Source organism: Tachypleus tridentatus, chromosome 2 (assembly GCF_004210375.1).
Source record: "Tachypleus tridentatus isolate NWPU-2018 chromosome 2, ASM421037v1, whole genome shotgun sequence".
In the NCBI taxonomy this organism is placed as follows: domain Eukaryota; kingdom Metazoa; phylum Arthropoda; class Merostomata; order Xiphosura; family Limulidae; genus Tachypleus; species Tachypleus tridentatus.
The window spans coordinates 81,538,846-81,661,059 of record NC_134826.1 but is presented as its reverse complement, the minus strand read 5'-3'; the positions used below and the strand labels follow the sequence as shown (position 1 = coordinate 81,661,059).

Genomic DNA, 122,214 nt, shown 5'->3' with positions numbered 1-122,214 from the left:
CACACTGCTTCCCTTCCATGTTTCGTGGTAAATACTATTGCATTGGGGTAACTATCACCTTTCTTTTGTCCGAACGTACAACTTACACTTTGGACCAAATATTTCAAACTTGGACTCATCTGTCCACATCTCCCTTTTCCAATAATCAACGGTCCATTTTTTTGTACTTTTTAACGAAATCCAGTCTCTTGACAACGTCTGGAGATTAAAGTAAAGGTTTTAACTGCTACACGATCAGATAGCCCATTCTTGTTGAGCCTTCTTGATACTGTAGACCTGGATAGTTTTCTATCATTTGGTACATGGTCGTTTATCTCGTGTTTGATATCATTGGCATTCTTCCTTATGTCCTGACGGCCCGGCATGACCAGGTGGGTTAAGGCGTTCGACTCGTAATCTGAGGGTGGCGGCTTCGAATCCCCGTGGCACCAAATATGATCGTCCTTTCAGTCGTGGGGGCGTTATAATGTGACTGTTAATCCCACTATTCGTTGGTAAAAGAGTAGCCCAAGAGTGGGCGGTGGGTGGTAATTAGCTGTCTTCCCTCTAGTCTTACACAACTAAGTTAGGGATGGCTAGCGCAGATAGCTCTCGTGTAGCTTTGCGCGAAATTCAAAAACAAACAGGTCACATGACGTTGATTTCAAGAATTCTAAAAATTGTTTTTTAGAAGCTGCTGATTTGTAACCGACTTTCTCAAAATGTTTAAGATTTTATTAGCTTATAATTCGAATGTATACAGTTCTCTCGCTGCTTCATGGCCAGGTGGTTAAGGCACTCGACTTTTAATCCGAGGGTCGCGGGTTTGAATCCCCTTCAACCAAACATGCTTGCCCTTTCAGCCGTTATAATGTGAAGATTAATCCCACTATACGTTGGTAAAAGAGTTATCGATGGGTGTTGATGACTAGCTCTCTTCCCTATAGTATTACACTGCTAAATTAGGGACGGCCATCGCAGATAGCCCTCGTGTAGCTTTAAGCGAAATTCGAAACAAACCCTGCTTCATTTTTCGTAAGGTAGAAGAAAAAGCTCTCTGTCGTTAAAATTACTAACGTATTCTTTTTAACTTGCAACTAGACTGAAATTACATTATAATTATCCTATATGTTTTATCCCCGGTGGATCAGCGATAAATTTAAGGACTTTCAAAGCTAAAATCTATGGTCAAATTCTACGTGGTTGACAGAGTGTAGGTAACTCAGTGCGTGACTTTGTGCTATAATAAAGAAATGAGCCAACTATTTTTTATACCTCTCTGGTGGTACAGTGAGTTTGGTTTGTCGTTTTTAAGAATTACGCACCCTTTTATCAAGTAATTAAACTTTCCAACCTGAACGTCACCTTAAGCCCACAGGAGGTAAATAACTAAGTCAGTCCAACCTGAACTTCATCTCAAACTCACTTGTCCAGCTCTGTGACCCAAGTTACGATAGTGATTCTCACTTTTATGACACATCTGCATATAAAGTGTTCAGCGGCGTCATGTTTCGAACTTATTATTTAGGATCAATGACATACAAAAATTAATAATAGCCTGTTTTTAATAATAAAATTATAGAAACACATGAGAAGATATAATGCCTGTCAAAATTACCAATATGTAAAATTTAATCATCACAACTATTGGTTTCATTAGTTTGTGCACTGCTTTACTGCTGTGGGTTTACACATATTCCAGTAAATATAATAAATTAACTACGAAACTTTGGTATTGCTGACACCCACAATCTGAACAATAAACATATACCGAATTATTTTAGTCGGTGATAGTCAGAATATTGTTATAACTCACTACCTGAAGCTGCAAGATTATTGAACTAAGAAGTGGGCTCCTCCCTTACTTTGTGTCGAATTTGTTGCACAAAATGAAAGGCAAGATACAAATGCAGAAATTGCAATATGTATGTATGTATATATATAATGCGTTACAATACAAAAGTGAAAGTAGTTTTCGTGGATATGCATTGAATTGATAAGGACTGGTAAAAAAACCTTTATTGGTTTCTTCCCAATTCAAATGTAACCCCCCTATACGTTAAAATTAAAATAAGATGAGATAAAATCGAATTGAAAAGTAACCCTGACATGTTAATTGTAAATTAAATAATCCAATAGATTATTCTCACCCTTTCAGCTTTGGGGGTGTTATAACGTGACAGCCAATTCCCCTACTCATTGGTAAAAAAAAGTGCTCAAGAATTGGCGGTGGATAGTGATGACTAATTGCCTTTAGTCTTAAACCGCTAGCACATATAGCCCTCGTGTAGCTTTGCTCAAAATTAGAAAAACAAACAAACCAATACATAGCGTTTTGAGAGGAAACTTAAATCAAGGATTGAACTTTGAATAAGCCTTGTTTACAGAAATGTGTCAAACCTTGGAATCAATGAGACCAGAATAACAACTCTTCATCCATGTTTTAATTGAGTGGAGGAAAGATATAACAATATGCTTTTAAATCAGTTAGACATTTATCTGTATGAAGATCTGCCATTTCTTCTTTTACGTTATCCAGTATCAGTACACGAAGTTACGAGCAACATGCAATCGTTATTGGTGTTTGGAATGTAACTCAAGTGCCATTGGACATTCTGTACTCGCATGCGGAACATTGCATAGGAATATGCAGGGAGACTAAGGAACACCACTGATGTCATATATGACTTTACTTTGGAAAAACGTCATTCATCTAATAGTAAACTGACATGTTGTTATGATGTTAATGTTGATAAGACTGGATGTCGTTACGGTGAAGTGGTGTGGCTGTACAATTATTGTCACAAAAGAGGAAGAACTCCAAAGTTAAGCAGGTGTTTGGATGGATCAAATGCTTTTGTGAGAAAAAAATGATGTGGTTTGCAGAATACAGATGTACAGGTTGTTTAAGCCAAGGTCATCTACCATGTTTTTCTTTGGAAGTAAATGGGTGAGAGAACACCTAGCTGGTTACAACAGAGAAGATTCCCCAGTGGTAGTCAGTGTGCTAAATAACTCAAGATTCTTATCAAGATATCTTTAGCAGATTTACCAGAAAAGAATGAACCTACTGAAAATCCCAGGGTTCCTGTCAAGACCACTTCCAGACGAGTACTAAGGATAAAGTCATACCATCTAGCCACATAAGCATCACAAAATGAAATTATGAAAAGAGTTCGTGAATGAGTAGTTTATACACAGTAAAATAAATTATCAACTGTTTCACTAGTCGGAATGTTTATCGTATTTTGTATAAAACCTTTAATTAACAATAGAATAATTGTAATGCTTATTTTTTTGAAAATTAAATTTTGCTAATAGTTTATTATACTTTATTGCTAATTATGAAATGTTATATTTATTGTACTGTTAATATCGGTATTGTGCAAGGGACTTCACAATCCAGAAACGTAGTGTAGTACACTACGTCGTTACTATTTTATTGTTTTATTCACTAGAAGAACTGATTGTGTTAAGTTCAAACATTTCACATAATCTTGAAGGATCTTACTGTGGGAAGCCTGATTGGTAATGATGTCAAAATTCGGGTTTTGATAGATATGGTGACAAGAAGTAAGATAGTTCATTGTGTAATTTTGTGCTTAAATCAACGTATCCCAAACTTTCTCAGTTCACGACGCTCTTAGTGGCTCAGTAATTTTTTCACACCGCCCCTAGGCAAAACGAAAAACCTAACAGTTCCGTTTATTAAGTAGTTAGGTCCAAACAACTTAATGTTTAATAATTATTTATGTCTTAACGTAGTAGCTGTTTGAAAGAATAATACACGTAAATTGAAAGTAAAAACAATATTTTTAATTTCATTTTTAAATAGCCACAATTACTAATGGGATGTGTGTGCCTGTTGGGCACCTAGGAATCAGATTGGACACCACCACCCTCATTTCTTGTTCCACATTGATTTTCGCGCGGTACTTGCTTTTTATCACAGCAACCGCTGAAAACCCCGCTTGGCAGAGATATGACGACGCAAATGGAATTAAGATTCGCTGAGCTTTATCACTTAGCAACAGATATTCATGTTTTACTGATATTCAAAATTCAGGTTCATATTGCCAAATTTTGTTTTTAAAGTATTGTCACAAGACAGCTTAATAAGATTTTCTTCTTCTGCAGAGGTAAAATCAGATGAGGTCTTAGCCTTGAATGAGTCTTGGGTCCATGCAATCTTTTCCATATATTCTGAAAAGTAATTTTCAAACCAGTCACTGAGCTGTGTTAGGTGCTCCTCAAAAACAGATTTTAGTTCATGGATCAAATCAACTTCACTGGATGTAACAAACTGCTGCTACAGGGGAAACAGTCTTTTCCACCATCTCCATTCATTTTTCTTCTCCACAGCAGTAACTTTTTTTCTGAAGACTGAAACTTTCTGTGCAAGTTTCAGAATGTGCGTGTTGTTTACCTGCAGAGAAAGATTCAACACATTCAGTTTTTCGAAGAGATCGCACAGGTATGCTAATTTTGACAAAAAAATTAGCATCCAAGAAGTTTTCAGCACATTCGTGTTCTCCTTCTTCGAGATAAGAGTAGAGTTTCTGTCGTAATTCGAACACATGGGACAATACATTCCCACGGGAGAGCCGTCGCGAGCTATAGTAGTACAACAAAGATGTGCGCTCAGATCTCATATTCTCACACAGTTTTTAAATATCTCGTCTTCTGTGACCGAGTTTTTATAAAGTTCACCAATTTCAACACACTGTAGATTGTGCAGTTGGTCCACAGTGCATCAAGAGCTTTGCTTTACTTTGCTTTGAGTGCCTGTAATCCCCCATAACAGCCAGACATAGAGCGACCACCATCGGTATAAACGCCAACGCATTTAGTCCAGTCTAAGTTGTTTTCACACATAAAAGTGTCAAGCATCTCAAACATGTCATGAGTCTTTGTACCTGCAGTGATACTTTTACAAAAGAGCAGGTCTTCCACAATTTTGTCACCATCCACGAATCGTGTGTAGCAAGTCAAATAAGCATCCTTGTTAGTATCCATTGCCTCACCTAGATGTAACCCGAATTCCTTCTCTTTCATTTTTTCAATTAGCTAATCGTTGAGGTCTTCGGCCATGTGTTGGATTCTACAACTGATAGTATTGTTGGATAAAGGCACCTTTGGAAGCAGTCTTCCTGCAGATTCACCAACTCTCATGTTCACCATATTCACTGCAGCCGGTAAAATCAGTTCTTCTGCGATGGTGAGAGGGTTTTTACATTTCGTGACTTTATATGCCACCTTGTAGGATACTATCAAAGCACTGCTTGGTACTAATGCTTGTTTCTAAAATGTACCTTTTTGTTCTTTCAATTATTTTAACTCTCTGGCAAAATAATCACGGGATTTACTAGCCATGTTAGGATGATTGGTCTCTGAGTGGCGTTTCAGTTTACTTGGAAGCATGCACTCTGGAGCCAAAACTTTTAGACATAATACACACTGCGGACACTCTTCATGATTGACATCTACCGAAGTAAAACAAAAATCTGGATAACTATCGTCATATTTCCGATATTTCCGTTTCTTCACAACTTTACCACTGGTTTGTGGTTCGCCATCCTTTTCTTCACTCCTACACTTCTTATTAATGTTGAACAATCTTTCCATTTTTATGCACAAGGACTAAACTCAACAAAATAATTTACTAAACTTCGCTTGACCTCGCAGACACTTGATCACAACGCCCTTTAGTTATTTCGATTACTGACGGATACGGAGAGTCGACAGATTTTGATATATACAATCTAAGAAACGAGAAAATTCGAGAAGTTACTGGCGTAGCCGAAAATATTAGTAAAGAAAATAATATCTCAAACATTCGAGAACGTCATCGAAAGGAATGTTGCGTGAACTAATACTAATCTTGTGTACTACCTCGAGCTAGTAGTTCGTATGGTGTTCGACAGATGTCGATATCGCTGTATTTTCCTCGAAAATTTGAAATATCCCACGGCGCCCTTGGGCGCCGCAGTGCGCAGTTTGGGAACCCCTGAATAAAACAACAAATAAATCAAATGGTATGTAAAAGGTAGAATAATAGGGAAATGATAGAGTGAGTTACATTATTTAACCAGTTCATTATCAGTTAGTTTTTTTTAACGAGTTGCACATTAAGAGTTATGGAATCTGTTTGTCAGTGATTGAGTTAGTAAGTTAGTCATTCACTGTTTTAATTATTTACCGATTTGAGAGGACATTTTGCAAGTAATTGATTGCTTAAGTTTATTTATGAATTAGGTGTAAATTGGATTTAGAAAATCTGTTGAAACGTTGTCTGAATGTATTCTGTATAAAACATTATCTATGTTTTATTTAATTGTTAGTTGTATGACCAAACAATTGTCTCCACTGTTTTGTGAGTGGTAAATGTTCTGTGTAATGCATAAATGGTATCTTACATTACCATACATGGTGTCGGGAAGCAAGAGCATTCAAGCACAGTAAGTCACCGTTGGTATGACTAAACGATTGTCTTAAGTAAAGAATTGAATGAAAAACCGTACAAAGTGAACATCATTCAACAACTTGGAAAGTAAGAATAATAATTTATTTAAAGGTTAAGAAGTTTAAAGTATCTAGGTCAAATAAAACATTATTACAATATTCTTCGTCAGTAGATGTGATATTGTTATATCAGTACAGAAAATTTTAATAATGTCATTCTCTGTTGCTTCGGAGTAACTATTTTGAGTATATTTATTTAATTTACAACGCTGCTTATGAGGTAGATGAACGGTATTCACAATTCATAATGAAACTCCGAATTAGGTAAATACAGAAAGTAATATCACATCTAGCATTAATTAATCAAATCAAGCCTTATCAAAATAAAATTTACAATATTAATACTACTTCGAAACCTAACCACCATGTGACGCTGGATGTGCGCCATTAGGGTTACGTTGTTTGTGACCGACCGAAGATTACTATTGTATCAATCGCTTTGAGTTGGTATGTTTGGTTATTTGGTTTATGTTGTATATTAGGAAGTCAAATTTATCTGAAAGTTATCAACTCTTAAAGAGGTAATTTTTGCTGTATTTATTTTTAGTATAGGATGAAAATGCAGAAATAATTCAATCGTGTGAATGTATAATTCTTTGCAACTTAATGTTAAAGCTTAAACTGTAACACGTAAATCTACAAATTCTACCATCAGCCATCATATTCACACCCTTTTTCGAACTTGTCTACAATACCATAGTAAAACTAACACTAATTTGAACGCTGTGTTAGAACTGTGTAATGTATTACAATTTACAGAGTTAGCGTATTGCGTGGATATTGGCATTGCCACAAACATCAGTTTATTATTAAGAAACTTAGTCGCATCAAAAATATTTTTAATTATTAATAAGAACCTGCAGCTTTTGATATTATAAACTTAGTAACTTTTATATTTATTTCGGTAAGGTAGAGTGATTATGATATTATTTATGCCTAATGCAAAAGAAATAATTATTATTCCGTACTTAAATTTGAAATATTTGTTCCATTAATGTTATCTTAATCTTAGTTAAGGTTAGGATTTATAATTATTAACAATTATTTAAGTGTAATTTAAGTAAGAGTTATCACTTTTTTGTTGCATAAATTTTAAACGTTTTGAACAGAAAGTCTGTATAAGTATGAAATGGATGCATTTAAAAATTAGTATCAAATATGTTAAAACGTAGTTACAAAAATGCTTGCTTAATTGAGTGAGCAATTTGAATGCACTGTAACTTAAACTTAAAGATGTTTTTCTTTAGATGCTCAAACTTGTGTCATGTCACTACTTTAGAATCTTCAAAAAATATCTTCCATGATTATGTTATACATGTATTATGGCCAATTTCCATTTTAATTTTATAGGAGCTAGCAACTTTTTGACTATCCAGGGTAACTTTAACAAACTTGTATGTAAGTATGTCATGGTGTTTCAGATATGGTGTCATAGCCTGATCAAGTTTTATATATATATAAATATATGTCATAAGAAGGCTTTTTTTTTTTTTACTTAGATCATAAAGATAGTATTACATTTTACATAAATGTGGATATATTGGAATTAAAAACAAAAGAATCAATAGGTAGCAAAGAACAGTGCAACCATGTAGGTCACTGATAACTAAATTTTGTTTTAGGTTAACAAGAATGTGAAATGTTTTCAAACCTTAATTTCTAACAGTCTTTGTACAACTTCAAAATACACGAAAGAGCCAAATGTAAAAAAAAAAAAAAATTACAAATTAACCAAACTTTTTAAAACAATTCTGTCACATTGAATGCTATTTTTCCTTGCGATCAGGCACTGATGTAAACTTGTAATGCTTAAAGAACATGTTAAATCTTGTTTAGCACCCTAGTGACAGACTGCTAGCTCATACATCTGAAAATCAGGTTTTGATACTCATGATGGAAATGACAGAGATAGCTCATCATGTGGCTTTGTTTAACAATAAGTTGTGTGCATGTTAAATTAGGTGTGAATCTTTTGCTGTAGGGGTTCTACATTTGTTTGATTGGATCAAACCTCTTCTAAGAACCAACGTGTAGAGAATTAAGGCCTTTTTGTTTTTTGTAATACAATTCATATTACACCCATGTATTGAACCAAACATTTTAAAGCCTTGGCTGTGGTCTCACTAAATATAAATCAGATATTGGGCAAAAAAGTCCCAAGTCATATCTTGACATCACGTTAAAATCCTTCAAGATGTTATTATTAGGAAATAAATTAGAAAATTGAAACAATGAATGAAAACCCAGTAGTTCTAAACTCTTGTTTTTAATCACACTAAACCTCTTTTAGACAATAAGTTGAAATAACAGACCATAATAAGTAAAATCAGAGGTCTTTTCTTTAAAAACATGAGTTCTATATGGAGAGTAAACAAACTGTTTTCTTTATGATTATCTTATCCTTATTGGTAACTTTGTTCTTCACGAATATAACTTCCTAGAAATTGGAAAGTACAGTGTTTTAATCTGTAGAATGTCTTACCAGATGATTTAGCATGATTTTATCATGAACTTCTTTATGGAAGACCTTCATACACCTGGTTTTATGCCCTTAACTATTTATAACCTTCACCAGGTGGAGATAAACATAGAAGGTAAATTAAAGAAAATCAGAAAGGATAAATTTGACACAAGTATATACTTTGTTTTTTGGGAAGTTTTTTGTGTGGAAATATATATATTATGAATATTTATTGCTTGAAACTTTTAAAGGTAAAACCAAAAGAAATTGTGACTACAGATAGTTTAATAGGTAAATTTCTTCTGTGTGCTAAATATTTCTATATCAACATAATTAACTTGTATCAAAGCATATAGATCAAAATTAAAAATAAAACTGGCAGTAAGTATCAATCAATAAATAAATTTTTATATTTTTATTTACTAATTATAATTCATCAATTAAATACTATTTTCAGTTAAAATTGGATTGAGATTTTGGCATGTGGACACAAATGGGATTACTGAAATTGATGCAGGTGTCATTGGTTGGAGAGAGCTTGCATAAAGCTAAGGAACAATTGCTTGTATGATCTTTCATTGAGAATAAGGTGTGCTTTGATTGTTAAAGGAATTGGCACTACCAATGTATCTTTTCACTTAATAGGGAAAATGGTGAGACTAAGGGAATACAAATACAAGTTTGTTGGCAGGGTAAAAGTCGTTCGTGATGACGAGAAACTTGCTTGAAGTTAAAGTGTATCTCAAGATGGCTGGTATAAGTATTAAAACTTTTAAAGTAAATTAGAGAACAATGTTTTGACCTTCTTAGGTCATCTTCAGGTTAACAAAGAGTTGCAAACTTTCTGGCTAAGAAAGTTTTTCTAATAGATGGTTGTCCTGTGAAATGGATTTCATCCAGATGTGGTGGATGCTTTGTTTAATGGAAGGCTGAATGAACATGTGTGTTAAAAGGGCTGTTTTGTTTGCGTAGTGAATGAGACAGCCTAGATGGACTAACAGGTTTTTTTTTATGGTCCTTAAATCTTGGTTTGGATAGCATAAAAAAAATCAATCCTTTATCCTCTCAGTGCTTAATTTTTTTAATTTCTGTAAGATCACCTATTATTATTCTTTTCTCAAGAGGAAATGAGATGAAATCTTAGCCTATTTCCATAAGGTAAACTTTCTATTCCCTGAACCAAACTAGTAGCCTTTCTCCAAATCCATTCCAACAAATTAATATCCTCTTAAATAAAGACCAAACTGTACACGATATTCCAAATGAATCCTGACTAGCAATTTATATTAAAAAAAAATGTACAACCATCTGTTTTGATTTAAATTTAATCTGTACATTTGTGAATTACATACTAATATTGTATATGCTTCAGTATTAATAAAAAGAAAAGACCAATGTTATGATTGACTTGAGTAACATATCCATCACATCCCCAGTATCCTTTTCTTCAGTTATGCTACATAGCAAGTTCCTGTCTATGAAATGTGACCCAAATGCATTACTCTACATTTACTTTTTCAAAAGTCTGTAGTATATTGATTATATAAGTCCATTCTTTAGTGATTCTTCAACATTGTTTATTGTATGGGTGTTTAATATTCCTCATTTTATCCTTTCAACTCAGTTTTGTTCTTTGTACTTCGAAGACCAGAATATCTGAGCTTCTTCTTGACCATACTGTGTTTTCTTTCAATCTGATAGACTTATTTTGGAAACTGTTACTTCTTATGCTCTAAGTTTGTGTTTTTTTCTTAATAACTATTACCTATTTTTGTCTACAATAATAAAAAAACAAAAAACTAAAGCTTATAGTGTGTGTCTTGGACAAATGGTATGTGAAACAGGTTTTTTGATACAAAATAATATATAAAAGACAAATCAGCACTTACTGAAAACTTAGAATGCAACAAAAGTAACTACTCATTTATTTGTCATATTTTATTAGGACATAAAACTTAAAACCATGACATCCTTTTTCATCTAGTTAAGTGTAGCAAGACACTAAAAATGTTATCTCAAAGCTCAACTTATTTTTGTGTTATGATTCTTAAGGTTGTGCTTATGTTAACATTATCAAGTTTAGGTGAAATTGTTGGTCTAAATTCTGAATACACTTTTCAGCAGAGAATATTTAATTTTCTACCTTTGAATCTTTGAATTTGAAATGTTTTTAATGAAAAAATTTTTTTCAGTCTGAGTTGTTGGACTTCACAAATCTATTCATGGTTATATTGTATTTCATGACTTTTTTTTTTCAAATTAAAATATTTCATTATTTTTTGAAATTATCTTAATATATGTTGAATAGTGGATTCAGCCATCTCTGATAATGTTTTAAAATTTTTATTCTTGCAACATGAAACAAGTGTTTGACAGTATAAGAATAAAACATTACTGATGAATGTTTCTGGAGAATACTGTACAGATGCAGAAATTGTCACATGTAACCATAAATATGTAACATTTTAAAATATTTTTTGAAATTCATGAAACACTGATGGATTTGTGTACATTAGAACTACATGTAAAAAAAAATGTACAGAACAGTGTAGTTTTATATATTTTGAAATCCAAAACTGGCAGAACATGTACATGTACAAAGTTTATTTAGTGAGAGTACATGATATTCCACATATGATATACCATACATGTGTATGAAGTACATTTCAGACATAACTATTGATCCTTTCAAATTATTAGTATTGGACTGTATTAATGCAGGCTTTGTATAAATAACAATAAACAAGAAAAGCATCAATATAAACAACTACACAGCAACATATTTGTGTATTCTCTTTTATTGTTCAAGTTTTATCCCAGTTTAATTGTGTTATTGAACAACATACACGTGAGCTTGTTTCATAATTAACTTTTTATTAAATATTCTGTACAATTTTCATAATTAAATAAACTTAATGCAGAATTTTACACTCCATGTTCATATTGTAGCAGATAGAATTTGATAAATTATTGTTGGATCTATGTGATTCGACCCAATTTTGTGTTATTGAAAAGCTGTTGTAGTGCAAGTTAAACTTTAAGGTCCCTCAGCTACCTCTTACATGTAGTTGTAAGATATTAAAACAAAGACTATCAAGAGATAATGATGGCACTGTAAACACAGATGTGGAACAAAACTGATGTTTATGATAAATATTGTAGTTTTCTTGCCTTTAAATGTGTTGTCATACTTTCAGTTGAACTTTGTTGATGTTTATTATGTGCAACTATGTTAGTTTAGTGCCTACTGTTTTTTATGTATATGTTGTACAAGTATTAAAAAAACTGCATTACTTTTGGATTCTGTTGCTGTAAATATATGAAAGATATGTGTACACTGGCATGTATATTTGTAAGGTTTGTAAGAAATATTTAGAATTTTGGGATAAAGGCAGAATTTTTAATGCTAGTAAAAATTAGTACACAAATGACTAAAAAACATTTAACAGTTGTGTGTTAAAGGTCTAATAAATACAAATGTAGGTCCAGCTTTCATAGGTACATTGAATAACTTGTATAAAAGTGAAAATAAAGTGTTAAAAGTTTTCCTTTTTAAGGTTGTTTTATTTGATTTCTTGTAGGTTTCATACATCAGGAGTTGGATAACATATTAATACACATGATGGAAATATTACTGAAAACATATTTCAATATATGCACATGTATATGTGTATTTAGAAAAAAACTTATGAAAGTTCCTCTCTGAAGATTCTTTATATATTGTCTATTTATTTATTGGTAGATTCTGTTTTTTGTGTTAGTAAAATCTGAAATGATAGTGATCCAAGTTTATCATATTACATAAATCTTAAGACTTTTAGATTCATTTATTCACACTAACTGTAAATCTTTTCTTCGTAACATGTAACTCAAAAAGGGAGAGTTGAATTGTTTTATTCGGTAATAAAACGCTACTACAATGTGAAGTTATGTCTTCATAAGGAATTTGTTTTCACATAAATTTTAATACTTTAGTTTTATATGTAAATGGTAAATTTAAAATGTTTTCATTTAACACAAAATACTTTGTTAGTGAACTAAGGATGACAATATAAATAGCTATGTCCTGGTAGGTTATTTGTAATTTTCCTATTTTATAAGTTTTCTTGTTTTAAAAATGTGTAGTAATTTTTACAGTTTCTTGAATCTTTTTAGAAATTGATTTTTGAAAGCAGCTTGAGATTTAAAGATTTTTTTTTGAAATTAAAGAATGGACTTGAGTAGCCACTATTGTGAGTTATTGGTCGGTACATTACTAAAGTGTATTCTACTGTAGTGTGTGATCTACACAGATGCTGTTGTCATCACAGTTTTAACTTTAAAATACCAATACATAAAGGTCTGGCATGGCCAGATTCAAAAGATGATAGGGAAAATTACAAGTGTATTATTGAGAGCTTATTAGTGAACAAGTTTTATACAAAGAGGTTTAGTGATAAAAAAAATCAATATCATATATGGCAGACAGATGATAGCTCTAAGCCTGACTGAAAGAACAAAGCAGTGCATTCAAAAATGCATTGTAAACCAGTATGACAGGACATCTTGGTTAATTGCTTGTCCCAACTTGCAGAAGCTTTTCTGTTGGCTATGTTTATTATTTAATACTGAATGTGGGACATGGAACTTGAGCAGTTTTGATGGTTTTAAATAATATGCATAAGATAATAAAAGACATAAATTTCTCCATTCATATATTTTCAACTCTAGTCCTAGCTAGGTTTGTAAAATCACGGTTTGAATTCCAATATAAAAGCCAACATAAATGTGCAAATGCACAATGACAAGGTATAGACATTCTACAAAGATTAATCAATGTAGAATGTTATTTGGGTGAACAACAGCATTTAGAGGTAATGATGAATCACTAGAGTCTGCTAACTGAGGCAGTTATGTGGAGTTGGAAAATTTGTGCAAGAAATATGATTTGTTATTAAATCCCATTTAGAGAAGTTGATTTGTTTTTTGGTTTTTTTCTGGCCTGTCAAATAGAATCCAGAATGATCTGGAAATAAAGATAATAGTTTCTATGAAGTGGTAATAAATTTATTCAGTCAAAAGGAAAGGAAGATGGAATTAACATATAAAATAAGTAAGTAGTAGAATATGTCTTGTGTTTATCTTTAATTGGTAGTACTTATTCTTAAATATGATTAATCACTACAAGTAATTAATTTTATTTTTACTGGCCATTCTGTACATGTTTTTTATTTTAGAATTCACTTTTCATGCCTTTGCTTCACCATCAAGACAAATCATTGCATGCTCCTTGTGGTTAGGGCACTCATAATATGAGGGCCATGGGTTTAAATCCTCATCCCACCATACATGCTCCTCCTTTCAGCCATGGGAATCATTATGATGTAATATTCAATCCCATTATTTGTTCAAAAGAGTAGACCAACAGTTGGCAGTGGATGGTGATAACTAGCTGCCTTCCCTCTAGTCTTGTACAGTTAAATTATGGACGATTAGTGCAGATAGCCCTTGTGTAGCTTTGAGTGAAATTCAAAACAAACAAACCAATACAAATTTGTTGTAGCAAATATATTTGGAATGATACAAGTTACAACAATCTAACCTAGTGCAATTACAATCTACATTTAAGGTATTCCTTTGGAACACACAACTTATTAAATCATTACTATTTGCCAGACAGAAAGATAAATATAAATAATTTATCACAAAATTGTGTTTCAGTGAATCATTAAAACGGTGGTGGTGATAGCATTTGTGTAAACTGCACACTAAAGTAGCATCATGTATTATTATTAGTTTATTAATGACAATGTGAAAGTTTCAGTAGAATTCACACAACTTAAGAAATATTAACTTTTATTTTAGGTGTAAAATTTTTATAGACTTCTATTAAAATGTGTACTAAATGTCAGTTTGTTTTTGTAACCACATTGCAGGAGTTGCTAATATAAACACTTCCAAGGGAACTTGTATACATGTCTTTCTGTTGTAGTTATGTAGTTTGTAGATGATTCTATTTTGTTAAAGTGAACTGAATCCTGTTCTGCCTAATAATCTCACCATCTAACATTCTTTTCACAAAAGTGATACTTAGATATGTATATGTCTATAAATATGAGCTAATATTATTGGTTCATAGCTGCTGTTCTGGGATTGATCTTGCTTAAGCCTAATATTCAAATTTGTAGGTTTCATACAACAGTTATTCTTGATATTGTCAATATGTAGGTACATTTATTTAAAACTTAGATGTCATAACATTTAGCTGTCTTCCTTTAAAGAACAGGCTTATTGAAAAAAATCTGCTCTAGATTATATCTTGTGTTTTAGTTTTACCTGTTACATTTCTCTGAATGCAAATAAGATCATGGTTTATGAATATACTTATTTACTCTAATGACAAGTATATGTAAATGGTCCAGTTACTTAATCAGTTATTAATTTTAATTTGATTCACTATACAGAAGGGAAGTAAACCGAGCTTATATATATATATTACTTACCTACACATACAAAACTGTTCTTAATGTTTTACTACTTAAAAAAAAAGAGACATAACTTGCATTAAAGTTTGACTAATATAAAAGCATATAATGTTGATGTACGTTGCTTGGCTTCAGTACTTGTAAGAACCAAGGTAACAATATTTTGATCTCACCCAGTTCTATGTTAGAACTGATTCAGATAGTGTATCATTTTTAGGACTAATAATTTGTAGTCTTTAGAACATTGACTTTCTTTGTTAATCTATAGCCTGTAGAGTATTGACTTGTGTACTATGTTAATCTATAGCCTGTAGAGTATTGACTTTCATTCTTTCCTAATTTACAGCCTTTAGAACATTGACTTTCTTTGATAGTCAATAACCTTTAGAATATTAACCTTCTAATAATTTCTATAACTTTTGAAACATTAACTTTTTGACTGTAACAACTTATAATTTTTAATACGCTTTTTGTTGATCTTTAAATGAATCACTGTAGTATTTCTGAGTTTAAAAAATATGATGGTAACAAAAATAGATGATTCTGATTGTTGTGTCCCAGCTGGATCAGGGAAAGTAGATACACAAGTTGTAATTCATCAGACAATCTATGTCAAAGATAGTTGAGATGAAATTTACATATTCAGGAATGTACATGTGTGGAAGAGTGACAAGTCAGTGGTGCTGTACTGAACATGTAGAACTATGAAGAGAATTAACTGCTTAAACCTGAACAGGTGCTGCTTATGTCTGGCTGACAATCCCAATTTAACCTTCAGTCAGTAACAGTCTGAAAACATTTACATTTCTTTGCCTAACAATTAATTCAAGCCATGTTGTTTCCACCTTTTATAAATATATCAAATTGTATTAAGATATGGTGGTGATTATTAGGATGCCATTAAAGTAACTGAGATTGTGACAGAGTCTTCTTTTCAGTTCCTAGTGGATGTGTGTTAATTGCATGTCCACAACTCTGCATGATTGCAAAATTATTCAACTTTTATAGTAAATGAATATGTACTCACATTTCACTAAGTATGAGAAGTCAGTTATTATGTGTTACTTTTTGTTTTCAGAACACACAGTGGGATTAAACTGTAGTTTCCACTAATCAGATTAGCCTTGATACAGCAAGCTCTGTGTGGGATTCATTGGTATCTTGTTAGTTTTCTATGTACTATGTAGTCATAATCACCTTCATGTCAGAAACTCTCCAAGAAGACTTACTATTTTTGAGATTTTTTTTTCCTGTCAGAAATATTCATCTGTGATACATTTTTAAGCCAACTGGAACATAAGGTGTTAAGACTACAACATACAAGTTTTCTAAGCTTCTTTATAAGTATGTCAACATCACTAATTGGATAGCATTTCTTTTTCCTTTAAGAGCAGTTTAAGTCAGAGTACATGATTCAAGAAAAGAGCATTGTTTTTATGGTAGATGTACTGGTTAGTTTTAGTAAAGAACTGCATTTTAAAAAGGTGTTATATTAAATTCTGATGTATTCAGGGAAGAAATACAGGGTTATATAGGTGTTGTGTAGATATTAGGGAGACTGGTTACCTAAGTGTCTGGAACATGGTTGTGAACAGTTGGCATTAATAATTGTATCAAATAAAGGAAAATCTTGTATTATGATGATGCAAGGAAAGCTTTCAACAAATAGATCCAGAGGGGATGTAGTTGGGTGAGGAACTGGTTGATGATGGTTGTACTTGAGGTTGTTTGTTGTTTTCACTAAGATGTAAAGGAAATGTTACGTTTTGTCAAAACACGAAATGTTAGTGTAGTATATTGGTATAGAAGGGATTGATTTTATGTGGAATATAAAAATTCAGTTTAATATTGGTAACATTCAGTATGTTTTATATATATTACAATGTCAATAATGTTACATACTTGTCACAGATTGTTTTGAGAATTTGTTGGTATGTCATTAGAATTTATCAGTATGTTACATATGTGTTACAATGTCATTTATAATCTCTTATGTTACATACTTGGTTTTTGATGTCATTACAAACTGTTTATTACATACTTGTTAAAATGCCTCGTAAAACAGTTTACCTCTGCAATGTGTCCACATTTTCAAACAGTACTTTATATTTAGAATCTACACAATCTACTCCAAACTGAGAAAACTATAAAAATACTGATATCATGGAAGTAAGTTAGATTTTGAAAGAAAATTAGAATATTCTCAATTGCATAACTATACCTTTGCTCTGGTAACCATAAATCAGTTCAAATTGAAAATATAAGTTTGAAGGGTTAAAAAATTAGTGTAATTGTTTCTTTTTGTGTGTAAGCAAAGTGGTTTAACTTGACTCCAGAGTAAATGCATCTGTTCAAACCACAACTAACTAAGTGATATGATTAACCAACCATGAAGACCAAGATGCTTTTCAAACAAGTCAAGGATAAAGTGGTAGAATCACAGATCAGATGAAGATTATAAGAAAATTTCACACCACCCAGTCACTATCCAGATCTGACCAACCTTCCAAACTAAGCTTCTGAGCAAGCAGGAAACTAGTTAAGGATGCCACTGTTAGGTGAACAGTGAGTTTGAAAGATTTGCAAAGTTCCATGTCTGAAATGAGAGTCAGTTTTTATATATCAGTATCTCAGTCCCTGCACACAACTAGTCTGTATGGACAAATGGCAAGAATGAAACAATTACTGAAGAAAAATTTTAAATCTTATATGGAGTGTGGGACAAAGCATGTAAATAATACTGTAGACATATGAGAGGAGGTTTTGTGGTTGGATGAGACAAAAGTTGAACATTTTGGTCCAAATTTGGAGCATTACATCTGACACAAGTCCAACACATCACCAAGTCAATATCTCAACTGTCAAGCATGGTGGTGACAACATCATGTTGAGGGTGTGCTTCTCATCAGCAGGGATTTGAAGTTTGTCAGATTTGAGGGGAATATGGGTGGTGCAAAGTACAGGTGAATCCTAGAGGAAAGCCTGTTTGAGTCAGTCAAGAATCCAAGACTGGGTTGGAAATTCACATTTCAGCAGGACTGGAGTGGATTTAAAAGAAGAAAGTGAATGTGTCCTAGATTGGTCAAGTTAAAGCCCTTACTTGAATCCAATGAAAAATTTGTGCTGAGGTTGAAAATTGCAGTCCATTAACAATTCCCATTTATATGTAAAAATGAGAGTAATTTTACCAGTAGGAATGAGCAACAGTTATACCACCTCACTGTGTAAAGTTGAAGACCTATCCTAAAAGACTCGCAGCAGTAATTGTTGTCAAAGGTTCTACTACAAAGTATTGACTTAAGGGATTGAATACTTGAACAATCATCAAATTTCAGTTTATATATTTTGTTTAAGGTTTTTGCTGATTTTTAACCTCTTTCACACAACAGTGTTAAGTTTGATCATTTAGAGTTTTGAGGAAAAACAAGTTCATTGAAAATTTACATTTTGTATTTCCTGAAAATGCAACATTATTGGTAGGGGTGAATACTTTAAAAGGCACTGTGTATAATCCCATTAGAATATTTTAATATCTAGTGTGCTTATTATAGATTGTCATTAGAATCTGGCAATGTGTTATGACTTTTTATGGAATTCCATTTAAAAACTACCACTTTGTTACATAATTATTATAGGATGTTGTGAAAATCTGTTAATATGTCTGTCACTTTATAAGATTGATTTTAGAATGTCTGAATGTTACTTGTATATTGGAATTATGTCTATGAGTATGTATCATGTCTCTATATATGTGTATCATTAATTTTAAATTGTCAGTATGTTAAATATTTTGTGATTTTGTCTACCAGTATATAGCATAAATCAGTCCTAGTATTATATATGCAAGAATTCAAGAACTTTGAAGCTAGTTACATATCTTTAGGATATCAGTATATCACTCAGATTGGGATTTCTGTCAACATATTTCAGGTGTTAGTATGTTATATAGATTTCTGGATTTGCTTCTAGTGCATAAGAATTTTCAATGTTTTTCAATATTATTCATAATTTCAGGACATTTGCAATAGAACTGAGATTAATCAGAATAGGTAATTACTTTCACATAGTTATTGATTAATTGAAATTACAATTAAGTCAACTGTTTGTGCTAGTTATTACTGTTTTCATTTATTGCATTTATCCAAATAATGAAGACATTCCTTTTATTACGTCTTGATTGTTCAGCTAAATTGATTATTGTCGTAATTTACAAAAATTAAAAGTAGGGTTTCTGATTTTTATTGCTTTTGATTATTTTGAGTTTTGTGATTTATTAATGAACCTGATGACCAGTTAATTGTCCAGCTTTGTATTTACCCATTTACATGCTGAAGGTGGTATAGTTATTTATCACCTCGTGAGTGAGAAAAAAGATGAATTAAAACAATTCTAAATGGTAATTTTATGAGATTTGCTGTAATTGAGGTTTATTATTTACTACAACTTCAGACCTTGTTCATAAATAAAAGGTGTGTGTGTGTGAAAACTATTCATAAATTGATATGGTAAACTGGTTTTTCAGCACTTTGTGAATCACACATTAATTGCTTATAGACTGAACTATAGTGAGATATGATTTATTTTGGAAGAAACTGACTTGGCAAATTAGTGAAATATATAAATTCTCACTATGAGAAAACATTCCTTTTTCTTTTCTTTTTTTTAACTGCACAGTGAATATTTTATTAGAGAAGTTATTTTACCTTGGTTTTCATAGCATATTTATTTGACATTGTCAAAGATGGAACCCTTTATGTGCCTATGTAGACAGCAAAAGTATTGAAACCAAGGTTTGTTGAAAATAGGAATTTAGATTTTTTTTCAAATTCTGATTATATATTATTATTTTAACTTTTAGAAAATGTTTTATGTGTTTCACTTTTAACATTCACGTGTATTTTTCAGGGTTGACAAGAATCAGTAAAGTACCACATTTCTTGTTACCATCCAGTTCAACGTTTTTCTGTAGAATGAAATTTAGCTGACAGATCAAAGTGTGTTGGAAATAAAAATGATCAATGTACAAGGTATTCGACGTAACGTGAAAAACGTTGTTCGGAATTACTCGGATGCTGAAGTAAAGGTCAGGGAAGCTACGTCTAATGATCCGTGGGGACCTTCAAGCACCTTGATGAGTGAAGTAGCAGACTTGACTTATAATGTAGTGGCTTTCTCGGAAATCATGAAAATGATTTGGAAACGTCTTAATGACCATGGAAAGAATTGGAGACACGTGTATAAAGCCTTAGTTCTACTAGAGTACCTAATTAAAACGGGCTCAGAAAAGGTATACATTCTGTAAGAAATTGTTGTATTCTTGAATGTTTTTTTGTACTTTGACAATATGACAGATTGTTAAAAAACTATTCTGCTTACAGACTGTTTCAAAAGTCTGTCACCCTCAAAATGCTCAAAATATGTTTCCTCAAAATGAGAACACTAATGAAAATGCTTAATTACCATTTGTCAGTTCTTTGCCTTGTACAAGAAAAATTTGGTAATTTCCACATAGTTACAAATGGTAACCAACTTTTAGGATACCCTGTAAGTAATGTTTAATCAGTAATGTGTACATTAGAAAGTGAATTTTAAATTGATATCCTAAATCTAAAATGCATTTTTTAATATGTTAGAAACAAGGCCATAAATAAGTTTATCAGGAAAAGTATTTTAAAATGATCTGAATGTAATAAATAAAGGACCCAGGAGAGGGAGAGGGTGCACCCAGTGCAAGTCACCGAGGTCTGGGCTCAAGCAAATATTTCCCACACATATAATACCAAAAGATCTTCCTTAAATTTTCATAAAGTAGTATTTTTGTGCTGATGTTGAATTCTGGAGAGTCTTTCAAGGGAACAAATTATGAACAATTAAAGATGGGGGGTAAGAAAGGATGAGAGGTCCAAAACTTGGAGAAGCACTAGTTTCCAGTATTTCTCACCCAGTCCTTTAATATTCCATCTGTTTTTTTGTTGTATCATATTATTTGTCAATCTGAGAATGCAGTAACAGAAAATGGTCACCACGAATTTGAGAACCTATATTTGTTTACGTAGGAATGGGTATATTAGGTTAAAATGATTTTGAATTTGCAAACCAGAAAGTCATGCAGCTGTAGCACTATGTAACAAAATTTTTACTTTTTCTTGTTCCTGGGCAAAAAGTGTTATTTTCCAATTGTTTATGCCTAAAGTAAATGGAAAACCTATTTTTTCTTCAAACTTTGCTTTTGTGACCTGGCTAATGAAATTTTCAAATTTACCCATTTTCCAGAACATTCCAGATAGATTCAGTGCTGAGTAACTGATAGAGAATTTTCTCAAACTTAAAAGAATTTTCAAGAACTTTCTAGAATGTTGTAGAATTTTCTAAAATATTGTAGAATTTAGAATTTTCAAGAACTTTCCATAGTATATATATATATATATATATATATATATACAGGGGCTCACCACTCGTCATTTCAGTTTAGTTCTAGCTGTCTAAGTGAACACATAGACCTATCTGATTTTATCAGAGATAGCATGAAAAAGCTGCAAGCATTCTCCAGATGCATTCTGCTTTGTATGTGGTCAATTCATCAAGATGAGCAAAAAAGTACTGTGACAGCATCTGCTAAAATGTGTGAAGCCTACAAGGCATATCTCGGGATGTCTGTTGGGGATCAAGACAAACCCTGGGCACCTCATTTTTACCTGCGAATGCTGCAAAAAAAAACTCTAGAAGGTAAGATGGACAATTTTTGCTTGCTTGAATAGTGAGAATTTATATTATACAAATTTTAGACCTTTTAAAATTTAAATATCTTTTATTGTTTTTAATTTCCAATAGTATAGAAAAAATGTCACATGCAAAATATTTTGCATGAATCTCATATACATTAGTTGTGGATGAAATAAATTTATTCTTCATAATAATTTTAGTTTGCTCTCTTGCAGAATGGTACAGAGGAGAAAAGAGAGCCATGAAATTTGCTATTTCAAGAATTTAACATGAACTCACTGACCACTCAAGCAATTGCTACTTCTACATGATGGACCATTCCGAATGTCAGGCCAGCAAAAATGGCCTATACATCTCCTATCATGTATCTGGACCTTCCATCATCCATCGCTCCAGTGCCACACTGCCCTGAGCTCCCTGTATCCACTCCTCCAGAGAGAAAGCAGCAAATCAGGTTGGAGATCCAGATTACAATTTCAGAGGTGCAGCTGGTGAGAGAAATCCATATTACCTCAACCAAAGAGACCTCAATGACGTGATCAGAGATCTTGGTCTAACAAGATCAACTGCTGACTTTTGACACCTAGGCTCAAGGAATGGGATTTGTTAGATAAAAGAGTGCAAGTTGCAAGTCATAGGAAGCATCACTGACATTTTTCAAGCTTCTTCACACATCAAGATGGGCTCTGTTTCTGTCACATTGTATTCGGTCTGTGCGAGGCAATTGGAATCGCCTGTAACCCAAACGAGTGGCACCTCTTCATTGATAGCTCATCCAGAAGTCTCAAAGCTGTGCTGCTCCATAGTGGGAATAAGTATCCATCTCTTCCCCTGGCTCATTTGGTGCACCTCAAAGAGGAATACAGCAGTGTTAAGACCTTGCTAGAAGCCTTGAAGTATGATGAGTATGGCTGGGAGGTTATTGGAGACTTCAAAATGGTGGCATTCCTGATGGGTCTTTAAGGAGACTTTACCAAGTTTTCCTGTTATATTTGCCTTTTGTACAGCACAGACACCTCAGTGCACTACAACAGGAAGCACTGGCTACAACGAACCAAGTTTTCGGTAGGGAGGCACAATGTCAAGTGTGAGCCACTAGTGGACCTCCAGAAGATGTTGTTCTCACCATTGCACATAAAATTTGTCACAGCTTTTCATAAGGAATATGCAGCCTTCAAGTACCTTCAAGACTTCTTCCCTAAGCTGTCTGAGGCAAAGGTCAAAGCTATTGTCTTTGTTGGAACACAAATAAAGAAGATCCTGGAGTGCACAGAATTCCTCAAGAAGCTCAGTAGGAAGGAAAACAAAACTTGGGGCAGCTTTGTAGCAGTGGTTTGGGGCTTCTTGGGCAGTCACAAGGCCACAAATTATGTGGAACTGGTTGAGGCTCTGGTGAAGACTACGGCAAAATGGGCTTCAGGATGTCCCTGAAAATCCATATCCTTGACGCTCATCGTGATAAATCCAAGGAGAACATGGGAACATAATCAGAGGAGCAAGGCGAGCACTTCCACCAAGATATACTGGACTTCGAACACTGCTACCAAGAAGCGTGTAATGAAAACATTATGGGAGAATATATTTGGGGGCTGATACGTGAAAGTGATTGACAGTAGCAAATCTTGAAAAATTACTCTCTTCCAAACATTTTTGTATAACTTTAGTATAAATACATGTACATCTTGATTCATATGTTTTATTCAGACCTTATGTAAATGAAAATGCAAATTTGCCTGGTTTTACATAGAAAATAGGTTAATTTCTAAATTTCATTACTGTGGTCACAAAAGCAAAGTTTGAAGGGAATAATGGCCATTTTCTGTACTTTTACAACCTAAGCAATTAAGATATAACACATACTATCCAGGAACAAAATTTGTGTTACATAGTGTAGTAGATATAACATTGCAGATAGTGCAGTGATACAAAAAATTGATGGTTTTGGGGAAGAGTATGAAACAACTCTTTCAAGTACAGAATGTTTAGCTAAGATCATATAAATGTGTCCAGTTAAGGTATTTAGATTTTGTAAGATGGATTATCCTTCGTACTTGATGTTGAAAAACCAAATGACTTGAATCGACTTGGCACCAGAACTATCCAGAAAGAGACTTGTAACAAGTTATATTCTAGCTATGGTAAACATTGTTGCATCTTGTAACAGGTGAGAATCTGTGAACACAAAGATCAGTAGCAAAATCCATTTGTGTGTTCCAAGCAGCAGTATGTAAAATAATGAAGGAAGATCTTTGTCTGGAAATGAGGCCAACAGAATAAGAGTTCACCAATAAAACATCCTGTTCAATCACTGTATACTTCAGAGAATGAAAAAATGAAATGAGTATTCATGTTATTCCACTTGAAGGCATACTGATTGTGTGGCCAAACACAGTACCTGGTATTTCTGTGCAATCAAATCTTTGAAATGGTCACTGGTGTTCTAATGTATTAGATTATGGAAAGCATTATGTAAGGGGTGGTATGCTTTGGACATGACAACTTTACAATGAAGTTGTGAACTGTTGCAGAGCTATCGTGAAGATGCATGTGGATAAGAGAGAGTAGAACTGGATACAATAATATGAAATACTTGGTGTTACTTTTGTAATGCCTCCTGTTAGTACAGCAGTATGTCTACAGATTTACAATGGTAAAATCAGGGGTTCAATTCCCCTTGGTGGGCTCAGCAAATAGCCTGATGTGGCTTTGCTATAAGAAAACACTTGTAACAGTGTTGGTTAAACTGTTATAACTTGCATCACAGGAAGTAAAGTTTGGCAGAACCCCTACCATGTTTGTGAGACTCTAAAGTGAGTGTGCTTCTCTGGTTGTACCCACTGATTTTGATAATGTTGATGTTAGTGTTAGTAGTTTAAACTGGCAATGTTTTATTTTTAGAACTACATTGGACACACTAGCCAAATTAAATATACAAAAGCTAAGGGTAAATTTGTTGTTACAGGAGTAACAATAAAAAGTTATACATATTTTTAAGTAAAAGAATTGCCCATTTTTAGTTTCCCATTATCATTTTTCATGGAGAGTGATAATTAAAACAAATGTAATACAACTTTTTTGTTACAAAGTTTATTTATATTTTCTTTGATAGATTATTTAGGCAGAGTATGTAGGGTGAAGTTTAATTCAATGGACAGTAACTGCCTGTTGCAGAAAGATGTGTAGATGATGTTTTGAAAGTCTTCTGCCTAGAATCATTAGTTTAGAAATTGTGGAAGATGAGAAAAATTCTTTTACATTAATACAATAAAACCTTCACTAAACATGTTGCCTCTCGTTAGTACAGCGGTATGTCTTCGGATTTACAATGCTAAAATCAAGGGTTCGATTCCCTTCGGTAGGCTCAGCAGATAGCCAGATGTGGCTTTGCAATAAGAAAACACACAAACTAAACATGTACTCCAAGTTAAAGGTGAGTAACAAGTGTTTGCCATTGGTTGAAACAATGACAAGTCTCCTTGCCAATCAGAAACGGGAATAAACCAACCATTCATAACGTACCCTCCACAGTTCACCAGAGTACTGTAAAGATCAACATGATACACACACTGACCTGGAAACAAAAGGTGGAAGACTTTTGAAATGTCATCCTCTACCCTTGTGTTTTTACAATGAAAGTTGCCATTCACTGAACTCGGTTTTGTTATTTTTATTGGATAGAAAACTAAGATTTTAAACAACTATCACAGTGGAAAGGAATGTCTGACGTAATTACTTTTACTGACACATTGTTAATACTCCTTTGGTGGCACTATTAAAAAAATAGTGCTAAACATTCACCAATATAGCAAAAGAAGAGCGCTCTTCTACGTACAATATTTTCTGAACCCAAATGAGCCATTTTTGCATATATATTTCTCTACAAGTGGGTTTTCTTGACATCACTTCTAATCTTTTTTTTGTTTAATGAGAATTCTGTTAATGACATTTTTCTAACAGCTAACTAATGCAGCTTTAATAATACATGCATCTCCCAAGGTTGCCCAGCAGTGTAGAGAGAATATATTTGCCATTCAAACCCTTAAAGATTTTCAGTATATGGAAGAAAATAAAGACCAAGGAATGAATGTTAGGGAAAAATCTAAACATTTGGTGGCGTTATTAAAGGACAATGAAAGGTTGAGTAATGAACGTGCTAGAGCTCTGAAAGCCAGGGAAAGATTTGTTGGTGCTGATAGGGTAAGTAATGTTATCTTGTATCATTTTAATGTGATAAGAATATTTCTTTTGTTTTTAGAGCTACGTTTAAAAGGTACAGGGTGTTCGGAAAGTAACTGTGCAGTTTTGTCTGTTAATAAATATACAAGTGGACAGTGATTTTCCGAACACCCTGTATAATAGTGATACATGTTCCTTTGTATATTACAACTGTAGTGAGTTGCAGGGTTGTAGTTAAAGGTTCTTTTACTACTTGGGAATCTGATGGTAATTCTAAACAATCAAATCAGGCACCATTCAAACAGTGTCAGATATTTTTATAATTTTCTAAACAGGATCCTTCAGTAATAATCACACTGTAAATGTCAACCATATGAAAAGAAGTTCAGTCATTTAGTTAATATAAAGACTATCACGTGAACAAAAGTTGATTATAACACCACCACTTAAGTGTTAATTCTACATAGTGGCTCTTTTCCTTTGTTGGAGCAGATTGTTGTAGTGAAATGTATTTAGTGGCTGCATTGTTTCAATAAAATCCATTCAATACCTTATGAAAAAGATACTTGCTATATCAATTAATTGCATTGTTGAAAAAGGAGGCCATTATCACTACACAAGTCTTTCCAATTACAACTTTTACTGTTATTTAATATACATGTGAGAAATGTAGAGTTCTGGTGATTTCCCCACACACGTTACAACTATAGTGAGTTAGTGTTATTTATTTTTATTTTTATACATGTGAAAAATATAGAGTACTAATGTTTGTCACTGTCTTCACTTCAGTGAGGCATACTAAGAATTAAAAGAAAATACATGAACAGCCATTTGTTTTGTTATCACAGTTTCAGCTGAACTTCGGCATAACCTGTTTTCCTTTAGAAGTACCATGAAACCTTGTTATCCAACTAAGATAGTAGTACTTTCAGATAGTTAAATTAGTTACTTTGAATACAATGAACACTTAGAATACATTACTGATTGATAAATATGAGGTGCAAACTGGTATGACTAGTAATGAAAATTCCAACTTTATATGTATTAAACTGACATTACTATCAACAGTATCTGTACAAATTGTGCAGTGAATTTGTTGTTACACTATTATCTCATTATTCACTATTTTGTCCAAACAGTAGTTAAATTTATGAAATACAGAATATAGTGTTTATACAAGAAAATTACATATTAATGATGAGTGTTTGTTTTGACTCGACACAGTTATAGCATAAAAGCATCCTCAAGACTTTTAGCAATTTGTTTTAGTTTTTTTTTATAAATCCCTGCTGTGAAATATTTTTCACAAGAGTTGTTAAAAACTGGTGTACTGACTGTGAGTACAGGTGTTTTGTGGTCAGTAATTGTCACCTTGTTTCCTGCTGTGAATTTGACCCTTAATTTACTCTCATGGAATCACATACTTAATCCTGTATTTTAAGAAATGCATGTTTGGTATAAAAAATAACTGTTTTCAGGATACGTGTGTATAGATTCTTGATTAAATTTCCTGTTGTGGATGCTTCTCTGTGTGACAGATCATCTAGATTGTGAATAAGCTGAATTGATGTCCTGTATAACAAGGGCTCAATGAAAATGTACAAGTTTTATAAATGACTGTTTCATCATATTTTCTGGCTAGTATGAAGAGATTCCCTACTGCACACTGAATTTGTAAGTGAACTAAAATACATAACTGTGTAGAAGTACAAATAATTTATGTATTCTTATTAACAAAGTAATTTATTAATCTTATCACTGGTTTTGCAGTACGTTACCTCATCTCACAGAGATTCATTTGGCTCACCAGATGGAGCAACCTCACCAGGAGGTATGTATTTAAGATTATAACAGCTAGAAAATTAAAGGGCGTTTTTTTTATTTTAAGGAACATAGCATACTCTCTCAATGAAATAATTGATTTGAAGACAGCTATTTCAGTAATAAATAGAGCATTACTATAAAAACAGTAAATGATGAAGAGGTAGCTACATTTAAACATATCTCAGGATGACTGGTATGGGTATTAATACTTTTACCAAAGTAAAGCAGGATTTTAACCTGAAGATGACCTAAGAAGGTCAGAAAATTGTTCTCTGCTTTATTTTGGTAAAAGTGTTGATACCCATACTAGTCATCTTGAAATACATTTTTACTTCGAGTTTCTCGTCATTACTTATCATACACATTTCTGAAAATTGTAAACTCCGATTAATACACAGCTGTTTCAAACCCTCAATTACGGTATTTTCCAGCATTTCACTCTACAGCTGATTATTAAATACTGTACTTAAGTGACAACTGTAGTGTTTATTCATGGACCCTATGGTGCTTTATATTGATGTACACAAAGCCTCATGATGTATCCTTTTAGTTGTTGTATACTAGGTTGACACATGCATCGTTAAATTCAGATAAAATAAGTGTTAATAAATAAATAATCTTGTGTTTTTTATTATTACCTAAAATTCAGATATGTAAATGAATGAAATGTGATAATTATAATTCACTTGTTTAACCTAATTAACACCCTAACTATTATATATGAAAATTTTCTCCTCTCTCTGTATGCATGTTTTTTATCTCTGCACTATTTGTCATGTGCTAGCTGGCCTGGTGAGCCGCAGTATTGGGCATAAGGCCTTCTCACAGATATAGTGTGATTGAAATATTTTAGCATATCCAACTATGGTCTCACTCATGGGTTTGTTGAACAACTATAGAAAGGTAATATGCAGACTTCATAATGTATCCATAAGTTCCATATTATAGGTCAATGAATCTTATTTCTTTAATATACCACTAAATTACTCTGAGGTTATGGAAACAGGCTCTATTATATACCCATAAGTTCATGGAAGCAGGGTTTCATAATATATTGGACTGGACGTGGCCATGTGACTAACATGCTAAGACTGGGACTTCAAGGACTCGTGGTTCTTGTCCCATTTGTTATAAACAATCTACCTGTAAACAGATGTGGTAGTGTCGTGCAGTATATCAGAGTAAATTTTAAACATATCCTAATTAAAAAAGAAAAATGTGCACACATGGGAAGTTGAAAACCCAACATCAGTTCCTCTCATGTTGTCCATAATTATGTTTATATTGTATCTGTAGAGTTCCCAGGGCATGTTTCATCGTCAGAACTAGAGTGTGCAAGACCCCAGACATCAGGTGAAGAAGAACTACAGCTTCAGTTAGCCCTAGCAATGAGCAAGGAGGAGGCAGAGCAGGAGGAAAGGATGAGACAAAATGATGAATTGCGTCTTAAGATGGCTCTCACAGAGAGCGAAGTAGGATACGGCCAGACGACCACTTCAAAACAGTCCACATTGGATGATTTGCTGGGACTGAGCCTGACTAATGAGAACCAAGGTGTAGTTTATAGTAGTCCAACAACAGCTGATCCATGGGGAATCTGTGAGACAGCACAACTGTCTGTGGTGAGAAATTTCTTCCTTTCCACCCATTGAGTTTCTCTAATGTAAACTATCAAGTGGAAATATAAATTTGATCACCTTGTTGTGTACAATATTACTAATCTTGTTAGAATTCATCTGTCAATAAGGAGAGTTAACACTATTAACCCTGTTTGTCGTTTACAGGTTACAGACCCTTGGGGAGCTCCAGTTAGTCATCCTGTGGCTGTTACAAGTAGAGACCCTTGGAGCCTTCCCGCTTCCTCACCATCAGAAACCACTAAACCACCAGTACCCGCTAATACCCCAGGTGTGTTTTTTCGTGATAGTGTTTTATGTTGAAGAATGAATAGGTTTATAGTTACATCTGTTGTACCATGGAAAAGGTGTGTGTTTAAGAGTACTTGTAAATTATTGGAATAATATAATTAGGAGATCTTTCTAGTTCTCAGCCACAGAAAAGCTGGTTGAATGTACAGTGTAGTGCTAAATGAATTGAATGGAATGGTCAGAGGAGAATGGTTGGGTTTCAGTTGTAGTTAATGTGTTATATATCTGAATCAGGGGTGAGATTGTGCCTGTCTTTACTGTTACTGAGTGCTGGAATATATTTAAGTTGGTATTACTTTCTTGAACTGTTTTTGTTGTTGTTTTGTTTACAGGTCTATTTCACCCAGCTGACTACATTCATTTTTTTTTCAGGTTCAAATAATTAGGTAGTAATTTAGTGTGTGTGTGTGTGTGTGTGTCATATTTATTATTAACATTTACGTCGTTAGAGCATATTATCAGTTCTTTTCCACTTGTTTCTAGTAATACATAATACTCTATAAAGTTGAATATTTACATGTTATAATGATTTGTATTGCCTAGTTAGTTCTATTATAAATGGGTTATGTCTGAATCTTACTTAATTTATGTTTATGTATAGTAAATTTTCAGTTTTTATTTAAAAAATAATTCTTACAGTTGCAGCTACTGACCCATGGGGTGGAATACATTTGGGTTCAACTGCACCTACTGATCCATGGAGTAGCCAGCCTGTTATGGTCGATTCACTTGATGCTTTTGCCCCAACACCTCCACAGAGATCAAAATCAATTTCTGGAGAACTAGATGACCTGGATTTTAGGAACCTGGCTTCAGAAAACTCACCAGGTAGGGTATTTAACTTTCACTTAATATGGAACTCTACTGTTATTTATTAGGCCTTCTAAGAATTATATTCTTAAGTTATAAGTTTAATGTTTTTAGAACTTTAAAAATAAATGGAATTATGTTATAATGACTGATTTATAAGGAGCTTGCCAAGCCAGAAAGATTCGTTTACAAAATAAATATATTTTAATTTTCAAAAGTACAATTCACCAAGTTTGCTTACCATAATTAAGTGGCCATCATTTTTGAATAAGCTGGATACCATTTAACATTTATTAGCATGTACTAAGATTTAAGTTATTGTTAAGTGAGTTTTATTCAGGGCCAGTTAGACATTATTAAACATTTATTTTGCATGTACTAAGCCTCAACCTAAAGCTTTGTACAGCAACATTTTAATTTGTTTTAAGTCAATAGCCAGTCATTGTATTTTAACACTTAAAATTTTCATTTTCAGAGGACTATAATGTTTAGTAAAGGAACTAGAGAGATGATGGGAAAGATAGTAATAGTACTGAAATATAATTATCACTAGAAGGTACTGTTAGCACAGTTTTCACAGCCAGAATGTTAATTATGATGTGCTTACCATTAATGTTTTCTGTTACATGAACTTGTGAGAAAATATGGCACAGAACCGAATAATAATATCCACTTTCCAACAGTTACACTGTACAATCTCATCATTGCAGTGACCACTGAAGAAAGACATGAAGATAAACTGGTGCCGCTTTGAGGATATTTCATTGTCCAAAAAGGGTTCCATTTTCTGACCCCTTCCACAACTTCAGTTGTTATGTTGTGGGGCAATGTTATAATTTGTATCTGAACAGAATCATGTTTCTTTGGTTTTTTTTTTTTCATTAATAGAATCTTAACACTTATTTTGATGCCTTTACTTTGTAGTATTTGACATTGTGGTGCATCCCCTCGTAGGGCTCCATGGTGGGGTGGGGTCAATAGGCACCCAAATTTCCTTTTTTCTTATGGATCCTCCAAATAGAAATTTAAATAAAATAGTGAAATAACAGTCCATAAGTAAACGACCATGTCTTGAAGTTTCTGAGCAGCAATCTTCAATATCTGTAACACCTGTTGTATCTCACTTTCTTGTGTTGCATTCTCTTTCAGACAAACCTTTAGGGCAAATGTCTCCATTTTTCATTCACAAGGGATTAGAGGGACTTACTGGCTCTCCAAAGTCAGTTAAGAAGCTTCGATCTGGTGACATATTTGTGGAAAAATCCATATCTCAGCACAGTGAACTCCTCTTGCATTTAAAGGCAATTCGGAATATACTTATTGAGGTTACACCTCATGCTACTTTTAATTCATCACAAGGAGTTATTGTTGAGAGGGATTTGAAGAACATCCCCGAGTCAGATTCTTGTTGGTTTCTCCATCCAAGGAGTTTCTGCAGTGAGGTGCATCTCCACTCACAAAGATGGAATTATGATGCAAACCAATGTCCTCATTTTTACATATATGTCATCCCCTTCAACCTGCCACTATCAAGGCAGGTTATTTTAATTGCAAGGTATAGCTATACATTCCAAACCCTCTCAGTTGTTTCCAGTGTTAGCAGTTCAGTTACTGGATGTGTGCTTGTTGCAGTAGCAACAAGCCATGACACGTATGAGTGGGAAATGGACCCTCATTGTGTTAGTTGCAATGGCTCTCACCCGACCTACTTTCGTTCTTGCCCTAAATGGTTAGAAGAAGAAAGATGCAGCATTTGAAAACGATTCATAACATTACTAGCCCTAAGGCTCAAAAGTTACTGTCCACCATTTCATCTCAGTTGTATGCTGCTGCACTTCGTTCCACTACTACAGTGGGAATGCAGACAGCTGTCTCTGTGCCTCTAAAAGAAACATTCTCAAACCAAATGAAAAGTCTTTTGACCTCCATGGTTAAAAAGGTTGATGAATCAACTTCAAAACCCATTTCTGTCCCTAATATACATACCAGCAAATAACAAGAACCACTTTCTTTGGTTCTGGGTTCGGGCATTTCATTGGGTATATCTTCTTCTCCCACCCCAAGATGGAAAATGATCATTCGTTTACGTTCTCAGTCACTGGAATCCTCTTCCAACACCAAAAACCTGCCAAATCAACCCAGGGCACGATCCATGGAGATTGATAGACCTCCCTCAAATAAAGACAGTAAAGAAAAAGGATGTGGTTGTAAACAGAAGGGTTCTCCACCCAATTTGCTTACACATAAATAAAAATGGCCACCTTGATATAATGGAACTGTCGAGGTTTCCGTTCTAATCTGGATGACATCAAAACACTGATTGCTTCCTACCATCCTGTGTGTCTTCCCTTACAGGAAACATTTCTGAAACCTGCTGATACAATCACCTTTCCGCAGTTATCTTTGTACAGATATGACAGGCTGTGTGATGGATAAGTGCTTGGAAGGGAAGCACTGTTGGTTGATCAGTATGTGCTCACCCTGTCTTTGCCACTTGACACACCTTTGTAGGCCATAGCCATACGTGTTTTCTTGGGTCATACCATCACTGTTTGTTCTCTCTACCTGTTGCCTGGAGAGACCTTGATGCTCCCATTAAACAGTTGCTGGCTTCCTTTTTAATCCTGGGGGACTTTAATGGACACCATGTCCTCTGGCAAAGTGCTGATATTGATAGGGGAGGGGTCACTCCATAGAGTGTAAGCTCTCTGATCACAACCTTTCTCTTTTCAGTACTGGTTCTTATACTTATTTTCATGCACCTAGTCGGTCCTTTACTGCTATTGATCTCTCAGTTTGCTCCCCTTCACTATTTTCCCATTTTTCATGGAGGTTTGACAATAATCCATGAGACAGTGATCATATTCCTATGATTTTGAGAGAGAGGCCGTGGTCGATGCCACCTGACTCTCGTGCCTCAGTGGAAGCTGGATGAAGCAAACTGGCTTTCTTCACTGCTTTCACAGAACTTGATCCTGTCATTGTCCGTAAGCCATCAGTAGACGACTGTGTGGCAGCAGTAACTGTCTGTATTATACAAGCAGCTGCTCAATGCATTCCTAAAACCTCAACATGTTTTCCATGATATCCCCATCTGTGGTGGAATCCTGCCTGCCACATGGCACTGAAGGCTCACAAACAGGTCTGGGATACTTTTCGTAGGCATCCCACACTCTTGCACCACATCGCTTTCAAGCAGGCCCGTGCACATACTTGGTGTGTAAGACGTCAAAGCCAGAAGGAATCTTGGATTAATTTCACAACTAGCATATCTTCTACCACCAGTTCCAAAGTCATATGGGACAAAATTTGAAAGGTCAGTGGGCAATATAAATCTGTCCTCTTCTCGATCTTACTTTCTGATGGCCAGGAAGTAGCTGATACTCTAGATGAAAGCTTTTGCTGGGTATCTAGCACTTCTGCCTCTTCCTCCACCTTCTTAGCCATCAAGACTCAGGCAGAATGATCACCTTTTTCCTTTTAAGCTGATTGTCTCTATGACTGTAATTGTCACTTTACATTGGTGTAAACTGGAACTGGTTTATTGGTCTGGTGGTACATTGGTCAGACCTGATGATGTACACTATGAAATGCTGTGCTGTCTATCTCTGCCTCTCCTGCTATCCTTCTGATTGTTTTTTACTGGAGCTGGCGGGAGAATGTTTTTCCTGATGCCAGGCTATTGTCCTACCTTTCTTTAAGCCTGGGAAGGATCCCAAGATTCCTTCAAACTACCATCCAAATGCCTTGACAAGCTGTCTCTGTAAGACCTTAATGTTCTTCTTGTTTGGTTCCTTGAATCAAACAACCTTCTCACCCACCCAGCAGCTACAGATTGAATGTACAAGAGCACTGAACATCCCCTGTGTCTTCTCTTCCACCACTTGGGGAGCAGATCCATGTTCTATGCAAAAGATATATCATGCTCTTATATGATGGAAACTCGACTGTGGATTACTGGCCTATGGCTCTGGACCCCATTCATCGTCAAGAACTTTGATTCTGCACTGGGGTTATCAGCACTTCTCCAGCTCAGAGCTTATACATAGTCTTGTGAACTTTCTTTGCACCTCTGCCATTTGCAACTGTCTTTACTGTATGCTTTGAAACTTCGTTCCTTACCAAAGCATTCCACCTGGGGTTGTGTTTTCCTTCTTGGGTGGGCCATACTTTTTCAGAACAGACAATGTGCCATTTCTCCTTATGGCTTTCATGTCGAAATGCAGTTGGATGAATTGGGTCTTTCCTTGGATAATATTGCTGTATCCACTGGTCAGCCATCTCACCATGGCTTATTACAGTCCCCAAATATGACTTTACATCATCTGAGAAAAGTAGATACTCCCGATTGGAAATACTGTTTGTTATTTGCTGAACATCTTTTGAACCATCCTTTCTTTCCTATTTATATGGATGGTTCAAAATCAAGTGACTGTGTGGGCTCTGCCATGGTTTGTTGTGGTTCGGTGGTTGCTCGCAGAATCCACCCTACAACTTCTGTGTTCACTGCTGAACTGTATGCCATTTCTCTAGCCCTGGGTCACATAGAAGCTAAGTAATACTCAAACTGCACTATTTATACTGACTCGCTTAGTTCTCTACTGGCTCTGGAATCGCTTCACGTTAGTTTACACCCTGTTCTCAATGATATTCAAAACCTATTGGCCTATTTCTCTTTAACATCTACTTCTATCCAGTTTTTATGGATACCGGGCCACGTTGGTATTCACAGCAACAAGTTCATCGACACTGCAGCTAAATCTGTCTACTCTGGCACTATCACTGCTGTGCCTGTTCCAAACATGGACTTGTGGTCCTGTATTCAAGGCTCAGCTCTGTGCCAGTTGGCAGTCGATTTGGAATGTGCAACGTGAAAACAAGTCTTCCCAAATAAAACCCTATAGTGGACTTCAGCAGTCTTGCTTCCATAAGGATTGGAAAGAGGAAGTTCTAACTAGACTATGCATTGCTCACAGTTTATTAACTCGTTGTTTTATTTTATCTGGAACTGATGCACCAGTGTGTTGTCTGTGTGACACTCAGGTCACATTAAGCCATATTTTATTTTTTACAATCATTATGATTCTGAATGACAGCACCATTTTAAATGTTATGTCCCAAGGTATCTGTAACATTAGACTGTGTGTTATTAGTGATTGTGACACTGTCCATGTTTTTAGGTTTTTAAAGGCCATTAATCTTTTTAATGCTATTTAAGTTTTTAATTTATACATTAGAGCTTTTTTTAATGTGATTCTCTTTTAAGAATCAAAGTCAGTCTTGTTCGATTTCAAATTAGAAAATGGCCATAACATTAAATAACTCAACACCAGGACTGGAAAGGCCAATTTCAGGTGACTAATGCTGCTGTTTGAACTACCTGTTAGTAATCCTGGTGGGTTATTATTAAGATTTTGCTACAAGTCTTTTAAAACTTTTATTACCTTCCTTTCTGAAAATGGCCATAATGTCAGATAACTCGGAACCAGGACTGGAAAGGCCAATTCCAGGTAACTGACAGTAGTTTTTGTTACTTACCTGTCAGTCCTCCTGGCAAGTTATGATAATTACAATTATGATACAGAAAGTCCTTTACAATTTGTATTACTGTAGTTTTTCTCTTAATGTTGTATACTAGATGTAAACATTGGTTTTATGCTATTTATGTTTTTTAAACTTTGTTTTATCTTAATTCCTTTTATGAATTTGATTAAATTTACTCTAATTTTAACTTTTTACTGGGTATTTGGTGCAGATAGCCTAGCTACTTTGTGCCTTAAAATGCCAAACCAACCAACCAAAGAGTGATTCTGACAATTAGAGATAACCTGTTAGTTGCTATTTCTGAGAGCAGAATGAATTGACATGTCTGATGTTTGGTTTTGTACAGTTCTAAGTAAACAAGTTTAATATTCTTCTCAGTGATGATTGTTTATGGTACTCTAAACACTTTTCCCACCATCTTATTTTGTTTTCAAATTTTATAACTTTTATGTCAATTTTTAAGTTATGGACTAGTTGGTCAACTACTTATGACAACTTTTATGTGTGTGTGTGTGTTTTTTGTTGTTGTTTTTTTTATCTAGCATTGTAATTTTGATTTTTATAAGTAAGATTCAAGATAGGTTATTGCTGTCTTGCAGCATTACGGTATGGTGCTTTTCAATCCCAAAACTGGCTCTGTTTAACACAAAACTGTGTGGTTTGTCAGGTCTAGAGGTTAAAATAGTTCACAACCTTTATGTTGAAGATACTTTTTGGTATATTAAGACTAAGAGTTGATTTTGAAGGTTTTAATTTTTGGAAAGATATATTACATTAAAGTTTGTTGTGTTTCAACCAGAATCAAACTAAAACTCATTGTACTATGGTTAATTTTTTTATAGTATAATATACATTTTCTGGGTTTAACCTTAAATTCAGTTTGGGTCAGATTTAATATATGGCTTGTTTTATTTACACTGAAGTTCTTTATTTCCCAGTTCCATGTTTAATCTCTAGGTTTAATGATATTGTAAAGAATGGTTTCGTTTAAATTTTGATTCTGCAAATTGTATGATCAGAAACACTTCATTTGCTTCTTGTTACTATCATTGTATATTTGGCCTTGAAATTGTGTTAAGGTACATGTGATTAGAACTGAGTGAAAACATTAAAATTGAATTGCAGGCTGCTTGTTTACTGTGATTTGATTTTATTAGTTAGTTTTAAAAACTTCAAATTTTATTAACACTATTTTAAATTCCAAATTAATAGTTTGTTTATCTTAGTGTTTGTTTCATTACAAAGTTGAGGAATGAGGTGTGATTTACTACGTGACAGGAATGTTATTTTATTCTGTGTTTAGAAGAGCACATTGTTCTTTCAGGTGATCAAAGAACATTATCTCCAAATCCTTTTGAGCTGTATGATTTGAGAGATTCACTTTCCCCAAATCAGGAACAACCTAAACAGGATCAGTCAAGAAAAACACCAGAAAGCTTTTTGGGACCAAATGCAAATTTGGTTAACTTAGATGCTTTAGTAAGCTCTAAGCAAACTGTACAAGGTAAAACACTTACAAACAATAAATTTTAAGTGTTTCTTCATAAGCATGTGTCGATAGCACATTAAACTGATGAACAGAACTTTGTTTAATTAACTTTGAAATATCAATACTAGTGGTACTAGATTACAGTTGACAGTGGGAGGTATTGACTACCTGTTTCCCTCTAGTTTCTCACTTCTAATTTAGGAACAGCTAGTGCAGATAGTCTGAATAGCTTTGCACAAAATTCATGTTTTTAAATTTCCAGTTCTTTGTTTATCTTATTTGCTGGCTTTTTTTATGCTCAAATATGGGTAAAGGATTACTCGATATGGTAGTTAACTTTATACATTGTTACGATAATAAATGTAGTAGCTGGTTGATACAGTGCATGATGATTTACTGTATCTGTTGAGTATTTTGTCACATTAGTTTCAAATGTAACAATTCAAGCTGCAGCTGGAGATATGTTTGAGAATATAGTGAGCATTTATAGTTTCTGTGAAACTAAATTCTATGTATAATGCATAGCAATAGGAAAATGTACACCTAAACTAAGATCCAGCCCCCACTAAGCATGAAAAAAAAATTACTAGTGAAAAAAGTGCTTCTTCAAATAATAGTGTCTGAAACGTCACATTAAATAAACTTTTCAAATTAGTTATTCTGTGAATGTGTAAAAAATTTTGCTTTTATATTGAATTTTCTTTTTTACTCATTCAATTCATATATAAAACATCAATTGTATAACGTACAAAGTGTTTGAGTATCTACATCAGGGATTGGTAACTTGCAGCCCACAGGCCAGATCTGGCCCACTAGCCAAAATTATCTTTCCCTCAGTCCCCCAAAATAAAATATCACATCCATCCAGCCTGTGGTGGTCCTAAAAAAAGAATTCAAGTTTCTAACTTTATGTGGTCCTCCATCTGCTCATAGATGTGGCCTCTGGCCCCTGTGTGGAAAGAGATTGCTGACCCCTGATCTACATGTTAATTCATCTAGTATTCATTTATTATTGCCTGGTAATTCCTGTTTCACCCTGTATTTAAGCTTCTTGAAGGAACAGATATTTGTAAGAAAGCCATCTTCCAGGGGTAATGATATGTTGTTTACACTAGAATTATGATGTTTTTTAGCTTAGGTAAAGTACAGAAGGAACAAATCAACTTCTCAATACCTCCGTAAGTTTCACAGTACTTTATTTAGTATTGTACAATAGGTTTGGGTACCAGGCTGTTTTTGTTGTTATAATTATAAATGGGCCATTTTGAGACAAATTTTCCTTCTAAGTTTAGCATGTACTTTTTTGTGCATTCATGTGTGTTCAGCCTTAGCAGTCAGTAGTAAAGGTTTTAAAGTATTATTTGAACTGAATCTTTACTAGTTACGGTGCTTTCTGTTAGACTTTTGTGCAATTTTTTGCAATCCCTATTATGAACCACAACAGTCATTCCTGATAAACATTCCAAAACAACAGTGCTTGTTTCTTTTTATTCTCTACATTCAAAACTTAATTTTATGTAACATAAAAAGTAAAAGTGATTCTCATGAAACACGAACTCCACAGAACCACCACGTAACAAAGATTAGAACAAGGACTTCTAATCAGTTAACTTGTGTTGTTAAGCCTCTATTTTAAAGTTAAAAAGTTATATATAATAAGTTATAGTAATTTAACACACAAATCATAGTCATCCACAGCTACTCAAAACACGTTACAAGTATTACATTAGCAAAATGGATGGGGAGAATTACTTTTTACAGCAAAATATTTCTATAATAGGACCTCATTTTTTCCTGATGACTGCATCCTATCAAGACAGAAGTGAATTTAAGTCCAGTTTGTATGAGCTGAAGATATATGGTTGGTTTAATATTATGCTTCTAGTTTTGAATAGGAATGAATACACAAAACAACATCAGATTTATTTTTTATGCCTACGTGTTGATGTCTCTATGTGTTGCAAGCTCGTGTATCTTTCATTTCCACAGGTCAGATCAAAAGCACAAATTATTGGAGAAAACTCTTAAACTTGGATTGGTTAGTGGAAAAGTTTCTGTAGCAAAAAAACATCATGAATAAGATACATAATTTCTTTAGCTGTTTTTTCTTATTGTTGCAGGAAATATCCATCTTAAGGTGATTCCACTACAGTTAAACCGATGTAGCTTCTAAAGTATTTTCCTCTCGGTGATTCAGTACTTCATTAATTAATTTGTTCAAATGAATGTTCATCATGCTGTATCAAAAACAGCTGGAAAAGATAAATGTTTATCCTGCTAAATTCTTTTTGCAGGCAAAACATTTTAAGATATTTAACTGTAAGACTTATGACATCTGTACTTTGTGTTAGTGAAATTTTAAATGTATTTTAATATACTTATTTGTTTCCATTTTAGCTTCAAGCACTGTTACCAATCCCTTTGCCACACAGGCCATCAGTAACCCCTTTGAGACTGTCAGAGCTCCACCACCGACCATAAACCAGTTGAGAACCCAGAATATAGGATTCACTACAGAACCAACATCTGTAACAGGTCCATCCCTTCCTGCCCCTCTCCTTCCACTAGATGGATTTACAGCATCCTCACCCTTGCCCCCAGCCAACAACCCTTTCATGTGAAACCGTAAATATTTATCATTCTTATGTGTTGGCCGAGCACCTTTGTTTTTCCAAGTCTATTGAAAATTCTGGTTGATGAATTCATTCATTATATTGTGAAGAAAATAGTTTTTCAGCCAGTTTCTTAAAGAGATGCTTCTAATAAAACATGACATACTGTAAAATAAAGCCTTGTAATCAGCATAGAAATAATTGTTCTTGATTTAACAAAATGGTTTTATTGCTTTAGTTTATAAGACGTAGTATTGAGTAGAACAAGTAACATGTCTGTCTTGTGTTTGCGTCTTTAATCACGAGTTTTTCAGATTACATTTTCTTACTTAAATTTTGCATTAGAAATGTGAAAGTATAACTGAAGAAATGAATATATGGGTTTTCTGTGTTTTGAATTAGTTTAAAATATTCAGTAAATTAACTTAAGTAACACTGGATTTCTCTTTGAAAGGACTACTGAAGCTTTGAATCATAACAAAATAAGAAATCTGATGATCGATAAGAATTGTTAACTAAAACTGCAAGTTCTCACCTATTAAGGTTAAACACTTTTGACTTACTATAGTTCAGCTTAATTATTTATGCAAATATTATAGATACATGTGAGACCAATAGTAGTTATGATGGCAAATCAGGTTTTGGATATTTATCTCCTGATATTCATTGAGGTCTGATATTTTTGATTGGATAGTTCATGTGGCTGTACATCTTGAACGTGCACCACAGTCACAAACTGTTACTTAATTGTAGTGTATTAACAGCATTACTTTCGTAATCATCTTTTGAACATTCAGTAACATTCAGATTGACTTTTGTAGAAGACACAAAGAGAAAAAAATGTTGAACTGAAACTCCTACGCAATCTGAGTTATTGAAAATGTAGATGCCATTTTGTTGACGCTTGTGTGTAACAGTAAAATAATAAACTACACAATGTCAAAATAAATACACAATTAAGAACATTTTTTTACTTCAGGCCAATTCTGGCTTTTAAAATGTTGACTTTTACATGTTTTCATGATGATGCCAAGATGTACAGCCAACATTTTAGAGGCTGTAGATTGGCTGGAAGTTTAAAAAAAAATTCTTAGTTGTGTATTTATGTTAACATAGGGTGTTATTTATTTTATTAAAACTGTTAATAAATTTTTGTTAATGACAGTAAGTAAAGTAGGTATCACTAACCTAACAAAAATTCTCAGTGTAGTGATTTGGTGTTAGCTAAGTGACATATTTATTGTTGAGGGTGGCTATGGAAATAAATTAGAAACAAAATACTAATTATTATTCAAGCTATGGGAGGCATGAAATAATAAATTAAAAAAGGTAGTAGAATTTAATAACTTACCCAAGAATGATTAGTTTTGAAGAAAAGTGCATTAAAAAACAAAATAAATCAGAAAACCTTGCCTCTTTGTTTATTAGCACTGTAGCTGTGAATAAATGGAATTTAGTTAAGAGTTTTAATCTATTTAATTGATGTAAAAGAATTTAAAATAGTGTGTTAAAAATGTACGAAGGAGTAACATAAGAGCCCAGTTATAACAAAATGCTTACTTTGTTTTATACCTGTAAAAATTAGTATGGATATCAATCTCATAATTTTACCGAAAGCATTTGATATTAGTTTCAGATGTCCCTGTATTGTTTATTTACAGTTTAACCGAGGAATTAACGTTTAAGATTTTCTTGTAGGTATGTGATTTTTCTGTCAGAGGGTTTATTTATAGTCAAAAGGTAATTTGTTTTTTTTAAGTGGTAGAAATGTTCTGTGCAGTATTTGTTGGGCAAATGTACGATATTCAGTATGAATACTAGATATAATTTTGCTTTGAAGTGACTCGTGCCACATTAGACACAAAGTATCCAAGTGGTTTAAAAAAGTATTGTTTGTAAGAAGATTCATTTCTTGTCTGTGTAGAAATACTGAACCTAAGTTCTTGTGAAAATTATTTTAAGTAATTGAGTGGTGTCTATGAACTAAAATCTTTTCTTCTCCCATGTATTCAGTGCAACAAGTTATTTACCTATATTGCCCCTCTGTTATTGTAAGAATCAAAAATTGGAGTGATAACGTAATACTACTTGGTATAAGTGGTTCCGTTAAATCTTGTTCCACATTTGATTAAAGTTTTTATGGTCTACTTTACAACGTGTGTACTTCAGATATTTTTTGGGGGTATTTTTATAATATTTGTAGAGGATATGTAGCAGAATGTGTTTGACATACTTATAGGAAGTATTGATAGGAAGTGGAGTTCATTTGATTAAGAATATTTGAAATGAACCATTTCATTTAATTGACTGTGTGACTGCTCTTAATCTGATAGTTATGTGCACAATTTGCTGATGAACTTTGATTCCAAAATAATATTAAACAGTACATCCCAGAACCTGAGTTTGAGTAGAATGTTAAGGCCATCTTTGGGTTTAAAAGTAATATGAAGGCTATCACACCTTCTTAAATTCAGTAAGTCCTCAATCTTTAAACAGTTAGACTAAATTATATTGTGGTATAACACCTTGGAGTACTGTATCCTAAAGATGTTCTGTACTTTGTGTTTTAATTAAAGTTTTAATACCCATACCAGCTGTTTTTAAAATACATTTTCTTACTTCAAGTGAGTTTCTTATCAAGAATTATCTTGGAGAACTGATTTTTTTCTTATTAGTGAAATTATACACTCGAAGAAATCCAGTTAAGAAAATGTTTCAAAGCACTAACTTAATCTCATATAGTGTTTAAAAACAATATTTATTTTTCATACTCTGAATGATACTGTAGTGTTTTAAATAATTGCCAGTGTGATTTCAAAAATTATATAATGTTTAATAAATAATCTATAATAGTAGCCTTTTGATTTTAAATGTTGTAACTATTCCAGCTGAAATTAACTGCATAGAAACATACCATAATCCTGATGGTTTAATATTAAACTTCTTTTATGGCAAATATATTCGCAGTAGTATGTTTAATGACTATTTATTGAACTCGTGCATTACCACAAAGATATTCTGTGCACTTCAAGCTGTGGGTGCATTATAAGAGTGATAGTGGTAAGGTGCTAGTGACTGGCTGACTTCTGCCTGGTCAGTAGTTCAAAATTAGGGACGGTGGTAGATAGCTTTGCCATAAATACAAATTTATGATGGACAGAGTTTTACCTTTAAGACTCTGTTCTGTGATTTTGTGTGTGTGTTGAAAGGAAAGTAATGCTTTGCTTGTGTGTTTGACGTAATGTTAACTTTGCTGAATATTCATGCAAATTAAACCAACATGAGTTAATAGTAATTTGCATTATTCAAATTATAATGACTGGTTTCAATTTCTAAATTTGTCCACATCACTTCTGAGTTTATTCTAAAAACAATGTGAATGCCTTGTTCTTATTTCCCAAATTAATCAGCTATAACTGATAGTGAATCCAATTACTTTGGGTACAAAGGTTTCGGAACTTTAATATTACAATATAGAAAAGTAAATTTTTCACATGGTTTAGTTTTGGAAGTTTGAGTTCTGACATATATAATAAAATGTAAAAGCATTCTTGAATGTTAGATGAATAGTTTTATATATATATATGTTGCACTACTTAAATTATTGATCCAAAAGTATTGAGATTCTTTTATTATGAAAGTAAAAATTATTCTTTATAAATATTCTGATTGAACAGATGTAATGAATATGGTTAATTGATTCTAGCTCTAAATGTGATTTGTATTTTGACACTTTTGTATGACAGTTTCAACACTAAGTGTGGTGGTACAAGCTGATAACCATGTTTCCACTTACAAATAACATTTGGATGAAATACAAATGACCAGGAATTGTTTAGACCATAGACTATTTATCTATAATATACTCCTTAAAAAAAAACTTTTAACATCCTTAAATCAAGTAACAAAGATAAACGTTAAAGCAAAGTTCATTTGTACTTAGAGGTTTTTTGTTGTTTCGACTATGAAAGTTTTTTGTTCTGCTGATTTCTGTGGTTTTTTATTTAATCAGTTACAAGGACTGGAATTTGTGAATTATAAGTGCTTCATGTTACCTTAGTAATGAAGGTAACTATCTTATATTCAGAAAGAAAATTCATTATGAATTGCACTCTGCTGAACTTTGCATACAGCATAGCATGTAACTACAATGTATCTTAATGGTTTCCTTGTTATGCCTTTATAAATATCAATCATTAGCATTTGTTACTGCCCTTTAGAATAGTTTTTTTTATTAAAACTTCAGTGTTAATTCCAGTTTTGAAGCCCTGCTAACTGTAAGTTATTTGCATAATTTCCTAGTGGATTCTTAAGTTGTATGTTGGACCACTAGTGAAATTTTTCTAAAATGGTGGTATGTTTTGTTTAAAGTAACAGTTTTTGTTCTTCATAAACCACTGAATAGACTTGAGTGAAATACATGTGTATATTTATGAAACATAAATGTTACTAGCTTTTAAATAAAAAAATTATTGAATACTGTGAAAACTTTAATTGTTTGTTATGTAGTATAAAGTGTGAGAATGTCAATTTGATGTTTCTGATCTGTATAAAACTTTGGCAACAAAATAAGACAAAACAGCCTAATTATATAGTACCAAAATATTTCATTGTTATTAAAGTGCCTTTCTACCCTCATCAGTGAAGTTTGTTCATGTTATTTTATGCAGCATTGTTCTGTAAATGATTTTTCTTTCACATAGTATAAATTTTAGTTAGGCCTAACAAGGGTGTTAGAAAATACCACCCAAATGCTTCAGTATGTCAAACACTACTAAAATTTCGTGGGTGTTGCATCACTTGCGAGTTATTTGCGTATATCAGTAGATTCAAGAACAATTATAATTTTCATAGGCTTGCTTTGAATGAGGCTAAGATTATTTTTGTTCAGTTTGTCTGGTTTGCTTACTGATCTCACAATTTTTTTTCTGTAATTGTAAATAAAAGTATACAAAAGGGAGAAATAGTGCATAGCTAATTCTTGATCTCATTTTGAACTGAAAACTTTTACAATTCAGGAACACAGTAAATATTAACATATACAGTCAAATGATGAGAACGTTTCCCTTCTGTTACTTATACATCAGTTTATTTGTAGTGTTAACGAACAGTATTTATCTACCCTCATTATTTGTGTAGAAAGCTGCTTCTTAATATTGTAGATGATGAGAACTTGAAAGTACTTCCAAATAAGTTGCTTATGAATTATCAGTTATTTTTAAACTGTAATAGTTCTCAGAATATTGAAATCATTTTTCTTTAGCTAAAGAATAAGTTCTTTCAAAGTTCATCCAGTTAATGGTGGCACTGGCTAGTAGCTTCTATATGTAACACAAATGGATGCAACTGTAAAGTGCTTAGATTCTTTTTTGTTTTAAAGCAACAGCACGCTCAGATGCTCAGAGACCCCTAAGCTGTTTTTAGTAATCTAGTAAGGGTTAACAACTATTCTCATCTGCATATGTAATGCAGATTTTAGTTACATGGGTTAGCTACTTACTTGCATTTATGTGTTTGATATTTAGAATAAGATAATATGATATAATTTTAATGAGAAACTACAATGTTTGTGTTCTCTGGAAGTGCTGTAAAGTGTTCACTGAAAGAAAAATGAATCATTGTAATTAAGTGTTCCTTTTGCTTGTTTATATTTTATTCTTTCCAGTGTAAGAATGAGAAGCTAAGCTTTTGTTTTCTGCTACATTTTTTACTACAAATATTTAAGTTGCCATAGAAACAAAAATATCCTGCATTTTGACTCCCAAATCTTAAGTAAGGAAACAAACAAGTTCATGTGACTTTATTTTTAAACTGCTGGTACATTTTCCTGAAAATGTGCCTAGAGTATACATTACACATTAAACAAATGGTGAACATTGGTATGGAGATAGCTCGGTATCTTAAAGTATAAAGACATCACTTAGTGAGTTTTTGATATATTTGTTTCTAGTTACTCAAGCTTGGAGTCATGTTTTACTATAGCATTTGGTGTCAGCATGTTTAGATGTTTAAGATACTGATTGTTTAGTATTGTCATGACTGTCTGCTAACTTTATTATAGTTTTTTTTTCCTTTTCTGTTGAAACATTTGCAATAGTGTAAAAGTTGTGTGTGAAGATACTTCAGAATTTCCAGACTTGTTATAGATCTGAAAGTGGATAGTATAATTAAAATTCTGTTTTCTGGTGCTCCAGTGTATACATATAAATTAAGTGTCATTGCAATGATCCATGCTGCCAGTCTCTCAGTTAGCATTTTTCCAACAACACTGAGTGATGTTTCTCTTTATCTGGATGTTGTGCATTAAACTCAGCAGTAACCTTCCACTGAGACCAGTCTTCTCTGCCACACAACAGGATTAACTCAACCCTCTCATGTTTTGACAGTGACATAATCAGTCACATATCCAAAATTAAGAAAAGCTGTAAATTGCTTCTGGTTCCAGAACACTCTGTACAAAATACATTTTGAAATCTAGGAGTTCTACTTTACTTCAGTCTGTGCAGTGGTTTATGAATAAAAAGATGTTACTTTGTTTTAATGTATATATTAATATGTTTTTCACTTGTTGCTGTTTTAAGGATTAACTTTTATAAAATCCTGGGGTTTATGCTGGATCCTGAAACTGGCATTTAATATCAATTACCAGTTAGTATAAACATTGGGGAATGGAGAATAATTACAACTAAATCATAAACTTGTTTCCTTTTGTAAGAGCTTGAAATACCCTAAATCTTTACAACTATTCTGTTTAAAAAAGTTCATCCCTTGCACAGTTAAGGCTGAAAATATAAATATATTAAAATACATGTTTATGTATTTGTACATAAATTACCACAAGTCAAGTTGCCAGCTCTCTACGTCCACATTCCAACTTTTAGCATGAATAAATTTCAGGTTTAAAACAAATAAAGGAGAAATTTGTTTCATAAGAATATTCATGTTTTTAATTTAAAGAGTTCTACTAAAGAATCATGAGTCTTAAAGATAAATAATGCATCTGGTATTGAACTATTAGGTCAGTGGTGGATTAGAACAGTTACAATTAACACACAAGTGTTGAAACTTGTAGTTATAACTAAAACTATGATGTCACGCTGTATATAAAAACAAGCACAAAAAAAACCACAAGAAGTCAAAAACCTAACGTGTTGAGTTTAAGTAACTGGAATGCCATTTAAATAATGAATCGTGGGCTTTAAATATAATCTAGTATTAATGTTTGTATTTTTTACAATATTTGTTGTGCCCTTAGGAACGCTTGCAATGAAGAGTCAAACCCCTATGGTAATGCACACACACAGTAGTATAAATTTTAAACAATAAATAATTATGCAATTGTTTTAAGGCCTGAGATTGCAAGTGAAATGTTGCCTATGAAACAGTACTTTTTAATTTAATTTATAATGAAGATTAATTTATTGTCTTAGGTAATGCTGATATAAAAAAAAACTAGGTGCATGGATACATTTAAATTGTGCTCTGAGTGATAAATAATTACATAACTTTTTTTTACGTGGAAGAATTAGTTATGTGTGAGTGTTAACATTATTTTTTATTACTACGTCACTTCTTACAAGTAATACAGTATTACACATTTTAAGGTATGGTTTCCTATTTGAAGTCGGAAACATGTATGTTGCAGAATTAAAGTGTATATAGTTGAAACTGAAATGTAACCAGTGCTACAGAAGAAATAAAGATTGATATTCTGAATGTGACGACAGATGCAGTGATAAGTAAAAAGCGGTTCAGCTGTAATGACTTTTTTAAATTGGATTTTAAGGTTTTCGTGCCAAGCCAATGTGTATAGATACGTATTTCAGGTTAAGAAAACGTTTATTTAACAAACGTAGGTATGTTTTTTAACGTACGAAATATAGAAGAAATATTTCTTTAAGCCTAACATCAAATTCTGCAAAGAATAGTGTATAAAAAATGAGGGGGGGATCTTTTTTACATTCGGTGAATATATTGTCCCACGAATTGTGACCGCAGAAATGGCCATACAATATGACTCCATTTTAATATTCACCATACACTCATCACTGTGACGGGAAGTTATTGGTACTTACTTATCGTTGTAAACTTTTTCATAAAGTGAGACGAAGCTTATTCATCAATCCATACATTAGCACAAACAGTAGCTGACGTGTTTAGTCAAGAACCAAATAGCAGAATTCAGAGCACTGGAAGAAATTCCCACAAACAGGAAGTTAACTTGAGCAGTCCGGTGTTCACCAGTAAAGTAATAAGTGTGACGATGCACACACACTTCAATTGATCAATCTCGCTGTGAAATCTCTTCCCCTCCCTCCCCGAATACCACAACACCTGTGTAAGCAACATACCCGTGTTAAAAATTTATTGAAGCCTGCAACGATTTTTCTCTGTAAAACGTTATATATTTCGATGTCGTATACATTGTCTTAACATTATAAAGTAATACAGAACCTTAAACAAAATATATTTTAAAATCTTTTTGGAAGAATGCATATTAAAACTGGATACCAACCTGATTTTTAACTAACCTAAATAACAGCTGAAATAATATCGTTGATATTTTTTGAAAGATTTATGGAAACGTTTGGCTTAGAAATGTACAGAACAGGAACCGTAGAAGAAACTTGAAAAGAAAATATAAAGAAAATTTTTTTTGTATTTTCCCTAAGTCAAATAACTAGTCTTTCAATCCCCAAACACGATGTTTAAATGCGCCAAGTCTCAACCAGAAGACGAAGGGCGTGTTATTCGCAGCTATTGTTTGATTCATCGATAAAAAATAGCTTAGCTCGTTAACTGAATGCTACGGAATTCTTGTAAATATATATACATATATCTGTAATAAAAAAAATACTTTCCACTTTTAGAAAATTAGTCTGAAAATAATCCAAGCGCCTCACCATGAGCGAAAGGGGAATTATAAAAAATAACATAAGTAAAAAAAATATTTAATTTAATCGACTTGGTGGGAACCATACAATAAGTCTCCAAAGTACACTGTAAAATCATTTCTTTGAATATTAAATATTGAAAAGTGTAAAAGTATGAAAACCATATTTATTTCTTAAATAAGAAAGTATAATAATGTTGTAACTCTCGTGTATTTTTTGGTAAACGTTAGAGTGTTTGTTTGTAGTTATGTACAAAGCTACACAATGGAATATCTGTGTTGTGCCCTTTGCGAGTATCAAAACTCAGTGTCTAGCATTAGATGTTCGGAGACTTCCGCTGTGCCGGTGAGGGCGCTAGATCGGAGTCTAAAGAGTGCTCTAATGAACTTCTTTGAAAAAAGGATATAATGTTAAGCAACCACACGACATGACATAATGCACTTAAGTTAAAAATATCATATCACTTAATATAAATATTTTCTTTTTCTACGACTCGTAAATTTATACTGGTTTAAACCAGTTATATTGTATTAAGCCAGAGAGATCATTTAAATAGTATTTTTAGCATATTCTTCTATGTGTTTAACTCTAGGTGTTATTGACAGCTTCCGTGAAATCGATTGGGTTTTTAAAACATATATTTTTTGGGTCACAAGGTCCCTAATAATATACATGCTGAAAAAAAAAATCAAACTCATACTATCATTACTTCAATTAATCCTAGTATTTACCGCTACCATGTATGTTATACAGGGTGTTCGGAAAGTCACTGTGTACTTATATATTCATTAACATACAAAACTGCACAGTGGCTTTCCGAACACACTGTACAATGATTTCACCTATAATTTGCAAGTTCTTTACAAAGTGTTCTATGAGGTTAAAACACAAGACATAACTCAATATGTAAATCTAATTACTAGTGGTCGGCATAACAGTAAGTTGATAATTTCAGAGTTAAAAAAGTTTAACTTTAGGCTGCATACCCCTTACAAAATTATGAGCATTTGACTTTTCTGGACAACTATATTTTATTTGTTTTAATAATATTACAAGCAAAATGGAGGTTCCATCTCAGCGTGGCCGAGTGGTCTCAAGTGCCAAACTCAAGATGTTGAAATCTTCCGTTCCAGGAATGGGTGTGTGAATTTTGGTTTCGAAAGAAGGCGTGGGTAAGAATTCCACTTCTGACAACCTTTTTATCTGACATATATGAAATCTAAATTTTCAAGATTTTAAGTTAACATTTTTCCTATTTCTATAATGTTCATACATAAAATATTGCATATCAATATTAAACAGACGAAAACCATGTGTGTTTGACAAATAAATGTCATTTCACATACGAAAGGAAATGGTTTGGTTTGAATTTCGTGCAAAGCTACTCGAGGGCTATCTGCGCTCGCCGTCCCTAATTTGGCAGTGTAAGACTAGAGGGAAGGCAGATAGTCATCACCACCCACCACCAACTCTTGGACTACTCTTTTACCAACGAATAGTGAGATTGACCGTTACTTTATAACGCCCACACGGCTGAAAGGGCGAGCATGTTTGGTGTGACGGGAATTCGAACTCGCGACCCTCAGAGTAGGAGTCGAATGCCTGAACCACCTGGCCATGCCGGGCCGAAAGGAAATGTACCGTCGAACATATATTAAGTAATTTCACACAACAAACAATTTATTTCTTTTTGAAATAAAACTAGTACTTGAAACAAACGTTTTTGGATGGCTAATATATATACATATGTATATAGTTGTGTGATAAAGTACATGAGACTTTATTATGTGTTTCCAAAAATAAATTTATGTTTCCTATTTCAACTTTATTTTGGTTTGTTTCATTTCATGTTAATTGTTATTATATCCATATTTATGTACTTTCTTCTTACGTTTAATTAGCTTTCTCTACAGGTTTTTCAATGCATAATGCTGGCTGGTTCACATCTTGCAAGTTAGTGGTATAATACTATTTTCCCAGTGAGAAATATTATTGGCACTAGATGGCTTTGCGGTCTTTGTTGCGATAGCATGGTCGTCAGCAAATTAGCTTCACTCTGCGTATACAAGTTGATCAGACGTTTTTCAATTATCAATATATAATAGTTATTCAATGTTGTGCTATAATCACGTGATTATAACAATATAAATAAGGTTAACAAATAAAAGTATAAATTAAAAGAAAAGAAAATTGAAGACTGAAAGGCCAATGTTCAGCTAGATTTTCATGCGGACCTGACGTTTGCTTCGGATCTTACTAGCCAATTTGGTAGTAAGTTCACAGGATGATTTCATGGATTATAGTTTCCTGTATGATAGTCCCTTATGAAAGACTGTCATCTTCAGTAAGCTGCTTTGCGTGTGTATATCTTATCGTGCACTACTAATCCACCCAGCTCGAAACGAAAGTAATTTTACTGTGATTTTTTGTTTATAACGTAAGGTTTGTTTGTTTTGTTTGTTTTTTGGAATTTCGCACAAAGCTACTCGAGGGCTATCTGTGCTAGCCGTCCCTAATTTAGCAGTGTAAGACTAGAGGGAAGGCAGCTAGTCATCACCACCCACCGCCAACTCTTGGGCTACTCTTTTACCAACGAATAGTGGGATTGACCGTCACATTATAACGCCCCCACGGCTGGGAGGGCGAGCATGTTTGGCGCGACGCGGATGTAAACCAGCGACCCTCAGATTACGAGTCGCACGCCTTAACGCGCTTGGTCATGCCGGGCCTATAACGTAAGGATACTTAAATAAAATTATGCGGATTGTTGATAAACATTACAAAGCTTTCTAACACAAAATATGAGGTTTTTGAATTAAGTGTTAAGATTTTTTTTAGTTCAAGATTTTTAAAAATATTGTAATTCGTCATAAACTATGGGCTTTATACTTAGCTATCACAAACATTATAATTTCTGCATTCAACAGACCACGTTACACTCATAATCTATATTTTGGGTTTCTTTTGGCCCAACATGGCCAGAGGGTTAAGGCACTCGAATCGTAATATGAGGGCCGAGGGTTCGAATCCCCTTCACCCCAAACATGCTCGCCCTTTCAGCCGTGGAGGCGTTATAACGTGACGGTCAATCCCACTATTAGATGGTAAAAGAGTAGCCCAATAGTTGTAAGTGGGTGGTGATGATTAACTGCCTTCCCTCTAGTCTTACACTGCTAAATTAAGGACGGCTAGCACAGATAGCCCTCGAGTAGCTTTGTGCGAAATTCAAAAACAAACAAACAAATTTTACGAATACATCTATATATATATATATATTTCAATATATATACTGGAAACCGGAAATACCTGTCAACTGACAAGAAATATTTAAATTTAATTAACCTTGAATGCCTTACTCCTCATTGAATATGATAAAAGCGTGGCTGTTTAAGAAACAATCCAGCAACTTTCATACTTTGACCTTAAATCTCTTTAGAATATTCAATGTTGTCTAAAGCGTCAAAGCGCCAAAATTGTTTAGGATTGGCTCAATAGACTGGGAATAATTAACCTCCAGGCTTTAGAAAATAGAAATAGGGTTAAGTTGAATTTTGACTAACTTAGAGCATTCTCCACAGTTCAGTGTTTACATAGAAATTTTGGTTAAGACTAGACAATGGGTTTGGAGGAGTTAGGGTGCAAGCAAATACATGTCGTCCATGTATATATATGTTACAGTAACATTTTTTTCATTCGCGCAAAGCTACACGAGGGCTATCTATGCTAGCTGTCCCTAATTTAACAGTGTAAGACTAGAGAGAAGGCATGTAGTCATCACCACCCATCGCCATCTCTTGGTCTACTTTTTTACCAACGAATAGTGGTATTGACCGTCATATTATAACGGTCTCACGGTTGAAAGGATGAGCATGTTTGGTGTGACAGGGATTCGAACCCGCGACCCTAAGATTACAAGTTTATTGCCTTAACCAACTGGCTATGCTGGGCCGTTACAATAATGAAAAACATACTTGGTAATTTCAACTAAACAATAACGTCGGGATTCAAAATAAAGTTGTTGCTCATGGAATTTTGGACAAAGCTACTCGTGGGCTACTCTAATCGTAGAGTGGGATTTTACTGTCATTCTTACAAAACATCCACAGCCCCTCTATGTGTAACACAATTATTATTAATATTTTGGCTCTTCAAGGGAAACAGTCCAGCCCATAACCTGTGAGGCGCGTTAGGCCTGAAATAAACATGGAAATTAAATTTTCTGACCACACAATAGCTAGGTTTAGCGTATGCGATCATGCAACCGTGTTTTAGTATTATAATACATTTAGTAGTATTTTTCATATAGTAAATATGCTGTTAATTTGGTTGTTATTAAACATTATTGAATATAAATATTAAATACGACAGAATAGTATTTGTTTAACGGATGTGTTTCACTTGACATGAAAACATATTAACACAATTATTCATCTAATAAATTTAGTATAATTTTTATCTTGTATATAAATTGTTAATTTTGCAGTTACCAAAACTGTTGCAAAGAAGTCTGTATAATGTGTGTTTTCTTATAGCAAAGCCACATCAGGTTATCTGCTGAGTCCACCGAGAATAATCGATTCCCTGATTTTAGTGTTTTAAATCCGTAAACTTACCGTTGTAGTACTCTATATAATAGTAAAATTATGTTGTCTATAATATGTCCATGTAACTACACTGTACTTCGCAGATGAATCCTCACCAACTACTTTGACATGGGTGTTAAGTCAATGGGGATTTACATACAAATTATCAGATTTGCATTTTGTGGTTTTTATAGACGTTATACATTTACATACAAACGAAGCAAATTTTCATGTCCTGAAATAATCTTCCATTAATTATAAATTTACATAACTCCGGCTAGAATTAAATAAAGTTGTATTTAAAATTCATTTGGCACAAGAAACCAAAGGTCAGTAAAATTTTCAGTTATTGAAAAATCTAATATAGTTGAAATTTCAAATATTAATGTTACATTATTTAAAGAAACAAAACAAAATATATTTTGTCAGAAGTGGGATTCGAACCCACGCCTCCATTCGGAGACCAGAATACACACCGCCGTTCCTACAACGGAAGGTTTATTCACCTTGAGTCTGGCGCCTTAGACCGCTCGGCCATCCTGACAATGTAAGATATTTGTAACTTTATTATTTAAAATAATGTATTATTTATTTAAAAGTTGTTTTTTGTATTTATTTTGATAAGTGCAGACAAATAAATTACAATCACTACTGAAATTTACACACTTAGTAAATATATCATATACAGAGCACATTGCTTTCCTTATCACTGCAAGTTTATCGCTAAGCAGGAAAGTACATCCACCCGTGACATGATTAAATCAAAATAGTTCAGTTAATAATTTTGTTCTTAAACTTCTACAGCGGATTTCCGCGAAACATACCACAGGTCTCTCTAATATCTGACTCATTAATAAAGGTAACTCTCCTGATTCTGAAGTTGAACGCAAATGGAGGTAAACATGGAAGCTATAGAATTTTTAGCACAATAAACATCCAAACAAGTTAAATAATGGCAACACACACTCTACATTCAAGTAATTGACTCATTTTCAGTGTTATAAAATGTGATGATCGGTTTTAATATCTTTATTATGTACCGATTTTTGCATTTTCTATTTCAGACTAATAATGCATACACACACAAAAAACACACATATATATACACACTTGAACTTTTGACACATTCTATTTATAATATTTTTATATGTGAAGCATTTTTAAAACTCTTGATTAAAATAAAATTGTGTGTCAAGTTATATTATATTCAGTAAAATACTCTCAGTTTCTCAAACCTTTCATTTTCTCCAAGTCATTGAAATATTGGTGTATTTTTCCTAAAGTCTGCATTAACCATGCTATACACATTATCATAATTAGATCCATGGTGGTTATTTAAGTTAATACATTTTTTATGTTTGAAAGATAACCAGGCACGGTCAGAAACTGCTATCTTCCCATTTCACAAATTTATATTACATGCCTCGTGAATATGGGGGATTTTGAACTAACGGGGGCGGTGGTTTTAATTAGAAACATAAATGTTTGATGCTACACTTTCTTTACAGAACGTCTGAAGACATCAGGGAAAGATGGGTTTGAAAAGATTTGGCAGTGGCGGCGCCAGGGGGGGCTTTAAAAAAAAACAACCTTTTATGCTTACAAGTTATTCAGTACAGCGCCAAGAAAAGAAACGGGTAATTTTGGTTTCATGAAAAATTATATTTTACAGTTGAAACCCCCTCAGCCCCCCCAATATTGTTACCTACATATATTTATAAAATATGGAAAATACAATCGTCGTTATTGCTTAACAATTAACATCAAAGAGACATTGATCTGTAGAACTCAACGTCTTCATTAAGACGGAAGTATCTGTCATGCGTCCCATAGCAACGTACTGAATGCACTGAAACTCATGCGCTGTATTGCCGCTCCCTGTGTAATGCCATTCTATCTTGAGCTTTGACGAAGATTAGACAACCACGTTGAGTTCAAGTTACAACAGATCATCAGGGATTTTTCTTGATAAACCGAAGGTTTCACAGGTATTTACTCATTAATTTCATTTATCTTTTATTGAAAAGTAAAACATGGCATGCATGTATAAGTGTACTGTGTATAGGTCAAAACTATGAAGCATTTAGTCGGTGTTGTGTCCTCTGTGAGATTATTTTGCATTGTGTATCAGCAATCCAAGATTGTACTGATGATTGTGGGATACACTTAAAATTGTGACTTACAATCCAATTAATGTTATACTTATGATTAGATAATAACCTTACATGTTAACTGACCAAATAATATTTCTAAACAATTCTAGAATGAATTTCGAAATTGCCATTAGGCTATTTAGAAGTGCCTAATTTAATGTAATGTAGTAGTTACTTTATTGTAGCAGGTGCTTGTCACACTTATGATAATAAGAACAATATCACAATCACAGTTTGTCCTGTATGAATAATGTGAACTTATGAAGAAACCAGCCTTTCTGTGAAGGTCAACTACAATTTGGACATTTTGTTTTGGTGTTACTATGACCATTCAATATCCAGGCCGCAGGTTTGCTTTGTTCGAGTACGCAATTCCCGCCTCGAACGCCTTAAGCATATGATCACTGAGCCGCTGACCATGGTGTATGCTCTGCGTATGGCTAACGATCGGCTCAGCTTGATCGAGATCCAGATGCCAGTCGCACGCCACACACATCCCACTCACTCCCATTAGCTGCCCACAGTTTTACAACATGTCCTATCAAAGCTGTGTTTGTGTTCCCTAATTAGCCCTGTAATTTTACATTATCATTAACCTCTAATTAAGTACTTGTGCTATATTGTTAAAGATAAACATTTTCTCTAACAGTATTATATGGATATGTTCTGGATTTTCATGTGCTATTAATGTAATTTGGTGATTTTAATGCCGCAGAACAGTTGTTCGTAATGTTGAACTATGTTTAGTTGTTATTTGTTCCTTATTCATGAAATGACCCAATAATATGTACGTTACACCTTTTTCCTTAGATTTCGAAGTTTAAAATGAATATCTTTTGTAAGTCCTAATGCCAATATAAGGAGAGAAATTCCCAATCGTTTCATATAAACTAACACAACTTTGAAGTAAGAAGTGGTAATAGCAGTCAGCCAGCTCGAGGGTCACTTTGACGTTCACACATTCTGTATAAAAGGGAGTTATGTTTTTTTTACGTGGCTCTCGCTCTCTCTGGTACTCGGCCTCACACTGGAACACACACTTAGTTTGGATTAATAAAAGAAAATAAAAATCAGTGAGTCTTTTTCAAACAAGGACACCTACACACAAGACATGAGTCAGACATCACCCACTAAAACATAAACCAGTCATACTACACATAGGGTTGATTATGCAACACTACCTGCTACCCAAGAAGAGGCAGCAAGTAGATGGTCCCACAAACACATGTGGTGCAAGTGAGGAGGACAGTAATGATCGTGATGGTGAGAATGTGGACACGACTAGTGCGGGTCCCCAGCCGCAAGAGGGCACCACTTACACCCAGGGTGAAAAACTACCACCAGAACCCAAGGACCTGAGCCAGCTTCCATATAGTGGTCCTACCTGTCTGGACTTAAAAAGATACCTGGCAACAGAATACAGCAGCCACTCGCATGTCGTCTTTTCAGTCACACACACTTCAGTAAAATTGAGAAGTCCTTCACCCATGAAGGCTTCCGGAACTGGAAAAAGGTGACCACATCACTGAAGTCCCATGATAACTCTGCAGGACACAAGTTTGCCATGCAAGCTTGGGCAGAGTTTAAATTGCAGAAAACAAAGGGTGCAAGGATCCAACATGCTCTCGATACAAGCCATGCTAAAACTGTGGAGGAAAACCGACATTACATAAGAGCCGTGATAGATGCACTGCTCTACACAGCCTGTCAGAATGAAGCCCAGAGAGGTCACAGGGAAGGTAGTCAGTCAAATAACAGGGGCAATTTCCTGGAACTTCTTGACATGATTTTCAGGTATGATGAAATTGTGAAGAAGAAGCTGAGTGGTCCTGGCAATGCCAAGTACATGCACCATGATATCCAAAACGAACTGCTTGACATCATAGCTGGAATGATCAGGAAGGCTATCAGCAAAGAGGTCATGAAAGCTGAGCATTTTGCTCTAATGGTGGATGAAACAAAGGATGTGAGCAAACAAGAACAGCTGTCCATTATGGTTAGGTACCTCCACGAGGAGTTTCTGGACTTCACAGCTGCTGAGGGTTTGGATGCAGATTCATTGCTCAAGAAAATCATGGAGACTCTGGCTAAATGTGGTATTGTCCATAATGCCTGCATTGGCCAGTGCTATGACGGTGCTGCAGTCATGTCAGGGCACAACAGTGGCGTACTGGAGAGGTTCAGGAAAGAGGTGTTTCAGGCTGTGTATGTCCACTGCTATGCACACAGGCTCAACCTTGTGCTAGTTGATTGTGTGCACAATGTCCAGGCTGCAGCAGAGTTCTTTGTGACAATTCAAAAGCTGTACAAATTCTTTTCTACATCAGTTGTGCATGAAGAATTTCTAAAGGTACAGAAGGAACTTGAACCCGTGAACCAACACATAGAGTTGAAGCGACTGTCAGACACAAGATAGGCCTGCCAACATGCTGCTTGTCTGGCTGTGAAAAAATCACTCCCTGCCATTGTGACAACCATAAAGCGTCTTGTGGAGGGGGACAATGTCCACAGAGCCACTGAATCAAAGGGCCTGTGCATCCTCCTAGATCAGCAGTTCATAACCAGTCTAGTGGCCATAGAAAAACTACTGCTGATAACAAAACTGCTATCAGATCACCTCCAGTCACCTGACCTGCAGCTGGCCTCTGCAGAGGACCTAGTACAATCTGTCATCTCTGGTCTCTCAGAAATGAGAACTGAAGCAGCATGCAAAGACTTGGAAGAGTCTACTGAGGATATATGTAAGAAAGTGGGAATACACACTGAAACGGTGCATTAAGGTGGACAGCAAACTGCCCTCAAACACCTGGACGAATTTATAATCACATCTAGTACTGGCCAAAGAGATGAACCAACACCAGATGCCAGGAGACACACCTTCTATGCCATCATAGACAGGATGCTCAACGAGCTGAAAAGAAGATTCTCCTCTGATACCTGCAGCGTTCTGATGAGTGCAGTTACATTGAACCCCAAACACTCCACATTTCTTGATAAGCAAGCACTCTTAGGAATGGCAGCAAACAATGGTGTAGCAGAGGATGACCTTGCAGTGGAGGTCCACCAGTTGAACCGGCTAATTGCCAGGAAGAAAGACAAGGGGAAGGAAGTATCCACACCATTGGAGCTTGCAGCCATGCTGCAGCCATACAAGGATGCCTTCATGGATCTCCACAAACTTGTATGCATTGCTGTGACCCTGCCTGTCACTTCAGCTGCCTGTGAGAGAAGTTTCTCATGTCTGAAGCTTCTCAAGACATACTTGCGCAACAGCAATGGTAACAACCGCACCAGCAACCTTGCTGTCATATCAGGAGGGCAAAACAACTCGATATTGATACTGTTATAGACACATTTGCTGCCAATCACCAGAACAGGTGCATTGTTTTGAAGTAATATTGACTATAAACACAACATGATGAAAGATAGTTAGCCTGATAGTGACCTTACTTTTCCTCAGAGTGTATTAACTTCACATGGGATAATTAGTTTCTGTCATGCAAACTATGCCTTTATGTTATATTTCTTTTGATTTGTAGCTTTACTCTTAATGGTATATTAACTATTCAATTTAAGGTAATCTTGATTTTCTTTATTATTATGTATTACCTTGGATGGAATTTAGGTGAGCTTCCTTTTTTACATATAGGCATATTATCATGAACAGATTATTTCTAATTTGTAATAATGAATTATTAATCAGAGTATGAGTTTCCAATGAAAACTGCATTGAAAACGCAGTTCAAAATAGCACATCTTTCTAAAATGTTCCTTGGTACTTACATTATTATAATTTACCATCTAGATGGTAAAGCACTATCTCAAATATCAAATGCCTTCATATTGATGGCATTTTGGGAAGCTCTTCCACAGTTTACCTCAGTCTCCCCATCGAAAATATGCTGACGCCGCCACTGAGATTTGGAAATAAGACGAAAGAAGGATATACCGTATTTCCTGGCATCGAAGACGCTATTTTTTCGCCAAAATAAGTCTCACAAATTAAACCTGCTTCTTCCAGACCGAAGGTTACGTTGCTCATAGGCCTAAACCTAAGCCTAGAGGAAGCGTTTCTATACCACACAGTAATCCAATCCCCTCTATGTGACCCACAACGAAATGTGTAAGTGACTTAGTATTAAATAACAAATAAATAAATAAGATAATCATAAATGATCACAAAATGCATTAGCGCTTCCACAGTAGGCTAAGGTAAACCAGTCAATGGTTTGTTTTCATCAGATAATTACATTTTTACTCACCTCAAACGATCTTGATATTAAGGCAACATTATAAGAACATATGAAAAGTAAAATTGCGGAAACAACATCCGGTAACGTCAGCCATTTGCAAAATATTGTAAGTTCGTTTTGGTTCCGTTCGGACCATTCTTTTCAGTTGTGAAACGATTTCAGATACAGACCTGTTCTCAGCAGGAGTTTTCTGTAACAGTTCAGCTGGATCAATTTTTTTAACACAGCCCATATTACGACTTTTACAAAAAATAGAGAGAAAAAGGGCACTCCTAGAATAGGTTTAGTATAACGTTATTACTGGTAATAATACAGATATTGCAGTGGTAATATAAGATATACACTTTCGTCGAAAGGCGGAATTCTTTTAAAACGATGTCCTCTACATTTGTATCTCCACAACAGGCAGTTGTCATCCATTCTACAAAGTTTCATCATGAATACTCTGCCTCAACAATCTATCAAAGAATATTTCATTTACTGTTGTACGATGGATTTATGCCATTTGTTGACAATAAAAAAACAACAAAAACCTTCTATACTTACAAGTTGTTCAGTACAGCGCCAAGAAAAGAAACGGGTAATTTTGGTTTCATGAAAAATTATATTTTACAGTTGAAGATGTGTTACATAAATGATGCTGGCTAGTTTAAACCTTCATATAAATATTATGGGGATATAAACTTTATGCATAAGTTTCATGTTTATGGCATGTATTTATAGAAGTTTAATTTGCTAGTAGGATATGTTTATATTTCTCTATAACTCTAGTAATGCTGAAAAACCTATTGTGATGTTTTATCTGGGTTACTTATAAGGCGCACTGTTTGTTTCTTATTTAGGCACAAAGTTACATAATGAGTAAACCGGTGCTTTGCCCACAGCAGGTATCCAAAGCTAGCTTTTAACGTTCTAAGGCTTTAAGTGACACTGTAAAAAGTAGATAATTGTAGCATTAGAAACTGCAACAGTGTTTTGATTACATTTGGCAGAATATTCCACATTTTTCTTCATATACTATTGAAATCCTTTGATACATTATGACTTCTTATATATATCTTACAGATAGTCATATATATACTAGTTTTATATGTAAAACTACATAATGTTTTGTGAAACAAAATCAATGTTTTATTTCAACCAGAAAGCTGTAAGTGTATTTAAATTTGAGATATTATTTATCCATTGTGATGTGTCCCTCTGTGGGTCAGCGGTAAGTTAAAAACATAGTACTGTAATTCGATTTATGCTCCAAATCCGTGACGGCATATTGTTGACTATATTTGGTTAACATGACTTCATCATATTAAAACGTTGTTATATATATATATATATATATACACATACATACATATCCATAGTTAGCTTCATCAGATTGGCCAATATTACATTTTTTAACTCGCCATTTGTAAAACAATCTAATTTACTTTGGTCTTTATCTTAACCTCAATAGTTCGAAATTATATTATGAATTTTGTTTTTTTTTACATGGGAATTTGTAAGGCTTACATAAGCCATCCGACATACTGCTAGTACCAATAATTTCTGTTATTAATAAGTTTATTGGTACTTAAGTTTTATTATTATTATTTCCATATTGCGGCTAAGCGAAACTATTCAATTTCGATAATTACTTGGTTAAATTTCAAATATTTTGTTAGATAATTAATATTTCTCGTGTTACTATCCGAGTTAAAATTTTTTTTTCGTCTGAACTGTCTATTTCACATTCAAGACATTTCGTTATGTTGAAGTTGGGCGGTTGAGTTACAATAAATTTACCGAGAAATTGTATTTCGTAACAAAGTCTATTCATCAGGTAATAGCAACAATAAGGAAAATTGAAAATAAATCTACTACTAGTATTAGCATCGTAATAATAGTATCATAAAAAGAAATACTTAAGTTTTTAAACGTATTGGGAGTATGACTATAGTTAGTTAAGCCTAAACAAAAATCCTTAAGCCTGATACTAACGCTAACAGGGAGTAGCGTTTAAATGAGTGAAATTTCAAAATACTTTCATCCGATATATTATTCACAACTTGTGCATTCTTAATCAACTGTGATAGATATCGATTTCATACATTAAAGTTAAGTTGATGTATTTTATAAATGAAGTATTGGTGTGATAAAAGAAATATATCACCAGAAATGTTAGTATTATTACATTTACACTAATAGATTAACATTAGTAGCAGTAACTAACATGGTGATTAGACCTAATTCATAATAACATGAAAACAGGCTCTGTTCAAAGTGAACAATAAGGACAAGTTTTTAGACTAAGACTTACTGCTTAAACAATACTTTCGTTTGAAAGGTCATACAGTTAGTGCCTGAAATGTCTACAGACACGCAAACTACAAATAGAACATGGGAATTAAGTTTATATGAACTTAACAGAACACCCCAAGAGGTTATTACAGATAACACAGAAATTGCTGTGTCACCAAGAAGTTTGCATAGTGAATTAATGTGTCCAATATGTCTTGATATGTTGAAAAACACCATGACAACAAAAGAATGCCTCCACCGGTTTTGCCAAGAATGTATCATCACAGCTCTGCGGAGTGGTAACAAAGAATGCCCAACTTGTCGGAAGAAACTGGTGTCTAAACGTTCTTTACGACCTGATCCAAATTTTGACATGTTAATTTCAAAAATATATCCAAGCAGAGATGAATACGAAGCTCACCAAGAGCGTGTCTTAGCCAAATTGAGTAAAACGGCTCTTGCCCATAGTATTGAAGAAGGAATGAGGATTCAGCAAATGAACAGGGGACAGCGAGTGCGTAAGAGTGTTCCAGATGAAAACACTAGTATGCCAACATCTGCTGCAGGTACCCCAACGGGTAACTTAAGTGCCAGACAAACGCCAACTCCTGGAAGTTCAAGTGATGCTGCGAATGGAAATCCTCGGAAAAAACCACGTGCCCAGTCAAAAATGGAAAATGATTCTGGTGGATCGGAAGTGGAACAGGAAACAGAAAACTATGAAGCACAGCCAGCAGAGCATGATGAAACAGCAGAAACTGGTCAAGATGTTGACTGCGAAACCACGTCAGAATGTTCTCCAAATGAAATTGAACTTGTTTTTAAACCACATCCAAATGAAGTAGAAGAGATTGAACCAAACCTGACCCAAGTTCGTTATATCAAAACCACAGCCAATGCCACAGGTATCATCATCATTATTATTATTATTCAATTCTGTATATCAACCAAATTATGTAATTCATGGATAAAACATTATCACTGAATTATAAAAGTAACTTAATAACTAAAAGTCTATAACTAAATAAAGATTCTTTATAAAAATAGTATTGGGTAATATTTTATTTTACAAATAATAATGTAAATGTAGGTTTTGAAATGGAAGAGAGTATATGAAATTCTTCCAACAAGAATATGTGCTCGTTGATTATTGTTTTTCAAACTTACCTTCGACAAGTGATTCCTGTCTCTTTTTAACAGTTTCATAATCTAACAGTAACTTTTTAACTGTCTTTAGTGTTCTAATTGATTGGTCTCTTATGCCATCAAAGCAACGATCTGTTGCTAGTGTCAGAGCAGATAGGGTTTTATGTTGTATCTACAGAAATATTGAATCTAAGGCTGAAGATGAAGGTAGGACATTGAATTATTATAAATGGTTTAGATATATGCTACTAGAATTATAATTGGAATGGAACAATTGTCATAAGAGAACAGGCTGAGATCTCTGAAATTGTTTTCCTTTGAAAGAAGAAGAGTTGGTAGGTATCTCATTGAAAAGTTTCAGTATCAGAAAGATTCTGCTTGATTTCAATGCTAGAGTGCCTGTCAGGTATATTTACTTTGTTTTTGAAGTGGGTTCATCTCTCAAAATCAGACCTTTTTTCATCATTAAATAGCCCGAAAAGTTATCTTAAACCATAATAAAGTGTTTCATTTTGCTCTCCATTCCTAAATATTTTACATTATTATACCAGTAACTTTCAAAGTTTTTTATCCATCCATTACTTTATCATAACAGTATTTTCTTGAACTCTTAACCTTACTATACCAATCTGTTCCTGAATTCCATTCACTACTATACTTATCCATCACAGAATATTTCACTTTGGTTTTTTATTTATTTATTATTATAAATATTGTTTTGCATTGATAGCTTAATTATGTAGTAAGGACCAACTAAGCTGCATGAACCTGTCAAGATACCAAAAATATTGTTAACAATCAGGATGCCTAATTGATGAAACAGTGCATTCTATTCTATAAGTAGAAACATAATAAATGTATATTTAATTAGTTATATTAATGCCAAGTTCATTTGCAGTTTTATTCTAAGCACATAGCATAGTCTTACTGGATGTTAATTATTATACTTATCCATCCCTATATTCAATATCCGGTTGATCCATTAGAGTGCATGTGAACTTATAATTGTATATAGGAAATCAGATTTGAGCATGACCTAGCAACTAGCATTTCCAGACTGAATCCAAAGGTTCATTACCATAAAAAAATCCAAATATTTGGTAAGACAAAACACTCCAGGAGTTGGTAATGGGTACTGTCGACTGGCCACTTTTTTTCTAGTTTTATCAGCTCAAAAGAGTTATGGAGATCTGGTACAGATAATCCTTGTGCAAAAATATAGCCATTTTGGTTTTTATATTTTTAAAATATACTTAAAACGTTTTGTTAAGTTAGCATTCCTTCTTGTATTTACTTCAGAATGTGGCTATAGATTCAAAAAAACCTATCTAGAAACTTCCAGTTGAATAAAAAAAAATTACTGTTGCCATAGTCTTCAGTAGCAGAGAAACTAAATCATTCACATCTCCTAACACTAGATTGTATTATTTCTAAATGTAACCTCTTTTTACCACACATTTTTCAACTTTTCTTTCAGATGTAAATATTTTACTTTTTCATTGAAAAAATACCTTTACATCCAGCTAAACCTTTCTACTCAAACATGGTTAAAAAATGCTTTTATGTTCAAATCCAGTAGGTCACCAAATGTAGCTGAAATCTTCTTAAATCTCTATTCGTTTTTTTTTTAGGACTTTATATTTGGTACTTACATCTGATGTACATTTTATTCCCAACATCCTGGACTGTGCTATTATAGTTCATTTCTCACCCCATACATAAAAATTGCAAACATATTTCCCATAACCAGAATCTCAGAAAATTTTCCTGTAGTTGTCAATACTAACCAAAAATTGAAGTTTATTTACTTCCCTCCCCTTTTTGAATAGCTGGATAAGTGCATCCTTGCACAGCTGAGGATAGGTGATACTATTCATATATATTTCAGTAAAGTCTAGTATTTATGCATTTTATGTTTTTTGTTTGTTCAAAAACATTTTAGGGTCATAAATGGTTTTAGAATAAAAACATATATCACTTGCTTTGTGATCCATCCCACTATCTCTTGGGGCACACTAGTAGACTATAAGTTTGGGAACCATTACTCGAAAGAACTAATTCTAGCTACACTATGTTTTCTTCTCATTTTTACCCACTAAACCTTTCATCTTACATGTTCAGATTTTTTTTTACTTGTTCTCTCAAATTTCTCAACCTATTCAAAGTATTTTTCTCCCTTTGTTTCAGTAGTATGTGGCACAGCTAAGTAGTTAGGATGCTTGATTTCCAACCTTTAGGCTGTGAGAATGTTACAATGTGGTGGCCAGTTCCACTGTTTGTTGATTAAAGAGTAATCCAAGAGTTGTTGAAGGGGGATGTTGACTAGCTGCTTTCCCTCTAGCCTATCACTGGTAAATTAGGAATGGGTAGTGCAGAGTCCTTGTATAATTTTGAATGAAATTCCAAACAAACCAAACCATCTAAATAATATACGGCTAAAACAAGGCTTATTGAAAGATATTGTGATTAATTCTGCACCATTTTCAGTTGTTGTTTTTTAAGTTTAGCATTTATAATGATGTTTCTAAAATGAATAATATCAGTATTTTTTATTTTCATCTCATAAAAATTATAATGTATGACAAATCTGAAATTACATTATTTTTTGTAAGTTGACCACCTTTGTAAGTACCTTGCCCTGAGGTTTGCTCTGGACAAACATGCTGACGAGTATGGAATGCAGTCTCCTCCTGATAGTTCTCCAGTTATTATATACATGGCTGTAACACAAGGTCAGTTTCATCCCCTGAATGGAAATATGAGCCTTGACCAAGTGAATGACAAATACTGGAAAATCAACAAGCCACTGGAGATGTATTATGCCTTTAGAAAGATGTGACTTCTTTTTCTTATCACTTTGTATAGAATTTGGTGTTCTTACTGTGTATGTGTGCAAAATCTCAGTAACATTGTACTTCACTGTATATGTTTGTTAGATCCAATTATCAAATATTCCCCATGTATTGGAAATGTGTGGATGAGAAAACTACATGTAATATAGTGCATGAATAGTAGCCATTTTCCTTATTGTGAAGTTAAGTGTACCAATAATTTTGTAAGTGCAACTTAATAATATACAGACACACATATAATTATAGATAAGTGTGTATATTTTTATTTAAATAATTGATTATACAAGCATGGTGAAAAAATACACAGATGATAATAGACAAAGAGCTATTTTTAAATTCATTACTTTTACCTGGAATTGAAGTGATTGGAAATGTAATGTGTATAGGATAAGTGTCATAGAAAAATGTGTGGTCTAGTTGAAAGTTTATCATACACAATTAAGAAATACCTGTCTTCTAATTTCTGTCTTTAGTACATGGATCATTAGCATCAGTTTCTTTAATTATATGGTATTCATGTTGAATATGTAATTAAAGAGACAACTTGTACATTTTGTTTTTAAAATCTGAAGGCATGATGTGAATTTTATATAAATATGTGTCTGTATGTATAATGAAAAAACCTGTACACTTTTGTTGAAACAATAAAAAAAGTTGGATTTAGATTTTTTTTTTCAAAGTCAATTGTGCAAATACTATATAAATGAATAATAGACTTGTATTCTTATAGGTAGCTAAATAATTTAGTCTTACAGTCCAGTATGGCCCGGCATGGCCTAGCGCGTTAAGGCGTGGGCTTTGTAATCTGAGGGTCGTGGGTTCGCGCCCGAGTCGCACCAAACATGCTCGCCCTCCCAGCCGTGGGGGCATTATAATGTGACGGTCAATCCCACTATTCGTTGGTAAAAGAGTAGTCCAAGAGTTGGTGGGTGGTGATGACTAGCTGCCTTCCCTCTAGTCTTACACTGCTAAATTAGGGATGGCTAGCACAGATAGCCCTCGAGTAGCTTTGTGCGAAATTCAAAAACAAACAAACAAACATACAGTCCAGTATTGTTTGAGTAAGTATATGATTGACTGTTTGTAGCCCAGTATTGTTTAGGTAAGTATAGGAATGACTGGTCACAATCCAGTATTGTTTGAGTAAGTGTAGGAATGACTGGTTATAGTCTGTCATTGTTCGAGTAAGTATAGGGATGACTGGTTACAGTCCAGTATTGTTCAGCTTAGTGAAAGAATGACAAGTTACAAATAAATATTGTATAGTACCTTAAAATTAACCAGTATACAATCTGGTATTGTTTGAGGTATCTAATTGGTGACTAACGAAGAAAGTATAGCGTTATTCGGTATGGTTAAAGAATGGACACTTTCCATCTAATGGTCAAGATGTATATAAATCAAGTGAACTATCCATTGATACTGTTATCATTAAGTGTGGCATGCCTAAAAATGATCACTTAACAGTTAAAGATAAAGAATGATAAGATACAATCCAGTGATGTTACAGAAAGTTGTTCAAAGCATTGAAGGTTGATCAATATTGTTAATCTTGAAACTTTTGAAGGTGCCTAACATTTTATCACTCAGTAATAGTGTCAAAGAAAATTGTTATAACGTATGTTTTTCAAAATCCCAACTTATTACTATTGTAATGAGAGTGATTGACTTTCAGTGTAACGTTTGACAAACATTAAACCATTAGTCCATGGGACACTCAACCATTGTATCAAACTTGGTAAAAATCGGAAAAAAACATTTAGAATAATGTGGTTTATCTTCAGTGTGACATTAACCTTTGACCTATTTTCACGTAAAATTAATTAATTAGCCCTTGCAGGCATTACACCGTTGTATTGTACTAAGTTTGTTCAAAGTTGTGTTGGAAGAAAACATTTTCAAGTTATACTGCTAACACATGCATACAAAATACCTCAACAGAAGTGGACAAGATAGCAAATATTACGAAATCCATTGGGGGAAGGGGCAAAGCACCGCATCGCTTTGTTCCGACATTTATATTCAGGTCCGTGGTTTCGCCAGATGATTAATAAGCTACGCCCGGCCATTTTTGTCTGTGACGGTGAAGAACAATTGATGGAATGTTCGTTTATTACTAAGCACACAGCTACACAGAGGACTATTTGTGTTCTACCCACTATGGGTATTGAAACCTGATTTCTAGCAGTACAAGTCTGCAGACGTACAACTGTGGGGCAAGAATGTTTGTAATTATAAGATAAATGAAATGATACGGAATTAATTATATACTTATGTGAAAAAAATCATGTAATTCTCAAGTAAATGATGTATATCTTGTAAATTAAGGTAATTATATAATATTACCCAATCTCTTATTTTTGAAATCATGTCTGTTTTTTTAATTTCGTGCAAAGCTACACGAGGGCTTTCTGTGCTAGCCGTTTCTAATTTTGCAGTGTAAGACTAGAGGGAAGACAGCTGGTCATCACCATCCACTTACAACTAATAGTGGGATTGACTGTTACGTTATAACGCCCTCACGGCAGAAAGGGCGATTATGTTTGGTTGGTGCGACGGAGACTCGAACCCACGACCCTCGGATTACGAGTCTAACGCCTTAATCCACCTGACCGTGCCAGACCTTTTGAAATCATAAACAAAATTGTTTAATATCTGAAAACTTACTTTGTAGGTGTTTGAACTTGACAGTTATAAGTTCTATAAAGTAGAAAACCATTTTATGCATAAATGTCATTTTTAGCCAAAGTCCTAAAATTCAAATTAATAAAAAAGCGTGTTGGATAGGGTTTTTTTAAAACAAAAATGTCTCCCACTGGCTCGTGAAGGAACTGTTAAAACATCAGTGTATTTTTATACATTATTTTCTGTATTACAGATATCTTTCACACAAGAAACTTCATATGGTATCCTAGATAAAATACCTAGTTCCGAGAGTAAATAGGTTAAAAGAAACTTGGCACTTTTACCTGAAATTCGATATCAAGACTACAATCTCCTAATGCGAGGAAAGTTTGAATATATATATATTATCTAAAGGGGTTGGAAACACATAGTACGTCTGCATACTACAATTGTAATGTGAATATCATTCCAAATCATATTTATCAAGAGCTTTATTTATAACTTTAAAACACACGAATAAGATTGTGTTTTTTTTAAAGAGATGGACACCTAACTGTGGAAAAATGTCAAACTTGCCCATATGATGCATCAAGTAATTAAAGTATTAGAACATTGAAAGGTTTAACAAAAGACATGGAGAACATTACATAAACATCTAAATAAAGAAGTGATATTCCTATTAAAGTTTACGAATGTTAATCTACAATGTACTACCACAAAAACTGCAACACACTGATTCCTGAAGTAATAATTTACATATAACAAACTAAAGTAGCATATATAGGAAACAACACAAAATATATCATTCCAGAGTATAGTGGTGTTCATTGCAAATCGTCCTTGGACAATGTCTTCAGAGATATTCCATTTAATTTTTCAGGCTCTGCACATGTGCCACGTATATTGTTTGGCAAGCCGAGATCATAAATCCAAGACAATGTCCAGTTGCATACCAGTGGATTTCCTGTAAAAACAATATTGCTAATTAACAAGGAATGAAGTAAATTAGGAAACTTGTATGATAAAAAGGAATGTCTTCAGTACATCCCATTACATTCATAATGTGCATGCTATTTTTACTTTAGGATGTGGTATCTTGTAAAAAAATTAAATATATTCAACTAATTTCTGAAGAATGCTTTCATATACATTATTTGATTACAAAGCTATGTGAAATTGTAAGCCACTGAAACTAAATCTAACATACAAGCAACTTTCACACTTATGGTTGTACGAATTGTAGTATGACACTGAGGGCTGAGTTGATTCAGCCATGTTGGATATCACCCACTTCTCTACCTTGAGGTAAGCTTGGTGTTAAGTTTTGTAGCTTTTACAATTTGATCACTAAACTAAAAGGAAAGTAGGACAATCTGAAATATGCTTTCACAAGGAAAGATAGAGAAATGTTTGTTCAAACAAAAAATTTCTTGATAACTATGAATCACGAGGAAAAATGACTGCCATTTGCATCTCAAGACGGCTGTTATGGGTATAAAACTTTTATTACCCATAACAACTGTTTTGAGATGCGTTCTTACTTCAAGTGGGTTTCTCGTCATCACGAAGGACTGCCATTTATGTCATCATGGACCATGGGACTCATGACTACACAATTATCGTGTCTAAAAATGTAGCAACTTAATATATACCAATTGTTCTTCATGCTTCAAACATATCCGCATTTTTTAATCTAACTAATTGAATGTAATGCCTAGAGTAACATAAACAGATTTCCATTTAAATACTGTGTATCATAAGAAAATAACTTACTATGACAATAATCAGTAAGTAATCTGTAAGTTACCATTTATATCTATAATTTCCAAATTTGTCCACACATCACTCCACACTTCTTTTTGAAGAAACTTGATATCATTATTTCTGGCAAGGACGACTTTCAGCTTTGGCATATTTGTGAAAAAATCGGGGGAAAAACCACGAAGCCTGTTGTCACTGTAATAATACGATAAAATACATGCTGCATGATTAGCAAAAGCTTAATATGAGTCGGTGGTCCAAACAACTTGAAACAATGAACAATCGAAGTTTAATAAAAGTCAGCCCTTAAAGAATGTTATTCATTTGATCAATCTGTTATTTTTTCCATAGTAAATCGTGAATGCTCTCTAAGCAAGAAGCTCCTTACATAACTTACAAAATAACATTGTGTATTTTATATCCTTACCCCAGTGATTAAATATTTTAAATTGGCTTCATTAAAATATTTATACTTGGAAATTTCATTAAAAAAGAAAGTGTAAAACGTGGTGATTGCTGGCTTTCATTGAACAATCTCTGGTACAAGTGTTTGTTGAGACAAAAACTTAGGAGATCGTAAGGCTTACATAATAACCATCTATGAACCATAATTTACTCGACAAAGTGATAAGAGAAAAAGCCTATATATTTAAATATTCCCAGATGAGTTTAACGAGAGGTGAAGTTGGTTGAAAGATGTTATTATTTCATATGTCTGTAATATCGTTTAGTATTTGCAACTAAGGTACTGCTTACGATTGTCTGAAACAAATATTTTGATTAGTTATGAGTATAGTTGTGGTATTCTCAGGTAAAACTGATTTCAACGAATATATTATATGGGAATATTTTATAATGGGAGAAGGATCAATCAGGGTTAGCACAGAAATCTAACTTCAGATAGAGAGACGAGTTTTAATAGACTGTACATGTAATGTAAAGTGAAAATCAATCTTTTTTTATATATTCAAAGCATAAAACACAGTGTGCATACTTGAATCGACACTGGACTGTTACTTGCTACTGGATCTATGAATTAGTCACGAATTATTTTCTCTCAAAGTATCTTTTCGTCGACTGACTCATGTTCAAAACCAAGTAGAACTGTGTTGATCCAGTGCTCCTTACATGAAGATGTCGGATTTACCAATAACGACTAGCACTTCACCTGACTGGTCATTTTAACATCGTCAAGTCTGTAATCTGCAGATATCATCTGCTTGACCAGTGAAGAACAATGCAGCCGTTAACGTACTTGCACTATTCACGACATTACAATAATAATACCGCGGGTAGAACTGATACTATTTACTACAGAAAAATAAAAAACAAAGATAACTGGATTGAAAATAACTCGATGATTTTCTAATCCTTGTATTTGTGCAAATGGTACATAAAAATAAGGCTGAGTGAAAATTTTCAAAACTTCTTCATTAGAATAGGATGACAGAAAACTCGTATTTTAATGTCTTTAATCGCGGACTCGCTACTTTTTACACATTTTCTTGTGTTGAAAATTCAGCGAGGACAATAATAATTTTTAAGTGTAATTTAAATACAACGTTTACCGATGTGAAAGATTATTACGACAAAAGTATATTTCTTTACTATTTGGCCTACCTACCTTACTTCTAAATGTTCAAGAGATGTATGCTCGGGAAAAACGTTTCTTTCGATGTATTCCAAGAGATTCTTGCGCATGCTCAGGATTAAGAGATTTTCCAAGATTCCGAAAGCTCCAGCTTCTAAACTCTTAATTTTAGTGTTTTGTAAGACAAGTAGTTCTAGGGACGAAGGAAGCAATGTTCTAGAGACGGTTTCAAGATTAGAATTTATGATGTAAAGCATTGAAAGTTTTTTTAGGTTACTTAGCCTCAGATTCGTTATTCCACCCGTAACTCTAACATTAGAGAGGTATATTCCTTTAATTATAGAAGACAAGTAATAGAAGGGGTCCGTTTCACCCTCTTCAACCGTTATACTGACATTAGTCGCTGTAATATGAAGTATAACTGTGTCTTTTAACCACTTTCGTTCGAAATTACTGATGTCAGAGTTAGAAATGATCAATTCATGAACTTCAATTCCTTTCAATGACATCATTGCAGTCTGTAGATCTGTTCTGTAAATGCCTATGCACTGAATTATAATGTCAGACATTCTGACATCGCAACTACATGGGTTGATCCACATTGGACATCGAGGTCCCTCCTCTTCAGAGATCTTGGATGCTGTGGCCAAACTAATCATCAGAACAATAGCTCCTAAGATCTTGCCATTATTTGTTTGAGCTTGATAGGCCATGATACAAAACATTAGTTATCTGTAAGAAATAAATTTATTTTTTATTACTGTTGTTGTTTTGAATTAAGCACAAAGCTACACAATAGGCTATCTGTACTCTGTCCACCACGGGTATCGAAACCCGGATTTTAGCGTTGTAAGTCCGCAGACATACCGCTGAGCCACTGGAGGGGCCTTTTATTACTTTAATATTTCAAATTGTAATATAAAATAGTAGAAATCTAAAAATATATCCACCACACGGTAAAGAATAGTAAAATTAGCAGTTGATACTACGATAATCCATAAAAAAAACTATTTCAGGACGGCTGGTATTGGTATTAACATTTTTACCAACATATGGACCTTCTTAAGTCATCTTCAGGTTAACAAAAAGTGTTAATACCCATACCAGCCATCCTGAGATACATTTTCACTTCAAGTGGGTTTCTCATCATCATGAAAATAACTATTTGAACTTTGAACACACGCTATTTAGTCCATGCCAATTCACCAAATGTTCACAAAACGTCACTACGGTTTTTCAGTAACAATGGTTTTACCTTTGTTATATACTCCAACAAAATCATATACCACACCTGCAACATTTTTTATTATTAAAATTCACGATAAAATCTTAGCACTATCGACAAAGCTTTAAAACGTGATTTAGAAAACATCTATACGAGGAAACAAACTATTCACGTGATTTCTACAGTTCTGAATAAATTTAGTTTAGGTACACGAAAATATCTATAGTTCAGTTTAATCAAGTTTTTAGGATGAATAGTTGTTTTATAAATTTAAATTCTAAAACAATATCAAGTGTGTAAAGCTAACGATAAGTTTTATGTACTGCTATAATAGAAACAGAAATACGAACCTCTACAAACTGCTCACTATTTTTCTATGTGGACACAATATCCTTAAACTACAGCCGTTCAGTTCATCCTGTTTACATCGTCATAGATGGGTATTTCGTATTTCCGTTTTTACGCAACACTACTATTTCTGTTTATTTTGTCCAGTGACAAACAACGTCCTTATCGTACGACTTACTCCCATTAGGTCTAGTTTTTGTGACGTACGTTATGTAAACTAACCATATTTAAGTACATTTCTCTTGATTTATTCTTTCAGATTCAATATAAATGCGTATTTGTTTCTCAGAAGGCTTAACTCGTCAAGCCCAACTGTTTTACTAAGAACAAACTGGCAGATTCATCTAGACAACTAGTTATATTTACGGTAATAATTTGTTTTGAATTTCGCACAAAGCTACTCGAGGGCTATCTGTGATAGCCGTCCCTAATTTAGCAGTGTAAGACTAGAGAGAAGGCAGCTAGTCATCACCACCCACCGCCAACTCTTGGGCTACTCTTTTACCAACGAATAGTGGGATTGACCGTCACATTATATCGCCCCCACGGCTGAAAGGGCGAGCATGTTTGGCGCGACGGGGATGCAAACCCGCGACCCTCAGATTACGAGTCGCACGCCTTAACACGCTTGGCCATGCCAGGCCTCGGTAATAATTTCAAAACCAACATCACGCTAAACTATGCACACTTCTCACTGTTTATTGTTTCTTCTTTCAGTAGTTTTATTTACAATTATTGAAAAAATTGTAGTTCCTACCTATTCAGCGAACTCAGTCTTCAAATACCTATTACTCAAAAGGCATAGCACTAAAAAAAAAAAAAGACTTTCCAGTTAGTTTATGTAATGGAATGTGAAAGATTATTTATAATCACGAATACCAGAATATGTTCTTTCGCCGAAAACTTCAACATGCTTCACGTTTTTTCCAAATACACTTCTCTATTTTCGAAATGTTTAGTGAGATACTTAGGCCTATACATATGTTTTGATAAAAGCTGACAAAAACAAACAAAAAACGACCTTTACACTCTAGATAAATACAACATATTTTTATAATCTGGAGTTTAAAGGCGTTTTTTCTTAACTTTTATAAAAATGTGTAAATCCCTCCCATATGAATGTTTTTAGTTTTTGCATCCGTATGCAAAAAGAGTATTTTGAAAATATTAAATATCAAGAATCCCGAGAAATTGGCGTACAGCTTGTATTGTGCATCGTTTATTACCTCCCTTCTTGTCATATATTTGAGTTTCACTTCATTCAAAATTGGAAAATTAATAGTCTTTCAAGTTTCAATGAATATTTTAATCTTAAAGTTGTATATTACAGAACAAGTAGGAATAATTTCTTGCTGTTTTAGATTGACTAATATCAGTTTCCATTGCTGGTTTGTTTAGCAACTCGCGAGCAAGGCAGCTAAACATTTTTTTTAAGCTTTGCCTTAATTAATCCACTAGTTTATTGCATGACAGACAGTAGATTATTTTTAGCACTTCTTTGGCCAAAAATATTGTGTTAAGAGTTTAGGCACATGTCCTTTAACTAGCACCTGATAAAAATTAATTATAGGCCTAATACACTGCTATCGGAAGAATAATATATGCATTCATCTTTGCTTAAGCCTTGTAAAAAGCTAGGTTCAGAAATTGTGATGGCAGTGGTTTATAATACAGTTATTGCAATATAAAGAAATAGGAGGCTTGACACCTAGATCTGCTAATTCATTCCTTAACATTAACTGCTACCTACTTTCTATTTTATTTTTACATTTAGTGTTCTTTACAGGGTTTGTTTCCATTATGAATCCTTAATATCAGTAGCTGCCAACTTGTACATATACATTGGCATATACATATGCCAATTCTTTATAATATAAAGATCATAAACATTATACGGTTCTCTTCTTTCTGTCAAAAGCCCACTTAAGCCAATTAAATTATTTTAAAACGTCAGTTGGCAAGCCGCCCGAGGATCACGAGTTCGAATCCCCTTCACACCAAACATGCTCGTCCTTTAAGCCGTGGGGACGTTATAACGTTTCGATCAATCTCACTATTAGTTCGTAAAAGAGTAGCCCAAGAGTTGGCAGTAGGTGGTGATGACTAGCTACCTTCCCTCTAGTATTACACTGCTAAATTAGGGACGGCTAGCGCAGATAGCCCTCATGTAGCTTTGAGCAAAATTCAAAAACAAACCACACGATAGTAGAGCGAGTTATCTCATCAAAACCAAGCTACAAACAATACAAAACACATTCCTCATAACAGCGTACAGATCATCTAAATTAATACACAAATTTTCAAACATACCAACCATAGAAGATAGACTCCTAAATAGTACAATAACGTAATTTTATAAATATTGAAAAATGATTATGCGAACTAGACAGGTACCTCATACATGATTAAGATAGGCCTAAACACCTCTCCCCAATCAATATATATGTAAAAGGAAGGAAGCAAAAAAGAGGCCACTATCAAACTAGACGTCCTGCTGACAGGGCAAATAATATCTATATACACTACTGGCCAAAACCTTAAGGCAAATGAACATAAAAAAAAATATGCATTTTGCGTTGTTAGACTCGACCATTTATTTGAGTAGAGCTTTGAAAGATGAAAATAAGAAAAGGGAAAATAAAAATAAAAACATTTTTAGCATTTAATAGGGAAAATACGAACACTATGAAATTAGCCTAAATACAAGCTGGTCAAAAGTAACGAAGCGTTAATCGGTAAACACGTAACGAAATTTTAGTCATTTGTGTTCAAGCATTAGGGTTGTCAATATCTCCTGTGTTACATTGGGTAAAAACATGGCAAAGGCTAAAAAGTTGGCAGAGTTTGAACGTAGCAGAATTGTCGAATTGCAAAAGCAAGGTCTTTCTTAACGTGCCATCGCTGGTGCGATTGGGCGTAGTAAAATTGCTGTTGCAAATTTCTTAAAAGACCCTGAGGGATACGGAACGACAATTTCAAGTGGTCGGCCCAAGAAAATTTCGCCGGCGTTGAGCAGGGGGATTCGAAGGGTTGTCCGGCAAGATACCAGCCGATCGTCGAACCAAATTAAGGCCCTTACGGACGCAGAATGCAGCCCAAGAACAATAAGACGGCATCTACGAGATAAAGGCTCTAAAAACCATAAACGTCTTCAAAGGCCGAGAAAGGTCTTCCACACCACGAAACAGCTCGGTTAAACTTTGCTGAGAAGCACCAAACATGGGACATAAAAAAGTTATTCGCAATGACGGCCGTGCAACGCACTACTGAGACCTCTTGCGGGGCATTTCCTACCCTGTTTAGGACTTCTTTTTGGTATGGTCTTAAACTTTTGACCAGCTACTATTTGGGCTAATTTCATAGTGTTCACATTTTCCCTATTAAATGCTCAAAAGTTTTTTATTTTTATTTTCCCTTTTCGTATGTTCATCTTTCGAAGCTCTACTCAAATAAGTGGTCGAGTCTAACAACGCAAAATACATATTTTTTCTTTATGTTCGTTGGCCTTAAAATTTTGGCTAGCAGTGCATGTACGAAAAAAGTACATGGACATTGCCCTGAAAAGGGTCGGAGTAAATTCAGACCACTCTGACACTAAAGCAGTAGCCCCACCAACCTACACTGCATGATTGTGTAAGTAAAGTAAGGAGGAAGAGATCAAAGCGCACCTTACCATCCAGGGTACATATAATTACCCAAATCCCGAGAGAGCGAGTGAGTTACCAAAGTATACACTGCCCTCTAGTATGTCTTCTTTCTTCGAAATATCCTCTGTTCTTGTGCACTCAAGTTGTTTGTTACTTTAGAATCACGTTTTGACGGAATAAATTGTTTTTCTTGTCTACTGTTAGTCTTACTCTTAACATATTAAATGTTAGGTCAATCACTCCTACCAAAGTGAATTCTGTTCTACCACTACCTTTTGTCTGTCGTTTCTAAAACACAAACAAACTAACGTGGCAGGGGTTTAGTTTAGAGAGAGAGAAATCAGAAGAGTTCTCTCTCCAACTGGGGTGTTCAGGAACGTTGTGGTTCCTCTTCGTCCCCTTACATGAGAAATGTTTTAAAATATCCGTGGAATTTTTACTTTATTTTTAACATTTCAAAAATGGAGTGGGGTATTTGTGAGTGAGAGGAAGGACGGGAAAACTGGAAGAGAGCAGCGAAAGTGAAGTGAGCCAGGCCTTGGCTCGAGGACGGAGTACACTGGCGGTTGGCGAAATGATTTTTAAAATTTACTATGATTGATTAGATACCTTGTGACTGGGTAAATGGCCCTTTTCAGAACGAGGCTGGGACCTACAGGTCCGATGCCAGAGATTTTGCTGTGGGGGGAAACGGGAGTACCCCGAGAAAACCCACTTTCACGGCCTGGGCGCCGAATAATCTACCCAGACCGTGCCCGGAAGTAGCTGGGAAGAAAGAAAGAAAGAAGAAAAAAAAAACAAAACAAAACTGATGAACTATGTTGGTGGTATACGTGGAAACTGTTAGCTGCAGTCTTGTAGATCAGGTGGTAACTTCGTCATGAACTTGTTTCCACACTTGAAGCCCATTGGTGCAAGTGAAAAACGTGGTCTCGGTGGTGGAACTACTGGCTGTTCTTCAGTGAGTTGTTCTTCGTTGGTCTGTGATGCTTTGTTTCTTCTCGAGATTTTGGTTTGAGTTTTCTGCGTGGAGGTAGATTGTTTTTCAGTTTGTACTGTCGCGTCGATGGTTATCTTGGTAATGGTTTGAGTCTGGCTGGTTGTTGAATTCTGTGGAACTGGGATTGAAGTCTGGCATGAGCTGTCCTTTTTCTTTCTTGAACTACTGGAACTTAGCGTGTTGCTAACAATGGGAGTTGTCGTCTTCTGAGTCGGGTTGTCTGAATTTGTCTTCATGTTTCTTCTAATAAGGTCTGGACTCGGCGGTATTTTGGTAGTTTCATGTTGGAAGATTTCCGTTGGTTGTTTGCGATATCTGGGTGCTTTGTTTGAACCATTATTGAGTGGTCGTCGATGTGGGCGTTCGGCTCTAAAATGAAATATATGATAATAACAGCCGTCACGTAAAATACAGTCAGCACTGTACTTCGACGTTGTCACTATCTTCATGAACTGTGTGGGATGATTACTGTTCTTAGAATAAATTCGATGAACTGCATATACCTTGGCTTGTATTTGTGGTTCTATGGTTTGTCTAATTTCTTCTGGTTGAATCGATGGGTCGACGCCCCTGAGGAATACAGAATAAAGATTGACTGGACTTTTAGTGGGCGAACAACTTACTTTAAATTCAGTGTTCCATGGCTGGCACAGATAAATTTGGTCTGCAGTAGTGGCTGGGTGGATGAGGATTCCTCCCCGGCGTAAAATACGGGTCCTGGACGGTTCGATGATTGGCCCAGGCTTGGCTCGGGCGATCAACGTGGCGACTTGGTACGGCGTGAGGTTCGGCGGTAAGCCGTCGACGATTACCGGCGGCACTAACGGCCTGACTGGCGAGGATGAACGTTTCGTTCTGAATAGCATATGGCACGTCTGACTTTCTCGGTGACTCTCCTCCTAAACTGATCAAAAACTCCTCTCTGCCGTTTCTCGCTCATCTGGTACTATTTATGTTCATTACTAAGTGTATAATCCTTATATTCTCGAAACCAATGACCAACAACTTTTTCAAAACTCACTAATATTTGAGTAGACTAGACCCTGTATGTTAGGTAATTCAATTAATTATTTTGACACTCAGTCCATTTGTTTTTAGTAATAATAATTAATACTAATATTTTTACTTTTTTTAATATATAAAGTTAATGGCTCTCAAACTGTGAGGCGTGACCGCGTCTCTTCCTTTTTTGGGGTGTGTACGAAGTATGGAGAAGAAAGGTGTGCACAACCTGAAGAAATACTGTTCTTAACCGCAATTTACGTTATCCTGAAAAACGCTTATTTACTCTATAAAAGGGTGTGTCTTCCAGAAAAGAAAAGTTTATTTTTCTTTACAATACAGTTACAGAAGTTTAACTATATTTAAAAAAAAATCTGAGATTTAATGATAATAATCCACCACTCATTTAATAGTTAATAATAACAAGTATGTAATCCTAAATCTCCAAGAAAAAAATGCATCGAAAGTACTTTACAAGAATACAAACCAAGAAACTGATCAAAAGTTACTTTACAAGAATACAAACCAAGAAACTGATCAAAAGTTACTTTACAAGAATACAAACCAAGAAACTGATCAAAAGTTACTTTACAAGAATACAAACCAAGAAACTGATCAAAAGTTACTTTACAAGAATACAAACCAAGAAACTGATCAAAAGTTACTTTACAAGAATACAAACCAAGAAACTGATCAAGAGTTACTTTACAAGAATACAAACCAAGAAACTGATCAAGAGTTACTTTACAAGAATACAAACCAAGAAACTGATCAAGAGTTACTTTACAAGAATACAAACCAAGAAACTGATCAAGAGTTACTTTACAAGAATACAAACCAAGAAACTGATCAAGAGTTACTTTACAAGAATACAAACCAAGAAACTGATCAAGAGTTACTTTACAAGAATACAAACCAAGAAACTGATCAAAAGTTACTTTACAAGAATACAAACCAAGAAACTGATCAAAAGTTACTTTACAAGAATACAAACCAAGAAACTGATCAAAAGTTACTTTACAAGAATACAAACCAAGAAACTGATCAAAAGTTACTTTACAAGAATACAAACCAAGAAACTGATCAAAAGTTACTTTACAAGAATACAAACCAAGAAACTGATCAAAAGTTACTTTACAAGAATACAAACCAAGAAACTGATCAAAAGTTACTTTACAAGAATACAAACCAAGAAACTGATCAAAAGTTACTTTACAAGAATACAAACCAAGAAACTGATCAAGAGTTACTTTACAAGAATACAAACCAAGAAACTGATCAAAAGTTACTTTACAAGAATACAAACCAAGAAACTGATCAAAAGTTACTTTACAAGAATACAAACCAAGAAACTGATCAAAAGTTACTTTACAAGAATACAAACCAAGAAACTGATCAAAAGTTACTTTACAAGAATACAAACCAAGAAACTGATCAAAAGTTACTTTACAAGAATACAAACCAAGAAACTGATCAAAAGTTACTTTACAAGAATACAAACCAAGAAACTGATCAAAAGTTACTTTACAAGAATACAAACCAAGAAACTGATCAAAAGTTACTTTACAAGAATACAAACCAAGAAACTGATCAAGAGTTACTTTACAAGAATACAAACCAAGAAACTGATCAAAAGTTACTTTACAAGAATACAAACCAAGAAACTGATCAAAAGTTACTTTACAAGAATACAAACCAAGAAACTGATCAAAAGTTACTTTACAAGAATACAAACCAAGAAACTGATCAAAAGTTACTTTACAAGAATACAAACCAAGAAACTGATCAAAAGTTACTTTACAAGAATACAAACCAAGAAACTGATCAAAAGTTACTTTACAAGAATACAAACCAAGAAACTGATCAAGAGTTACTTTACAAGAATACAAACCAAGAAACTGATCAAAAGTTACTTTACAAGAATACAAACCAAGAAACTGATCAAAAGTTACTTTACAAGAATACAAACCAAGAAACTGATCAAAAGTTACTTTACAAGAATACAAACCAAGAAACTGATCAAAAGTTACTTTACAAGAATACAAACCAAGAAACTGATCAAAAGTTACTTTACAAGAATACAAACCAAGAAACTGATCAAAAGTTACTTTACAAGAATACAAACCAAGAAACTGATCAAAAGTTACTTTACAAGAATACAAACCAAGAAACTGATCAAAAGTTACTTTACAAGAATACAAACCAAGAAACTGATCAAAAGTTACTTTACAAGAATACAAACCAAGAAACTGATCAAAAGTTACTTTACAAGAATACAAACCAAGAAACTGATCAAAAGTTACTTTACAAGAATACAAACCAAGAAACTGATCAAAAGTTACTTTACAAGAATACAAACCAAGAAACTGATCAAAAGTTACTTTACAAGAATACAAACCAAGAAACTGATCAAAAGTTACTTTACAAGAATACAAACCAAGAAACTGATCAAGAGTTAATTAAAATCATATTTCCCAATATGCCTGTAAGAAACGAAATTGTTACAAACACTCAATTTAGGGATTCTAAATGAGGGTATAACTGTCTAAGAAATATTTCGTTTGTATAGAGATTCTGAATACGAAATATGGGTTTACCGAACAACCTGTTTGTGCTAATAATATATCACGGTTAAGTGGTATTCAAAAAAAAAGTTTTGAAACTGGATTAAACTCTTGAAAATGACAAAACAACAATGAAACTGAAACCACATAGATTAAATACTGATAAAATAAATGCCCGAAATAGCATTAGACCTCTATATCTGTCAAAAATACATGACAAGGAGTGCAATTGTGATAGAAAATAGGAGGCAAAACACAAACCAAAAACTCCTAGAAACTGTAATCTCAAATAAACGAGTTTTTCCAATAGTTACTTAGTGAAATACGTTGCCCATTAAAAACTCTTCCATTTAAAGCTTTTGCCTTATTTACATTTTAAAAAATATCATTAATAAAATCAGTTCTTTGTGAAGCACACAGTTTTAACTTTTTTTTTAACACCTTGAAATACTTAATTAGAATGACTGATATAAGAACAAGTAATAAATTTTCTGTTCCGAATACCTACTTTTCTACATAGGCAAGTGTCAGAGTTCTGAGGATCTGAAACTATTCAATCATTTTAGTAAGTTGATATATATATGTCTACAAGCAATTAACAGTTGTCATGTCCAAATCTAGAGTGCAGATTTCTACTTGTTGAATAGAAATGTTTATATCAAGATAAACTGTACAATCCAAAAATTTGATCAAAGTATAAAAATTAGTCACTTAGTTGTCAGTGATTATAATTTAAAGATTTCTTTCCAGCATGAAGATCATACAACCAATAAAGAGAAATGCTTATTGGTAATGCTGCACTGTCAACTTAGAGGTAACTCTCCTAGAAAGAAATTTATTTTTGATTTTAAAAAATATACTGTATTAGTTATATTTAAAAGTGGTGAATACTGAAATAGAATACTTTTCTCCTTGGTGATACAAAATTCCAAACTGATGTGCAATTAATACTACAAATTTCAAGGATAAAACAAATGTTATATAATATGCAAATAGCAGTGAAAAAGTTAAACATTAGTTACTTGTACATCTAACTATTTACTTAAACAATAGCACAAATGCTGCCTAAATCAACTTGTGACACTAGAACCCCTTATACTGTTACACTTACAGTACAAACTAAACCCTTCACAAACTTGGTCACTCACTGATCACAAAAAATGTTAAATTGTGGTTTACTGTGCCAAGATTCATCAACACACTTCTTCCTAACATGTGGATTACTTGTTTGGGACACGGTAATTATCTTGCTTTAAGTTACAAAAATAAAAACATTCAATCTCTAGACACTTATTAAAAATATCTGAAAAACAAAGTAAATGCATCCCATGACTTTGAATATTTTCTTAGTCTTAAAAGTTGAAAAGAAAACAACTGAAGTTTCCTCTGACATTCAAAAGTAACATTTGTTGTATCAGTCCATAATGTTACACTCAAGTGTTTTCAGCAGTCCTTAAATAAAATTACCAACTGTCATATTTTTACTTGTAAAACTATAGATTGCTGTTGATTTTGTAAAATGCCTTTAAAATTGAAAGTAAATATTGGATTTAGAACAGTGGCTATTTTTCCTTACACAAAGCAGTATTTTTTGTCATAGAGCAGTGTATAATATACAGTGCACAAACTAAATGCACCTTTTTCATTGGAATATTTGACATTTATTTAAAAAATTACAGTAACTAAGTTACAGTGCCTAATCTAAATATTTATTTAAAAATATCTCCACTGTAATAATTTCAACAGTAAAAAAATACATTATGTCAAACATCAAAACTTATAGCAGAGTATTGTTCATCTTGTTAGCAAACCATGCATACTTCAACAATAGTAATTACACGGCAGGCTACTACACCCAATTTTAATGGAGAAAAACAACGAACCCCAGTGTCAAGAGAACATACTATAATCATGTATTTATTAATAACTTCTGAGTAAATGTAAGAGGTTTATAGTAATATGTCAAACACAATATATCTGCCACACCTAGTGCTAATGAATCTTTCTTCCTGACACTATAGCCCATCAGTCTGGCTGGTGTCCGACATAAGCGTTGGAATGCTATTCATAACATCAAACTGCTTGACAACAAGCTAGGAACTGGATTAAGTTGAAGTGTAATTTTATACATCATGGTTATTTATTTTAACACCATATATTATTTTCTTGAACCAACTCATTATTCAGAAAAACTGGCAAAAACAATAATCTAGTCTTGTTGATTCCAGAGAGGCTTAAGTTATCACAGCATCAATGTAAAGAAGACCAAATTAGTCATTACTAACAGCACATTTTGAGTGAAAGTGTATAATATGTCATCCACATTATATCTGCCATATTTAGTGCTGATATGGTCTTTTGTCCAACACTATGACTCTTCAGCATGGCATAAATATGACTATAATAGTTGCTGAGACACTAAATAACAAATCATTTGACAACAATTGTTATTTAATATTTTTTAAATCAAACTTAATTCTTAATAATAACTATTTGAAATTATTTTTTAAACTATCTTGCTTTTGGTATTTGTAAAAACACATACAGTCACTGCAGTTATTCAAGATAATGTGAGTGGTGACAATAAACTGACAACAAAGAAAGGGTAGACTATTTATGTTGATAATGTGTCTCATAATAAGAAATAAGTAACTATTCGACTTCTGTCGTCTGAAGTAATTAGGACCCACGGGACAGGGTGTAACATCTCTCTAAAAATATACAGTATAAAGGTTTTAGTTGCTTTAACACACAAAAATTCAACAGCAAGAATATTTTTGAAAATGCTACAAACATATTTTTTAAAACAAATGACTAGAAATGGTGCTTCATATTATTATGAATAACATATTATTATGTTATTATGAATAACATACTATTAAAAGCTGTCAACACTTACACCAACCACTACTAAAAATCTAAGTGATATTTATAACATCATAAAATGAGCTATTAATAAACACAAAATTGAAATAATTACATGAGAATTTCAACAGAGCTAATGTTTCTAATCTTTCTTATGTATAGTAGTATACTATATTGTTTAGTTACTGTTACTTTCATTAATAGTACTGGTTATACACGCTAGTATATCAAATTCCATTACCTTTTTTATTTATTATCACTTTTATTATGAAGCCTATTTTATTGTTTGACACTGATAGATTAACATATGTATTTAGGACTAACCTAAAGCTTCTAAGCTGGCAGAAGGTAATGACTTGCTATTGGGATTACAGTTGAAAATACTGTTGACACTGGAGGTATCTAACCGATAAAGAACAAGTATTCTTATCTTTATAAGTACAAACATAAGAAATGTACATATACGATTAGGTATACTGATGGCCAGGTTGAAGTTTAGTTTCACTTTAAGTACATAACTAACCCTGATCAGAAGTTGTAATAATTTCTTTCCACTTGATTACAATAAACAGCAAAAATGTGTCATAATCAATAAAAACAAAAATTACTTAACAATCAGAAGAGGCTACATATGCTACAAGTTTATAAAACTCAAGCTGACAAGAAATGTTAAACAACTTTGAACTTATTATTTCTAATAATCCAGCTCCAAAATGATTGCCTACAAGAAGTCTCAAATTGTGAAACTGTTTACAATAAAAAAAAATTAAAATATCTAACAATAACAACAAGTGAAATATTTTGATAGACATTTTCATTTAAACTTCATACATAAACTATCAATAGAAGGTTAAACACCTAAAAAGTTGAAATGTTTTAATGTGTTTACTCTAACACTTTTCTTCTAACTAATACACATACACTTATAATATTCACATTTAACATCAATGCTGTCATGATATTTTCACTCTTATTTCACCACGTTCAAATTCTTTCCATATAAAGAAAATATTCACAGTATTTTCTGATTTACCATGGTGAAATAAAAAATATACAAATTTGAATTTCTGAAGAACTAGTCTTTCCAAGAAACAGGAACAAATTGGATTGAACAATATATGTATATGTGCATGCACTGCTGGGAAATTACATTGGAGGCTAATTTTCATCAGTTAAATATGCAGCTGGAGAAAGCTAATTTTTACAAAGTAACTGCATGGTTTATAAAACTAATAACATTTAAATATAATCCTACAGACTTTGTTTCTAATAAACTATGTCTTCCTATTTCTTGTATTCATTTGTATGGGAACTATAGAAAGTATTCATATGAATTTAACATGAAAAAAAAAAGATATTGTTGCTTTAATATCAAACCAAAGAAAAATAGTTCTACAGTGCTTAAAGTTTAGCTCCAGAAACAAGATGTATCTGTCCACCTAAACTCTCGGTGAGACAGGGCTCTCATACTCATTTCTCTTTTAAATAATAATGACAGAAAACTCTTGTTCTCTCAACCAGAATAGTTCCTAAAAAAACAATTTTATACCTGTATAAAATTTTAAATCAAAATAAACATATAAACTTGTTATCCACACTAACATCTCAGTATTTAACATTTTTTTTAAATCAAAGGATTATACCAAGTGAAAACAGCAATATAATATAAACAGATATATATAATATAGTTTCAAAAAAAATACTGTATAACAAAGAATAAAATAAAAGCTAGTTGTCCTTTACATTAACCTGTTAGCATATACAACTTTAGCATGATGTGTAACAAACCAATAACATATTCTTGAGTATTAGTATGTTGTTGATTGTAATACAAAGTGTCAAATATAAAAAAAAAAATACAAATATTACTTGTATCATTTCTCTTTTTTCTACCTGAATATTATATATATATAAACACACAAAGAAATTAACACATCAATTAGACTGGATTAAACTACAAACATTGGTGTTTAGCAGTCACATGGAGTTTTACAATGGATTGAGTGTAAATCAGTCGAGAGATCCACCAAACGTAGCTGCATTTTCTGCTGGGGAGGCTCATCTATGGTTCCATTATTATTTACTATGGAGGTACTAGCCACTACGAGACTTGGCGTCCTATCATCACTCACATGCACAACTGCAACTAAACAAGTAAAGAACACAAGAGTTTTGAGAAGTTATGGAGAGATTAAAAGTTATACAATCTGCTAACTTGACTTTGTATTACATATGCAAAAATATGATTTATGAGCCAAGTAATCCTATCAGTTGATACTCTGCAAACATACAGTTCCATTACAATGAAATCCACTTTTCAAAAAGGACAAGTATTCTTGTGTGGTATGTATACACTTCATCAAAATAATAGTAGAAAAAAAAATTCAGATAATTTTTCTGGTAATTATAAAACAAGAAAAATATGAACCACCATAACAAGTTATTTTGAGAAGAAAAAAATGAAATTTGTATCAACTCTGTCAATAAAACATGTTTAAAAGTCAGTAATATGTGTTTATTGTTCACCAGCATTTAAATTTTCATGAAAACTCAAATGTAATGCAAGAAATCAACTTAGTGGGGGAATACAATGAGAGTTGTTTTGATGCAATGATGTTATTTTCAGGAAATTATAACTTATTTTTTCAAATATTGGTGAATTTATCAAACTATGGAGTGTTACAAGTTATCAGTTTTAGAGAATCTGATACGATTATTTTAATGTGTTTGTTTAGTTTTATGTTAAATACAGGTGTTGAAGTAAGAACAAACAAACAAATCATAGTACTTTAACTACCACGTATGTAGACCATATGCTATTTAAAACTTTAAAGCATGAAAATTATAATAAGGCTAAATAAATCATCTATAATGTAACACAAGTTTAACTTTCAAACAAAGTGACTCAAAGAATTGCATTGAATGATAATTCATACTGTGCCAAAACAATCTGAAATTTTCGTTTTTTGTATAATACATTTTTAAACCTGTTTTTGCAAAGTGAAGGGCCTAATATTTAAGAATAAGTCTAACTGCCCTAAGTATTGTTAAATAAAATAAACTGAATTAAGTACATTATTTCAAATGTAATATTAACATTAAAACATAAAACATTCTCTTTATCACTTCAGTTTGAATTAAGTTTGCACTACAGTGTAATGTTGAGTTGGTTCTTTAACTGCATACATGCAAAACTAAATTATATTAAAATAAACTTCCCTCTTTGCTTCACAGGAGAAACTAAACATTACAAAACTTTTATTCTTAACATTGACTACTGCAAACTAGAGTTTATTACAAAACATTTCTATGAAAACAAATAAAATCATGATCTTTATTAGCTACTATTTATAAAACTAAAATCACATGCTGTTAGAGAACTATCACTACATCTAGCTATTGAAACATGATAGTTCTACCTTAGCTATATTACTTCATAGCAAATCAGTAAATACATAGTATTAGTGCAATAATTATCCCTGCAGGGTATCCATATATGGTAATATAAACTAATATAAACTTTACACTATACAATAAATAATAAATACATAATTCCATGACAAAAAAACTACACATACTTGTGACCAATAAAGATGGGTTTTACTGGTAAAAAAAATCACCCTATTTCAGCAACTATAATTTTAAACCTCTTTAAAAATAAATCTTAACAGCAAAAAATAAATAAACATACCTGTATTAAGGGAACTGAAAATGTCTGGACTACATTCTGAACCTGTAGGAGACACATTACAAAATACTGATATTCAAGTTACACAAAAAGGAACAAATTAAAATTAAATTTTTTTTTCAATCTTAAAGTGTATTAAACTACAAGATACCCAATAAAAAAATTAAAATCTCTATTAAGAATTTATAATATTTAAAAATGCTTGGTATGTTACAGGAGAAAAAAATTTCGACATTTACCTTTAGTCGTGTTCCAGTAAGTTTAGTTACTGTATTTTTTAAGTATAAGCTCTACTGATGACTTTTAAGCTCAACCAACTTTGATATCATTACACACAGAGTGGATACTCTGGTTTGGATTTCCTGTCTTCTACAACAAAACCTAAATCTATTCTATCTCCATTTTTGATAACCAAGTTTTTCTTCTGGAAGCACATTTTAAGTCCTTGATAACGAAACACCCACCTGAACAAGAGCGAGAGGTAATTTCGCTAGCCACAATGCTGACCATATTGGAATTTGTACATTCTACTATGCCATACTGTTCCAAGAATTCCTCAAACTGTGTTGTTCTTTCAAAATATTTTATCTCAACTGTTTTAACCTAGTAGAAATAAAAAATCCATTCTTTAAGCACCATTACCTACTTTAAATCACAAAGTTATTTTCACATAAATGAGATTAGACAAGTTACTAAAGCTATATTTTAATATTTTACAGGCTGAAACAAATTTGTCAAAGGCTGTATGTGAGAATTAAATTGCAAGGTATGTACACTTTCAAAACTCAAGGTTTTTATTTGGTTAAGAAATTACAGTTTTAAAAATTAAAGCAGACAGATAAGAAATGGATTTTAGTTACATAACATACCTTAGAAGACTGTAGGTTTTAAGTAGTTTAACGTCAGAGCAATAATGTTTCTAGATTTTCTGCCACTTCACCAACCATTATTCGTGCTTAACCCAATAACTAAAATTATGCACAAGTGCCTATTATTGTAACAAGCTTTTACAAAGAATGGGTATGACTACACATCTTGACAATCTCTCCATATATTCTTCTTAAACCATGTTTAAGTACATCAAAGAAATTAATGCTCAATGGATTTTGCACTGAGGAAGTTAACAGGCAAGTAATTTTTCAAATGATGTGTTATTTTTTATAACGGTAGTTATCACTTTATGAATGCAGGCAATTTGTTATGTTGGTCTGTTTTAAGGTCAGCTGCTGTCTCAAAACATTGAATATTTTCTTTTTTAAAATATTCTATCCTTTCACTTCACATTATTTGGCTATCTTACGATATGAATTATTGATATATCTTCTCCCCTGGTGGCACTGCATTGTTAAATTATCGAGAGTACGCTCAAAGCAACATATTAATTTATCAAATAAGTTTGTTTTTTTAATTTTTGCATAAAGCTACGAAAGGGCTATCTGCACTAGCCACCCCTAATTTTGCAGTGTAAGACTAGAGGGAAGGCAACTAGTCATCACCACCCACTGCCAAATCTTGGGCTAAACTTTTACCAATGAATAGTGGGATTGACCGTAATATTATAATGCCCCCCACCCCTGCAGCTAAAAGGGTGAGCATGTTTGGTGCTATAGGAATTCGAATCCTGACCCACAGATTACGAGTCAAATGCCTTAACCTACCTGGCCATGCCAGGCCCATGTGTACCTTTGCATTAGTATGAGAAGACTGTTCTCATAAAGTGTTGTTAACCCTTTTTTATGTGTCAAAACACATTACACACACTTGCACAACTATACTTCAGAAGGTCAGGGTAGTCTGTTGGAACTGGTATTTTATGTATTTCACTACACAAGTCATGATTTAATGTTTGAGTTCGATAAAGCTAATGCATGAGCACAATATCAAAGTGATAAAGTCATCACACTACACCTCAGAACTTTGTGGGAGTTTCAGCTGACCAACAGACTTCAGTAACAATCCATCTTGAGTAGAAAACAACTTAGGAATGTTCATGAGTAATGTGACTGTTCCATTTTCATAGGTTTGGTTCCACTGCACAGCACCTATAAATGCATCTAGAACAAGAATCTAGGAAGACAAAAAATGAAAACAATTAGAATTTTCCTAACCTGAAAACATATTAAGACAGACATCTACCTCTTTCTACTGCCACATAAATGCATGTGCTTGTCACAAACTTTGAACAAATATCTGACACTCTGTGTTTGTCAAAGGGTTCCTACCACACAAACCTATAAAATAACCACCATTAGACTATAATTATTGGCAAAGAGGAAAGCTGAATGTCCTCCAAGAGAACTAACACACGAACACAGGCTCAAACTTGATGAATGAAATTAAATATACTGGAGAAAGGGTGGAAGGTGAGCATTTATTCTAAATAAATTTTCTGGTAAGGAAAAATGTTAACTTTAGAAATGATACTCTAATTTCTGCATAATGGTAAACTAAAGATAGTGGAGGTGCTGATACAGATAAGTTACAAAAATGAACCCATCTGGGAAAAATATGTCAGGGTGGTCCTCCAAAGCTATGTTGAAATGCTAAATCTACTATCAGAGCATGTATGACAAGTTTGGTCTCATTAGCATGCAAATTGAGGGGTACAAACAGACGTGACACAAAATCTGTTGCAAGATTTGGATTCAGCAACTCTTAAAAACCCCTCCTAGACCTCCCCCCATCAGACCAAAATGACTTTGTAAGCACATTTCAGCTATCCATGGTATAGAGCTACTCCATATGGATAGGGATATCTCCAGAATCATCCTGAGTCACCATGTCAAGTTTGGTACTGATAGCTTAATAGCTATGGTAGAAGTTAGCATATATTGTGAATTCATACTGGACACTTTGGTCTGTTTAACACCTGTTACATCGATGTATCTCAATCTACTTTAGATTACCCATTTTAAATGCACATGTCAACCTATTACCTTCTTTTATCTCTGTCAGTGTTAATTTATGTTGCAGTTTTAATTTTAATCATGGGTTTAGTCACGTTGAAAATAATACCACAAGAATATTAATTATAGTCAATGAAAACTGTCAGATATTTAGTGCATTCTTTTTTGTGAATGTTGTTTGTTACTGTGTTAGTCAACTAGCATGTTCACACAGGTTTGTCTAAAAAGTGTTTGTTTATTTCAGTCAATTATGATCAGTTGCGTCACTGTCTCACATGATTAATATTTTCAGTTATTTTACAAAAGTGATAATGCACAATCTTACTTGGCATAATGAAGTAATGTAACAATAATAATAAAGTAAAAATGCTTTCATATACTTGTAACTATGATAAAACAGATTATTTAGAGAATTTTAATATAAACCAAAACTTTGTACAAAAGTCAGCTATAACTAAACTGTAACAAAGACAAATTAATCAAGTGTTAATCCATATTATGGAGATTTTTAATTTAACTTACCTGAAAGTTCAAAGAACTTATGTTAAGAAACATTAGATGTGAAAACATGAACTAAAACCTGTTAAGATTGTAGTATAAATAATATTGAATCTAAAAATGTATCTCAGAATGGCTGGTTTGGGTATTAGCATTTTAACCTGAAGATGACCAGGTTAAAGTGCTAACACCCATACCAGCCATTCTGAGATGCATTTCTATTTTAAGAGTGGATTTCTTGTCATAGAGAATATTGAATTTAGGTTAGGTAAGTGTAGGAAACTGAATTCTACAAGACAGTATGTTCCCATTGTGTTCATGTTCACAAGGGTAAGCAACACCTTTAATTTCTTGCTCGTAAGGATTTTAATAAATGCATATACGACTAAATATGACAATTAACTGAATTTCTAATTTGATTTTATATAAAGGACTTACTGTACCTTTAGGAGTACTGATCCCTATAATGAAAAAATATACACACAATCACATTTTAATTTAAAAATAACTTTTTAAATCAAAACAGTACTATGTTGATCATCAGTTTCTAAACACAATCCACTAAAACATGCTTGTCATAAATTCAGCAAAGTATTTCAGTTGAAAACTTTCAGCCATGCCATTTTTTTATGTCATACTGTTCAATGAATATTTAAATTGTAACAACACACAAAAAATACAAATTGTTGGAAAATCTACACTATACTGTCTCTTAACGTCACCCTTGTACAGAAAACCCTGCTACTTTTATCATGTATCAACTAAATTTAGTAATTAACACAAAATACCACATTAATTTGATACCTTACCTGAGAAGGTTCTCCATTTTCTGTTATACTAACAGCAACATCTGTGGTGTTTATGCCATAAAAATTGCCCACTGTCACTGTCCTAAAAACATAAACATAAATGAACTGCTATAACATGCAAAGGTCTTTTTCTGTAACAGTAAAAAACTTTGACCATAGTTTTGTAATGTAAAAACGTTACCATTCATATAAATGAAACTTCAGAACTTACTTTCCCATAAACAAAAAACTCTACCTTGATGTTTGGTTAGTTTATCACATATACTTACCAACTTGTTTAAATATCACTCACTACACTTGGAAGTTCATATGTATTAGATTATGTTAAGTAATTTTAGGTTTTGTTTGTTACAACACTCAGTTTAAAGTAATGAGCAAAAAACTGATAGAAATATTAATGATTTTTTAACACTTACTTGTACAACTCACATGATACTAACAGATAAAGCCAACAAAGCCTTTGTCTCGTGAAAAATTTGATACCTTAGAAGTTTAGAAAAATGTGTTGAGAAATCCAGGAGTCAACACAAATTATATCAGTAATTTCAGAGTTAAAAAACACACAAACCTACCTGATTATTGTACTTGGACTGACAGAGAAGGTCCACTTAACAGAATAATTCTGGTTTTGAAGGAGGACAATATTTGTTTCATTCCAAACAATCATATTGTCTCTACTTTCTCCTACAGGAACAGTTAACAAACGAAAGTCTGCAATTTGGTCAATCCTGTAATATGCAAATAATCACTGGTTTGAGACAACACTGCACAGGATATATGCATAGAATAATAACTAAATATATATATATATTTATACCTTTGCCTACTTGCATATAAAAGTGAGAAAAAATACATATTGCAAAAACAACTATTGCATAACTCAACTTATTAATCATAGGTTAAAATAAATTTATCTTTTATGACTGAAGAGTGGACATATCTTTAAACTGCTATTTAAAGATACACCATAATCTTAATGTATTCTTAAAACACACGCATATATAACATTCAGTAAATATTACACCATCAAAGTGGTGTAAAGATGTTAACACAACACCAGAGTTTAAAAAACAACTGTGATTATTATTGTACCTACCCTGAAACCTGAATAAGATTTATTTTTGTTTTCAATGTTTTGGACTGACACAAATCCTCAACAGAAATGGACCATAGATGTTCTACGAGAAGGAAACATCATCAAAATTCAAGCATAATTATTTTAAACTTCCTTCAGTGTTACAATAGTGATTTTACCTCTTAACACCAAAATGTATCTTAACCTCTTAACACCAAAATGTATCTTAATATTTCAGATATCTTGACACTTCTACAATAGTGATTACATCTCTTAACACCAAAACGTATCTTAACATTTCAGATATCTTGACACTTCTACAATAGTGATTACATCTCTTAACACCAAAACGTATCTTAACATTTCAGATATCTTGACACTTCTACAATAGTGATTACATCTCTTAACACCAAAACGTATCTTAACATTTCAGATATCTTGACACTTCTACAATAGTGATTACATCTCTTAACACCAAAACGTATCTTAACATTTCAGATATCTTGACACTTCTACAATAGTGATTACATCTCTTAACACAAAAACATATCTTAATATTTCAGATATCTTGACACTTCTACAATAGTGATTACATCTCTTAACACCAAAACATATCTTAATATTTCAGATATCTTGACACTTCTACAATAGTGATTACATCTCTTAACACCAAAACATATCTTAATATTTCAGATATCTTGACACTTCTACAATAGTGATTAGATCTCTTAACACCAAAACATATCTTAATATTTCAGATATCTTGACACTTCTACAATAGTGATTAGATCTCTTAACACCAAAACATATCTTAATATTTCAGATATCTTGACACTTCTACAATAGTGATTACATCTCTTAACACCAAAACGTATCTTAATATTTCAGATATCTTGATACTTCTACAACTATAACTAATTTTAAGTTTCACATTCTTCCAGAGACAAATATTCTTTTCAGAGCAACATTTTTCTTCAAACTCACCACAATTATTGGTACTTCGGATGCTCAACATTTAAGTGTGTATACATTACACAAATGTAACCTTGTGTTAACAGAATTAAAATCTTTTGGCATTTCATATATCAATTAATAATACAAGTACCTCAATGTTTGTATATCTTATGTATATTGTAAACCATGGCACCTATCCAAGCATTCACCTGTCTCTTATTTGAAGTGCTTAACATGCAGACAGAGTTCAACATTCACCTTTGTCATGACGGGAGAACAGGCATAAATAATATTGATGGGAAATTTTATTCCACAAACAGATATCCTACACTGAGCTGTTAGAAAGTAATCATACTATCATACTTATTTCAAAATGTGATGTAACTTAAATAATAACTACATAGCTTTACATACCAATACCTCACAAATATTACTGCCACTTCAGACTGCTGTATAGCAAAATTTACAAACCTTAACAAAATAAAGCTGTTGCCCACATACAAAGAAAATAGAAGCTGAAGTTTGCTTTGCATTTCTGTCTTAGTTCAAACACAATCATCACAACTGCTATATAAGAACAAATAAATTTAGATTAATAAGAAAACATCTGTATTTCTTCATCTTCTCTTCTAAAATGGAAGAAATATTAAGTCTTAAATTTGTCACTTGCTTATTGTAACAGTAACAGTCCCTGATAGGTCAAACATGAAGCACCTAATGACTGGAAATGTTTGAAAATTACCATTTAGACAAATCAACATCTATATATCTTTTACCAGAATGCGTCACTTCCTAATGAAGTGTCAATTCATAATATTAACTTATAGCATGTAGCGGTTTCAATAAACAAAGTTCTCACCACTTTTTTGCTCATCAACACAAGAAAAAATTATATCCAACAAATCTTTAGCTCCCATTTTGCGAGTAACAGCAACCTTTGGTAATGTATTACACTGATGTACAGGACGAGATGAAATGGTCTTTCCCGATGACCCAGATAATACTAAGATAGATACATTTGGAGATGAGGAAAATACAGCAATGTCAACAACAGAATCTTCATCACAATCAGCAACAACTACAGGATTGGAAAAGGCATCAGACAGCAGCTTCCAAAATATGTAACCTGTAGTGATAAGAGTTGCTAAAGTAAAGCTTTCCAGACAACATAAAAAAGCATGAATACAGTTCAAGAATAGCTTCACTACCTAATAACAAAAATCAGTAATACTGAGAAAAGCAAGAAGTAAGTTACATATTTTTCAGTTAGAAAACTTTTTGAGGTTTTGAGTTTAAGAACTTAAATTGGTAATTTCAAACAAAAATCTAAATACACATTGGATAATAGTTTTAAAAACTATCATTACCTAAACATTATCTAGTCAGAATCACTGAATGGTATCAAAATGATCTTAATATTTAACTTTTTTATTTTTAAAGAAAGGACTGTAATACACTTAAGACTCAATTAAAACAAAACATCTCCCCCCATACTTACCATCAGTTCCATTAATTAGCATTAAGAATCCATTACCAAGTACCATACAGTCTAGCACCTTGTCACCATTAATGTCAATCTCATGGCAGCTGACAGAAGTAGCTTGTGACGGAAGCTCTACATGCCACATTACATGTCCAACAGAAGCTTCGATGCTCACAAGAGCTGGAGAATTTATACTTTCATTTGTAATGCTTTTTATTCCAAATACAACTGGATGAGCATCTGTTATGCCTGGGACACTTTCTAAGCTGGTTGATAATACTGAAAAATTAAATATAAGAAAGAAGATGGAATTTGTGATCAATTTCATTATATTAATAAACTTATGAATAATTATCTTACAGCATAAACAGCTATGATTACAAAGTTACCAGTTAAATGTATATTCAAAGTGCAGCATGTCCAAGTCTTGATAAAATAGCACTAAAGTACATCTATAGGGATGAGAAACTTTATTCTCACAAAAATAACTGTACCTGCTTCTTCAATTTCTACATCACTTTTCTTTTTATGTGTTCAAAATGTCTGTATTTTAAAGTCCTCAACCAGTTAGTTAATGTTTTCCTTCACTGAAATTACATTTCTAATAAGTAGTTAATTTGGCTGACCTTTAGTGCAAAAAGGTTTTATCTGCCACTAGCTTTGAAACTATCACCTAATTCCATGTGTATATTATGTGGTTCGACTGCACTTAAGCATGCAAGTTAGCACGTGACAGTCCTCTACCAATAGAAGCATAACAAAAACCTATCACAGGTGACTCCCTCTATGCAGTTGAACTCAATCTTCACTTTGAGGTTAGGCACAAAAAAAACAATGACAGAAGGGGGAAGGGCAGATGGAAAATATGAGAAAGTACCTATCAGAAATATATTTTTTGGTGTAAAAAAATATCAACTTCTGATACAGTTACCTCCTCTCACAGTTACAGATTGAATCCATACTGAGCAATGTACATCCAGGTGGAAAGACCAGTATAAAATTACCCAGAAGAATACCCTTCAAAAGCATCTGAAGAGCACCCATAGAGTGTGCCATCTCTACGGAGAGGAATCACATTTATGGGAGACCACATCACATCTGAACCAGGTATACTCTTCACTCACATATAGAGCCAGCAGGTGTAATGTTTCAATCAAAGGAAAAACAAGGTAATAACTGCAAATTTTGGAGGAAGAGGGATGTGTGCAGAGTGGCTAGGGTATGTTGAACTGTTAGAGGATGGTCAACTCCAGTCCAGTGGTACCAGGAAGAATTCAATCAACTCGTGGTAAGAGGAGGATCCTGTACCGTTCACCCCAGGTCTAAGAACCAGAAGGTGAGAGAAGCCTCCATTCCGAGAACCTAACCCATCATGTCCATAAATATAGCACAACTTGCAGCAATAAACCCTAAGAATGTACATTCAGACAACATCAGCAAAAACTGTAGGGCAATGTAGAGGGCTAATTCCAGTCAAAAACCAATCAGCATTGGAGATGTAACATCCAGTCTGCAGTAGATGTATGTTCCCTGCCAATTTATATGTAAAGACTTGTATTGGCTGGTCCAGATCCATCCAAAACCAGTTCCCTAGGAATTGACATCCAAGCAGCAGTTGGAGAGAGGATTCCCAGCCAAAGGGTTGAAGTGCAAAATGGATAGAAAAGTCCAGTCCAAACTGGTAGCATCTGTAGTAAAAAAACAAACAGACCACAGCAGGAAGATAGTTGAATCTACTAAACAGGAAGAATTTGCACACTCAAGAGAATTTCTGTATGATCTACCATCCCAACAGCTAGGAGATGGTATGTGGTAAAGATTCCTGTACTACAATGGTAGAAGAGAGGAAAGAAAAATATTGGAGAGTCCAAAGAAAAGCATCACCACAGAAAGTGTAATGGGTGACCACAAAAACCTATTTGGAAAAGCAGACCATTCCAAAGGAATGTTAAGAGATTGGCAGCAATCTCTTTCTGCTTTACCCATGTCAGTCCACAAGTGTACAGTATTATATGAACATACTTATGGTACAATATACAGTTAGGAAAAACCTAGAAGCAGTCATGCAGAACACTCCATCTCTAAACCCAGCATAATAAGACCTGACAAATATTGTGGTACATATTTTGGATATCAGTATACATGAACAACTATACCAGGCTCCTGAAAAAGTATGAAGAAATAAAAAAAACATAACTTACCCACTTAGAATTGTACTGACATATAGTGAATGATGGCTAAGGGAAAAGACAATGTGCAGTTGAGCAGGAAACTGCCAGATGGAGGAAGATGTATGACACAAAAATGTTGGGAGTGGTCAGTATGCCAGCCTGAATAATCTCCTTCAAAGGAAACTGAAACAAGCAGCCAAGGACATAGTGAGGTGATGGATGTGACGGGAAAATACATAGAATAATCAGCAAGATTCAGAAGGAATACATAATACAGATAACCCAACAAATCCAACTGGTAAAGGTGATAGGAGAAATATCACGAGAAATGGATAGATTCCAATTGATCAACAAATGGAAGCAAGAACCACAGAAAAATGCTGAGTGTGACACATAACACTGAAAAGCATGGACTGGACACAAGAAACAATCGGGATAAAAGCAGGAGTAACCATGGAATATAAAAGGTAAGAAAATAGGGATGCAGGTAAAATCATCTTTGTAGGCAGCTGATGTTTTGGGAGGGAAGGAACAGTTGGGATATAAAGGAATATGTAATCAAAATAAAAGAAAAAGTCTGACACAACCACTAGGCTCATTGAGGAAATAAGCTGCAATATATGTAACAATAAGCAAATTTGGTGCAGCTAAGACAAGAAAATGTATTTTTAGATAAACAAACAAATTATGAAAATAACTTGTTTTATATATAAATAAATATATATACAAGAGTATTTCTTACCAAACATTCTTTACACCTATTATATTAAATATATGTTGATCTCTCTTTATACAATATTGCAGAGTTTCTTTCTGAAGGCATTTTTTTCATTCTATATCATCTACTACAATAAATGGTGAAGAGAGATGATATATGTTCTTCAGTTTTCCAGAAAAAACACTTGAAATATCAAACTATTATGTTAAACAGTAATTATGGTAACAAAGAGCTCTCTATCCTTACAATCCTGTAATAATGAATCCCTTTCAGTATCTATCATCACTCTGATTCTGATTTTTCAATTCACAGTACAACCAGGTTAAACTTGCTCTATAAAGTAGATGTTCTTCCATTTGGAAAGAGAACTACCATACATCACGATATGTTCTGTTGACAATATTATCAAGCATAACAAATAGATATATTACCCATATTATCAACACTGATGGCTAACACCCATTTGACCAATAATGGCTTTTCTTTTCCAACATACAGAGATAGTTTGCAAGGGATCAACCAGGCAAATGCAACGACGAAAAAAACACACAGTAAGATAGAAAGTACAAAACACAGCTTCCGTAATGGAGACATTGGTCCTGGATCCACTACTACATCATCTCCATCTTTAAGTTTTTCATTCACGAAGCTTTTTTCAGAAATATCAGTGGATCCATTGTGCTTAACGCTGCTTGACTTCCACTGTTCCCTTTCATCTTCGTCACTTTGTAACTGAGGAACTGGCACATAATCCAAAGTCTCTTTTGGTTTCATATTCACCTGAAATGTAAATAATTTAGAAGTATCTTGATTTACCTAACTAGAAACAATTGTTAAATATTTTAAACAATTCTCTTAGAAAATTTACATATGCTGGGATATCTTGAAAGTTTTGATGAGAAACGTAATGCAAAGGTATTGGCAACATTTACACAGGGTGCGACTCAATCACCTTTTTTTGAAGAATAGTATTTTAAGAAAATGTGTTTAATATTTACATGTGATAGTGTTGCTTTCTTTAACTCCAATATTTTCTACATTATATTTAAATGTTATATAAGATATTTGCTCAAAATTACTTTCAATTATGTTAAGTTTCAAAGACTTTGTGAAATTAATAGAATAGTTTTTAAACATCTCTTCGCACATTATTCCGGAACTCAAAGAAAAATAAAAGCGTGTACTTTCATATATAGGTTTTTAGGTTACCTAGATAAGGCATCACACTGAAGATTATTTAAGGAAATCACACCAGTTGACAGTTGAAAAAACTAGTTTCACAGGATGATACTGTGGTTGGATGGGATATATAAAAAACAAAGTTTATAACCAAACTGAACCCTTTTCAATAGTGACATTCCTTATAGGTCAGTGTTTTGGCCTTTGCTGTTTCATACTTATATTAATGGTTTCTTATTACATTATACTTTTAGATATTTGTAACTATACTATGGGTGAGATACTACAAAAATTATTTGGATTAACTGGTAAACTGAACAATTATTTGGCCAGTGGCCTTTAATTATTAAGTGCAAGACAATGTGTTCGGGTTGCCATGATTTGGATTACACATTTATATAGATGGGAGCCAACTCAATAGTAGGACTGAAGAAAAGAACCTCGACATAACAGTTATTAAGTCATTCAAGTCATTACTGGAAATAAAGCTTACAGAATTCTAGGTGTGTGTGTGTATGTTTACAGAGAAGTAAACATACACACACACACTCACAAGTAATCACCATTTTTGAAACTCACTAGTTAGGCCTCACTTTGAATACTGTGTATAATTAGTACCTAAGAATGAATATTGACTTTGTATTAGGAAGGACTTAGAAGAGGGCTAGTAGGATAATTCTAAGAAAGGAAATTATGTATAACATATTTTTCTCTTGAGAAGAATAAAAGATTAGCTTACAGATTTGTTTACATTTATTTCGAGGATTGATTAACACTTAAATGGCAGTCATCATCAGTTGGTGCTGCTACCCACAACATTCCTGCTCTTTAAAAGTTGTGCTATGCCCTGGAAATAACAGGTTGATTGGACATAAATTTAAGATTTGGAAAAGAAAGTATAGTCCATTTAAAACAATTTTATTTTTGTCAAAAAATGATTGACTTGTAGCGGTGGGATCTAGTTTACAGGAGTTAGGAGAGGAATAAATAATTCTGTTACGAGAAATGGGTGACCTTGAATTTTTACAATTCCTAAGGGTGTGTCAAATAAAACCTTGAAAACCAAATAGTCCATTGCTTTTCATAAAATATATTTATTGGCCAAACATACAGATCTTCTAACTAGGTGTTGAACATTCTGGCAAGTTTTCATAGTAAACATACACACACACACATTTCCTTTTTCAAACATTCCAACTGGTGGTAACACAGAAACATATTATACATACCAATCTGTTGAAAGGTGTGCATGATTAATATTCTTCTCAAAATCAAGCTAAACAACAGATGGCTTGAGACATTTTTCTAAATAAACCTCAGAAATAACTACATTTCCAACACTATACCAAGTACTGGCAAAAAAGTTCCATAAATATGTGTTTAGTTCTTTTGTAAACAATGAATGATTTCATCTATATTTATAATATGTACCAAATTTTTTTAAAAGTATTTTGTGCAATACCATAGGCTGAATGCTAAAGTTTCTGATATGACTTAAGTACAGATTTCAAACAAAAAGTTTTAAGGGGGAAGGTTTTTATTCATCCAAGAGATTTTAGCCAACCTTGTCCAGAAACAAGTTTTGTAACTGGTGGATTTAATACAAGAAAACCAATCATTTTATTTCTGTGAGAAGCATTTTCTGCATTAATTTCTTTAAAGGTTTCAGTTACTGAAACCTAAATGTGATTTTCACAGGTGTAGAATATACAAACTTGCTATGTATCATTATAAAAATTGGAAGTCATGTGAACACAACAAACTGTTTTGATAATATTTAACAACCTGGAACTTAAGTGTAGTTAGAAAGAGTACATTGTTTAAGAGTTAAATTTGTGTGTTTCTGGACAAGCCACATTGGGATATTTGCTGTGTCTGCCTTAGGGAATCAAACCCCAGATTTTAGTGTTGCAAGCCCTCAGACTTACCATTGTCCCACCAGAAGAAAAACCTGGAAACATTTCAAATAACTAATTTACATTCAGTGACAAAAAGATGAGTAAATGGTTCTAATTAATTCTTGTTTTAACAAAGTTTCAAATATTTCTTGTCTATCAGAAGCATATGATAAGCCTGTAGCTTATGATAAAATGTTTTCAATAATTTGAAAACAACTGGATTAATATATCCTACAATATATGGCTATAACTTTTTGGTATTTAAAAAATATGCCCTTAACAAATTCTTCTGTAAAATAAAAAATGGGTTCAACATGTTATATTCTTTAAACAGGTACAAATTCTCCCTTGTTTCCCATAAGTTGAAGATAAACATAAAATTTGAAATTTACCATTTAATAATTTTGGTAAGTATTTTGTATGACATCTTACAACTGCATTGTCAAATTACATATTAAATTTATGGACATGAAAATGGAATACAATATGGAAGTCATAAAAACTGTAGTTAAATAAATAACTTATTGTGTGATAAGCCTCAGAATAATAATCAAATGTGGAAAAGATATTTCAGGTTTAAGAATAGTATAATCATTATACTATTATTAACCATATAATCTAGCAATTCCATAAGAATAAATTATTTCTAACCAAGAAAGTATTCTTTACATTCTTTTAATAACTTCTACGCAGTTACCATAATTTCTGACAATTCATTATGTGCATCATAATATCAAAAAGATGGGCCTAGTGGTCCACTGAGATTGTCCCCATACATTAAACTAAAAATTATTAAATAGAAACAAAATATTTGAAGCCAGCTCATATCATTTTAGAATATTTATCAAAGTTTTCCTTAAATTTACAGCATCCATTTCATGTGAGAAAAATAATACTGTGTCATCTCAAGACAACTTTTACCCTGTTATATATTTATATTTGTATACAATTCTCACCATTAAGTACAAAACAGCTGATGCATTCAAAAAGATGTTTTAAAAACCTTAAACACCCAACACAGATTCCAACTCTTCTTTTTCTCGAGAAAAATCAAGTTCAGAGGTCTTAACCTGTCCTAATGTAATACTTTTCCAGCCAAGTAACCTCCCTTTTAACCTTTGTCAACAACAAAATGTCCGTCCTAAAGCAAAGACCCCATGAATGAAAAGCACACTCCAAACGATGCTCAAAACAAAGCGGCCTATGCAATGAATTACAAATATTTAGGCAGTATTTCAGTATATACCACATACAATTAAAACTATATCTGCTGTACTACTATTGAAACCACACGATTAATTTATTAGCTGTTTTTCATATTATATCAAAAATAAGAAAGACCACAATTTCTAGTCTTAAGTTTAAGATGTAACGTTGAACTTAAAGATGCTTAGTCCTAAATTGCATAAAATATTGAAATATGCTGTTATATTTAAATTTTAGTGTTAAATCTAGCTCAAGGGCCTCATTTAAAAAACCTTACAAGATACAAGGCAAATTTCAATTTTGCTGACAATTATTTATACGTATAAAAGTCAAAATAAGTAAAATTACTAGAAATAAGTACAAAGTTCACTGAAAAAGTAACTTTGTTCAATGTCTGCAATTTTTAACTCTAGTCATATTGTGTACACATATTACTATTAGTCATTGCTTAACTACTGAGTGTCTTGCTATAAATACCTGTCACTCTGTCAACTATTAAATAATCAGCAAATTACACCAAACCGGACTTCAAAATTTTAGACGAATAAACAAGACGAAAGCGACTAATATTGTGCAACATATATATTTGTTTTTACCATGATGGAGAGGGTAGCTACAAGCAAAAAATTAATTTGGCTCACACAAGGTGTAAGAAGGAAAATTAAAAATGAACACCATAAATTTTAGAAATTTAATTTTACTGTTATTATTGATATAACGGATTTACTAATTTATATTTATTTCAATAGCCATAAATGCGTGTAATTTATACTGTTAAATGTGTATTGAAGAATTCTTGTACATTCACTAAATTTATAGAAGTTTCTCGAGCGTAAAAATCAACAATAGATATATCAGTTTTATTGCCTTAGCTGAACGGGTTCGCGCCCGCGTCGCGCCAAACATGCTCGCCCTCCCAGCCGTGGGGGCGTTATAAAGTTACGGTCAATCCCACTATTCGTTGGTAAAAGAGCAGCCCAAGAGTTGGCGGTGGGTGATGATGACTAGCTGCCTTCCCTCTAGTCTTACACTGCTAAATTAGGGACGGCTAGCACAGATAGCCCTCGAGTAGCTTTGTGCGAAATTCCAAAACAAACAAAACAAGCCTTAGCTGAAATTTCTAAAAAAATTTCCCCCCAAAATAACCGACGCAAAGAGGAGAGACATTTATATGTTTTTGGTTTGCTATAGTTAGAACACTATAAACCCCGTTAGTTACAACTGTGACAAACGCTTTTCAATCGTAAAACTATAGATATTCGAGCAGGAACGTTTATAGATTTTAAACAACATACACCATTTAACTTCAGTGAATTAACTTCGGTCGTTAGTATTTCGACGAAAACATTAGACATTTTCGGCGGGAAGTGCACCTGTGAATCAACACAGAATTAATTTGCTCATCGTGAACGATCGATAAATTATTCAGTTTTAGACCAGATAGAAGACATAATATTGTTTTTAAGTTTGTAAAACTTTTGTATATAAATCATTATTTGTAATAAATAGTTGTAATAAATTTGTTATAAATTTTATTGTTGTTTGTATATTAAAATATATTTGTAATAAGAAAGAAAATTGTATATCAATCATAAATTTGACACATGGTGCAGGATAAGTTATAAGATGTAACATAGAAATTTATAGAAGATCAAGAAAGTTTGTAAAACAGGAAATATTAATAGCAGGATTTTTATTTTTAAGTACAGAGGTAAACAAAATGTTAGGATGGGAATAGAAAGCTTGAGAGATGATAGAGGAACAATTAGGTCTGGCATGGCCAGGTGCTTAGGGTGCTTAAATAATCACTATCACACCAAGCATGGTCGTTCTTTCAGCTGTGGGGGCATTATAAATGATGGCCAATCCTACTATTCGTTGGTAAAAAGTTTGGCAGTGGGTGGTGATGACTAGCTGCCTTCCCTCTAGTCTTACACTGCTGAATTAGAGACAGCTTGCACAGATATCCCTCATGGAACTTTGCGCGAAATTCAAAACAAAGCAAACCTATTTTGGAAACAATTTTTGTTATGATTACCAGTCTTGGAGAAGCTCATCTGACGAGAAAATCTTCAAACGTTAAATGTCATAACTTCCACAATGCAAGAATGAAAATTCTCACTTTCTATATCGAGACACCTGATAGTGTGCCATGTGACCCAAACAAGCTGCAGAACACATTGTGTGTTATCAAAAGGAGTATTAATTTAACAATTTTCCACTTTCTTTAGCAAGGACTGTGGTAATCTAAACCATCACAATTTTTTTCGTGGATGTGCTCTACTGAACCATTACTTCACGTACCAAACTTCAAGGCAGTCGATTGAGAAACAAAGGAAATATAAAAATATCCAATTTTGATTTAATTTCTTTTTTCTTTTTCCTATTCGGGCCGAAAGTACGGAACTTGTATTTTATAGAAAAATATACTGATAAATTTTTACAACCCTCGTGAAGCTTTGCGCGAAATTAAATAACAACAAAAAAAACAACAAAAGGAGGATTGTATCTAATGGTTATGAACTCGCTAGCGCCCTCAGTAATACAATGGTATGTCTGAGAACTTACAACCCTAGAAATTGGGTTTCGATACCCGTGGTAGACAGAGCACAAACACTCCATTAAAATTAAGAAGCTTAAAAATGATAAGAGTGCCTGAGAAATTTTAGAAAATCTAGTAATAGATACTTTAAAAAGTTATTTTAGAAAGTTTAGGATTTTATCGAATAGCCAACATGATTTCACATGATTTGAAAAGGTTACCGCAAATAGGGGCGGATTTAAGGTTGTGTGAGCCAAGGAGCTAATACATTTTGTGGGCCCTGCATCCAGTATAATTTTACATAGAATAAAAGTATCAATAGATCCTCATTAAGACTATGGACACTGAAGTTGAGCACCTTCTAAGCCCTACATAACTAAGCCACTGACTGCATATAAAAATGAAAAAAGAGGTGAGAATTTGGTGCATTTGGATGTTAAGATGGCATTTGACAAAGTGCCACATAAAAGGTTTGTAAAGAAATGTATCTCTATAAATGTGGGGAATAAGTTAACTAACTGGATAAAACAGTGGCTTGACGGAAGAAAGCAGAGGGTTATCCTTGTTACGAGTTTGTTTACTGTAAACCTTGGTCTAGATGGATCTTTTTTGTTCTTGTTAAAAGTTTTGTTTGTTTTAAACCTTAGTCTAGATGGATCTTCTTTGTCCTTGTTACAAGTTTTGTCTGTTGTAAACCTTGGTATAGATGGATCTTTTTTGTCCTTGTTACAAGTTTTGTCTACTGTAAATATTGGTCCAGATGGACCTTCTTTGTCTTTGTTATAAGACTTCTCTACTGTAAACATTGGTCTAGATGGGTCCTTTTTGTCCTTGTTACAAGTTTTGTTTTCTGTAAACCTTGATGTAAATGGATCTTTGTCCTTATTACAAATTTTGTCTACTGCAAACCTTGGTCTAGATCAGTGGTTTCCAACCAGGTGTGCTCACACCCTCAAGGGGTGCAAGATAGCGTTCCAGGAGGTGCGAGATAACATTTGTTTTCACCACCTTCACCTATATTCTCAAATAAATAATTACTGTAAGGGGTGCGAGAAAATATTAAATTTTTTTTAGGGGTGCAGGGCATAAAAAAAGGTTAGGAACCACTAGTCTAAATGGATCTTTTTTGTCCTTGTTACAAGTTTCTTTACTGTAAAATTTGGTCTAGATGGATTTTCTTTGTCCTTGTTACAAGTTTTGTTTCCTGTAAACCTTGGTCTAAATGGATTTTTGTTAAAAGTTTTGATTCTTGTGAATCTCGTCTAAATGTTATCTTTGTTCTTGTTACAAGTTTTCATTCCTGCAAATCTTGGTATAGATAAATATTTTTCTTGTTACAAGTTTTATCTATTGTGAACCTTGGTCAACATGGATCTTCTTTGTCCTTGTTACAAGTTTTGTCTACTGTAAACCTTGGTCTAGTTGGATATTTGTCCTTGTTACAAGTTTTATCTACTGTATACCTTGGTATAGATGGATCTTATTTCTCTTTGTTACAAGTTTTGTTTTCCGTAAACCTGAGTATCGATGGATCTTTGTCTTTCTTAAAAGTTTTGTTTGTTGTAAACCTTGGTCTAGATGGATCTTCTTTCTTCTTTTTAAAAGTTTTGTTTGCTGTAAATCTTGGTCTAATGGATCTTCTTTGTCCTTTTTACAAGTTTAGTTAAAGTTAACAGATTTTTTTCACAGCATTAAGGTCCGGGTCTCGGACTCTTGAATTCACCTCCTGATACGCTAATCACTACGCCAGTACTATCCTACACCTTTTTATCTTCGACGTTATTTTACGCTTTAATCTCTAATTGGCTGAAAATGTTCTAAATGTCATCATTCAAACAGCAAACGTAACACAGTTCTAGTTTCTTTTTCCCAAGTAGAACAGAATTAGTTACAAGTAGACCGTATCTTTAATAAACGATAAGAATATGTCTAATATTATCTCAAAAGAAAGTTAAAAATGTATTTTTAACAGCACGGATCATGATTAACAATGCATATGCAAATGCATGTTAGTGGCTGGGTACAAGGGTTAAGTATCAGAACAGGTGTAAAACTTGGGATCAAAAGTATATTGTGTCCCTATAGGTTTAAGTAAAATTTAGTGCTGATAAGCACTTCGTCATAGTGTTGTTCCGTTATTCTTATCTGAATGCATCTTATCATAGATGTTGAACATTCTCCAATAAGACAGCTATGTATAATACAGATGATAAGCTGAACAGATCATGTATGCCAAAGGCGTGAAATAGTAAGTTTTTATTGTTAGCAGATATAAAACAATTGGTTACATTTAAACATCATTGGTAAGTTGTTGTTTCTTCTTGTTGCTGTATTAAATATGTTTGACAAATGTTATCTAGTTCATAAATTGTTATTTTATTTGTTACGTCAAGAAACAGAAGTTTCAGTAAACTTAAAAACAGTGGAGTTTGTGAAGAACCTGAATAGATTGTCCTTGTGCACTATTCGAACAATTTAAAAATAAAATTGTGAAACCGAACTAATGTGAATATACAGTGCACGTGAACAAGGTTGTTTTCAAACAAATGTGTAAACGTCGCATGTGGAGTTAAGTCTAATTACCACCTTCCTCCACCAGAGTCGAACTTTACAACTCATTGCGACCATAGTTTTTAAGAAATACATATTTTAGGGGTATGTTCAGGACCCTATAAAGGGTGAAGCAGAAGAAGCAGCTGTACTAGGGTCCCGACTTATTGGGGGGCCCCAAGGAAAAGAATGTTTGAAACTTCAATATCTTCTAGTTATTTTGAGAAGGGTGCTAAATGCTAATTTACTAACCCACGCCTCCATCCGGTACTGGATATTATAGTATACGAGTCGTTTTCTCTGGTTGTTTAGTAATTTGGAAGTATTGTATTTCTGGATTATGCACTTCAAATAGTTTGTTTGTTTGTTTGAATTTCGCGCAAAGTTACACGAGGGCTATCTGCGCTAGCTGTCCCTAATTTAGCAGTGTAAGATTAGAGGGAAGGCAGCTAATTAGTCATTACTACCCACCGCCAACTCTTGGGCTACTCTTTTACCAATGAATAGTGGGATTGACCGTCGCTATATAACGCCCTCACGGCTGAAAGGGCGATCTTGTTTGGTGTGACGGGGATTTGAACCAGCAACCTTCAGATTACTGGTTGAGTGCCTTAACCATTTGGCAATGCAGGGCCTCCCAAGGGAACAGTATTTGGTAACAAAAACTACACGTTGTATGATGGAAAAGACTCATGCTTTGCAAAACCCTGTAATATGATTGAAAATACAATGTTTAGTAAGTTTATAATAATAAAAAGTCTGTCAGCTGAAGTTATTGTTGGTACACATTATTTGGTTTATTTGTATGGACTCTTATATCGTACTTATTTCAATATAAGATGCTTTATATTTATGGTTTTAAAACACGAAACATTTATTCAGACTTGAGAACGTTAACTAAACTATAATTTTCTGTGTTCATGTTTATTAAAGTAAAACAAAATACCAACTAATTAAAGATAATAAAAATTCTGTCATGATCGTTGTAAGATATCAAAAGATAAATGAAATAAAAACTGTGAACATACATGAAGGAGGCGAAACTTAAGCTTCCTATTTCCACAGCTGGTCCGGTCATATCCAGGTGGTTAAGGCGCTCGACTCATAATTTGAGGGTCGCAGGTTCAAATCCCCGTTACACCAAACATGTTTGCCCTTTCATCCGAGAGAGCGTTATAGTGACTGTCAAACCCACTATTCGTTGGTAAAAATAGTAGCCCAAGAGTTGGCGGTGGGTGGTGGTAACTAACTGCCTTCCCTCCAGTCTCACACTGCTAAATTAGGGACAGCTAGCGCACATAGCCCTCGTGTAGCTTTGCGCTAAATTACAAAAACAAACTTTTACCTGAGTTAATAAGAAATAAGAAAACATTATAAGGTAGTATTTCTAAATCAATGTACTTTTACCAAAGTTACGAAGAAACATAAAAAATTACAAGGTAGTGTTTCTGAATCAATCTACTTTTACCCAAGTTATAAAAAAATATAAAAACATTACAATGTAGTATTTCTAAATGAATGCACTTTTACCCGAGTTATTAAAAAATATACAAACATTATAATGCAGTATTTCTAAAAGAATGTACTTTTACCTGAGTTATTGAGAAATATACAAACATTATAACGCAGTATTTCTAAATCAATGTACTTTTACCCAAGTAATTAAGAAATATAAAAACATTATACCGTAGTATTTCTAAATGAATGTACTTTTACCCTAGTTATCAGAAAAAATTATAATGTAGTATTTCTAAATCAGTCTACTTTTACCCTAGTTATAAAGAAATATAAAAACATTACAATGTAGTATTTCTACATCAATGTACTTTTACCCTAGTTATCAAGAAAAAATTGTAATGTAATATTTCTAAATCAAACTACTTTTACCCTAGTTACAAAGAAATATAAAATCGTTACAATGTAGTATTTCTAAATCAATGTACTTTTACTCGAGTTATTCAGATATATACAAACATTATAACGTAGTATTTCTAAATGAATGCACTTTTACCCTAGTTATCAAGAAATATAAAAACGTTACAACGTAGTCTTTCTAAATCAATCTACTTTTACCCTAGTTATAAAGAAATATAAAAACATCACAAGGTAGTGTTTCTAATCAATCTACTTTTACCCTAGTTATAAAGAAATATACAAACATTACAATGTAGTATTTCTAAATGAATGTACTTTTATCCTAGTTATCAGGAAAAAAAATCATAATATAGTATTTCTAAATCAATCTACTTTTACCCTAGTTACAAAGAAATATAAAATCGTTACAATGTATTATTTCCAAATCAATGTACTTTCACCCGAGTAATTTAGAAATATAAAAACATTATACCGTTGTATTTCTAAATGAATGTATTTTTACCCTAGTTATCAAGAAAAAAGCATAATATAGTATTTCTAAATCAACCTACTTTTACCCTAGTTATAAAGAAATATAAAAACAATACAATGTAGTGTTTCTAAATCAATGTACTTTTACCCTAGTTATAAAGAAATATAAAAACAATACAATGTAGTGTTTCTAAATCAATGTACTTCTACACTAGTTATCAGGAAAAAAATTGTAATGTGGTATCTCTAAATCAATCTACTTTTACCCTAGTTATAAAGAAATATAAAACCATTACAATGTAGTGTTTCTAAACCAATGTACTTTTACCCTAGTTATCAGGAAAAAATTGTAATGTAGTATCTCTAAATCAATCTACTTTTACTCTAGTTATAAAGAAATATAAAAACATCACAATGTAGTGTTTCTAAATGAATGTACTTTTACTCGAGTTATTCAGATATATACAAACATTATAACGTAGTATTTTTAAATGAATGCACTTTAACCCAAGAGAGAAGGCCAATAGTCATCACCACCCACCGCCATCTCTTGGGCTACTATTTTACCAACTAATTGTGGAATTGACCGTTACATCATAACACCCTCACGGCTGAAAGGGCGAGCATGTTTGGTGTAAGGAAAAGTCGAACTCGTGACCCTCGGATTGCGAGTCGAGTGGCTTAACCACCTATCCATGCCGGGTGCAAAAAATAGTTAGAGAAGAAAACAGTTATCAAAGCTAGATAAAAATATTGTGTCTTAGTGGATGGGACGCTTGACTCACAATATGTGGTTTCGAATCCTTGTCACTGAATGTGCTTGCTCTTTCAGCAGGGAGTTCGTTATAATTATGTGACGACCAATCCCACTATTCGTTAGTAAATGAGTAGCCCAACGGTTTACGGTAGGTGGTGTTGACTAGTTACCTTTCTACTTGTCTATCATTTGTAAATTAAATATCTATTATTTAGCTTTGCGCGACATTCAAAACAAACAAAAATATTTATGACAAAAAGTTACCCACTGACGTACCCGAGAGGGTAGGGGTGACTGTGCGGTCACATATTTCTATCCTTATGCTCCAAAAGTGCCCTTCGTTCACTATCCTAAAAATTGTCAACGGCTACAAAAAGATACGTAATTTCACACATTGCTTTTTGCAAGTTACTAAAAGATTTTGTGTTTGTTTTTGAAATTCGCGCAAAGCTACACGAGGGCTATCTGCGCTAGCTGTCCCTTATTTTGCAGCGAAAGATTAGAGAGAAGGCAGTTAGTCATCATCACCCACCGCCAATTCTTGGGCTACTCTTTTACAAACGAATAGTGGAATTGATCGTATCATTATAATGCCCCCACGGCTGAAGGGGCAAGCATTTTTGGTGTGACAGGATTCGAACCCACGCCTCTTGGATTACGAGTCTAGCGCCTTAACCACTTGGTCATGGTGTGCCCTATTGAAAGAGGAAGAAGGGGAGGAACTGATTTTAAAATAAATATAACACAGAGTTTTGTAGGACATAATAATAATAATCATTGTTATATGCTGTTTGGTGTTATTATGCAAAACATTATGCAGTGGTTCTTAACCTGGGTTCAATCGTATGATTCGTGACGTCATGCTCCACTTGGCCATCATTGGCTGCGGCTGACACGTCACATTACTTGGCCTTAATATCTGTGCTGCAGGGAACTTCATGCGCTTAGCAGTCGACTTGTGACTGTAGTGATCGTGCGTCATTTGTGATTTTTTTCTTAATCTTTCAATCCCTTTATACTAACTCTGTCGAGCAAAAACAGAAAGTGGTCAGACGAATACGTACAATATGGATTCACGTGTATAACGGAAGATGATGGGAGTCAGCGTTCTCAATGCATGATTTGCAATGCCAAGTTGAGCAATTCTGGTCTAACACCGATAAAACTAAGAGAACACTCTCTAAAGCTGCATAGAGATGGGAAATACAAGAACACAACGCCTGCTGAATTCAAGGTAAAGATAGCCAGGTTCGATGAAAAGGCTACTTTGCCTGTTCTCGGCTTTGTACCCATCGACAAACCGATCCTCACAGCATTGTACGAAGTTGCGTACTTGAACGCAAAGCAGGACAAACCACACACTATTGGTGAAGCACTCGTAAAAGCAGCTGCGTTGAAGATGGCGAATATCATGTTGGGAAAAGCTGCTGAAAATAAGTTATCCCAAATTCCTCTTTCAAATGACACCATAAGCAGCAGAATAGATGACATGAGCGATGACATCTTGGCTCAAGTAGTTGCAGATCTTATTTCAAGCCCAGAAAAAAATCAACCTTCAACTCGACGAGACCACCGACGTTTCCAATCTAAGCCAGCTTGTCGTATTCATGTACTATGTGAAGAACGACGAGATAAAAAAAGAATTTTTTATTTTGTAAGCCTTTTACTAAGGCAGCCGACGCGAAGAAACTTGTGGATGAATTATTCAGAGACAACGATTTTTCGTGGGGTATTGTTTCTGCAGTTTGTTCGGGCGGAACTCCAGTCATTCTGAGACGAAACTCTGGTTTTGGTGCGCTGGTGAAAGCCGGTGCACCACACATCATTGTAACGCACTGTGTTCTGCAAAGGCATGCGTTGGCAACAAAAACCTTGCCTTCAAAACTTTCAGAAGTATTAAAAATTGTAGTGGAATGTGTGAACATTGTGCGAAATAGTGCCCTGAAGCACCGCATCTTCAAAGAGCTGTGTAATGAAATGGGCTCTGAATTCAGGGTACTTCTGTACCATTCTAACGTTCGGTGGTTATCCCGGGGAAAGGTGCTGAATCGTGTTTTTGCCATGCGTGTGGAATTAGCCCTGTTTTTGTGAAAGCACCAACATTGTCATGCAGATTACTTCGAAAAATCTGAGTTCATTCTCATTTTGGCGTACATGGCCGATATCTTCAATGCTCTCAATCATCTCAATCAACAGATGCAGGGCGGTGGAGTCAACATCATCGGAGCGGAAGAAAACTTGAAGGTTTTTAAAAAAAGCTACCGTTATGGAAACGACGAACTTCGCAAAACTTTCCCTGCTGGACGACTGTGTATGTAAGATCGAAGATGTGTCTGAAATCGGAGACATTTCTGTACCCGGAAAACTGAAGCAAGTAATTGCCATGCACTTAGATGAGCTCGCAATGTCTCTCGACGGATACTTCCCCACCAGAGAGTCATATCCAGCATGGGTGAGACAGCCGTTCACGTTTAGTGTTGCGACAGCAGATGTCAATGATGAATACCTCGAAGAAATCATTGAACTTCAGCAGAGGCAGGATCAACAGCAACTTTTCAGAACAACAACGCTCTCAACACTTTGGTGTGACCAAATCGTAGCGTACCCACTAATTGCTAAGAAAGCCCTTGAGATACTCATACTGTTTGTTACAACGTATCTTTGCAAGCAATCCTTTTGAAGGATGGTAGACATAAAAATGATGAAAAGGAACAAACTTTGTTGCGAAAATGATACAAGAATGGCACTTGCCAAGGTAAAGCTGCGCATTTTTGAACTTGTCTTTGAAAGGCAACAGCAAAAGTCACATTGATTTGCAGTAAATATTCATTGAGTTATGTTTTTGTTTTTGTGTGAAATTCATGTTTTGTTTGTTTTGTTCTTTGAACACAGTGATATTGTGTGCAACTGATGCATAGTTCATTTTGTGCACTAATAAAATATCTACTTAAGTTATGAATTTGAAAAAAATCATATTTTATTTTTCCAATTACGAAGGGTTTAGTGAATACATGAACGAAACTTCCGGGGTTTAGTACCTCTAACAAGGTTATGAACCACTGGTTCAGTGTTAGGTATGAAAGTGTTTATAAGGCCAGACGAATAAAAACGAAAGAGTACTTGTTGAGTATTCCTATATGAACCATATTGAACCCACAGACCACATTGTTTACTTTAACAACCGTGATGCTTTTTAAAAAATGCTTTATTTTCTTTTGTTACTGAGCCCCAGTCATTGTGATGTTTTTTAACTTTATTGTAGTTAAAATACTTAAACACAACACAAACGTTATGCAAAGTTATGAAATTTATTTATTCTTAGAATATTAGAAGAAATGAAACTTTTGAAGTTACAATTGCCGTCTATTTTACTGGGACTGTTTACTGGACTTATTGCAAGCCTTTTGGTGCATCGGGTGGTAAGAGGAAGTTATGACAACCCATTTCCAAATAGACTTGAGCCTATTTCCGGTTTCCACATAAGTCATCTTCGTGCTCTTATAGAAGAAGTATCGTGTCGTTCCGTGAAAATCGGAACCCGGGGAGGATTTTGTCTCTCACCAACGGACCCGATAAGAGGAGGTAATAATATGTGGTGTCCAAAGCTTTCAGCAACCTTGGACAATTTATTTAAACATCAAACTATTGGAGATTTTGGGTGTGGATTAGGACATTACGGCCGCTACTTTCTAAGACGAGGAGATCGCCTCATGCCATATAGTCCAACAGTGGAGGAATCGATATTTTTAAACAGATCCGAGGTTGTAGCTGTCTTGAAGGAGCCACAGAAGATTGCAAGTTGGACTGGTAAAAGTATACAGTTACTAACAATTAGAAATTTTGATGTCACTCGAAACATGAGTCAACTTGTAGATGAGTAAATCTGTAAAATTACTGTGATTTGTAATAAGTGTATGATATAAGATGTCATCTTCTGATTCTGTTCTCCTAAACTTCTGTCCCTTCTGTTCTGTTATCTTATTCTTATAATCTATTCTGTATTTCTAAACGCCATCCTTTGATTCTGTTATATTAAGTGTTGTACTTGTTCTTCGAGCAGGTTTTGATGGAGCAGGTAACATAGAATCTATCATTAAAAACAGATTTATCAAATTCCTTGACCTTTCCGAAGAGCAGCATCTTCCAGAAAAATACCATTGGGTGATGAGTTTTGAAGTGGGAGAACACATCCCAGTTGTCTTTGAAGACATTTTCTTGGAAAATATTGCTCGCCATGCATGTAGAGGTAGGAAGTTTACTTGTTATCACTTCACATCAACAATATGTTCGGTGTCTTACTTAACTGTGATGCTTACAGAAGGTGATGTACATATCTTATGTCTAACCAAAACTGTAACATATTCTCACTCATTTTCTCTCCACATACATAACACAATACATTAAAGTTTCTGCAAATATTCCATAATCACCATTTCTCCACTTAGATGATTACTGTCTCCCTAAGTAATTTTTATTTTAAACTGGCATTAAACAAAAGAAAAGCTAGAAGACTATACGAAAGGGCCTATAGTCATGGAAGGGATTATTCTGGTTCATTGTGTATTCAATTCGGAAGAACATTCACCTGAACATGTTCAAGACACTCACACCAAGAGCTAATACAATAATTGTGTGCCTCGTCTTGATCACAAGGGAGTCATACAAAAAGGTTGCCATCATTCGATGAGCGGTTAGCTGGGTGTGACATCATGGCTACACCATATTAGAATATAATACATAATGTAAGCCCAATATGTCGCCGTGAAGGGTCAACTAAAATAGACAATAGTCGACCTGTGTGGCGTTTAGGTTTAGGCTTTGTGACTCTTTGTCTTAGAGGTAAATGTAGTGTCAAAGCCTAACCGCTTCTTAGCATACACTTTTCTTCGGGAATTCTAAAGTCCGCATCAAATTTTTATTTATTTATTTATTTACTGTTTGACAACAATGTGCAATATTGTTTTCACAGGTGTAGTTTTGTCCTGGGCAGCACTTGGCCAGAAAGGACATCACCACGTGAACTGCCGGGATAACAAGTACATCAAAGCCAAGATGGCAAAGTTAGGATTTTACAATGACTTGAAGACAGAACAGATGATTCGTGCAGCTACACCAGTTAAGTACTTTAAAAAAACGTTGATGGTGTTCCAAAGAACCTCACCACTGACTGACGAGAGTTGTGTTAGAAGAGCAAATATATGAAACATCTTTGTATCTTTGTAATTACATTTAAGTATATTTCAATTACCGCAGTGATAACTATGTTGTTTAGTAATGTGATTTCTAATACCAGCTGTCTGTAAATGTCTTACACTTTACCTTAACATTATAAGTTTCGATAGTTATTTTTATGTTTCAGAAATACTTATTGGATATTAAATTGTTTTTAATCATAATTGAGTTCATGAAAATATAAAAAGAATTTCTAACAGCCAAACGTTTTGTTCTAAATAAAACGTTCTCATGAGTAAACTATGCGTCTCAGTTTGTAAAGTTTAGTAAAATTACTGCACCATTCGGTCTGTGTTTTAACTATAAAAGTTGGTTTTGATTTACAAATTCTAATGTCTTGAAAAAATAATTATTAGATTTTAACGATATTTCTCAGAGTAAAGATGAATTTAGATGAAAATAAAAACTATTTTTACCAGTAACAGTGAAATATACAATTAATTTGATGGTTCTTAAAAGGAATTTTTAATTTATCTGAATAAATGACATTTATTTTCTTCATGAGGTAATTATACGTCTTCTTCTACATTCTCACAGTATATGATCACCTAGGAAACACGATATTGTTTCTGTGGAAGTCCAGTGACGTAGTTTATAATATCTATGGTTTATCAAGATGTCCAACCGCGTGACTCTACAAATCAAACAAACTTGCCTAAAAATAACACACGGAATAATCTCCAAAGCGATGGGTATGAAGACATGTCATCCATCTTTAAATGTGTGGAAAACCAAAACAAAGAAACAAAATAATAATAATAATTGTACATTTTAATCCACAATTTTCAAAAACCAGACACCAAATGCAAGCTAATTTTATTCATATCGTAAATGTCAAAACGAACCGAGAGCACGTAACCTTTTAATGTTGTTACTCATTGGATGACGAGTGCTGTATCACCAAACGACTGGACGTCTTTGTTATTAAAGTAAATTTAGGGAAGCAAATTTTAAAATTATGGTGTATATAAACAACATGTTCTGAACATTTGTGATATTAATGAACTAAGTACATTTTGTCACAGCCTTTAGTAAACACAGGCAGAAAACTATTATAGTCTTTACCTATAAAAAACGTGAACCCTACAGTTATGTTCTGTTGTGAGGTTTATTGTAAATCTCATACAGAAACAAATATGTCATGGTAATATGGTTGTATAACACGGTTGTTGATTCGGGTGAATTTAGAGAAACAACACATGGTATTTATGAATATCATATTCGTTGATCATGGTGCCAAACAATGTAAAGAAGTTACCCATAATTCTTTGATAGATTTTACCTTTAATTAATTATAAAACTGTCTCTCGTATTCTTTGGTAACATCCACGATGAATATATTGTCTATTTTTACTCTTCATCAAGAATATTAATAACGGTTAACTATAATTTGAAATAAACAAGTCTTCTGGTGTAAGAGTTGTAAGTTTACTTTCATACAACGCTTTCATCCGGGGTTCGATTCCCGTGGTAGACAGAGCAGATAGCCCAAAGTGAATTTGCTTCAAAATGTAGGGTTTTGTTACCTCAAATATTTCAGTATGCGTGATACCAGTATTATTTGGTTTATGATTTAATATAGGCGTATTATAACGCCCCCACGGCTGAAAGGCCGAGCATCTTTGGTGTGAATGAGATTCGAAACCGCGACCCTTGGATTACGAGTCGAGTGCTTTAACCACATGGCCATGTCGGGCCAACATAAAGACAACTTTGGATACGCGTTTAGAACAAATCTGATTGAAACATCCAAGAATTAACACCTACTTGATCTTTGTAAGGACAGATATAAAGATATTTGAGGATGATTCTTAAAAGTTTTAACTTTGAAAGTCGATGATTAAATTCAATCGTAAACAGCTATGTTTAATTGTTATATTATAATTGTGAGTAATGAACTGGTTATTCCATGCTATTGAATCAAAATCATTAAACTAGTTTCCTTGAATTAACAACTTGAGAATTTTTTAAAGCACGAAAGATAATTAGAGTGAAATATTATACATTACTTTATGATCGTATAATATTTGTGTTGCTGCTGTGATTGTTACTAATATCTCTTCTCCCATATACCTTCTTTTCTTCCAGAAATGCTTTGGCTTAATAAAAATGTAGATTATTGTAGGACGAAAATAATATGAAGCGTTGTTATGGTTACGGTTTCCTCCCTTATGTTTTAACAGCTGTCTATGTATACCTGTTGTACATGGTCCTCTACACATATGTAAATATCTAAACAGTTGTTAGATGAGAATAAAAATTGCTAACTTTATCCAGATATGTCATAAACACGTATTTAAGAAAAAGTGTTTGCTAAGTGAAAGTTATTTATCTTTTCACATTGAGTACAGGAGTGAGAGGAAAAGGATGGACTGTAAGTTGCTGCAGGTTGGTTATCTATATTCTGATCTCTTAGCAGCCAGTGTATTTCTAGAAGCTAAGGTAAAGTTCCTTATGTTGGGATATTAAGATTTTATAATCAAAATTAGAATAGCTTTCGACGAATACCAATATCAGTGTTTATAAATATTGAAGTTACGGTCGGTAAATCCCCGTCACACTAAACATCCTCACCCTTTCAGCCGCGGGAACGTTATAATGTGACGGTCAATCCTATTATTCGTTAGTGAAAGAGTAGCCCAAGAGTTGGCGGTTGTTGATGATCACTAGCTGCCTTTCTTCGAGTCTTATACTGCCAAATTAGGGACGGCTAGCACAGATAGCCTTCGTGTAGTTTTGCACGAAATTCAAAACCAAACAACAGATATCGCCACAAGCGGTTTTGAATATGTATTTTGTATTGCTAACACTATTTAAGCATTGCTCAATGGTACAAAATTTTTAACATATTAATTGTTGGACCAATAAAAATCTTGATTCACTACACATTATTCAATTATACTACTATAAAGCAATTTCACCTGTCATAAATAAATTATTGTGAAAAGTTAAAACTGGTTGTCCCATAGTGTCGTAGTGTATATTATACGACTAGTGTGTCTAAACGCCTTCTACTACGACACTAACCTAGTTTCACTATTTAAAATTTAAGGATATCTGTATATGATCACACTAATTAATTCTTGTATATTGTTTAGCAAGATAAACTACTCAAAGTTTTAAGAAACAGACGTGCAGTTCGGTCTGTTATTCAGTTTAAATCTTTTCACGGATTTATGATTCTTTTTTCAATTCTCATTATTGATCTAAGAGAATACTTAAAGTTTTAAACATTTTTAGAAGAGAAAAATTACGTCTTCATTCTTATCTCTTCTTCAGAGCACAACTTTCGAACGAGTTCTCCATGAAGATCCCTGAGAAGAAGACCATTCGCGCCAACAATAGAGACATCTCGTGTAAAACGACTATTAGACTTGGTATAAAATTATGATGGCTCCACAACTTTTTCTCATAGTGTGTGAACGTCTATATTGGCAATTCTGTCCTTAAAAGGTAGACCATACCATTTTATTTAGGTTATGTATTTTATTGGCACAGTCGGTAGCAACTTTATATTTTGTTTGATTTTCTTTTCTAATTAATTACTATAGTAAATCATATTAATTCTGTTTGTTAGTAATTTTCAGTAAGACTCCAAGGTTTTTCAGCTAACGTGCCCCGATTTCAAATCGAGATTGTATTTTATTATTATAATTTACCCCTTCTTTGACAATAAAGTTTTTTGTTTTGTTTTGAATTTCGCTCAAAGCTTCTCGAGAGCTATCTGCAATAGTCGTCCCAAACTTAGCAGCGTAAGACTAGAGGGAAGGCAGCTAGTCATCACCACCCACCGCCAACTCTTACGTTATTCTTTTACTAATGAATAGTGGGATTCACTGTAACATAATAACGCCCCTATGTTTGAAAGGGCGATCATGTTTCGTGTGACGGGGATTTAAACCCAGACCCTCAGATTACTAGTCGAGTGTTTTAACAACCTGGCCATGCCGTGGCAAAAGTAAATATCAACCTCAACCACAATGTTCACATCGATACATACAATAAATCTTGAGATGTTTTATGAAAGGAACTCCGTTTTGAATATCGTATACCAAGTCCTATTCTGCTCCTATTCTTAATGTACTCAAATAAGACAATAGCAAATTTAAAGATAATTTTTGAAAAATATCAGGGCCTTAATATTTTGGTAAAGAAATCAGTTTTTCTAAAACATTCTAAAAGTGTTTATTATAATACAATATTAAATGTGAGATCTCGTATTGTGCTTATTTTTTAGTAACCACATCGTGTAGTTTTACAAACACTAGCTGTTGCACAATCAGCTAAAGATTATTGTGTTAGTTCTTGTTGTGCTTACTAAGGACTTTGAATTATGAAATATGGATTCTAACTTTCTTAGAATGTTACAATCTACGTTCCGTTATCACAAACAAGGAAGTATTATTTATATGCACCATCTAATCCATGTTGGAAGATTGGGACATTCTGTCCACCCTGTTACGTAAAACATTGCATCTGTTGTTTAGCAATGAAGATGAGCCTTTGAAATATTGCAATTTACAAAAGTTAATTATATGGACACTAGTCGTTTTAGTTTGGTCTACATGCAAACTGTAATAATAATAATAAACTAAAAGACTGTGTCGTACACTACAGCTGTGGATATTTTAACACCTCACTACCAATAACAGCCAAGAAAGTTAATAATATGATATAAAAATTGAGTTTCTACGTTTGAAAAGAATCACCGAGATCTTTAGTTTTAAATAAAAATAAAGGTCGGCAAGCGATTTTCGTGCCATCTCTTGAGAGAGTAATAATATTTTAATTTCAATTTTTTTTGGTGATTTGGTAGTGCCAGACAACAATTAATGAGACCAAATTTCTTATCGTAAAAATTGCATGAAATGGGATTGAAAAAAA

At 33.6% G+C, this 122,214-nt stretch overlaps 5 protein-coding genes and 1 non-coding gene across 11 annotated transcripts; 3 read left to right on the top strand and 3 right to left on the bottom strand.

Moving 5' to 3' along the window:
* Positions 1-6,866: 6,866 nt before the first annotated feature.
* On the top strand, positions 6,867-48,253 carry LOC143244353 (epsin-2-like). 4 transcript variants are annotated; one of them, XM_076488856.1, is made up of 10 exons: positions 6,896-7,022; positions 7,852-7,899; positions 20,332-20,713; positions 26,146-26,346; positions 28,096-28,156; positions 29,446-29,771; positions 29,934-30,057; positions 30,717-30,905; positions 37,756-37,935; positions 40,318-48,253. In XM_076488856.1, exons 3-10 carry the CDS (start codon positions 20,438-20,440, stop codon positions 40,539-40,541), a joined length of 1,581 nt encoding a protein of 526 aa, XP_076344971.1. In that variant the 5' UTR covers positions 6,896-7,022; positions 7,852-7,899; positions 20,332-20,437; the 3' UTR covers positions 40,542-48,253. The 4 variants fall into 4 exon arrangements, with proteins under 4 accessions (XP_076344970.1, XP_076344969.1, XP_076344971.1 ...); XM_076488857.1 differs by having other exon boundaries at positions 6,933-6,948; XM_076488855.1 differs by lacking the exon at positions 7,852-7,899 and having other exon boundaries at positions 6,867-6,948.
* Positions 48,254-54,432: 6,179 nt separating this feature from the next.
* TRNAL-CAA (transfer RNA leucine (anticodon CAA)) lies at positions 54,433-54,553 on the bottom strand. The gene is made up of 2 exons: positions 54,516-54,553; positions 54,433-54,478 (listed from the first exon to the last, which is right to left on the bottom strand). It is a non-coding gene; the product is annotated as a tRNA-Leu (tRNA).
* A 7,352-nt stretch (positions 54,554-61,905) lies between these two features.
* LOC143244351 (E3 ubiquitin-protein ligase RING2-like) lies at positions 61,906-67,355 on the top strand. The gene is made up of 2 exons (XM_076488851.1): positions 61,906-63,597; positions 66,451-67,355. The coding sequence occupies exons 1-2, from the start codon at positions 62,760-62,762 to the stop codon at positions 66,675-66,677; spliced, it is 1,065 nt and encodes a 354-aa protein (XP_076344966.1). The 5' UTR covers positions 61,906-62,759; the 3' UTR covers positions 66,678-67,355.
* On the bottom strand, positions 66,931-74,455 carry LOC143244352 (keratocan-like). Of its 2 annotated transcripts, none has more exons than XM_076488852.1 (4): positions 74,243-74,455; positions 72,701-73,399; positions 71,123-71,271; positions 66,931-70,279 (listed from the first exon to the last, which is right to left on the bottom strand). In XM_076488852.1, the coding sequence occupies exons 2-4, from the start codon at positions 73,390-73,392 to the stop codon at positions 70,140-70,142; spliced, it is 981 nt and encodes a 326-aa protein (XP_076344967.1). In that variant the 5' UTR covers positions 73,393-73,399; positions 74,243-74,455; the 3' UTR covers positions 66,931-70,139. The 2 variants fall into 2 exon arrangements, with proteins under 2 accessions (XP_076344967.1, XP_076344968.1); XM_076488853.1 differs by having other exon boundaries at positions 70,067-70,279; positions 71,089-71,271.
* An 11,530-nt stretch (positions 74,456-85,985) lies between these two features.
* LOC143244350 (protein FAM234B-like) lies at positions 85,986-104,557 on the bottom strand. The gene is made up of 11 exons (XM_076488850.1): positions 104,500-104,557; positions 100,052-100,400; positions 96,747-97,010; positions 96,108-96,374; positions 94,316-94,397; positions 93,792-93,947; positions 93,220-93,301; positions 90,915-91,073; positions 89,471-89,609; positions 89,010-89,051; positions 85,986-87,464 (listed from the first exon to the last, which is right to left on the bottom strand). Exons 1-11 carry the CDS (start codon positions 104,500-104,502, stop codon positions 87,289-87,291), a joined length of 1,719 nt encoding a protein of 572 aa, XP_076344965.1. The 5' UTR covers positions 104,503-104,557; the 3' UTR covers positions 85,986-87,288.
* Positions 104,558-108,538: 3,981 nt separating this feature from the next.
* Positions 108,539-117,829, top strand: LOC143244349 (uncharacterized). 2 transcript variants are annotated; one of them, XM_076488848.1, is made up of 4 exons: positions 108,539-108,693; positions 115,421-115,905; positions 116,159-116,344; positions 117,068-117,829. In XM_076488848.1, the coding sequence occupies exons 2-4, from the start codon at positions 115,434-115,436 to the stop codon at positions 117,298-117,300; spliced, it is 891 nt and encodes a 296-aa protein (XP_076344963.1). In that variant the 5' UTR covers positions 108,539-108,693; positions 115,421-115,433; the 3' UTR covers positions 117,301-117,829. The 2 variants fall into 2 exon arrangements, with proteins under 2 accessions (XP_076344963.1, XP_076344962.1); XM_076488847.1 differs by having other exon boundaries at positions 108,616-108,748.
* Positions 117,830-122,214: the final 4,385 nt, after the last annotated feature.

What these genes read in the sequence shown, in the direction of transcription:
- LOC143244353 (XM_076488855.1), top strand. Translation starts at nt 20,438, where the DNA reads ATGATCAATGTACAAGGTATTCGACGTAACGTGAAAAACGTTGTTCGG. An exon ending in AGTACCCGCTAATACCCCAG is followed by an intron (nt 30,058 to 30,716) that starts GTGTGTTTTTTC and finishes TAATTCTTACAG; the next exon opens with TTGCAGCTACTGACCCATGG. An exon ending in GGCTTCAGAAAACTCACCAG is followed by an intron (nt 30,906 to 37,755) that starts GTAGGGTATTTA and finishes TTGTTCTTTCAG; the next exon opens with GTGATCAAAGAACATTATCT.
- LOC143244351 (XM_076488851.1), top strand. Translation starts at nt 62,760, where the DNA reads ATGTCTACAGACACGCAAACTACAAATAGAACATGGGAATTAAGTTTA. An exon ending in AACCACAGCCAATGCCACAG is followed by an intron (nt 63,598 to 66,450) that starts GTATCATCATCA and finishes ATTTTTTGTAAG; the next exon opens with TTGACCACCTTTGTAAGTAC.
- LOC143244352 (XM_076488852.1), bottom strand. Translation starts at nt 73,392, where the DNA reads ATGTTTTGTATCATGGCCTATCAAGCTCAAACAAATAATGGCAAGATC. An exon ending in CTTGAACATTTAGAAGTAAG is followed by an intron (nt 71,272 to 72,700) that starts GTAGGTAGGCCA and finishes GTATTATTACAG; the next exon opens with TGACAACAGGCTTCGTGGTT. An exon ending in GGAAATTATAGATATAAATG is followed by an intron (nt 70,280 to 71,122) that starts GTAACTTACAGA and finishes TTGTTTTTACAG; the next exon opens with GAAATCCACTGGTATGCAAC.
- LOC143244350 (XM_076488850.1), bottom strand. An exon ending in CATCAGTGTTGATAATATGG is followed by an intron (nt 97,011 to 100,051) that starts GTAATATATCTA and finishes TTAATTTTTCAG; the next exon opens with TATTATCAACCAGCTTAGAA. An exon ending in TACCTCTCGCTCTTGTTCAG is followed by an intron (nt 89,052 to 89,470) that starts GTGGGTGTTTCG and finishes TGTCTCCTACAG; the next exon opens with GTTCAGAATGTAGTCCAGAC.
- LOC143244349 (XM_076488848.1), top strand. Translation starts at nt 115,434, where the DNA reads ATGAAACTTTTGAAGTTACAATTGCCGTCTATTTTACTGGGACTGTTT. An exon ending in GAAGATTGCAAGTTGGACTG is followed by an intron (nt 115,906 to 116,158) that starts GTAAAAGTATAC and finishes TTCTTCGAGCAG; the next exon opens with GTTTTGATGGAGCAGGTAAC. An exon ending in TGCTCGCCATGCATGTAGAG is followed by an intron (nt 116,345 to 117,067) that starts GTAGGAAGTTTA and finishes TTGTTTTCACAG; the next exon opens with GTGTAGTTTTGTCCTGGGCA.